The sequence below is a fragment of the Mesoplodon bidens genome, assembly GCF_964165515.1.
Source record: "Mesoplodon bidens genome assembly, chromosome: 5".
NCBI classification, from domain to species: Eukaryota; Metazoa; Chordata; class Mammalia; order Artiodactyla; family Ziphiidae; genus Mesoplodon; species Mesoplodon bidens.
In genome coordinates, this window is record NC_138161.1 from 130,184,848 (window position 1) to 130,329,026 (window position 144,179).

The following is a 144,179-nucleotide window of genomic DNA, read 5'->3' on the forward strand; positions in this document are numbered from 1 at the left end:
ACATCCATATACTGGAGTGAATTGGTCACAGCAGAGAACTAGTAGCTTTTTTTTCTTTTTCCCTAAACAACAGATGTAGTTTTTTTTAAAGCAAATTCCATTATAACAAAAGAACAAAGTGGATTTAACATTTGACTTAAGATAATTCAGTATCATACTTTTTAAAAATTTTTTAAATGTTATTTTATAAGTTTATTTATTTATTTTTGGCTGCATTGGGTCTTTGTTCCTGCATGCGGGCTTTCTCTAGTTGCAGCGAGCGAGGGCTACTCTTCGTTGCGGTGCACGGGTTTCTCATTGCAGTGGCTTCTGTTGTTGTGGAGACTGGGCTCTAGGCACGTGGGCTTCTGTAGTTGTGGCACGCAGGCTCAGTAGTTGTGGCTCACGGGCTTGGTTGCTCCGCGGCATGTGGGATCTTCCCAGACCAGGGCTCAAACCCGTGTCCCCTACAATGGCAGGCAGATTCTTAACCACTGCGCCACCAGGGAAGTCCCTTAGTATCATACATTTTTAAAGAAATATAATACTTTAGGGACTTCCCTGGTGGTCCAGTGTTAAGACTCCGTGCTCCCAATGCAGGGGGCCTGGGTTCAGTCTTGGTCAGGGAACTAGATCTTGCATGCCGCAACTAAAGAACCCACACGCCACGACGAAGATCCTGCGTGCAGCAGTTAAGATCCAGTGTAGCCAAATAAATACATATTATTTAAAAAGAGAAATATAATACTTTAAAACAAATATCAAAAATCTATCAGCCTTAACACACTTCACTCATGCTAATGACGTTTTAGTCTTCTTCACGGGTTGCGGCTAAGATCCAAATTGTGCAAGAATCCTCAGAAAAATCAGGATGTTAAACGTTGAGTTCAATTTAGATATCCTCAGTGTCTTCATCATCATCTCCAACATTTAACTGGATTTTGGCATCATCTCTGGGAACAAATGTAACCTGCCTTTGACTGTAGCTTGTCTTGGAAGCTCAACATATGCCTGCAGATGCCTTTATGTATGAGATGTAATGAAAAATTATGTAGCTTTGCTGTCCAGTAGTCTTGCAAGCCCAACAGTATAGTGTCTTAAGTTCTTATTGAAACTTTTTTCCTCAATTTCTTCTGACCATCAAAACACATTGCTTCTGATTGTCCATTTCCCAACATTTACTTACCTGGGCTACAGGCCCATTCTTGAACACTAGTTGTTTGTTTCAGATTCATTCTCATTCTTACCTCTGTACCTATTTTTACCTTTATTCTTGGGCATGGCTGCCATGGGGATCTGGGTTTGTGTCTCCTTCCCTGGCGCATGGGACACAAAAGTCCTGGGAGACTGGGTGCCGTGTATGGGAGAGCATCCAGTTGAGGCTTCTTTATCACCCCCCGCCCACCATCTTTTTTTCATAGTTATAATTCTATACCTATTCTCTCAATGAACACTTTTAAAACTTAACTAGGTATGTTTGATGAAGTCAAAAATTAACGTTTGGGCTTCCCTGGTGGCACAGTGGTTGAGAGTCCGCCTGCCGATGCAGGGGACATGGGTTCATGCCCTGGTCCGGGAAGATGCCACATGCCGCGGAGCGGCTGGGCCCGTGAGCCATGGCCGCTGAGCCAGCCTGTCCGGAGCCTGTGCTCCGCAATGGGAGAGGCCACAACAGTGAGAGGCCCGCGTACCGCAAAAAAAAAAAAAAATTAACGTTTATTTCTACCTCCTTGAACAAAGACTTTAACATGCTTTGATTTCAATCATCTCTTCTTCCATGATCTATGTTAATGTTGTCTAGTATTTTTCTTTGCCCAAATTAACTATTGTTGTCTTTTATGAGCCTGTGTTGTTTTTACATTGCTCCATGTTTACCAATTTATTTGTTCACCATTTCTTCTTGCATCTCATTCTTTCTGGGTTCCATTTCCTTCTTCCAGAAGTACATCCCTTAGTACTTCTTTCAGCAAATAACAGTGAGTGATAATTGCTCTCAGTCTTTTTGTTTGTATGAAAATGTTTTTATTCTGTCTTCTGTCTTGAATGGCTTGCATATTGATTTCCAGACTGACAGTTATTTCCCCTCAGCAATCAGATGTTATTCTATTACCTCCTGGTTTCTCTATTATTGCTGTTATAAAGTCAGCTATCAATTTCCTGTCCTTTCTTTGTGCATTATATGTATTTTCTCTCAGGGTTCTTAAGTCTTAGAAGATTTTCTCTTTGTTTCTTGGTTTCACTAAGGTGTTTGGGACAGGAGTCTATCTTTACTTTTCCTGATTTCCAGATCATAGTGATCCTTGAATCTGGGGATTTATGTCTTTCACGAAGACTGAAAATTTTTATGCCAGTTATCTCTTCAAATTTCTCTCTCTTCACTCTGTCCTCCCAGAATTCCCATTCTAAGTATGGCTAACCTTCTCATACTGCCTTCTATGTCTCCTAATCTCTTGGCCATAACCCTTTCTCTTTATCTCTCTTTAGTATTTTGGATCATTTTCCCATGTCTACTAGCCTGATAATTATCTTTAGTTTTGTTTAATGGGTTTTGACTCATCCATTGTGTGTGTGTGCTTGTTTTAATTTCGAATAACTCCTTTTTACTTCTAAAGTTTCTATTTAATTCTTTTTCAAATTTTCTCCTCCAATTTGCCTTTAAAAATAGGGTGTTGTGGTTTTCTTTGGTTGGTTTTATTTAAAAAATATATTTTAAATAATTTTAATAATTATTTTATTCCTTCAGTTTACCACTTTTTTTTTTTAAGCTGCACCACGAAGCATGTGGGATCTTTAGTTCCCTGACTAGGGATTGAACCCACACCCTCTGTGGTGGAAGCGTGGAGTCCTAACCACTGGAGTGCCAGGGAAGTCCCAGTTTATCTTTTTAATTACCTCAAGTTCTGGTACTTGTGTTCACTGAATCACTTATGGTGGAATATTTCCTCATGCTTTAACAGTTTTTTACAGTTAACTCACTTGAGTGGGGGCTGTGTTTTCTGTGAAAATAGTTAGTGGCCTGAGTTGTGGAAACATTCTTCCACAGAAGAGCATTGGACTTTTCACAGAGCTGGAAGATATCACTAATCTCACAGTATTTTATATTAATTTATCAGCTGTGGGGGTGGGGATGGAGTTCCTGAATCATGAAATTCTTATACCAAAACTGAGTGAGGTATTAGGCCCAGGGTTTAAACCTTCTAAACAAACAAAAACAAAAACAAAAAACAAAACCTGTTTTTAACCAGAGTCTAGAACAGAGACAGACAAGCTTCCTTGACATCTCCCTGACTTGGTGGACACATTTCATTCTGATCTACCCTGTCACTGAGGTCATAGGCCTTCAAAGGGCTCAATTTATTCACTTCCACCTCCCCTAACCCTTGTGGAACCAAGGCTTGTCTCTAGTCCCTTTGTCACTTCTAGGACAGCCACAGGATTATCTCTTGTACTTACCACCTTGGTTTTCCATTCCTTCTTTACTCTGGCACTTGGGGATTCTCCTTTATAATCTGCGAGTTTAGCCACTCACTTAAGGAGATAATTGTTAAACTTTATTTAGCAATTCTTTGAATGCAAGGCTAGATTTTTCTAGTACTCTTATTGGAATTGGGAGGTTTGATCTTGTTAAAGGATGATTTTCAAAAAAGGCTAAAATCATAATTCTCAATTAGATATATGAACATGTATTAAATATTTATTTAATTCATTATTAATGAAGGAACCTGTAAGATGTTAACCAGTTCAAACAGGAAGTCAAGAAACACAAACTTATATGAAATAAAGGAATGTTGAAATGAATTTACAAATGAATAGGGAAATTGGCTTTTCCATGGGGAGAAGAAAAGTCAATTAAACATCCATCAGACAGTATATTTGCATGTTTATAGATAAGACTTTCCTTGCATTGCTACCATTTATCCATAATTTACAGAGTTGTAAAATATCTAAAAAGCAATGAAAGGCTAGAATCAGGTAACCTGAAAAGGTGGGCTCTAAATAGTGCCAGTTTGGGGCTACCATGGTGGCACAGTGGTTGGGAGTCCATCTGCCAATGCAGGGGACACGGGTTTGAGCCCTGGTCCGGGGAGATCCCACATGCCGCAGAGCATCTAAGCCCGTGCCACAACTACTGAGCCTGCGTTCTAGAGCCCGCAAGCCACAACTACTGAGCCCACGTGCCCCAACTACTGAGGCCCACATGCCTAGAGCCCGTGCTCTGCAACAACAGAAGACACCCCAGTGAGAGGCCTGTGACCACAACGAAGAGTAGCCCCTGCCCCGTGCGCAGCAATGAGGACCCAATGCAGCCTAAATAAATAAATAAATAGTGCCTAATTTGGGGGTGTGAGTAGGGGATAAAGAAAGAAAAGGAATTACTTTAGTATTGTCTCCCCCATGTCCTCCTTAAATTTTGAGAAACTATAAGGGGCCATAAATGAACATTTGATCCTAGTCCCCCTTGGGACCTCAGTCTAATCAGATTCTTTACTGGTGGAGTGGGTGATGGGAGGAAGGGGGCCATTGCTGATGTGTGGAATATGCACAGGGTATAGATGCTTTAGATTCCAGGGATAGAAAACCCATTCTCCATTCTCCTAGTACTCCAAACCATTACCTGTGAAGCATATTTTGAAAACCACTGCAGGAGTTTGAAAGGTGAAGTTGCATTCAGGATTTTCCTTTAGATTTCAGGGTTGCACCTTATCACTTTTGTTTCTAGGAAGGAAGACTGAGCAGATTTTGTTCATAGATTATCATAGGTCTGAGAGCACTCTGGGGATAGCCCTGCATGCCTAGCCCGGGGAACTCTAAGGGAGTTAGACAAAAAGCCTTTCTTGGGTGGGATAAAAGGTAGGAAAGATGACCTCTTCCTCCAGCCATGGGTGAGCAGCTGGCTCTGCCTGTCACTCGTTTTATGTCTTTTCTCTGTGAGGCAACAACAGTGTCTTACACAGAGGCACTGGACTCAGGCAGTTGCAGTTTCATGTAGAAGAGATTAAGGGGATGGAGTGAAATGTGGAAGCGTTCTGTTTTGTCCCATGTGCGGAGGAATGAGAAATTTACAGGGAAGACAAGATTGATAAGTTTGCTCTGAACACTTGTGTTGAGTAGAATTCGGAGTGAAATGACTAGGTTGAAGGATTTAGGCATATTTTAATCAGTTTTACGTAGCTCCTATATATTCATTTAATAAAGTTTGTCTAGTAACATGGACATCTTTAATAATAAGTGAGAAGGGCAGGATATAAAATAATAGGTGTACTGATATATGCAGGCCAAAATGGGAAAGGAATATGGGTAATATTAATTTGGTGGGTTTTTTTTTTTAAACCATTGTAGGGTCATGTGTATGTTTTTAAAACTGTTTATATTTTTATCATTGTGTCCAAAATACTTGGATAATTTTAAAAAGCAAAAGTATGGGAACTCCCTGGCAGTCCAGTGATTAGGACTCTGCTTCCACTGCAGGGGGCAAGGGTTTGATCACTGGTCAGGGGAATTAAGATCCTGCAAGCCCAGGGGCACAGCAAAACAAAACAAAAAAAAAAAAAAAAGGAAAAGTAAAGCAAGAGAAAAAAACAATGCAATTGCTTATTGTTATTACGACTTAATTGCAAACGTTCACATTTTACCCTTATGTATAGCCTTGAAATGGAACAAATAATCCATATCAGATTACTTAAGGGATATTGGGAAAAACCTATGGCTAGATAACTTACGGAATTTAAAATTTGTGTTTGCTCTCCCTCCATTTTAGGTCCTAAGGGCTTTGAGGCTTCAGGGATTCTTGCAGAATTAAACGCAGAAGCAACCAGAAGTCAAATGTTCTCCCGGCCGGCCTTAAAAGCCAGAGAAGAGATAAAGCCGGGTGTCGTGGAGTGTGAGAGATCGGAGAGGCACAGCGGGTCCCCTGGGGCTGGAAGTGACTTGGGTAGGTGCTGGAAAGGACCTGTGGAGGAGATTGCCTGACCCCTTGCAGGGTGTGGAGGCTGAGAGCTCCCGGCAAGCAAGGACCCCGAGGGAGTCAGCGGGGTCTGATGGACCGGAAGCGAGACCCATTTTCCTGTTCCATGCATGCCTCCCTGGAGCTGCATAGCTTGGGAGCAGAAAAGAGCACGTCACGACCGAAATGGGTCTCCCTCCACTCTAGGACGGGTTGTTCAAATTAAGGCGATAGAAAATAAAATAAGCTCCAGTCTGTGCCCTGAGATTCATACTGCTAAGCAAATAACCCTGGCAAAGAAGAGAAATGTGAGTTAAAATCGGAGTCTACATCCAGTGTTCGGGAGCTAAAGCCAGGTGTTTGAAATGTTAATCATCTGTAAAGCCTACACAAAGTACTTGGGCACAGCGGTACCTCTCAAACCCAAGCGCACCCCAGAATCATCCAAACCCTCCCTGAACATGGCTTCCTGGGCCCCTGTCCTGATTCCAGCAGGTCTGGGTTGGGGCCTGAGAATTTGCATTTCTAACAAATTCCCAAGTGAGGCTGCTGCTGGTTCTCAGACAATACTTTGGTAATTGACAGTAAAATGTGTTTTCCAGATACTTTGTTATCAAGTGTCTTTTTTTAAAAAATAAATTTATTTATTTTATTTTTGGCTGCGTTGGGTCTTCGTTGCTGCATTCCGGCTTTCTATAGTTGTGGCGAGCGAGGGCTGCTCTTCGTTGCAGTGCGCGGGCTTCTCATAGCAGTGGCTTCTCTTGTTGCAGAGCACAGGCTCTAGGTGGGCAAGCTTCAGTAGTTGTGGCGTGCAGGCTCAGTAGTTGTGGCATGCGGGCTCTAGAACGCAGGCTCAGTAGTTGTGGTGCACAGGCTTAGTTGCTCTGCGGCATGTGGGATCTTCCCGGACCGGGGCTCGAACCCGTGTCCCCTGCATTGGCAGGCGGATTCTTAACTACTGAGCCACCAGGGAAGCCCTATCAAGTGTCTTGATGCCCACTCCCCCCCATGTAATGTGATGTGATGTCAGTTTCACTAACATTACCATCCCCCTGACTTTGGCTTCGTTTATTTTCAGATTTAGGAATGGAGCCTTTGGAATTTGTTAGACTCATTTCAAAGGCCCCTTAGGCAGAAGTTGTCCCAATGCTTTCACTTACTTTATAGAAGACTGTAATTTTTTAGATTTCCATAATAGAGGTAAAAGGATCGTTTGTGAAACCTCTATCAGTTTAGAAAGTTTTCACATATATTATCTGATCAGGGTATTTCTCTTAATGTAAATATTCAAAAATATGTCTTTGGATCTTTTAGCAGCAGTCCCTTGAGGTAAACAGGAATATTTTTTTCTGTTTTCTGTTGTTAGTCACAGAACTGGGATTAACTCCACACTGTCTCCTAGCAGGTATGTGTAGGTGTAACACCTATGATGTTACAAAGGGGTGTGATTAGGGAATAATGAAGGGAAAACCCCTAAACAGCAAAGGAATGTGAATCATCTGACTCTGTAATGAGAACTCACACACAAAGGCTTGTCTCCTCCCAAACTCCTTCCCAATAAGCCTTCAACTGGACAGAGACAGAGCCCTGCACCAGAGGAAAAGCTTCTGACACCTAAGGGACCATATCCCAAAACTGAGTGGGACCCACCACTATTTCTGTAATTCAGGGCACTCCCTCAGGCTACAGGGCACCCTATTTCCTGCCCCAGGTCTCTCCTGTCTTGACTTTTGCCTCCTCACCGGCTGGAGTGGTAGAAACAGACGCCTACACTCCAGTCCTGGAGCGGACAAAAACATACAATGTTTGGCCTTCTCTACACGTGGAGGGAACGAGCACATGTCGGGAAAGGGGGGCCAGCAAGCGTGAAAAAGCTGAGATTTGATTGACAGGAAACTGCATGTCTCAGCCTCAGGAGAAGGCACTTCTACAGTTTCATGCACTGTCTGAGCTCTGAAATATGAAGAGAAATGACTTGAAAGGAAGGAAGAACAAAACTGGTGACTAGAGAGCAGCTGGGCTCGGGGCACAGAGATATTTCAACTTCCTCCTCCTCTCCTCCCCTCCTTGCCCTTCCCTTCCCCCTTCGCCCTATCACCTCCATTTTATCGACTTGAAATCAGTTATAACTGACAACTGAAGGCAGCCTTGAAGGGGGAAAATTAAAAATACACAGAGGAGGGCTTCCCTGGTGGCGCAGTGGTTGAGAGTCCGCCTGCCGATGCAGGGGACACGGGTTCGTGCCCCGGTCTGGGAAGATCCCACATGCCGCAGAGCGGCTAGGCCCGTGAGCCATGGCTGCTGAGCCTGCGCATCCGGAGCCTGTGCTCTGCAGGGGGAGAGGCCACAACAGTGAGAGGCCCGCCTACCGCAAAAAAAAAAAAAAAAAAAAAAAAAAAAAAAAAAAAAATACACAGAGGAGAAAAGCATTATGACCCAGTTTGATTCAGTGATGGGAAAGTTCTCAGGCTAACTAGACTGGTGGGATTGTGCTTTCAATGTTATTTATCTAATTCTTCACAGATTTTTAAAATTGTGGTTTAGGGGCTTCCCTGGCGGTGCAGTGGTTAAGAATCTGCCTGCCAATGCAGGGGACACGGGTTCCAGCCCTGGTCCAGGAAGATCCCACATGCTGGGGAGCAACTAAGCCCATGTGCCACAACTACTGAGCCTGTGCTCTAGATCCCGTGCTCTGCAACAAGAGAAGCCACCGCAAGGAGAAGCCTGCGCACCGCAACGAAGAGTAGCCCCTGCTCGCCGCAACTAGAGAAAGCCCGCATGCAGCAGCAAAGACCCAACACAGCCAAAAATAAAAATAGAATAAATAAATTTATATTAAAAAATTGTGATTTAACTTACATAAAGTGAACAAATATTTGTTGTACAGCTGAATGAGATTTCACATATATATGCATCCACACACACTCTGGTACCCATCTTTCAGATCAAGATATGGAGCGCTTTTTTTTTTAAATTTAATTTCATTTGTTTTTTATATAGCACGTTCCTATTAGTTATCTATTTTATACATATTGTATATATATGTGTATAGCTGTCAATCCCAATCTCCCAGTTCATCCCACCACCCCCTGCCTCTCCACTTTCCCCCCTTGGTGTCGATACGTTTGTTCTCAACATCTGTGTCTCTATTTCTGCCCTGCAAACTGGTTCATTTGTACCATCTTTCTAGGTTCCACGTATATGTGTTAATATACGATATTTGTTTTTCTCTTTCTGGCTTACTTCACTCTGTATAAGATATAGAGCATTTCTAATATCTCAAAAGTCTGCCTCATGCCTGATCCCAGGAAATACCCCAAAGGCAACCACTGCTGACTTCTATTGCCACTGAATGGAATCATACAATATGTACTGTTTTTTGTCTGGTTTCTTCTTCTTTCTTTTTTCTTGGCCATGCCATGCAGCATGCAGGATCTTCCCTGACCAAAGGTCAAACCGTGCCCCTGCACTGGGAGCATGGAGTCTTAACCACTGGACCACCAGGGAAGTCCTGCCTGGTTTCTTTTTTTTTTTTTTTTGCGGTACGCAGGCCTCTCACTGTTGTGGCCTCTCCTGTTGCAGAGCACAGGCTCCGGACGCACAGGCTCAGCGGCCATGGCTCACGGGCCCAGCCGCTCCGTGGCATGTGGGATCTTCCCGGACCGGGGCACGAACCCATGTCCCCTGCATCAGCAGGCGGACTCTCAACCACTGTGCCACCATGGAAGTCCTGTCTGGTTTCTTTTTAAAAAAAATTTTATTGATGAGTTTGATCAGCCAAGATGGCAGAATAGAAAGACCCTGAGCTCACCTCTCACGAGCACACCAAAATCACAGCTATCTGCAGAACAACCATTGATGAAAAAGACTGGAACCTACCAGAAAAGATCTACAGCCAAAGACATAAAGAAGGAACCACAATGGGATGGGTAGGAGGGGCAGACTCAGGGTATAATCGAGGGTCACTCACAAACTGGAGAACAGAGTGCAGAGGTTCTCCCATAGGAGTGAGAGTTCTGAGCCCCACGTAGGGCTCCCCAGCCTGGGGGTCCTGCACTGGGAAGACGAGCCCTCAGAGCATTTGGCTTTGAAGGCCAGCAGGGCTTAATTTCAGGAGTCCCAAAGGACTATGGGAAACAGAGACTTCACTCTTACGGTACACACACAAAATCTCATGTGCACTGGGACCCAGGGCAAAAGCAATAATTTAATAGGGGCCTTGGCCAGACCTACCTGCTGGTTTTGGAAAGACTCCCAGAGAGGCGGGGGTGAGGGGGTGGCCGAAATTCATGCTGGGGACATAGACTCTGGTGGCAGCCATATTTGGGAGCATTCTACCGTGTGGACACTGCTACTAGTGGCCACCATCTTGGAATCCTTCCTCTAGCTCATTAGTGCCAAGACCTGGCCCCACCCAACAGCCTGTAGGTACCAGTGCTGGGATGCTTCAGGCCAAACAACTAACTGGGTGGGGACAAAGCCCCACCCATCAGCAGAATGGCTGCCTAAAGACTTCCTGGACCCTCTAGACACAGCTGTGCCCACCAGAGGGCCAAGAACAAGCTTTACCTACCAGCGGGCCGGCACAAGCCTGGCCCTCCAGGAAGCCTACACTAGCCTCTAGACTAGCGTCTCCCACCAGGGAGCAAGACACCAGATGCAAGAAAACTACAATCCTGCAGCCTTCAGACCCAGACTGCCCATTGCAGGCCAGACTGTACCTTGGGACCAGCTGGGTCCCAGCCTAGCCCACTAGCAGGCCAACACAAGTTTCATGACACGCTGGACCCCATACCCTACTGCATCAGGATCTGCCACTGCTCTCCGCCCCCCTGCCCCCCCCCACAGAAATCTGAAACCAGCTCTGGGGTTCCTGGGTCCTGAATCCAGACTCCAGGACTTGGCTCTGCCTGCCAGGAGTCCAGCACCAACCCCAGGACCTGGCTTCACCCACCAGTGTGGAGGCAACAGCCCTGGAGCCTTTGGACCCTAACTCTGCCCACTGGCGAGACAGCACTAGCCTTGGAATCCACTGGGGTTCTGCAGTCATCCACCCTGTGGCCAGGACACACTAACCAGCAGCCAGGGCCAGAAAACCAACACACAAGCATTCGCACAAGGCAGGGCCAGACAACCAACTGGGCTAGGGGCCAACCAATTCTACTGGACCACCAACATAGTCAGCCAGCCACAACAGAAGGGCCTGTGCAGCCCTCTTAGGGGGAACCCCTACAGCACATAGCTTGGGTGATGAGAAGGGAGTGCACTGATGGGACACATAGGACATCTCCTGTGGAAGGCCACTTTTCCGAGGTTGAGAAATGTAACTAACCTACCACAAACATAAAAATACAAATAGCAATTAGACAAAATGAGATAGCAGGGGAACATGTTTCAGACGAAGGAACAAGATAAAACCCCAGAAAAGGAAGTAAGGGAAGTGGAGATAGGCAATCTACCTGAGAAAGAGTTCAGAGTAATAATGGTAAAGATTATGAAAGAACTCAGGAGAAGAATGGATACACAGAGCAAAAAGTAGAGGTTTTTAACAGAGTTAGAAAATATACAGAACAACCAAACACAGATGGAGAATACAATAACTGAAATGAAAAATACACTAGAAGGAATCAACGGTGACTAAATGATACAGAGGAACAGATCAGTAATCTGGAAGAGAGACTAGTGGAAATCACTGCCGCTGAACAAAGAAGAAAAAAGAATGAAAAGAAATGAGGACAATTTAAGAGACCTCTGGGACAACATTGAGTGCACTAATACTTGCATTACAGGGGTCTCAGGAGGAGAAGAGAGAGAGAGAAAGGAGCTGAGAACATATATGAAAACATAATAGCTGAAAACTTCCCTAACATGGGAAAGGAAACAGTCACCCAAGTCCAGGAAGTGCAGAGAATCCCGTACAGGATGAACCCAAAGAGGAACACACCAAGACACACTGTAATTAAAATGACAAAAATTAAAGATAAAGAAAGAATATTAAAAGCAGCAAGGGAAAAGCAACAAATAACATCAAGGGAGCTCCCGTTATACTATCAGTTAATTTTTCAGTAGAAACTCTGTAGGCCAGAAGGGAGTGGTACAATGTATTTAAAATGATGAACGGGAAAAACCTACAACCAAGAATACTCTACCAGCAAGGCTCTTGTTCAGATTTGTTGGAGAGATCAAAAGCTTAACAGGCAATCAAAAGCTAAAAGAGGGACTTACTGGTGGCGCAGTGGCTGGGAATCTGTCTGCCAATGCAGGGAACATGGGTTTGATCCCTGGTCCAGAAAGATTCCACATGCTGTGGGGCAACTAAGCCCTTGTGTCACAACTACTGAGCCTGTGATCTAGAGCCTGCAAGCCACAACTACTGAAGCCCATGTGCCTAGAGCCTGTGCTCTGCAACAAGAGAAGCAACCTCTGTGAGAGGCCCATGCACTGCAGTGAAGAGTAGCACCACGGCTAGAGAAAGCCCATGCACAGCAACAAAGACCCAATGCAGCCAAAAAAATAAAAATTAAATTAAATCTTTAAAAGAGTTCAGCACCACTAAACCAGCTTTACAACAAACGTTAAAGGAACTTCTCTAGGTGAAAAAGAAAAGGCCACAACTAGAAACAAGAAAACTACAAATGAAAAACTCACCGGTAAAGGCAAACATACAGTAAAGGTAGGAAATAATCCACACACAAAGCTAGTAGGGAGGTTAAAAGACGAAAGTAATAAAATCATCTATTTATATCCACAATAAGCAGTTAAGGAATACACAAAACTAAATATAAAATATGATATCAAAAACAGTAATCACGGGGCTTCCCTGGTGGCACAGTGGTTGAGAGTCTGCCTGCCGATGCAGTGGACACGAGTTCGTGCCCCGGTCTGGGAATATCCCACATGCCACGGAGTGGCTGGGCCCGTGAGCCATGGCCGCTGAGCCTGCGCGTCCGGGGCCTGTGGTCCGCAATGGGACAGGCCACAACAGTGAGAGGCCTGCATACAGCAAACAAAACAAAACAAAACCAAAAACAAAAACAGTAATCATGAGGGGAGGAGAGTACATATGCAGGGTTTTAAAATGCATTTGAAGTTAAGAGATCAGCAACTTAAAACAATCATTTTTATACATAGGCTACTACAAAAACCTCATGGTAACCACAAACCAAAAATCTATAATAGATATAGACACAAAAAAGAAAAAGAGGACTTCCCTGGTGGCGCAGTGGTTAAGGATCCACCTGCCAATGCAGGGGATACGGGTTCGATCCCTGGTCTTGGAAGATCCCGCATGCCGTGGAGCAACTAAGCCCGTGCACCACAACTACTGAGCCTGTACTCTCTCCCAAGACTGGACCAGGAAGAAATAGAAAATATGAACAGACTAACCACAAGCATTGAAATTGAAACTATGATTTAAAAAACTTCCAACAAACAAAAGTCCATGACCAGATGGTTTCAAGGGCAAATTCTATAAAATTTAGAGAAGAGTTACCATCTATCCTTTTGAAACTATTCCAAAAAATTTCAGAGGAAGGAACACTCCCTACCTCATTCTACAAGGCCACCATCACCCTGATACCAAAACCAAAGATACCACACAAAAAAAGAAAATTACAGGTCAATATCATGATGAACATAGATGGAAAAATCCTCAGCAAAATGTTAGCAAACCCAATGCAACAATACATTAAAAGGATCATACACCATGATCAAGAGGGATTTATCCCTGGGATGCAAGGATTTCTCAATATCCACAGGTCAATCAATGTGAAACACCACATTGACAAATTGAAGAATAAAACCCACATGATCATCTCAGTAGAGGCAGAAAAATCTTTTGACAAAATTCAACATCCATTTATGATAAAAACTCTCCAGAAAGTAGGGGTAGAGGTAACATACTTCAACATAATAAAGGCCATGTATGACAAACCCAACGCTATCATACTCAATGTTGAAAAGCTGAAAGCATTTCCTCTAAGATCAGGAACAAGGTAAAGATGCCCACTCTCGCCACTTTTATTCAACATAGTTTTGGAAGCTTTAGCCACAGCAGTCAGAAGAAAAAAGGAATCCAAATTGCAAAGGAAGAAGTAAAACTGTCACTGTTTGCAGATGACATGATACTATACGTAGAAAATCCTAAAGATGCCAGCAGAAATCTACTAGAGCTCATCAATAAATTAGGTAAAGTTGCAGGATACAAAATTAATATACAGAAATCTGCTGCATTTCTATACACTAACAATAAACTATCAGAAAGAGAAATAAAGGAAACAATCCCATTTATCATTACATCAAAAAGAATAAAATACTTAGGAATAAACCTAGCTAAGGAGGTAAAATACCTGTACTTGGAAAACTGTGACACTGATGAAAACAACTGAAGGAATAGATGGAAGGATATACCATGTTGTTGAATTGGAAGAATTAATATTGTTAAAATGACCGTACTACCCAAGGCAATCTACAGATTCAATGTAATTCCTATCAAAACACCAATGGCATTTTTCACAGAACTAGAACAAATAATCTTAAAATTTGGAAATACAAACACATGGAAACACAAAAGACCTCAAATAGCCAAAACAATCTTGAGAAAGAAGAACAGAGCTAGAAGAATCATGCTGCCTGGCTTTAGACTCTACTATAAAGTTATAGTCATCAAAACAGTATGGCACAAAAGCAGACATAGAGATGAATGGTATAGAATAGAGAGCCCAGATATAAACCCATACACTTATGGCCAATTAATCTGTGACAAAGCAGGCAAGAATAACAATGGAGAAAGACAGTCTCTTCAATAAGTGGTGCTGGGAAAACTGGACAGCTACATGTAAAAGAATGTATTCTCTACCACTGTATACAAAAAGAGACTCAGAATGGATTAAAGACCTAAATGTAAGAGCAGAAACCACGAAACTCCTAGAGGAAAACATAGGTAGAACACTATTTGACATAAATCGTAGCAATATTTTTTTGATCTGCTTCCTAAAACAAAGGAGATAAAAGCAAAAATAAACAAATGGGACCTAATTAAACTTCAAAGCTTTTGCACAGCAAAGGAAATCATTAACAAGATAAAAAGACAACTATGGACTGGGAGAAAAATATTTGCAAATGATACGACCAATAAGGGGTTAATATCCAACAGCTCAAACAACTCAGCATCAAAGAAACAAACAACCCGATTAAAAAATGGGCAGAATTTTTGAATAGGCATTTTTCCAAAGAGGAAATGCAGGTGGCCAACAGGCACATGAGAAGATGTTAAACATCCATAACTGTCAGGGAAAGGCAAATCAAAACCACAATGAGATATCACCTCACACCAGTTAGAATGGCTCTCATCAAGAAGAACACAAATAACAAATGTTGGCAAGAATGTGGAGAAAAGGGAACCCTCCTACACTGTTGGTGGGAATGTAAATTGGTGCAGCCACTGTGGAAAACAGTATGGAGGTTTCTCAAAAAACTAAAAGTAGAACTACGATGTGATCCAGCAATTCCACTCTTGGGTATATACCTAAAAAAAGTAGAAACGCTAATTCAAAAAGATATATGAACCCCAATGTTCATAGCAGCATTATTTACAACTGCCAAGACATAGAAACAACCTAAGTGTCCATGAACAGATGAATGGATAAAGAAGCTGTGGTATGTATATCCAATGGAATACTGCTCAGCCATAAAAAGGAACAACATTTTGCCACTTGCAGCAACATGGATGGACTAGGAGGGCATTATGCTAAGTAAAATAAGTCAGACAGAGAAAGGCAAATACTGTATGATATCACTTACATGTGGAGTCTAAAAAATACAACAAACTAGTGAATATAACAAAAAAGAAGTAGATTTACAGATACAGAGAATAGCCAAAAGAAACTAGTGGTTGCCAGTAGGGAGAGGGAAGGGGGGAGGGGTAATAAAGGGGGTATGAGATTAAGAGGTACAAACTGTTTGGTATAAAATAAGCTACAAGGGGCTTTTCCCTGGTGGCGCAGTGGTTGAGAGTCTGCCTGCCAATGCAGGGGACACAGGTTCGTGCCCTGGTCCAGGAAGATCCCACATGCCGTGGAGCGGCTAGGCCCGTGAGCCATGGCCGCTGAGCCTGTGCGTCCGGAGCCTGTGCTCCGCAACAGGAGAGGCCACAACAGTGAGAGGTCCGCATACCGAAAAAAAAAAAAAAAAAAAAGCTTACAAGGATCTATTGTATAATACGGGGGATATAGCAATATTTTATAATAACTATAAATGGAATATAACCTTTAAAAATTGTGAATGACTATATTGTACACCTGTAACATATAATATTACTGTACATCAACTATACTTCAGTTAAGGAAAATAAATTTAAAAAATTTTATTGAAGTAAAATTGGTATGTAACATCACATACATTTCAGGTGTACAACATTATGATTCGACATCTTGTGTTTAATACGAAGTGATCATCACCAAAAGTCTAGTTACCATCCGTCACTATACACTTGATCGCTTTCACCCTATGTCTGGCTTATTTCACTCAACTTTATGTCCGTTAAATTCACCTACATTGTTGCATATAGCAAGAGTTTATTCTTTTAAATTGTTATGTATTATTCTACTGTGTGAGTACAGTACAATTTCTATTTATCCATTGTACTGTCAGTAGACACTTGGGCTTTTTCCAGTTTTTTGCTATTACGAATAAAGTTGCTATGAACATTCTTTTTAAAAAACAGTTTTACTGAGATATAATTCACATATCTTATACTTTACCCATTTAAAGTGTACAATTGTTTTTAGTATGTTCATACAGTTGTGCATATAGCACCACAATCAATTTAGAACATTTTCATTATCCCAAAAAGAAACCTTGACCTCTCAGCCATTACCCCCAGTCATTCCATTCTCCTAGCCCTAGGAAACCACTAATCTAATTTCTGTCTCTATAGCTTTGCCTATTTCATCTAAATGAAAGCACACAATATGTGGTCCTTTGTGACTAGTTTCTTTCATGTTTTCAAGATTCATCTGTGTTGTAGCGTATTTCAATAGTTCATTTCTTTTTATTGCCAAAAATATTCGACTGTATCGATATACCACATTTTATTTATCCATTCATCAGTTGATGGACATTGGGTTGTTTTTATCTTTTGGCCATTGTGAATAACACTGCTATGTACATTTGTGTACAAGTTTTGTATGAACAGTGGACATAAGTTTTCATTTCTCTTGGGCATATACCTAGGAGTGGAATTAACTGAATCATATGGTAACTCTACATTTAACTGTTTGAAGAATTGCCAGACTGTTTTCTGAAGCAACTGCACCATTTTACATGTCCACCAGCAGTGTATGAGGGTTCTAATTTCTCCACATCTTCACCAACCCTTGTTATTATTTGCCTTTTTTATTCTAGACAACCTGATGGGTGTGAAATGGTATCTCATTCTGGTTTTAACTGACATTTCCCTGATGGCTAAAAATGTTGAGCATTTTTTCATGTACTGGTTGGTCATTTATACATCTTCTTTGGAGAAATGTGTATTCAGATCCTTTGCCTATTTTAAAAACATGAGTTGTCTTTTTATTATTGAGTTGTAATAGTTCCTTTAATATTCTACGTATAGGTCCCTTATCAGACATATGGTTTGTCAAAAATTTTCCAGAACCACTGTTTATCTTGGTGGTTTTTCATTTTTATGGATGTAGAGCTGCCAGTTGCTTTTATAGGATTTGGGGCATTGGTGTCATGTTAAGAAAGGCCTTTCTCATCTAGAGGTATACAAATATTCTATATTTTTCCTGGTATTCCTCTGTGTGTGTGTTTTTTGTTTTTTGTTTTTTTGCGGTACGTGGGCCTCTCTGTTGTGGCCTCTCCCGTTGCGGAGCACAGGCTCCGGACGCGCAGGCTCAGCGGCCATGGCTCACGGGCCTAGCCGCTCCGCGGCATGTGGGATCTTCCCAGACCAGGGCAAGAGCCCGTGTCCCCTGCGTCGGCAGGCGGACTCTCAACCACTGTGCCACCAGAGAAGCCCTCTGTGTGTGTTTTTAAACATGTTTTCTTTAATGTAACTGAAACTGATTTTCATGCATGGAGTGAAGTGGAGATTTAATTTTATTTTTCTTTAATATGGTGCTAAAATAAAGTATATTTAGACAAGGGAAAGACTATACAAGCCTGTGACTCTTCATCCACTTTGACAGGGGCCATGTTCATCTCCACTCTGTTATTGCTTATAAGATTATTTGGAAGGGTTTTTTCTTTCCTGATTAAGGTGGTAATACTTGTTCATTGTGGGAAATTTGGAATCATAGTCATATCTAAAACCTAAAGTTAAAAGGGGGTATTATATTTGCCTTTACTTTAGCCTAGTCTCAGGCCTGGCTCCACTCCTGTGTGTTACACACACACACACTGTGGTAAATTTTCTTGACCACAACTTCACCTCTTCTTCCTTGTTCTCAGGTGAGTTGGTAACCACAGGGGTTCCTCTTGACCTCAGCTTCAACTCCTGAGAATGTGAATAATCTTAGTTTAAAGAATCACGGAGTTAAACGAGCCCTGGATGAATGGTTTTCCCTCATCTTTTTACCTTGCACAGGATTGCGCCAACAACATTCCAGAAAAACTATTCCAGAGAATTCTACCATCTCCTTCCAGAACCCTCAATGTGTTAATTCTGCAGACAGAAATTTCTTGTATTTAGCCCAAATCCTTCTGATGAAATTCAAGCCCATCTCTCCTTGTCCCCTTCTCAGAACTAACAGTCAGCAGCTGCTTACCATGTCTCACAGGATAATCTTGCTCACACGTCCAGACATTAGATGTACTCATGGGGACAGTGGCAGTGTCTCCCTTGATCTGCAGGACAGCAGTGGTGTCCCTGGATCGACAAGGAGATTTTTCTTCTTAAACTCCTCTCTTTCTGCTGAAAGAGAGCTGTTTAGTTCAGCATTTACGAAAGCAGATGCTGAGGCAGACTACCTAGTTTTTATTTTGGGTGATCTTGTAACCGAGCAAAACCCTACAGGGCCTTCCTTTCCAGGGCAGAGCCCTCCCCCATATCCTCTGCTTTACCTCCTCTCTCGAAGTACCTAGATAATATATTTGATGCACATTTCCTGAGTTGTTTTACAGATGTGAAAACCTCCACCGAATGGAAGATGTTAACTACTTGATGACCATGAGCACATTGCCCCCAGGCCTACTGGAGCCTAAGGATGGATAATGTTAACCCTTGTGACACCACCCTGTTACCTCACCATCAACCAATCACAGAATTGTACAGGAGTTGATCACATACCCTGAGACACCCCCCTCCTTCACCTGGCCTTTAAAAATGCTTTGCTGAAACCCCTCAGGGATTTGGGGGTTTTAGAGCATGAACCACCAGTTCTCCTTGCATTGGCTCCTTTACAATAAACGCTGCACATTTCCTTCACTACAACCCAGTGTCAGTAGATTGGCTTTCTGTGTGCAGGCGAGCGGACCCAAGTTTGGTTTGGTAACAACCTCAGGCAGGTCAACTACTCTTTCTGGGCTTCGTTTTTTTCTCAGCAAAATTAAAACAGTACTATTTCATTAATAGCCACTGTCCAACTTGTTTTAGGTGCCAAGTATAAAGAAAAAAATGTAGGGTTCTTATGTGAGTGACACTTTAGCCTTTTGGATTGTTTCTATAATTTTTGCATTTCTTTTTTATTTTTAATTGAGGTAAAATACACATAATAACATAATTTACCATTTAGCCATTCAACATAAATTTACCATCTTTACCATTTTTAAGTGTACAGTTCAGTAAGTAAATTCACAGTGTTGTGAAAATTTTTCATCTTGCAAAACTGAAAATCTATCCTATTAAATAATAACTCCTCATTTCCCTCTTCCCCCAGGTCCTGGCAACCACCATTCTACTTTTGGTTTCTATAAATTTGACAAATTTAGATACCTCATACAAGTGGAATCATTATAGCATTTGTCTTTTTGTGCCTGGTTTATTTCACTTAACATAATGTCCTCAATGTTCATCCATGTTGTAGCATGTGCCAGAATTTCCTTCCTTTTTAAGGATGAATAATATTCCATTGTGTATATATACTACATTTTTTTTATCCATTCATCCATTGGTAGACACCTGGGTTGTTTCCACCTTTTGACTTTTTGGATTATTTTTGCTATATTAAATATTTTTGTGACTTGAAGACAACACATATTTTGAAGGAGAAGTAAATAGAAAAGGGATTATGGGCCACTTCAGGTATTTGTGTATTTATTCTAAGCAGCTATACGGTCTTAGAAGAACGTCTTTCCTAGTACATTGTGTCAGATTTTGTAACCCTCTGATCACTTGCATTAGCTTCCTTGTATGGCCCCCAGTTCTTCTGTGCCTACTATCTAACTCAATGTGAATTACTTGGCTAGTTCACTTGAGAACAGAGTAGGGGGTTATGGGTAGCATCAAATATAGCCACTTATCAGAGATACAATTTCTTTCTAGTTGAGATTTTATGGAACATTACATGTTTGCAAAGTATTGTGTGGTCAATTTAATCAGGCAAGCTTTTTTTTTTTTTTTTTTTTTTTTTTGCGGTATGCGGGCCTCTCACTGTTGTGGCCTCTCCCGCTGCGGAGCACAGGCTCCGGACACGCAGGCTCAGCGGCCATGGCTCACGGGCCCAGCCACTCCGCGGCATGTGGGATCTTCCCGGACCGGGGCACGAACCCGCGTCCCCTGCATTGGCAGGCGGACTCTCAACCACTGCGCCACCAGGGAAGCCCCCAGGCAAGCATTTTAATAGTCCTCTGGGATTTATGTTTTAATCAGTGAAATCTCCAGATCTAATAGGAGATAAGGAAAGAGGGTTATTCCTGGCCTGGGGGCAGTGAGAGGGGAAGAGAGAAAAGGGGTGGGAGAGGCTTTTCACTTCTTTTAGTGAAACTGACATGCTACAAAGCAAAATTTTCTCTAAGACTACAAAAAATGAAAAAGCAGCATTTGGACATGTGACTTTGAGTTTCTAATCTACTCCTCAGCAACGTCTAAAGTTTGGTAAACCATACCTTACTGCTTTAAAGCACTTCTAGTGGTCATGCTTCATCATTGCCAAGAGGAGCAAATAAAGATCAGATGCATCAAAAGAATGGGAGCCAATGCCTAGGCATCCCTGGTCAAATAGCCAAGAAAACTAGCTCCAAATTACCAGGAGAGAATTCAACCCCAGAAGGTAACAAATGCAGCTGGCCTTAGCAGTTAGCTACAGACCTTGTCAATATCTTGATTGTCAGTAACCTAGATTTTAAAGGCACCCGTCCCCAAGCAATAACTAAACAGAATTCACAGTAGCTCCCAGTGTCTCACTGCACCCGAGTGAAGGGTGATATTTTGCAACTCAGCCACCTTGTCATTTCCGGCCGTTTCATCTTTTCTCTGGCACATTTTCCCTTCTTGTTCCTAACTGATTATCTGCTGTAGCAGGTGCCCTGTACTCACGTGTTACAACCTTGCCATCCAAGCTTCTCCTCTAGCTGTGCTTTGAGTACCTTGTCCAGGACTTTGCTTTCCTGTTCATTTGGCTTCTCTTCTTTGTGTAGCCTGATCCTTACTACGACCTGTTTTTCAATCACTCGCTCATTCCAATTTAAGCAGTGTTACAAACCTTCAGAGTGGACCTGCACAAGATTATAAATAGACTTGGTGCCTCCACTGGCTCTTTCCATAACAGCTAAAGAGTCAGGAACCCAAACTTCAGATCACGGCTGATAAACAGCAGGTGTTCTCAAACTGTAGCCCATGTCAAATCACCTGAAGGGCATGTTGAAACAAAGTATTGCAGGCATGACTCCCAGAGTTTCTGATTAAGTAGGCCTGAGTCGGGCTTAGAATTTGCATTTCTAACAAATTCCCAGGTGAGGCCATTGCCGCTGGTCTAGGGGCTACACTTTGAGAATTAAAGTTCAGTGGTAATACTATTAAGGTCAGAACCACATCTCATAATTATTGGCCATGTATTATATCCAACAAGACACTATTCTCAGTGCTTTACTCCTTATGTCTTTAAAGCAGCTTTTGTTTTTCCTATTTTCAAATGAGGAAACTGAGTCCCAGAGAAATTAACTATCTTTCCCCAAGTCCCACTGAGAGTAAGTGCTGGTGCTGGTATGAACCTTGATAGCTTCAGAGCCCATGCATTTAAATTAACCTCTATAATATCAAGTAACATATTTAACGGCTTGAAATGAGTATATTGGCACACATTTTCCAATTACTTATGGATGCACATATAAAAGCTCAGAGATGCTTAAGAAAAACAATCCTTGTTAACATTGAGCCAGTTGTTGCATTTCTCCCCAGTTCTATTCATTTTTACTTACTGTCCCCACTGTGGACCAGAATGATGAAGAATGAGTAATATCAAAAATTTTTAGCTGAAAAGTATAAAGAAGATTTACCTCTCAAAGTGAAGAGTATGCTTGCATATTATTTCTCTTCTAGCTCCCTTCCTTTTGAATCCCCGCATCAATCTCCAGCCATTGTAGTATTTTTTCACTCACTTTGATCACCTGTGAAGATGTGGCTTATTACTGTTCTTCTCCCCGAAGAAGGGCCCTTTGTCTCTCTCTCTCTCTCTGCTCCACGGATGCTTTAATCTGGGCTTTCCCAAGAGCTGAAACTGAAAAACATTATTGATTTGAGAGTTTGCTGCTAGAATGACTGTAAATTGTGACAAATTCGCTCCTCTTGGGTCTCCACACCCGTGACCATGATAATTTAGAGCAAAAGAAAGGTCTTGAACCAATACGACTGTATTTCATCAAGTCCAAGATGCCCCTAATTGTAGGAAGAACCATTACATTATGTATCACTAAGAACAAAAAAGAATGCTGCCAATTAAACTATGACACAGTGTCTCAGCTGAAGTCCTTACGCAATAACTGGTCACACTAATCTCTCATGTCTTTGGCAATTCTTTCATCTCTTCTGAAGGTTTTGGCAAGGTCTCCAGATTCATGCAGGTGCCTTTCTTGGCGTGTGATATGGCAGGCAGTGCTTCTCAAACTTGACTGGGCACGCGAATCACCTGGGGGTCTTGTTAAAATGTAGAACCTGATTCAGTAGGTCTGCGATGGGGCTAACATTCTACATTTCTATAAGCTTCCAGATGCTGCTGACACTGCTGGTTGCACACCACTTCTTGAGTAGCAAGGTGACAGGCAATCTTTTACACATATCTCCTTAACAAAATGTAAATTCCTCTTCATCTACTCTTCGCAGCAACATGGATGGACCTAGAGATTATCATACTAAGTGAAGTAAGTCAGACAAAGATAAATATCCTATCACTTTTATGTGGAATCTAAAAAAATGATACAAATGAACTTATTTACAAAACAGAAATAGACTCACAGACATAGAAAACAAACTTATGGTTATCAAAGGGGAAGGGGGGAGAGATAGTAAAGCGCTTGCTGCTTTGCAAAAAAATAATTCCTTCAACAACATATATTTGCTTTACAAATATCAAACTTAAGTACCACACCTTTGCTACTAGGGCTTTCTTTGTATACAATGACTTTTTGTTTCAATATTGAATCATACTGTAAACATTTGGAAGACATTTTAAAGGGCAATAAAGCTTAACACATCCAACAGGACAAAGCACACAACTCAGCAGAAGAGAAGATCATATGGACAGCCATAACCAAGTACACGGATGCACAGGCAATGACAACCATGTCTCAGCTGCCTCCTGGGTGACAGTGAACACAGGACACCAAGTTGAATGACTCATCTGGATTTCTCTGCAATATTAAAATATGAAAAAAGAATATACGAAAAGCGTAATTATGGTATATTAAAATAACAAGAGCAATAGGAGGGCCAGTAAAGACATTGGAAGTTAAACTATATCAAGTGCTTTTCACTTATTGGTTTGTCCATGATCTATTTATTGAGGATTTTACTGTAGGTAAGGCCCTGTGCCCTGAGGAAATAGCAGTGAACAAGCAGAGCCACAGTTCTCGTCCTCATGTGGCTTACAATTCATCAGGGAGACCGACACTGAAGAAACACAGTCAATGCGTATTATTTGTGGATTCTGTACTTGCAGGGAGGAACTGAAATGAGTACTTTTTTCCAGTTCCATTAAGGGTTTGTGTTCTGCTTTCCAACCACCAGGTGGAGACCACACAAAACTAATTAAAGTGTTCCCTAAGTCTGCTTTATACTGAATTTGCACAATTCCTTAAGCTCAATCAGGGGCACGGAGAATTTTTTTTCTCTTGTGAGTGAACCACTGACCTTCTAGGGCATAAAACCATAGATCAAAGACCACATGCAAATTCAAAACAAACACAATTTCCACAAGAGAACCTACTGTGTTCAGATCAATGACTTTGAAAATTAATACTGGGAAACCTGTATATTTTATTTTATTTTATTCTGGCTGCACCGTTCAGCGTGCGGAATTTTAGTTCCCTGACCAGGGATTGAACCTACGTCCCCTGCAGCAGAAGCGTGGAGTCTTAACCACTGGACTGCCAGGGAAGTTCCAAAACCTGTATATTTTAAATAAGTTTAACAAAGGTAAATATATTTTCGTGTTACCTTATGGCCAGTTAGAGGGTGAGTGAGATGAACTAGAGAAAAACAGCAGCCAAAAAAAGAAAAAAAAAAAAAAAGAGGAAGAAAGAAAAAGCAGACACAGACAGGCCTACACAGAGTGAAACACCAGTGGTTGAAAGTTGGGCTGGAGTGTGAGAGAGAAACAAAGAGGGAGTCTAGTCTGATTGTCTGTCCTGGGGCAAGCGCCCGTTTTGATACTCCTTGTCCCTGTGCCCCGAGGCTAGCAATCCCACAGAGCTCTTTCCAAGGCTGATTAGCTTCCAAGCATCCCCTTTCTGAACTAGGAACTGGGTCTGCTTTTATTTGCAAAATTCCAAGTTTAATATTAAAACGAAGATTTCTTTTTCCATCCAACTTGAAAATTTTTTCCACCCCGTGTAAGGCAATCACTTGTGTTTTTAAAGTTTCTTTTTTTGTAATTTTACAAGTGCTGTCTTTGGGGGTGAGATATTTACTATTCAGAAGCAGTCAGCTAGCCTTATGTCTTTTTTTTAAGTGAGGGGTTTCTCATCCCATAATATTTGGAAGTTATAATCATTCTAGTGGCCACATAAGTGTTCTGAAGCTTGCTGCCAATCAAACCTCTGTCTATGTGTGTGTGAGAGCCATAGTGGGTCCCAGGCCTGCTGCCTAACTGAGCCTTGTGAAGATGTTCTATGGTAGGAATAGAGACAAAATTGCCCTCTGGGGAACAGCAGACCCTGTTTCCTGCCTCTTTGGGGATCCAAAAATTTCAGTCACTACAGCTCACCACAAAGAGGGGGAAATAGCTCTGTGTCTGTTGCTCACTTCTCCTTATTTACCAGGAACTAGACACAATGAAATTAGCAGCAGAACTTCTCCCTGAGGGTCTTGTTGTGCAGACTGTCTGGCATAGCTGTCATTGTAACTAGAAAGTCATGGGGATATTGGAACCAGTTTCCTTGTTCAAGAAAAGCCCGTCTCATAGGTACTGTGAATCACCACCGTTTTGAGGCTTCCGTGAAATTACATCATTGGAAAGTTGGTTACCTTTTGACAAAAATGTGCCAGTATTCATATTTCTTTCTTCTTCTTTTTTTCTGGGGGGGGGCTGCACCGCGTGGCTTGCAGGATCTTAGTTCCCCAACCAAGGATTGAACCCAGGCTACGTCAGTGAAAGCGCTGAGTCCTAACCACTGGACTACCAGGGAACTCCCCATATCTCTTCCTATACCACTTAGGGATTTAAAAAAGTGGAGCACAAAAGAAAGCTAATGTTGTCCTGCTATTTAACAAGTATCTACTTACTTTTTAAGAACTTTAATCCGCCTGCCAATGCAGGAGACACGGGTTCGAGCTCTGGTGCGGGAAGAGCCCACATGCCGCGGGGCAACTAAGCCCGTGTGCCACGACTACTGAGCCTGTGCTCTGGAGCCCGTGAGCCACAACTACTGAAGCCCACATGCCTAGAGTCCGTGTCCCTCTACAAGAGAAGCCACTGCAATGAGAAGCCCAAGCACCGCAACAAAGAGTAGCCCCCGCTCGCCGCAACTAGAGAAAGCCTGTGTGCAGCAACGAAGACCCAAAGCAGCCAAAATAAAACAAACAAACAAAAAACCCAAAATTGCCTCACTGGAGCCAGCCGTGTGACCTTGGGCTGCTCATTCCACCTCTCGGGGTGTCTTGAAGGTGGAGCGTGCCCTCCTGAAGTCTGGGTTAAGATGATCCATTAGGGAGCTGGAAGAAATGTTAGCAGCTTTATTTACATTTTTCCATCTGAAATGTATGAAAAATATGAAGCTTTACTAATATCTGATATGTGGATCAAGAGAGCACAAGTATATAAATATACATATTTATACAAAATAAATATACAAAAGTGGGGAGTGCGTGCTCAAAAATGTTTCACTCAATGGCATATGAACAAAGAAGTGTGGAGATTACTGACCTTCACCTTTCCAAGATGGGGCTACATTCAGTGTTTTTTTAAATTGCTGGTTGCAACCTGTCGTTGGATTGTACAATCCATTTAGGAAATTTCAAAAAAGTAAAATCAAATAAAGTATAAAATATCAGAGTGCATTGCTTGTAGTAAGAATTAAGTATTGTTCCGTGAAACTCTTCAGATGAACACATGTGTGAGTCCTGGATTCGGATGTAAAATGTATGTCCTACTGTGTGGCTTGTGCTTAAAAGAAAATTGAAAGCAACTGGACTAGAACACTAACGTTTCATCCTCGGACCAGCAGCAGTATCATATGAGAACTTATTAGCAAGGCAGTTTCTTCAATCCCACCCCAGATTTACTGTAGCAGAAAGTCGGGGTGGAGCCCTGCAATCGAGTGTTAACGAGTGTTCTAGGTGATTCTGCTGAACCCTAGAGTTTAGAGCCACTGGCCTAGAACATCTCTAGGACTCATCTGGTTACAAAACTTTAAAACTCTGTTGGAGTTACTCATTTAACTCAGGCAATGTTTTCCAAACTTACCTGGTCATAATACTCACTTGGTAATTTCAAAGTACTTCAGAGTAAGCAGGTCTGGGGTGGCGCCTTGGAATCTTATTTTTAACAAACATCTCTGGTGATTTTTGTTATCAGACAAGTTTGGGAGCTACTTTACCAAGAGATATGGAGAAAGAGTCTGGAGGGGCTTCCCTGGTGGCGCAGTGGTTGGGAATCCACCTGCCAACGCAGGGGACACGGGTTCAAGCCCTGGTCCAGGAAGATCCCACATGCTGCAGAGCAACTAAGCCCGTGAGCCACAACTACTGAGCCTGCGCTCTAGAGCCCGTGAGCCACAACTACTGAGCCCACATGCTACAACTACTGAAGCCCGCGCGCCTAGAGCCCACGCTCCACAAGAGAAGCCACCGCAATGAGAAGCACGTGCACCGTAACGAAGAGTAACCCCCACTCACCGCAACTAGAGAAAGCCCGCACGCAGCTATGAAGACCCAGTGCAGCCAAAAAAATAAAAATAAATAAAAAAAAAAAAGAGTCTGGAGAAGGTAACTATTTTACTGAGCAGAAACAGTGTTACAGAGAAACCAAGTCTAAGGCAAGGGAAATCAGCCCTTCAAACCGGAAGCCAAAAGGCTAAAATTATTTAAACATTCATAAACTGAATGACCTTCCTTTCATTTTGCCTCAGCTGAGATTCTGAGTCTCTTCTGAAAACCTCTGGAGTCCTGCGTGGCACTTCCACACTAGCACATAGTAGGTGCTCAAGAAGTGCTAATTGAACAAGCCTTGCACGCCTACAATAATTAGCCCTGGGGTGGGCGTGAAGGACAGCTCCTGGATTCAGGGAGTTTGGGGCAGATGTTGGAGGAGATGTTCTCAATTCCTTTACAGCTGGACCAGGCCAACTTCAAACACCTTGGTGGGGTAGAGACCCCACTTTCAAAAATTAACTACTGAATCTAAAACAAAAAAAAAAAAGAAAGAAAGAAAATGGTCAGAAGACCCTAGGGGCAAGACGGGAATAAAGATGCAGACCTACTAGAGAATGGACTTGAGGATACAGGGAGGGGGAAGGGTAAGCTGGGACAAAGTGAGAGAGTGTCATGGACATATATACACTACCAAATGTAAAATAGCTAGCTAGTGGGAAGCAGCCGCATAGTACAGGGAGATCAGCTCGGTGCTTTGTGACCACCTAGAGGGCTGGGATAGGGAGGGTGGGAGGGAGACACAAGAGAGAGGAGATATGGGGATATATGTATATGTATAACTGATTCACTTTGTTATAAAGCAGAAACTGACACACCATTGTAAAGCCATTATACTCTAATAAAGATGTTAAAAAAAATTAACTATCAAAGTCGACTTAGTTTTGCTACTGCTAAAACTGCATTCTCAGCTGATTGTAATTAAAAATAAAATCTTTATGTTAGAAAAATAATGTCTGCATATTATAAATATATTCAATAAAAATGTGTATAAAAATCTGAAAATCCTCTGACACCGTCCTCCCATTCTCAGCCCCAAACGCCCCCTTCATGATTGCTAACAATTTGGAGAATATTTTCTGACTTTTTGATATACATGCATGCTTTTTGATATACAGAAATGTAACCTTTAAACAACAAAATTATTACTGATGTTATTCTGTAATTTTTCAGTAGACAATAGATCATGGCTATTTTTCTGTGTCATCATATATCTAGCCAATTCTTTAGAACACAAGCAGGTTTTAAATGTTTAATCTTTATGAAACGTATTTGACCTCAGAACACTTAAAATTAGAATGTATTTTGACTGGGGGCTTCCCTGGTGGTCCAGTGGGAAAGAATCTGCCTCCCAATGCAGGGGACCCAGGTTCGATCCCTGGTCAGGGAACTAAGATCCTACATGCCACCGGGCAATGAAGCCCGCGCGCCACAACTACTGAGACCGCATGCCTCAACTAGAGAGCCCATGTGCCGCAAACTACAGAGCCCATGCACTCTGGAGCCCCGTGTGCCACAACTACAGAGCCCACACGCCCTGGAGCCCACATGCCACAACTAGAGAGAGAAAACCCACACAGCACTAGAGAGCACCGTAACAAAAGATCCCGTGTACCTCAGCTAAGACCTGATGCAGCCAAAAAATTAAAAAATTTAAAAAAAGAATGTATTTTGACTGAATATCCACAAGTACTCAAGGCAGACAATGTGTGCTTGGATTAAAGTAGACAGCAAAACAATGTCTCCCGAACAGCTTATACTGCAAGATATGATATAAATTTAATTTATGGCATTTAAAAATCTTTATAACAGGAAGAATAATGAGTGAAAAAATTAAATCATCATATTTTACAAAGAAGAAATTATGTTGAGATTAAGTAAAATGTTTTCATTTTATATTTTGTTATAAAATGTGACATAAAAGCAAACTCAAAATAAAAACAGCATTTTGGGGTTATTTTATCACATAGCTTAATAGCTGCAATACTCTTGTGGAGGTAAACATCTTATATATGGTAAAATATCAGATCTGTTGCTATATGTTGACTCATAGCACAACATTTTAAAAAATCCCATTTTTAATATAAGAACACTGTAACAAAAGAAAGAAGTACACAAACCATACAAACATTTTATGGTCTTCATGTATTCTTGACTTAGATCCCCTAAAAATACTTAATTATATCCTGTTTGATAGCTCTCTGCTGATTTTTCTGGAAACTGACGGGTACGATCATTCATTTTTATGTTGACTTGTTCAATAATTCTGCTCTTTTAATTTGCACAAAGCTTTTGAACTACAGGACTGTTTTTCATTGGAAGCTTTTTTCTTTCAGGCTTCAGTCTATGAGGAGCAAGTTTGTATATTACGTGTTTAATAATACCATAAACATCAAATAATAGCCTCAAATGTATGTGTCAGTTATGAGATAAGACACTTGACATGAAGAGCAGTCATCATCCAAAAGAGGATGTGTGGTGAGGCGGTCAGAGGAGTGAGTTTCCCAGGCATAGACTTACACACTAGGTATTTTTCTCCTGCAATTTCCTCGCATTCTGAGGTAAGAAACAACCTTAGAATTTGATGAAGCTTTATGGTTTAAGACCCAATTGTTATATTTAGCAAGGGAGTAAATAAATGCTAAAAAGATGCTATCGATTTAACTTCGGGGTCATTTTTTTCTAATATCAGAATAAAACTCCTGAATGTGAATTCTTCAGCCCAAGACTCAGGCCTAAGGGAGGATATTCCTCTAGTGAGACATCTGCCCTTAGTTCAAGTAATATTGAGGGTGAGGAGGAAAGGAAACACCCTTCCATCACTTTCATCGAGGCTTTATTTTTTTTTTTCTTTTTTCTTTTTTTTTTTTTTTTCATCGAGGCTTTATAACTTTCTTTTATAGTCTGCAAAGCATTGTGTATAGATTATTTGATTTCGGCAAAATTAAAGAAAGACCTGATGGTGTTTTCAGCTCATTGATCAGTCAGAGTAACATGTGAGGAAAGATCACGCTTTGGGTTTTGGGATAGAACTCAAATGAATTCAAAGATTGATGTTGCTGTAACAAAACTCCCTTTCCCATTTATTTATGTCAACAGGGCTTTTCAGAGCTGACATCCATAAAAATGAAAAACAGAAATAGAGTTGAAGCTAAATCTGTTTCATTCAACCGGTATGTAATATTCATCAGTTAACTTAAAAAATTATCGGCCGTGTTCATCTTAAGATGTGATTTTTCAATTCAGCTTCTCTTTTTAAGTTTGAAATTCATCATGAATTTTAACATATTTAGGTTTTTTGATCAATATGTACTGATATAATTATAACTTAATTGAGGAAAAAAAAGTTTAACACCTAGAACTTCATGGTCATGGGTAATGAAAATCGCTGTAGTCTGTTCAGGCTGCTATAACAAAAATACCTTAGATTAGACGGCTTAAAACAACAGAAATTTATTTCCCACAGTTCTGGAGACTGGGAAGTCCAAGATCAATGTGCTGGCAGATTCAGAGTCTGCTGAAGACCCACTTCCTGGTTCACAGAGGGCCATCTTCTTGCTGTGTCCTTACATGGTGGAAGGCGTGAGGGATCTCCCTGAAGTCTCTTTTGTAAGAACATGAGGCTCCACTCTCATGACCTAATCACTTCTCAAAGGCTTCACCCCCTAATAGCATCACATTGGAAATTAGGATTTCAACGTAGAAATTTTGGGGTGATTAAAAGCATTCAGTCTATAGCAAAAACGTACGTTGGTTCTTTTTTCTAACAGTATTATTATTATTTTTTAATTAATTAATTTGTTTATTTTTGGCTGCGTTGGGTCTCTGTTGCTGTGCACAGGCTTTTCTCTAGTTACGGTGAGCGGGGGCTACTCTTCGTTGTGGTGAGCGGGCTTCTCATTGCGGTGGCTTCTCTTGTTGCAGAGCACGGGCTCTAGGCGCACAGGCTTCAGTAGTTGTGGCACGCGGGCAGGCTCTAGAGCGCAGGCTCAGTAGTTGCGGCGCACGGGCTTAGTTGCTCCGCGGCATGTGGGATCTTCCCAGACCAGGGCTCGAACCCGCATCCCCTGCATTGGCAGGTGGATTCTCAACCACTGCACCACCAGGGAAGCCCTGTATGTCGGTTCTTATAAACATATTTTTATTGCAGTAGGTAGAATAAGGTTATAAAGGCCTTTAGGCTTAAGAATGTATTACATGGGGTCAGGGTTTCTTAACCACAATACATTATGGGGCAGTTAATTCTCTGTTATTGTTTCGGGGAGTGCTTTCCTGTGTCCTTAAGAATAATTAGCAGCGTTCCTGGCTTCTACCAACTAGATACCAGTAGCACACTCCCCGCCCCGGCTCCAAGTTATGACAACCAAAAATGATCTAGATATTGCCAAAAGTCTCTTGTGGCGCAAACTCACCTGCAGTTGAGAACCACTACATTAGGTTATAATTCTGTGGGGGAGTTAATAGAAAATGGAAATTCAAGGAGAAAAGGAATTGTGTAATTTCCGCTTGTTAAAGAATAGCCTGTTCATTTTTAGTTGTAGTCAGTAAGGGATTTTGATTCTACTGCTCTGTGTCACCATACAAGTAGAAACGAAAGTTTCTTTGCTGTTATGGGTTGAATTGTGTCCCCCACAAAAGATATATTGAAATTCTAGTTCCTGCCACCCCAAAATATGACACTAATTGGAAATAGAGTCACTACAGAGATTATCAAGTTAAAATGGGGGTTATTAGGGTACATCCTAATCCAGTCTGGCTGGTGTACTTATAAAAAGGGGGAATTTGGACACAGACACGCACAAAAGGAAGACAGTGTGGACATGGTCACGTGTTGATGAAGGCAGAGATTGCACTGATGCCGCTGCAAATCAGGGAATGTCAAGGATTGCTGGTCAACACAGGAAGCTAGGAAGAGGCAAGGAAGGATTCTATCCAGAGTCCCAGAGGGATACAGCCCTGCCAACACCTTGATTTTGGACTTTTAGCCTCCAAAACTATAAGGTAATATTTTTTTTAAGTCATCCAGCTTGTTATGGCACCCTCGTAAACTAGTATACTTGCCATAAATATAAAACCATAAAAACAAATACAGTAAAAACAAGATGATGCTCTTAAATGTTATTAAATTCCAGCTAAATGCTTAGGAATCTACTAAAGACAGACTTGAGCCTTACCATCTTTTTATTAAAAGGAAGAATAGTCAATGTTACACCCATGTTCACAGCAGCATTTTTGGCAATAAACAAAAGGTGGAAGCAACCTGAGTGTCCATCGATAAATGAATGAACAAACAAAATATGGTGCATACACACAACAGAATATTATTCATACTTTAAAAGGAAGGAAATTCTGACACATGCTATAACACTGATGAACCTTGAGGGCATTATGCTAAGTGAAATAAGCCAGTCACAAAGAGACAAATACTGTAAATGATTTCAATTATATTATGTACTTAGAGTAGTCAAATTCACAGAGATAGGCAGTAGAATGGTGGTTGCCAGGGGCTGGGGGTAAGGCAGAATGTGGAGTTACCGTTTCGTGGGTATGGAGGTTTAGTCTTTCAATATGAAAAGAATTCTGTGGGGGCTTCCCTGGTGGCACAGTGGTTGGGGGGGTCTGCCTGCCAAAGCGGGGGACGAGGGTTCGTGCCCCGGTCTGGGAAGATCCCGCATGCCGCGGAGCGGCTGGTCCCGTGAGCCATGGCCGCTGAGCCTGCGCGTCCGGAGCCTGTGCTCCGCAACGGGAGAGGCCACAGCAGTGAGAGGCCCGCGTACGGCAAAAAAAAAAAAAAAAAAAATTCTCTCTTCAAAAAACTTACCGCGGAGCTTCTCTGGTGGCGCAGTGGTTGAGAGTCCGCCTGCCCATGCAGGGGACACGGGTTCGTGACCCGGTCCGGGAGGATCCCACATGCCGCGGAGCGGCTGGGCCCGTGAGCCGTGGCCGCTGCGCCTGCGCGTCCGGAGCCTGTGCTCCACAACGGGAGGGGCCACAACAGTGAGAGGCCCGCGTACCGCAAAAAAAAAAAAAAAAAAAAAGAATTCTGTGGATGGATGGTGGTGATGGTGGCACAACAATGTGAATGTATTTAATGCAACTGAACCGTACACTTAAAAAACAGTTAAAATGGCCAATTTTATAATGTGTATTTTACCACAATTAAAAAGAAAAAAAGAATAGCTAACGTTAAAAGAGGTCGGAAAGGCACAATAACACAAAGTCGAGGTGACCTAATCACACATATTGGACATTAACTGAAATCTGAATAACTTTCTATGTGAGTCAATATAATTTTTTTGCTGGATAAATGTCTGCACAAGGTCATCTCACAGGGTGGGAAACTCTATCCTACAACATGTTAACTTCCCTAAAAAGATTTAAGACATACAGAGCCAGAGCTGGATCCAGGGCTTGAACTCAGCCCTTTGACTCAGTCCAGCACACTTTCCTTGTAACACAAAGGATGTTTATTTTGAAATAATAACACCTGGTCCTTAGGTGTTGGACCAGGGGATAAACTGTGAGCCTGGTGCCCTCTGTTAGGTTGGTGGTTGGCAGGGAAGCATTCTGAGGTGAAGGAGAGAGAAAGAAGAAACTCTTGGATGGTTGAGTTTCCAGGGGGAGGTCAGGGAGCTTTGAAGCAAAAGTAAAGAGCTGAGGAGAGAGAGACAGTGACCAGAAAAAATAAATACAGTCTCATTACAGTGCAACTGAGGGGGAAAAGTAAAGATCCATGCTGGAAAATTGCATAATGTAGGCCTCTTGGAAAACTGCAGTTATTTGATAGTTGTCTATTTTATTCCTGTTTTGTTTGATCATTCTGGGGAACTGCAGCATGGGTGATTCAGTGATAACTGGAGACAGAAGCTTAGAGGCGTTTAATCCAGAGTTAGAAGCAAGAAAGGTGAGAACAATTTTGTTAAGTGTGAATGGGAATAGTGGAATATTTTCAGACCAAATATTATTTGAAACACTGTTTTTATGGGTGGATTGGAAGACATTTTAAATGTGGGTTTAAAATTAGTTTGGAAATTGTCTTTAAGCAGGGATTGCATAAGTTATTTTAAAAGCTGGGCCTCATTAAAAATGCATTAAGGAACAATCAGATACTGTGTGTCTGCCAATGTGATGCAGTCTGAGGCACAGAGCACCTCGTAGGAAGCTTCTAGCCAGTAATGAGGACTTGAGTCTAAGGAGGCCTCTGGAGGTGCACTCCTATTTACAGGAAATGGGGGAGGGGGGAGAAAAGAAAAGGTTAAATGATAACATTTGAGCTGAGATTTGCTGTAAAATACTTCATTAAGGAAAAAAAAGTGAAAGAAATGTGCATTACTTTCCTGTGGCTGCCATAACAAATTATCACAAACTTGGTGGCTTTAAATAACAGAGATGCTTCCTCTGTAAGTTTGGAGGCCGAAAGTCCAAAATCAAGGTGTTGGGAAAGCTGCACTCCCCCCAAAGGCTCCCAGGGAGGAGTCATTCCCTGCCCCTTCCAGCTTCCACTGACTCCAGCTTTTCCTTGGCTTGTGGCTGCATCACTCCAATCTCGGCCTCCATGGTCATACTGCCTCCCCTTCTTCTATGTCAAAACTCCCTACATCTCTTTTTTATAAGGATACACGCAGTTGCATTTAGAGCCCCCTGGATAATTCAGGATAAGTACCTCCTCTCAATATCTTTAACTTAATTACATCTTTTGCCATATAAGATAATATCCACTCCTTTGCCATGTAACGCAATATTATCTTTTACAGCAAAAGATGTGATTAGGGCTTCCCTGGTGGTGCAGTGGTTAAGAACCCACCTGCCAATGCAGGGGACATGGGTTCTAGCCCTGGTCCGGGAAGATCCCACATGCCGCGGAGCAACTAAGCCTGTGTGCCACAACTACTGAGCCTGCATGCCACAACTACTGAACCCACGTGCCACAACTACTGAAGCCCGCGTGCCTAGAGCCTGTGCTCCACAACAAGAGAAGCCACTGCAATGAGAAGCCCGCGCAACATGACGAAGAGTAGTCCCCGCTTGCCACAACTAGAGAAAGTCTGCGTGCAGCAACAAAGACCCAATGCAGCCAAAAATAAATGAATTAAATAAATAAATTTAAGATGCATGCCTTTTCTTCTCTAGCTCAACAGACCAAACACAAAGTAGTTCTCTGAGAGTAGAATCAGAGGACTTTAGAATTAATTAAAAACAAACAAAAAAAGATGTGATTAAGTTAAGGATATTAGAATGTGGGCATATCTTTTGCAGGGCCACCATTCAGCCCACAAAATCTTGATAATCACTAAATTTTATTTATTTATTTATCCAATGTTATTGAGGAAAAATTAGCAAATATAATTATACATATTTAAAGTGTAGAACATGATGATTTGATATACCTGTACATTGTGGAATGATTACAAGATCAAGAAAATGAACACATCCATTGCTTCACATAGTTAACTCTTTTTTCTTTTTTTGTGTGGAGAGAATGCTAAAGATCTACACTCATCCGTTTTCAGTTTTAAGGTATATAATACTATATTGTTAACTATAGTCACCATGCTGTACATTAGATTCTCAGAACTTTTAGTTTTGGGTAAACTTGTAAATTTTCAAAATTAAAAAAAATTGGATTCCTACCAATGGCAATGATGGGGTAACTGAGACTGGATTATGAAACAACTGTTTCCAAACACTGGACAAAAAACAATGCAAAACTGTGATCCCTGACAGGAGGAAAACAAATGAGATGAGCCCTACAGTCACCCTAGATTTCTGCATAGAGGTAATTTCTAGTTCACTGCACAGGGAGGGAAAACTCAAATAGGGCACAGCAGTGTCACTGAATTCAGAAGACTGAGATGGGAGTTTGGGAAAGCCGAGGAGGTTGGAATTTACAGGGCAGAGTGCTGCAGAGGAAGGAGCTGAGTGGAGACAGAGCTCCAGAAAATTGCATAGGGTTCCCAGTGAGTATACTGCTCAAGACCCAATTGTACATGTATGTGTAGGGCAAAACTATATGGGACTAGGCAAAGAACTGCCAGAGGGCTGAAAGATGGACGTCTCAGAGCTGATTTGAATTCCAAACAGCCGGAGTGTGAAATCCTCAGTGAACACCCAGGCCTTCTGTAGAGTCCACACAGGAGTCACACCTTAAAAGCGGGAGCTAAACTAGCTCCAGAGGAAAAGCTACTCTTGGGCTGTCCTTTCAAAAGGTTAAAAATCAGCCTCAGAAAGATTAAGCTTATCCTCAGCTTGCTTAACTAACAGTCAGAACAAAGTCTGGCACTCTTTTAAGGAAGTCGACAAAATTCAGTCATCAAGAATGTAAAATTTACAATGTCTAGCATCTAGTCAAATATTACTAGATGTGAAAAAGGAGGAAAATGTGACCCTTAATTAGGAGAAAAATAAGTAAATAGAAACAAACACAGGGTTTCTCTGGTGGCACACTGGTTAAGAATCCGCCTGCCAATGCCGGGGACATGAGTTCGAGCCCTGGTCCGGGAAGATCCCACATGCTGCGGAGCAACTAAGCCCGAGCGCCACAACTACTGAGCCTGCACTCTAGAGCCCACGAGCCACAACTACTGAGCCCGTGTGCCACAACTACGGAAGCCTGTGCACCTAGAGCCCGTGCTCTGCAACAAGAGAAGCCACTGCAATGAGAAGCCCGCGCACCACAACGAAGAGTAGCCCCGCTGGGCTTCCCTGGTGGCACAGTGGTTGAGAATCTGCCTGCCAATGCAGGGGACACGGGTTCGAGCCCTGCTCTGGGAAGATCCCACATGCCGCGGAGCAGCTGGGCCCGTGAGCCACAACTACTGAGCCTGCGCGTCTGGAGCCTGTGTTCCGCAATGAGAGGCCGCGACAGTGAGAGGCCCGCGCACCGCGATGAAGAGTGGCCCCCGCTTGCCACAACTAGAGAAAGCCCTCGCACAGAAATGAAGACCCAACACAGCCTAAAATAAATAAATAAATAAATAAATTTTTTAAAAAAAAAAAAAAAAAAAAAAAAGAGTAGCCCCGCTTGCACAACTAGAGAAAGCCCACGCGCAGCAACAAAGACCCAACACAGCCAAAACTAAATTCATTAATTAATTTAAAAAAATGTGAATTAAAAAAAAGAGAGAGAATCAAACCCAGAAAGGATGAATAATGGAAATAGCAGGCAAGCACTTTAGCTATTACAAATATGCACAAGGATTGGCGAGAATGTTAATATAATGAAGAGGGAAATAGAAAATATAAAGGGCTTTTTTTTTTTTTTAAAAAAGGACGTCTACAAAAAAAGTCACAGCTAACAATATACTTAATCATGAAAGACTGAAAGTTTCTCCCCTATGATCAGAAATAAGACAAAGATATCCTCTTCTCTTCAACATTTTACTAGATGTTCTGGTCAGTGCAATAAATGAAATAATATTAATTAATTAATTAATTAATTAATGGCATTCAGACTGCAAAAGAAGACGTAAAACTGCCTGTATTTGCAGATGACATAGGCCTGTATGTAGAAAATCCTAAGAAACCCACCCACCTCCCAAACACATACACACACACTGCTAAAACTAATAAATGAGTTCAACAAGGTTACAAGGTATAAGATCAATAAACAAAAATTAATTATATTTCTATATAGTAGAGAGCAATCTGAAATTGATCTTGAAAAAAATTCCATTCACAAAAGCCTCAGAAAGAGTAATTAGGAATAAATTTTTCAAGAGAAGCATAAGAACTGTACACTGAGAAGTACAAAATATTGGTAAGATGAAGATTTAAATAAATGGAGAGGAATTCCATGTTCATAGATGGTATTTCTCCCTAACTTGATCTACATGTTTAATAAAGCTCATCAAAATCTCATCAGACTTGTTTTTTGGGTAGAAATTGACAAACTGATTCTGAATTTTAAATGGAAATGTAAAGAACTCAGAATAGCCAAAATGATTTAAAAAAAAAAAAGAAGAAATTTGAGAACTTAAATTATCCTATTTTAAAACTTGCAAACAACGAGGTCCTATTGTATAGCACAGAGAACTATATTTAATATCCTATGATAAACCATAATGGAAAAAAATATATGTGTAAAAAGAATGTATACATATGCATAATTGAATCGTTTTGCTGTACAGAGCAATGAACACATTATAAATCAACAATACAAGGATGGCCTTTGGAAACAAAAAACTTACTATAAACAAAGATAGACATATAGATCGATGGAACAGAGTTAAGGGTTATATTTACATTGTAAGGGTTTTACATCTATAGTCAACCAATTTTTGACTAAGATGCTGAGATTCTATAGGGAAAGCATAATGTTTTCAATTGGAATCCATATGCAAAAGGGTAAATTCAAGCTCTTACCTCTTACTATATACAAAAATTAAATCAAAATGGATCACTGACCTAAATATAAAACCTAAATATATAAAAATTCTAGAAGAGAACAAAGGAGAAAATCTTCATGACTATGGGGTAGGCAAAGATTTCTTATCTTAGACTGAAAGAACATGAACCATAAAAGAAAATTTTGATAAACTGTACTTCATCAAATTAAAATGTTCTGCTCAAAATGAAAAGACAAGTCACAGGCTGGGAGAAAATATCTGCAATACCTATATCTAACAAAAGATTGTATACAGAATATACAAAGATACCTTACAACTCAAATGATAAGAAATCAAACAAGCTAGTAAAAATGGGCAAAAGATTTGCAGAGATACCTCACAAAAGATATATTCATGGCCAATAAACACATGAAAAGATGCTGAGCGTCATTAGTTATAAGGGAAATGCAAATTAAAATCACAATGAAATACTACATACTTCTCTGAAGTCTAAAATTAAAGAGTGACAGTACTAAGTCCTCGCAAGGATGTGGAGAACTGGAACGCTCAGTGAGAAAGTAAAACATGTAAACACTTTGGAAAACATTTTGCCATTTTAAAAATCAAGAGAACTATATATTCACCATATGAATCATTCCTGGGTATTTACCCAAGAGAAGTGGAAACAATATATCCATACGAAGACTTGGACACAAATGTTCATGCAGCTTTATTCATAACAGCTCCAAATAGGAAGCAGCCCAATTACTCATTATCACTGAATGGATGCACTGTGGTGTATGCACTCAGTGATGCGAAGGAATGAATTGCTGATAGAGCAACACCTATGAATTTCCAAAAATATTGCAATGAGCAAAAGAAGTCAGGTTCAAAAGATTAATTCTGCATAATTCCATTTATATGAAGTTTAACATAAGGGAAATCTAAAATTTCAAAAAACCAAAAACAAAACAAAACCACAACAACAACAAAAACAACCTTCCTAAAACCCAAACACCAAGAAACAGCCCAGGGGCAGGGGATGGGTAGGACTCAACTGCAAAGGGACAGGAAGGAATTTTTATGGTGAGAGAACCACTCTTCATCTTGACTGTGGTTGTGGTTACATGACGATGTATACTTGTCAAAACTCATCAAACTCTTTATTTAAAAGGGTGTATTTTATTGTACAGGTTACGCTTCAGTATAGTTGGTTAAAAGGTGTTAAAGTTAGAACTATTTTAAATGCTTTGAGTAGTCTCCCAGGAGCACCGAGATTCTCGCTATTTTTGCTTTTTTATCCACTCAGTTTTTCACCTGGAGGCAGGTGGTTGTGGAGCTAAGTGGAATAGAGGGGAAGGAGTTCAAATAAAAGAAATATAGCCTTTTGATATCTTATCATTAGAATATCAATATATTTGGAGCATAAAGGAAATCTGGGCTTTGGTGTTAGGGAACTGAGTTTCTGTTCTAATAACACATCAAATAGCTATAGTTAATAATAGTGTACTGCATATTTGCAAGTTACTAAGAGAGTAGTAGATCTTAAAAGTCATCATCACAAGAATAAAAATTTTGTAACTATGTATGGTGATGGGTGTTAACTAGACTTATTATGGTGGTAATTTTGCAATATATACAAATACCGAATCAGTGAAATATAATGTTATATATCAATTATAGCTCAATTAAAAATAAATAAAAAGAATCACATAAAAAGGTATTTTATGATGTTTGACTCCCACCATAAATAAATGAAGGTGATTATTTACCATACCTGTGCTAGGTTTGATAGTTACTACTTATAAAATGCTTCTTTGTTGAAGAAGATTATATTTAGTATGATCCCATTTATGTTTAAAAAACCCCACAAAATGTGTGTATGCATATGTATCTTAATTATATGCAGAGAAAACTGTTAGCAGTTTCATAGGTTAAAATTTATCTTATTGTTTAATTCTGCTTGATTATGTGTAGCATGAATACGTACAAACCAAACAAGAAGAAACCAGAGCAAAAGGCAGTCTTCTCCCATTATCAGTCTCTAATAAGTCCCAGGCAAGTATTTCAACAGACTTTTTAGACGGTCACCTAGGGGAAAATTCCTCAGAAGTCAAGAAATGTGGAGTAGCACAAGTGTATACTTACTTAGTTGTAAAACAAAAACAGAAACAAAACTCTACTTTTTACCCTTTTTGAACCTTAGTTTCCTACTTTTTTTTTTACAGTGAAATGACTTTGCACCCACAGCTCAGATGTCCTCTCATCCACATGATGTGAAGGCAAAGGACTCAAGAAATGTTGGCCAATACCATTCTTTTTTTTTTTTTTGAATTTTATTTTATTTATAGATTTATATATATATATATTTTTTATACAGCAGGCTGCCAATACCATTCTTATTCTGAAGAAATTTTCATGCAACTGGACAAAGGTATACGGGGAAACAATTTTGATTATAGGAAAAAATTGAGTGCCACCTAATTGTCCATTAATAGGGGAATGCCATGGTATGGCTTATTATACAATACTATGCAATCACTTAAAAGATTAAAGATGATCTCTGTGCTGTTATGGAAGGATGTCCGTGATTACTGTAGATTTGTAGAAAGCAAGTTGAAGAAGAGTATATTTAGTATGATCCCACTTACATTAAAAAACCCCACAAAATGTGTGTACGCATATGTATCTTAATTATATGCAGAGAAAACTGTTAGCAAAGATTAACTCTGCAGAGTGGGGTTGAGGGTGAGTAGGTTGAGGATATTTTGGCTTTTTTTTTTTTTAAAGGTAAGCTTCTTCATTGGAATTTTTTTAATGAGTATGTGCTACTTAAGAAAATTCACACTTCAAACAAATAAACAATAGTCAGCACCCCTCCGCTGCACTGAGGCTGAAGAAATCAGCTATCAGTAAGCCGACTGCAGAGTGGTTCGTATTCTATGGATGGTGACTTACCTTTCTTCATCCAAGGAGGATATATCGTCATATATTGTTCATTTTACCCATCCCACATGGCCATCTTTTGAATCACAGATGTTGTGATCACAGAGCTGCAGCAATGAAATCAAATAGATGAATCAATGAATAGGAATAATTTGTGTAAATCTTCAACATAATTCGTTCTAGAAAAGTTTTTTCTTCCTGTGACCTCTAACTCACTTGAGTACAATGGGGAGAAAAACATGGGATATGGTTTTGTTCCAGAGCCTGGAATCTAGTTCTACCGCTAACCAGATCTGAGATCTTGGGCAGATTACAAGCTCTCTGGATTCTCTAAACCTGTTTCCCTATCTGTCAAATGAGAAAAATATTTGCTTTCCCCAAACTTACAAGGATAGTTGTGAGGATCTAACGAGATAAAGGGGGAAAAAGATTTTGGAGGAGGTGGTTTAACTTATCTAGGTGACCTCTATTATCATAGGTGCTATTCCCAGGTCCTAAAAATCACCCAATCTTTTCCTAGAGCTTTTGGTCAAGAAGTGATGAGGAAAGACAGCATGGCCTAGAAAGAGGAAAAAAGGAAAACGAGAGTAAGCCTTTACTGCGTGCTCACTATGGGCCAGGTCCCAGTTAAGCAATGTACATATTTCATCTTGTTTTATCCTCACAACACACCTATGACTTGGTATCTCAGGCTACATTTACAGATCAGAAAACTCGAGAAGAAAGAATGTGTAACCTAAGTGCGAACCCTCATTCATTCATCCATTTAGTAATAGTAATAGATACCAGGAGTACAACTGTGAATAAAAAAGCAGAAGTCCCGGCTCTCACAGATCTTACCTTTGAGGGCAACCGGGTTTGAAGGTCCCCAGCTATCAAAGGCAAAGGAGGGCTTCTCATTCAGTTATATACCAGTCAGCTTCTGGCTCTAAGCAATGGCACCCTCCTGCCCCACATTTTTTGGACTATTTACTTTATGTCCCATATGTTGGTCCCAGAACCCTGATGTCCTTTCTCCTCCTCCCCCTGAGACTCCTCACCCTGTGCCAACATTCCTGAATATCCAGCGGTAGAAGCCTCTATTAACCAGTTTTCTTCTCCCAAGGTGTGATTATCTGAGCAGAGGAAACCTCCAGGAAAACTGCATTCCCAGATGAGTCAGCTGTCATCACAGCCGTTACCTAATGCTGAACTGGATGGGTTCAGGAAGCTGAAGGCAGGGAAAAAGCCAAGACTCACAGGTTTGGAACTCAAGGCCGCTGGAAGCCAGGGACTGGTCGTGTTTCTGCAGCTGGTGCTGTTTTCACTTGTTAATTCTCTCTGGAGAGCAGGACAGGGTAGACTTCAAGAGTCTAATTTTTTAAAAAGGCTGGGGGCTTCCCTGGTGGCGCAGTGGTTGAGAGTCCGCCTGCCCATGCGGGGGATGAGGGTTCGTGCCCGGGTCCGGGAAGATTCCACGTGCCGCGGAGCGGCTGGGCCCGTGAACCATGGCCGCTGCGCCTGCGCGTCCGGAGCCTGTGCTCCGCAACGGGAAAGGCCCCAACAGTGAGAGGCCCGCGTACCGCAATATAAATAAATAAATAAAACTTTAAAAGGCTGATATTCCTGGGAAGAGGTTCCTTCTCAATCTTTCCCAATGAGTGTTTACCAAGGGCAGTCAACAGGGGGTGGGGTGGGGTGGGGTGGGGTGGGGTGGGGGTGGGGTGGGGAGAGGAGAGAGGAAGGTGGGCTGAAGAAAGGTAGATGGGAGGGGTGGTAGGGGTGGTTATTAGGAGGTTCTTAAGCTCATGTCTCAACACTGAAGCCTTTTCTTGTGTCGGGGGCAAGACCATAAAAATGATAAAGAAGCTGATCTTCGAGAAGAGTCAAGACACGGTTAACAAAGGCGATAAATAGAACACTTGGGTACCAGTGTTGCGGATCTTCATTGCCTTGCTTAGAAGTAGTGCTGCATAAACTAAGTGTTACCCATCCCGTGCTGTGTTTCTTAGGAAACTTCCTGGCTTGTTGTCAGCTTGTAAGAGGAGTATTTCCAGTCTCCATTTGGCAGAGACTAAGCACACAATAATCCACTGCTCGTTTGTGTAACTCTTTACTCCCTGGATCCTCAGGGCACCCTGACCTGCTTTTTCTGGTCGCTGTTGCTGCTTCTGAACCAGCCCCGACTCTGCCCAGATATAGGCTTCCTTCCCGCATTCCCTCAAGGTACTCTTGACTCAGAAGTTACTTCCAGACTCAGCTGTAAACAGACGTCTTCAGGTTGCCATTTCCCATCCTCAACTTTTTGGGGTTATTATTTCCTGGTTTCTCCCTACCAACACCTGAAATATACCATCCCAAATCAACTCACTTTATTTTCTCTTCCTTCTTCTCAGAATAAAATATCTGAGGAAGTCTTCCTCAATCACTCCTTATTTATTTTTATTCCTTTCTAGACACTCAGCTTATTATTTTGAAAACTGAGAAATAAAAGGAGAGAATTAAGTCCCTGCATTCCTTATATGAACTGTACCTCAGGGTCACTGAATAACTGAAAAGGGCAATTTTCTCTTTAGAGAAGTGTTTTGCTAATGAGTGAGAAGGAATGAGAGAATTAATAGGCTAATGGGTCTAGGTAATGCTTATCAAGGCCTCCAAAATCACAAAATAGAGACAGCCAGACATTATGTGATGGAAGTATACACCACCACTGATGAATTAACCTTGACAAAATATGAACCCAAATCTGGTTAAGCTCCTAGATCTTACTAATTTACCGGAAATATGGGGGCAGATGTCTCTACAAGAATGCAGTCAGGAAAACTCGGACTTGGGGAAAGCTACTGGACAAAAAACTCTGATTTTTAAAGAATTCCAAGAGAAAAAGAGGGGAGTGAGGAGTCTGTAGGTTAAAAGAGACTTCAAAGGCATGCCAACCAATTGCAATGTATGGGCATTATTTTGATTAGAATTCAAACAAATGCACTATGAAAAAATTTAAGACAAGTGGGGAAAACAGACATTAACTCTATTTTTAATGATATTAATGAATTATTGTTAATTTTGTAGTGGGATAATAGTATTATGGTTATTTCTTTTTAAAAAGAAACCTTATATTTTAGAAATATGTTAAGTGTTATGATATCTTGAATTTCTTTCAATATAATCCAGAGGATCATGGGGGAAACGGGTGCAACTGTAAGTAATACAAGATTAGATAACTGTTTAAGCTGGGTGATAGGTATGTAGGAATTCATTATACTCTTTACTTTTGTACATAATTGAAAATTTCCACAACAAAATGATAAAAAAAATGTAAGATAAACCACTGGAAGAATGGACATAGAATGTATAACTCCCAACCATTAGAGGGGATAAAAAATGAATAAGAAAACAATCAATTAAATGACAGGAAAAGGGAAAAAAGGAGGGGGGGGGAAATGTAAAAAGCATTTCAAGGAGAAAACACAAAACAAGATGGCAGAAATATATCCAAATGTGCCAGTAATGATAATAGATCGGATCAGATAATTCATCTATTAAAAGATGGATTGGGGACTTCCCTGGTGGTCCAGTGGTTAGGACTCCACACGTCCACTGCAGGGGGCCCCGGTTTGATCCCTGGTCGGGGAACTAAGATCCTGCAAGCTGTGCAGAGCGGGCCCCGCTTCCCTCACCAAAAAAAAAGAAAAAAAACAAAGATAGATTGGGTTAAAAAAATTCAGCCATATATATATACGAGAAGCCCCTAAAAAAATGCAAAGGAGGGGCTTCTCTGGTGGCGCAGTGGTTGAGAGCCCGCCTGCCGATGCAGGGGACACGGGTTCGTGCCCCAGTCCGGGAAGATCCCACATGCCGCGGAGCAGCTGGGCCCGTGAGCCATGGCCGCTGAGCCTGCGCGTCCGGAGCCTGTGCTCCGTCCACAACGGGAGAGGCCACAACAGTGAGAGGCCCGCGTACCGCAAAAAAAAAAAAAAAAAAAAATGCAAATGAGGAAAACGAAAAGGTAGAAAACTATCAGCTAGACTAAACAAGTGATAAGAAACTGAAATTAGGTCAAACAGTTCAATAATATAAGAATGAAACATATTGAATGGAATGACTGTAGTAGAAAAGTGACCATTGGTGACCATGACAAGAATGGTTGGGGTCACAATGGGGACCCCAACCAGATTGCATGTGACATGTGGTGAGCAGAAGCGAAAGAAGTAGAAAGGCAGAAGGAACAGAAAAAGCAAGTGGAGGGGGCACATTCCCAGCCTGTGTGTGTACTGATGTGATGAAGCCAGAAGAGAGAGCCAAGTAGAAGGAATGGGAGAGAGGGGGAAAAACAATCGTGGGGAGGAGAGAAGGCTGAAGATGATAAGATCCAGAGTACCACGGGAGACTTTAGCAGTGACAAGAAGAGAACACCTTCTATTTGATTTTATTTCTAATTTATTAATTTGTCATTACACAAACAATACATGAATGCATACTCAAAAACATCAGACATTACAGGTAAAGCTAATGCACTCCACCAAACTACTGTGAACAGTTTGGTTAGTACCCTTCCAGAGCTTCTCTGTACATTTTTATAATACACAATTAGGTACTTAAGATGTACACTATACAGTATTTGTGTATGTGAATGGATGTGGTATGTTTTTTAACATCAATGGTATCTTGTGGATTTCATGTATTGTCCTTCCATTTTCCCCTAAACTTTAAAGAAATTTAACGTTGTATCTTAGAGATCATCTCATGTCAGTGCATGTAGGACTCTCCTTTTTCATTGATGCCTAGTATTTTATAACAGGTACCATGCTCCGTCCCCTTGATGCATATTTTGGTTTTTCCAATTTTATATTATTACAACCAAAGGTACAACAGTCATCATTATACAAGCCACCTTGTGAACAAAAATATGTAAAGTGCGTTTCATTAAATATTGGAATTATTGGGTCACAGGGCATGTGAATTTAAAATTGTAATGGATACCACTCAGCTGCCTTTAAAAGTGGCCATGCTCATTTATATGCTCACCAGCAATGTAGGATTCCTGTTTCCCCACACTCTTGATTCATATTTATTTTAAATACTTGCCAATTGGATCTGAGATAGTCTCTTGGGTTTTAATGCGCATTTCCCTTATTTTGCTAAAGTTGGGCCTCTCTTCATAACCTATTTGTAAAACTTTTTGCTCACGTGCGTTTTCACAAGGATATTTCTAAAAGGAGTATGTGACCAAAAAGCATAAGGCTCACTGCTAGTCTGGCTGGAATTTAATTTTTGTGAGTTAGAGATCTAAAATTGTTTTTCCCAAATGGTTATGTGGTCTTAATACTATTTGTTGAATAATCCATGCTTCCCTTATTGATTTGAACTGTCACTTTCATCATTTACTCAATATATATTTGTGTTTGTTTCTGGATTCTCAGCTTTATCAGATTTAATTTTGGCATCAGGTACCTGAGTTATTCTTAACTTGGTTCATTGAACGGTAGCTGATTTTATCAGCCAAGATAATGAATGTATTCCTTATGAGACAGCCGATGATGTAATTCATAACACACAAATTCTATTCAATTAAATCAGTTCTGTTATCTACAGAGTATTAAGAAATGTGTAAACTTCTCTTTCAGATTAGTTCTTTTTTTTTAGGGGACACCTCACAGGCTAAATATAGAGATGGAATCCTTTTTACCAGCTCCCCTCTTTCTAGAAGTATTTGATGTTAAAGCTTTTTGGTGATTTTAAGTTTTTTCCTGGCAACGTCAAATGGTATCATGTGGCATGGCAATATTACTGTTCATTCATAAGAACCTTTCATTCAACAAATGACCTGAGGTCCACAAACTGTGACATATACTTTGAAAAAAACAATGTGACACTCTAGCTTTTACTTTTACGTTGGACCATGAGCTCCTGGAGTGCACAAATCATGTCTCATTCATCTTTCTATCCCCAAACATCCAGGACAGGATGAAGCACCTGAACTGAAATAGAATTGAATTGCATTTCAACAATGTTTCTATAAAATAAAAAATAAAACTCAAGCTTCTCAAAAACAAACCTTTACTTCAGGGGCATCATGAAATTATACATATTTATTTTTTTCTGTCCATCTGATTAAATTATATATATATATATAGTTTTCTTTTTTAAACGTAGGAACGCTAGATTTAGACACTGACCTGATAATTCATGCCCAAGTGTGAGAAAAATGTTCCCTTGCTGTTCGTGGACTTCCTCAGGTATAATCTATGTATAGATATGTGGCTTGCCTGTTAAATGACAGTAAGAACTGTGATCTGGAAAACATTTTGGATTGCAGTGGGCAAGCATACTTTACAGTTGTTATACAGAAATATCTCAGGCATGCAAAAGAAGGAAATAAAGAAGGTAAATTCAACTTTTTTTATAGGAAAGTAGAAGTGTGACATTTGCCATATTTTAAAATTCAGTTATTTTTATGATCTGAGTTAGCACACCTTTTCCTTCCTTCTTTCAAAGGGGTAGCTTTGGCTTTCATGGGTAATGCCTTAGCCCATAAACTTCCTGCTCTGTTTTACAGCTCAACACGAGACATTCGACTATGGGAAAAGTCCCCAAACTACTTAAACTACCAGTTCCCCTGGTGAGGAGAAGGAAAAATAAAGCTAACTCACCACCCAAGTATGTTGAACAAATTCTATGACCAAGTAAATCGTGCCAGTGCAAAATACCAGCTCCTTACCTTACCATTACCAATCCTGAAAGACTCTTACTTTTATTTTTGATGATTCTCTTTAAAAAAAAAAGGATGTCTCTGACCTTTAACTTACTTTGTATAGTGCCTCACTTAGCATTTTGATTTGTGAACACAGCAGGTCAGCCTAATTGTAGACCACTAAGGAAATCACTAAACTACACTTTACAGTAATCTCTCTACTGACGAAAGGAACACCTGCATTTAAAGAACAGATTTTACCATTAAAAATTCTGTGAACTGGTAGAGAAACATATGAAACAGGAATGCATACCGGAATGTCAAAAAGGGAAAAATAGGATGCAAATACACATCACTAAATAATACACTATTACTATTGTTAGAAAATAAAAACATGGATTACTAGGCAGGAGGAGGTGGGAGAAAAGGTCCAGTTTTGTTTACGCAGGGCGCTTATAGGACAGAAAGAAACCTGAATCGTGTCGAAGAATGAAAGGTTAAAGCCTAGCAAAACCTGTTCTGACAGGCTGTCAATATCTGCAATGGGGATAGAACCCGTATTATCCTTTCTCGGGAGGAAGGGCTAGCTCTGAGGGGCAGACTTTGAATTCATGCTTCTGGGCCATTCTAATCCTAGTCCACTATAAAAGGACTAAATTTGGTTTACCTTTAGGGCTGGATTTACACAGAGGCATAAAGGGACAGCTAAGGCTCCTCTAGTCCCCCCTACCCCTTTGCTAAATTCTTGAAATTCCTTTAACAGGAAACAAAGGCTTTCGTTTCATAGAGATATATGGCTGTTGGAAGGAAAAGTCTTAAACTTTCTAAGACTTGGAGCTCTCTGATCTTTCCTTGGAGCAAGAAATAACAGGCACCTGATGCTGGGAATGGAATGTTCACCGTGGAGAGAAAAATGGTACAGAAGAACTCAAGACAAACTTCCTTCATGAACCAAGGTTGCCTATATAATTTTGCCTATCCATCATTTCTGTTCTGGATTATTATTGTCTCTCCTAAATTATTTCTCAGTTTCTAGTTTTAGCTCTCCAACTACCTTTCATGTGCCACTGGAATGATTAATTTTTCTGAAATGCAATTCTGATCACAATCCCATTGCTTAAAATCATTCAATAAATCATTCCTGTTTTCCGAATTGATGCCAAACTACTCAGGTGAGTGAGACAGTCATTGCCTGCGTGCCTCCTGTGGAAGTTCTGTGGCTTCTCAAGGAGCTTTGCTTATGCTCTCCTTTAAGCCTTTGAGCACTGTTTTACTTTTGTGAACGTCAAGGCTCAGGTGTCACCTCCTTGAAGAAATCTTCCCTAACAAAGCCATCCTTGACTGTGTATAACAAGTCTTTATTATTGCATCGTATCTATTAGTTTGTCTATATCCTTAATTAAACCCTGAAACTTGAGGGCTGGGCTTTGTCCTTTTAAAGGATTATTGAAGAGAATTGAGTCATGTCACTAAGTGCCTGCCACTGAGCTATAAAGCTTCCTTTAAAATATGTGACTTCAGACCATCTTAAAAATTTGTTTCCAGAAAATTAGGTGATATTTTATTTCTGGCTCTACAAGGATGAATTCTCATGAACAGGCATTTTGGTTACTCTAATCGGAAGGATACTGCACCCACCCTCCCCACTTCCCATTGTTTTAAACGTCCAGAAGTGACTATGGTTTGGAACTTGGAGAAATACCCTAATCTCTGACCTGTGACAATTCTTTGTGAATAATGGAAGTTTTAATTACCCGTCGCTGAGGGCTTGATGGTAAAGCATTCCTGTTTTTATACTTATTTATGCTTAGCTCAGAACATTGGAAATATCCAGCTATTTTTGAATGAAAAATTATGAGTTAGAGGAACCATATATTTAATATCTCACAATCCCTCTATTTCTTGGAGGGAGGTGTAGATCAAGCTATAAAATCACATTGTAGCTACTTGAAATGATTTTTCTTTGGGGAAAATTAGGTTTGTACTGAAGACACATTGCCATATCAGAAACATTTTCTACCTATGATTTTGTGGTTGGTTGAAGTAAACCAACAGAACACTTATGTGGCACCTTGGTCTATGAGCATTTCACCAAGAAAATTACAGATGGCATTCATACAAGACTGTGCTCCCAAATTGGCATCTCAATAAATTAATATTCCAGCTAACTAGAGACCCTAAATATTGAGGAAAAACTGAAATTTACTTAAGATCCTAAACTAATCATTTGGAGGAATGCTTGATGTTGTTTTCAAATATACAGTATATCTGATGCTGAAAAGCACATAGCTTTCCCACACTTAAGTTTGTCCCTGACTTTGGATTGGGGGTATGCCTCATGAGAGTAGGTTTGGATGTACATCCTTTCACAACTATTTTTGGGGTTGTATGGGGGGGGTCATACAAGAGAAGCGGGGGGAGTTGGGAAAGCGGAGGCCAGGCACTACTATAGTTTTGCATTTTTTGAACATGGCACCAGTAGTTGAGTATCTTCTCATTTCATTGAGTTGAAAAGTTTATTATTTAAGGCTCGATACATTTTGCCATCTTACTTTCTAGAAGTTCACAGGAAAGCTTGCCTTTCTACATTAGGTCCTGCTATTTAAAGGACAAATAATTTGTTAAATGTTAACTTGTATTTCTTAAGTTACTAGAGGGTGAACCTTTAGAAACTGCCTTTTATTTCTTCTGTGAACTATTCATGTTCTCTCTTCTATTGTGATTTTTTAATGTAGTAGTGATAATTGCTTTTAATTACCATTTAAAGCATATTAATCATTTCCTTTGTGACTATTACTTTAGCATTTATAATGTGTTTTTCTACCCCAACACCAAAATTTATATTTTCACATAAACCCCAACCTTTTCTAATACTTTTTTTCCATCTGTATTAAATATCACACTGTTTGCACTTGACGGTGAGCCTTTTGGTTAACATTCCAACGTGAAAGTTTCACTTTCTAGTTCACCTGGGATGGCTCTATTAAAAAATCTTACTTCATATCTTTAGGTTGCTTCTTCAAGCCTAAGTACTTAGTTCCTTTAGTTATTTCTATTAACATTAAAATTGAGTTTTTTGTGAATATATCCTGCAGCATAACTAGAATATAAAATAATTGGAAATCCCATGTACACTCTGATTTTATGCATTTAGTTTGTGACTTAAATAATTAAGTTTTAATTTTAGATAGATAAAGAACACTTATTTATCTTCTTTTAATGCAAAGACCTAACTATTGTTTCTTATTAACTCCTGATTAGCTAGTTGGCTATAGATACAGAGCATGTTAATTTCTACAGGCACCTTTCTGAATTCAAGTAAAAGTTCTGGTAGACAAGGATTTCCTACTTAAATGTCATTGACATAATATGAATATTGAGTACAAATATTGCTCACCATTCTTGCATTCTTTAAATTATTTTACTTTGAAAATTTAAGAACCATCATTAAGTCATTAATAACACAGGTTTTCATTGAAGGAATATTTGGAACTCTGAAAATACAAATCTAATCAAATTAAATTTTGAACACATATAGAGCCAAATATTTCAACAAAACTGCAGTTTAATTTCAGAAAATGTGTTAAAATATATATTTATACATCAATTTCTGACATATACTTAATGTGTTAGTATACACAAAATGATGCTTTCTCTTGAAACTGTATTTATGAAATGTACATTTTAATTTAAATACTCAGTATACACTGCACTTAATCTGCATGTTGCATTTATTAAATACATTAAAATCTGCAATGTAACAAAACGTTTTCTGCATACGAAATTCAAAACACCATTTTAAATGAACAAAAAGATGGCTCACTTCATTATTTATTTATTTTTTTTACAACTAGTGTATAGTACACTAGCTCAGCTCCACCATACTACCTGTTCGTTCTTTTTTATTTGACATTGTTCACAGACTAGTACATATTACAATAAGAGTGCTGGATAAAAACATGAGGTACGAAAGTGGTTCAAAGATTATAGGTCATGCAGATCATGCTAGACAGCAAAGAAAATTGTGACCGAGAGAACACTAAATAAAAATACATAAAGAATGTGCATTATAAAAAAAAAAAACAAAAAACAAAAAAACTCCATTACACAGCTTTGCTTCTTTGGTTACAAAGTAGGTTGAACAATTTCACAGCTTTTTATTCCCACCCGAAAAAAAAGTCATACGAAATGTCAAAAAGCAGAGGAATCGTGGCAATTTCTCTATTAGAAAGTAGAAACAAATGAACAAAGTTTTCTTCATCAAAATAGCCCAATTATTTATTATATCACAATAACTGGTGACTACCTGTACAGTTGCACTATGTTCTTCATACTTACACTATACAAAATTTACATTCAAGCTGGGTCTTTACTACTGAAAATAAATACCGAAGGTAAATTGCCATTAGTGTTAGAAATATGCCAGGATTCTTTTGTTCAATTATTGCCTAAACATTTCATCTATTAAATGCAATCCTGTCTTTCAATTCCTTTACTGATACTTATAATTATTCAAAAAAATTAAAGAAGTTCTGTGACATTGTTCATGTACATTATGAAAATAGCAGCCCTGTAATAAATAAAACACAAATAAATGAAAACTTATGTAGGCAAATGTTACTGATATTGAAAGAAAAGTGGCTCTTTAGATGAACTGTTATTTATAATGCGATAGGAAGGCTCAGGGTAAATCCATGGATAATAGGAAACATGGGAGAGCCACCAAAGCTCTTAAAAGACCCCACTCGTGCGCACCAGGTAAAATGCTAACTCTGCTCTCTTTAATACACCCCATCTATTATTCTCCTTGTGTACTGATGACATAAACTGGACATCAACAGCACTGCATGACATCTCAAAGCGAGGAAAAGCTCTTGTAGAATGATTGTCTAATACTGAAAAGGCCAAACACACAACTGAAGCATGGCTACTTGCTTTCGTATAAAGTGGAAAGAACACCAGTGGCACACAAGGATAGATTGCTTTCGGTTTTTTTCTTAATGAGGCAAGAAAGCTTTATGCTGAGGACACATTCGGCTGCTGCGGAGGCTGTGCTATCACTGCTTGCTGTTGAGAAGTGCTGCCAGCATTGGCCTGTTGGGCTGGGAGCTGGGATAACTGATCACTGTTTGAAAGCGATTTTAACAGTGCATTTTCTCGTTCAAGTAAAGAGTTTCTTTCAACTAATTCTTTTATTTGTTCCTTTAGAACTTCCACTTCTTCTCTTACTGCATACATCAAATGGCTTTTCACCAGATCCTGTGAAGAACAAAATTAGGAATGTCAAAAAGAGGGAAAGGGAAAGGAGTTGCTATTTGGTTCTAGCCTACCTGGTGCCTTATAAACATTAGGCAGTTTTATATTTATATAGTGTTATGTAGTTTATATTTATACTATAAATATAAATATAGTTTATTTAAACTACATTTATATAGTTTTCCTGCTCTTGCTTTTAATGTTTCTACTGTTTCTTGACTGACACTAAGGAAGATGGGGTGGAAAAACTCTAGTTCCCAACGAGGGCAGCAAGCCCAGGATTCTACTTTCAAAGTTTGGAGTGATTTCAAAAAATACCAGCTCCTTAAACTGCCAATTAATATAAGCTTAGAATTTAAAAAAAAGTTTAAAATCATATATTTAGATGTCAGATGAAGAGAACAAAGGATATTAAACCATCTGATAATAAACCAGTTATAGTACTGCTTTAAGAGACGAAGTGACCTGCAATTTCCAACTTTAAAACCTCAGGATTAAAAAAAAAAATAGTTTGAGATCAATGGCCTTTATTTATAATGTATCTATGGTTTTAATAACTTGAATCAAAATATTTTAAGTAATATGAGTAGAATATCTTTAAGAAAATCAAAAAATTGATAGTAATAGCAGAAATCAGAATCAGAATCAACAGAAACAAGTCTATTTATTAAAGCTGAGTAAAACAGTCACTGTAAATAACCAAAGGATGGAAAAGATTTCCAGCTGAAGTTTTCATTTTAATAGTCTTTTGTCTCTAAATTATTTTTGATGCTGAGATATTTACGGGATCAAATGAATGTTGATTATGTATATTCCCAAAAATGGCATGAAATGTAACATGTTCAAGTAGGGGAAATATCTATTCCACTGGTATTTCTAGACTAAAAATTCTCAACATTCTAGCATTTTCAACCAAATCTCATTATCAAAAAATACACTTTGGTCATCTCGGTTTAAAGAAATTAGGTATTTGTTTTTTAGAATTGATGAAACCCAACAATCTCTGAAATGAGAGGACTATAAATTTTTACTTACCATTGCTTGTTCTATTTTGTTGTCAATGGCTACACCACCTCCCCCAGATGCACTGGAAAAAATTAGAATATTTCATTAAATTGTTCTAAAAAATGTAAGCTTCCTTCCAACTCTTAAAATAATTAAAAACAATTGTGCTTTACTTAAAACCAAAAATAGTAATTTAAAATAGATTATTAGTCTATTCTCACAATTTCATACTCAGAGCTCTCGTTTTGAAAATGATCTCAATAAACAGATGGCTTGTAAAAATCTTTGTAGTTTCAATATTTCTAATTTGCCAATGATATATATATGCTACTTTAAAAAGTAACTCCCAATTCTATCCAGAAGTTCTCAGTGAACTTAAGATACATTTTGAATGAACAGTACCCTCTCCACATCTCTTCATTTACCAACTATATATTCTAATTGCCTTTCATGTAGAAATTCCAGTGGTTACTTACTGCATTAAATTCAGATGATGATTTTTCTACTATAGATTTTATATTTTAATGTCTGGTTTTTAAATTTTAAAAACTGGCTTGTAAAAATGATTCAGAGGGCTTTTGGGCAAGCAGTACTTGCAGGGTTGGTTAACAAGGAACTCAACATTCTGGCAGACCTGTATGCTTTGACTAGTTTATCAGCTGGCAAAAATCACCTACTAAGGTATGTGGTTTAGACCATTTTTTCCTAGAAATAATTGGAAATAGTCTAGCTGGTAAGTACATCCCAAGTTTAAATATCACCTTAGCATTTCTGTGATAATGACACAGGAAGTTGAATAATTGTTCTCTTTGGCAGTTTATATTTTCCCATGTATGTAGCGAGGATCTATATCCTTTTCTTGGTGTTTTTGTAAACTTTAAAGAATAGTTATTAGATTTTCTTGTAAATATAAATCGGGTATGTTAATCTACTGTCTTTAAACCATTTTTATACAAAACTTTTACTACATACTCTTCATTTAGTGTGTAGTGCTAAATTTAGGTGCTAATATATCTGAAGACTATTTTGCTTTAGATGATGTGGACCCTCAATGTTCTATCAGACTGAGCCTCAGAAATATCCTGTCTGATGTAGTGGTGCCTTTTTTATTATAATCTAAGTAGATCTGGTTATAATCCTGGTTCTGCTACTCACTACCTATATGACCATCAGTAATCAACTATTTAACTTCCCTGGACCTCAGTTTCCTCATCTGTAAAATGAAGGGGCTGCTGTCAATGCCTCAGTGGACTTTGAACTTTTAAATCCCGAGTCAGTGCATGGAAAACACTAAGCTTGTTTATCTGAGCATTAACCACATTAATTACAGCATACTACTTCACTTCTTGCTGCTGTTGCTAAGACGAAAAGGGGCTTCTGTATACCTAATAACTGGAAAGGATATATAGATCATTAATAAATACTTATATATGTTAGGCTGTAAATGCTTGTAGAGAGCAAAGTATGGCTTCATGTAACTATAAACTACAGAACTATATAAACTTTAATGTAAAGTTCAATTCAGACACCACATAGATGAATTCACCAAACACTGGTCATAATTTGGCAAAAAAGATAGTGATAAGCATTTAGATTAGAATTTGCCTGAGAATCCTGGATTATACTTTACTTTTTACTTCTATGTCAAGGAAAAAATGAAATAGTTTTAGTCATTTCATGACTTAAATACATTCAGTTCTTTTTTTTTTTTTTTTTTTTTTTTTGCGGTAAGTGGGCCTCTCACTGTTGGGGCCTCTCCTGTGGCGGAGCACAGGCTCCGGACGCGCAGGCTCAACGGCCATGGCTCACGGGCCCAGCCGCTCCGCGGCATGTGGGATCCTCCCGGACCGGGGCACGAACCCGTGTCCCCTGCATCGGCAGGCAGACTCTCAACCACTGCGCCACCAGGGAAGCCCCATTCAATTCTTTTAACACATCAGTTTTAAATAGAGTATCTTAAATGCTAACTTTAACATCAGTTTTTCATATTAATGAGCAAACAAAACAAAAAACCCAAATAAACCTCAAAAACCTTTAAAAAAGGTTTATTTCTTCTTCTTTTTTGATAATTAAAACAAAACCTAGTCAGTTTCCAAACCATTCCCTCAGCTAAGGAACAATAATTAGCATCCTATTCTTTGCTGATATAATAACCTCTAGTCCTGACTCAGATGTCTTTTACTGCTACGGAGGAACAGGTTTGCAAAGTATAAATGGGTCATGTTGAAGATATGTGTCCCTTAAAAGGTATTACTATTCCAATTTTGTTAAACACTGTACTTTAACAGAATCAAATCAGTCACAGATACAATTACTATCACTATAGTCACCTTTGGCCACTCTGAAGGCTGTTATCAAGAATCCTACAACCTACTGCAGAGGTTCTCAAACTTCAGCATGTACCAGAGTCATCTAGATGTTTTATTAAAACACAGATTGCTGGGCTCCACCTTTCAGATTCAGTAGGTCTGGGGTCGGGCCCAGGAACTTGCATTTCTAACAAGTTTCCAGGTGATGCCAATTCTGCTGCCAGACAAATCATACTTTGAGAACCACTGGCTTAGAAATGGAAATTAGAAGAGTAATAATAATAAAAAAACCTAACTCTACTTAAAAAATTTCTTAGCCTTGTATACAAAACCCTTTACGACCTTGACCTCAGCCTTCTATGGTCTCCTTTACTCTCATACTCCATCTGGTATATTGTGTTATGGTCTTACATAGCTATTTGCAGTCTGTGGAACATATGTTCTCTCAGGTTTCCATGGCTTTGCAGAAACTGCTCCCTCAGCTGGAAATGCTCACAGTTCCAATTCATCTGGCTATCTTTAACTTGTTCCTTAAGATGCTCAGTGCCACCTCCTCTGCAACACCTTCTGACTTCCTAAGGTAGAACCAAATATTCCATCCCGTTTGTGGCCCACTAAAATCATCACAAACTTTTTATAGTGCATAACCAGGAAATTCTGGCTCCTCCATGTACTCACTGTGAATTCTAGGAAATTATTTTACCTCTCTAGACCTCGTTTTTTTTTTTTTTTTTTTAACCTAAAATAAGGATTATATACCCCAATCCACAAAACTCCTGTGAGGATTAAGTGAGTTTAAATAATACTACCACTGTTAACTCTATTAGACTGAGCTCCTTGAGGGAGGTGGATTATCTTCTTCACCTCTGTGAAGAAGTGAACAGTGCTTGGCACATAGGAGCTCAAATGTATACTGAAAGAGTCAATATGATAGTAATTGGATTAGAAACGATTACTGGTTCATGTTAGGAAGCCATTACATTTTTTTGAGTTTGAATAAATCAGTAGCTCTCCACGTGTGGTCCCTGGACCAGGAGCCATCAGCATCATCTGGGTACCTGTTAGAAATGTAAATATTTGGGTCCACTCAGACCTACTGAATTAGATACTTTTGAGGTGGAACCCATGAAATCTATTTTAATAACTCCTCCAGATGATTTGAAAGAAACTAAAGTTTGAGAACCACTGCCTTAAATAGCCTGATTTTTAATAAAGATACCAATGTGGTAGTTTTAAATATAAACAAATAAGAGTGTATTCTATTTCAAGATCCCAGAACATGGTTTAAGAATATTGTTTCAATGAGGGAAACAAGTTTTCCATTGTGTTCAAAGTCAACATAGTGGTTTGGGCTTTATGCTCTTTTAAAATGAGAATGATCAGCTGAAGCAGAATGAATAATTTCCTTTCATTTTTTTCCCTGACCTAATGTTATAGTATTAGGCCTTGTTTTCTTTCTTATTATTGTATTCACCACACTATAACTAGATGATTAACCAGTTTCCGAACTTAAGTTCCTGAAGGGAAGGCTTCCTAAGACTTTGTAACTATTCTGTTAAACTACAGAGTGCTATATAAAAAGGGATAATTTTTAAAAAGAAAGAAACTTTCTGTTACTATGGGTCTCTCTTTTAGAATAAAATCGTAACTGGATTAGCATTCACTAGATGAATAAAAAACTGTGGGTATGGAGGGAACGGACAGAAATACAGAACTATGGGAAAAATGAATGACTAAATGACTTTTTTTTTTTTTTTTTTTTGCGTTACGCGGGCCTCTCACTGTTGTGGCCTCTCCCGCTGCGGAGCACAGGCTCTGGACGCGCAGGCTCAGCGGCCATGGCTCACGGGCTCAGCCGCTCCGCGGCATGTGGGATCTTCCCGGACTGGGGCACGAACCCGTGTCCCCTGCATTGGCAGGCGGACTCTCAACCACTGCGCCACCAGGGAAGCTGACATCCTTCTTAATAGGCTAACTGTTTCATCTATGCTCTTAGCTCAGTGACTCTGCAAATCATCCTGTCTTGCCTCTCTAAAAATTAAAACCAGTGAGGGCACAGTTAAGCTAACTTGATCTCACATTTAAGAAAATTTTTTTATGAGAAATCAACTTTTTTCTTTATTAATGTGGACAGAGGTATCATGGCTACTGTTTAAGATAAAAATAGTGCAAACTTCTTCTCTATTACATTTTGGCTACGTTGTCTTTCTTCTCCTTTCTCAATACAAATGCTTATTAAAAAAAATTTATTTATTTATTGGCCACAACCACACAGCATGTGGGATCTTAGTTCCCCGACCAGGGATCCAATCTGTGCCCCCTGCAGTGGAAGCGCTGAGTCTTAACCACTGGACCACCAGGGAAATCCCACAAATGCTTATTAACAAAGCAACAGGGTAGAGGAAAAGAACACAAATGACTGCCCACTTCATGGCAGCACACACTGCTTAAGTGAGTCCTTACTACAAGCCTGAGCAACACTCTCACTTTACAGTTGAGGAAACTGAAGCCAAGTAACTTATTCAGACACAACCCTAGGGAGAGGATTAAAACCTAACCTAATTAATGTCAAAACATATGCTTTTCCTATCATAACAGTCAGATTGTGAAAGGAAGAAAGCCAACTATCTATAATGACCTAGAAGAAATCCAGCGTTGTGTACATTGTGAAAAGTGCTTTAACCAAGCACCAAATGTTAGTTGTCAAACCATAACCGTGGATCCAAAGATTAAACTATGTTCATAATATGCCATGTATCTTATCTAGCATATTCCTAGAAGAGGTTCAGCTCTGAAAACAAGGGAGGTCACTTCTTAGAAAAGGGACTTGCTCAGTGATCTTTAGACAGCCAGCATAGTTCACCTATTTGCTAAGGACTAAAACATTCTTTTGGTTTGTTAGAAAGATGAAGATATCTTAAGATTATATGGATCTATATGCAGAATATTATTAAAAAAATTTACCTTGCTTTACTCCAAGACCCTCCTAACTTTCTCTGTTGAATCGCAACACAATTAAAAATCCACTACAGGAATTCCCCAAATTACAAAATAAAATGTTTTGTGATGAGAACTTACTTGAGTTGGCAAATCTCGTATATCAATACTTATGTTAAAGCCCCCTTACCCAAACCAGGTAAAATCAATTCTTCTTAAACTTACAAGTTGAAGCTACAATCTTTCTTGGAGGCCAGTCCTCAGGAATCAGGTACTGTTTCCAGTAAATCATCTACAACCTTAATCCCCTTGCCCCGCTGCAATAAACTCTGTAACATCATTAGTGCTAAAAATGCTTTAATTCTAATCTGGGCAACATTTTGCCTCTTCTCTAAGAAATGTATGTTTTGCTTTTTAGAAAGAAACTGTTAAGTCACTGATTGCAAAAAAATAAATCTAATGAATCTACAGCTCAGCAAGCCTATCAAGGTTAAAAAGAAAAAAAAAATCCATCACCCTTCTGTAAGACAAATTTAAAAAAACATTTACACTTTAACACAATTTAAGAGCAAATAACAATCCTCCTTCCAAAAAAGAGCCTAAATAGATAAAATTCATGTAGACGATCTCTGGCCAAATGCAAACCTCTGTGGTTAAGAATAAAACTATTAGACAAAGTTAACAGTAAATTAAGCTAAGAACTCAAAATTGTACATATTCTAATTATTAACCATAAGTTCTACCAATGTAAAAACAACCTGTTTAATTTCATGATTTAAAAAACTCACAAAAAGGCCCCATGGAGATTTTTATTATCAGTAACATAAAATAAGTGATTTTTGTGGATGATAAAAGCTATTATTCATGCTAAACAAGCAGGGAAAATGGCTACTCACAAAACTAAATGTTATTATTTTCTCAAGTAACCAATCTTACTGTGAAAAAAAGCTTTTACCAAGGAACTACTAAAAACTGAGCTAAATACTTATATGAAGATTGATATTTGTTTTTATCATCTATAAAAACTTTGCTCACCAATGCCCTCAGCATATTTCACATTCATCTAATTAATTTCAGGTCAAAATCCTGACCAGAAAAGAATATTTAAAAAGAGGAAAAAAGGACACATGCTGTGGATTATACCAACGTCAATTTCCTGGCTTCGGGTATTATACTATAGCCATGCAAGATGTTACCACTGGGGGAGAACAGGGCAAAGGGGTACATGAGACCTCCCTGCACTTTTTTTTTTTTGCAACTTATTAATCTATAATTACTCAAAATAAAAGTTTTAAAAAATATACATATACATGGTAAAGAATAAAGTCAGAGAGTATACACAAAAAAGTATACCATCAATACAAAGTCCCTCTCCTACCTCAGACCCCCTTTGTCCAGAGTCAACCATATCATCTGTATTAATGACCTTAAAAAAGCCTATTTAGGAAGAATTTCTTTACTATTTTGGAAAGGAGTAGGAGAGGACTTTCTAACTATATGCCTCAAAAAATATATATATTTAAAAAGCTTCTTTAATAATTTCCCTAAAATATAAAGTACTTCTAGGAATCTGTAAGACAAGAAGCCCAAATAGAAACATGGGTAGAATTCACACGAACATTCACAAGACATGAAAAAATACTGAACATCTCATTCATAATAAAAATAGAGATGAAAACTAGAATGTGATATTATTTCCCTAAACAGACTGGCAAACATACTAAAATTTAATAGACAGTTAGTGAGGCTGTGGGAAAATGGGCGTTCTCTTACAGTGCTGGTGCAAAGTGGTATAATGGTATAACCCTTATAGAGAGCAATTTGGTTATATCTAATAAATTTTATACACAACACACCATTCACTCTTTGAGCCAGTAATCCTACAAGTGGGAATTTATCCTATAGATATTTTTGCATACATAGGAAATAATGTATTTACAAAACTACTCATTACAACACTTTATAACAGCAGGCTTTTGATTAGCAATAGGGAAGGGGTTAAATAAATCACAGTATAGTCATCCATTCAATTTAATACTAGCCATTTATTAAAAAACCCATAAGGATGCTTTTCTGTGTACTGAGATGGAAGCAATGTATCTTGAAGATCCTTAAAGGTAAAGGTACAGATGTGTGTATATTATCATTTGTGTGAAGAGGAAGATAATATACATTGTATTTGCTTGTATATACAATAAAGAGACTAGAAGGACACACACACACTAAGAAAAGTGCTTATCTGTTTAGGTAAGTGCTTATCTGGAAGGCAGGCTGAAGGGGAACAGGGATAGAAGACTACTTTCTCTACACTTTGAAGAATACTGAAAAACACATTCCAAAATGAAAATGACTCATGAAGGAGTTATTTCCCTGTACAGTGTGAACTCAAGACATGAACAAATGGCAGACAGGAAACAAGAAAGGAAGAAAGGGAAGAGGATCAACAACTCCACTTGTATTTGGAACTATTTCCTTCTGAAAGATTAGGTACTATGTTTAACATACAAAATAACAATCAATATAAATAACATTTCTGATTTGTAAAATTTACTTCCTTGGCTTAGGGTGAATTAAAATCACTTAAAAATATAGTGTAAATAATGTTTATAACTCCCAGTATAGTTATTTCTGTTCAAAATAATGCTAGTAAGTAAATAGTAAAAGTCTCCCTAATAAATATCTAAGATACAATAGGCTACACAACCTTACACAATGTTGCATTAAAAATGCATTCCAAAGAAGGTACAGATAAGATTAATACTAACTTTACCTTCTTCTTCCAGATCTCTTCACACTTCAAAGTTATGATATTTTGGCAGAATTATTTTAGTATTTGGTAGTAAAATTCTGATATAATTATGTTTTTTTCTTTTTCTTGAAGAGCTACTCCAAGGAAACAACTTAAAAACTAACCAAACTAAACATTTTTTTTCTGTTAAAACAGTCAAGATGGAAGATGTAAAAATTTAGTCTGGAAAAACTGGAGACTTTTACAAAAGTAAAATAGCAGCAATTTTACCACTACAGGCCAAACAGTCCAATAAACTAAGGAAGTTTGTTTAATATTCTATTATCTCAAGTTAAATACTTAAATGTAATAAGAACATGGAATCATATCTACTTAAGATAAATGAGCTTATACACTAGTTAGTTATTTCTTATTAGACTAACATTAGACAAGGTTTGACACAACGAAAAAGTTATTTCCTTCCTCTGAGTCAGACTGAAAATCAAAACGGTGTGAGAAAGGGGTAGGAGGAGGGTGGCATTTTCCCCAATGTTGGAGTGCTTACATTTAGAGCAGACTCTCTTGAAAGAGATTTCATTTTACTGTTTACATAGCAGCAACAGGTAATTTGATGATAGCATAATTATGGGGGAGTGAAGGATACATAACCAAGGGGCTTAAGTCCAAATTAAAAACCTGACACTATAGTCTTGGCTACTTTAATTTACTTCCTGGAGACTGGGCAAACAGTATTATGATTGACAATTATCTAGACTGAGATGTACACTGGTACCTGAGAGTGAAAAGAAGGAGAGGGATTAGAAAGGAATTTTGCCAACTGATGTCTAGTTCAGAATAACTGACAAAAACCTAAATAACATAGTTATACTGAAAAGTAATATAGTGGATGTATTGATAGTTTTATATATTCATTCCAGATATTCTAAAACCACTCCTTTAGTCTGCTGGGATAGAAGCTGATGGTTAACCAACTTCTAAAAACATCAGAATTTATGGGACCTCCCTGATCGTACAGTGGTTAAGACTCCACCCTTCCAATGCAGGGGGCGAGGGTTCGATTCCTGGCCAGGGAATTAAGAACTCACATGCCACACGGCACAGCCATAAAATAAAATTAAAAATAAATAAATAAAAACATCAGAATTTAGTGATTAAAGTACTGTATACTTTAGTAAAAGATCTATGGTTTTCAATACTGATTTTAAGGACTATCTGTCCTACAAAGTACAAAAGTTTAATAGAAGTGAAAAATTCAATGAAAATCCTTAATATGAATGAAGACATTAAAAACACTTGAGTTCAAATTTCTCCAGCTGTGTTAGGAAAAGGATAAAGATTAAGAAAAAGCCTTCCAGGGAAAGGACTATGTTTAACAGCCATTTTGTAGTTAAGATCAGTTGTCCTTTAAAAGGTTAACAATATAGTATTCCTTCCCTTTGACTATGAGGAAATCACAGCACTTTCACCACCTAAGGAAATGTTCATGGTGTAAGTATATGAAAATGAACAAAACTGGAGAAAGAACATAATAAAAAAGAATGTCAAAGGACACCAAGCGGGGAAAGCAGCTGGGGGTGGGGGTTGTGGTGTGATGAATTGGGTGATTGTGACTGACATGTATACACTGATGTGTATAAAATGGATGACTAATAAGAACCTGCTGTATAAAAAAATAAGTAAAATAAAATTCAAAAAGAAAAAAAGAAGAATGTCAAGGGAAATAAAAACAAAAACGTAAAGCTCTTAAGATTTGCATTTCATTTCAGAGACCAACAAGCATTGAATAAATTTTCACTTGGCAGTGGGCCTATTATAAAAACAACCTACGTAGCTAAATTCATCTAACATTTCTAAAGTAACTCAGAATTCTTCAGCAATGACATACAAATGGGGCAAAGGGGGGAAAATCAGGAACTAGTCTAGTATAAATTTCTAATGCTAACCTGTACATTATCCCACCCCACTCCCTCCCAGTTCCAAATGCCTGCTCAACTTTTGAACTGGACAGCCTAAACTCCTTTACGACCCTCCATGGTTTACTTTTACTCTCTTTGTTCATACTGTTTCTCACTCTCTAAGTACTTCTGTGGAAACTCTACCGTTCTTTTATAGATTCCAGCTGAAATATTTTCTCTTCTGTAAAGGCTTCTCTAACCCTTCCAGAAGTAGTACAGTAAGTCATGTTCCACACTACACTTATGGCACTAACCACACAGGCTATGTTTTAACAGTTGCTTCTATCTCCTACCAGACAAAGCTCTACTGGCTGTACAAAAATCTACCATGAGGCTGGCAGCCATTTAATAAAGAATGCCACGGATACTTGGACTCAAAAACTGTATACTTGGAATTTGAGTCCTAAATATATCACTCGCTACTCTGGGCCCCCTCCCTTTTTTTTTAGCTATGACATGAGGTAGCTGTATTGGATCAAAGCCACTTCCCACACTTAATGGCAAAACTGACTTTTTCCAAGCACTCCTTGGTATTTAATAAACATGGGTAATGCTATTATTTTAACTAAACTCAATAAATAATTGGGGAAACATCCCTTAATCTCATTCTTCATTTTCAGTCTGAAGCTACACCTGCCCTATGTCCTTGCTGCCTATAGTAACATCCAATTCATATACGTAGGTAATGCAAATTCCTTTGGAGGTTACAGGTCATAAATCCTGAACAAACTTTTGCCTCTTATTTCCTAATAGCCAAATCTCAGTAACATTTACCTTTCTAGGTGACACTTTTGTTAAAAAAAAAAAGTTCCAATCTGTTGCCTCTGCACATGCCCAGTACTCAACAAATACTGGGTGGAAGAACATGAACTTAGATAGTGTCCACCAGTGGGAAGATCACTAGATGTGGAATTAGCAAATACACATGGCAACTTGGCCTCGCCTCAGATTTGCTGTGTCCGGAGGTAAGTTATTCTCATTGGGCTTTTTTTCTTTCATCATTAGTTTTAGAGACTTTTTATGAAACTTACTGTAACCACTCAAATGTGGTGTTTTGTGTATGTGTGTGTGGGGGGGGGGCAGGGTTAGTGAGAAGGAAGGATAGTAACACTCAAGACAGGTCTTAAAAAAGTTACCTAAGCAAGCAAAGGGGAATAAGGGATAGTAGGACACTGCCAAATGCTTGGTCACAGGGATTAAGCAAGGGAAAGTGAAAGTTTTTATAACTGAAGCACAGAGAGTCTGTGAGAAATCAGAGGGATGATAAATGAAAGAGACTCATCTATAACAAAGAAAATGCCAAGGATGACTGCAGTTTTTAGTATGGAGCAACTAAGGAGTGGGGAAATAGTTAATGTGTCACAGGAAGATGGTTAGATTTTTTGAGGGATGGGGAGTGAGTGGCAGAGAAACCTGAGATGAAAATGAGAAATTTGAAGTTACATTTGGGACTTTTGAATTTTGAGACATCTGGGATATAGATCATGGTGGAGAAATAAAGAAAGAAGGTTGAGAAATACGGAAACGTTGCTAGAAATAGGCATCTAGAACTCTAGAGTAATCTCTGGTGACGAGTCTGGATTTGAGAGTTATCAGAATGTGGTAGGTAGCTCAAATTGTGAGAGATGAGTTTGGTTAAAGAGTGAAGACAAATAAGGGCCAAAACACTGGAGGAGACTAGCAGGTGAAGAGTTGTAGAAGATGGGATGGGAAGAAACTACCCTTTCTTGGGAAAGCTAATTATTTCTTTTGCTGAATGGCCTCACATTTGCCTCTTCTTTCTCAAGCATTCCACGTACTATTTTTTTTTTCAACTCAGCAGCTATTCTTGAATAAATCCTCTCAATCCCATTTCCACGATGAGGCCTAACCAAATTGAGTCAAAATGAGACTATCCCCTTGAATATTAAATGCCAAATACCAGTAAGGAGCACATAGATAATTTTTGCTCAGGTTATAGCTAATCTCTTCATTTATGTACATTTCTTGAAGATGCAGAGATACTATTTAAAATAGCTTTACAGAAAAAACATAATTCTATGGACAATATATTTGACAAAGCAAAATTAGCCACTAGAGTTATCTAAAACCCAGCTTTTGTTCCTAGGTTAATAATTAATCTTTCTTTGCCACCTTATGTCCCTTCCTAATCTGTCCCCAAAGTCCAAGGATAGTAATAAACGAAAATGGAGGTTATCAAGGAACTGTTTCAAAATAGGGATAAACCCAGAAGAATAAAAGTATCATGAGGTTTTTTAAAGAGATAGTTGCTTCATTAAGGGACAGCACCAAAGCACGGTCATTACCCTTCAATAAAATGAAGAGAATATTCTATCAGGGAAAAAATCTAGTCTATTTTACTTTTAATAAAACAATGAATGTTTTGCATTTGCGATGTTTTAAAAATTTAGGTTGGTTTGGGTTTGAGCAAAGAATTGTTGACCTTCAACAAATACAAGGAAAGTACTGTGAAGAAATGCCCTAAAGAGTTAAAACTGTCTAGGTTATCACTTTACTACCACTTGGCCTAACTCTCTTTTGCTTTCTATTTCACTGTGGGGGTGAGACAGCTTACCTCTCAGCAGCTGCCAAAACAAAACGCTGAATTCTCAAAGAGTAATTAAAGTGGTTTAAGAATACAGGCTTTAGAATTAGACAAGCTGGTTTTAAAATCCCAACTCCACTACTTACTAGTGAGGTGATCCTACCAAGTTAACATACTGAAACCAGTTTCCTCATCTGTAAAATGGGGTCATGGTTGTACTACCTTAAAGGATTACTGTGAGGATTATATGAGACTTTTTACAATAGTAGACCCCTAAAAATTTTTTGTTCCTTCAATTGTTTGGATCAATTTGGATTTCGACACTATATAAGGTCTACTATCCCAGTGTATCTTGGATTACAAATGAAGCAGTGACATACAAATAAAAATTATGATTAGTATTAGGAAACAACCTTTGTATTTATGTCTCACCCAAATAAAGAAATAATCCTAGTTATGCTTTAAATTTACTTGATTTCTTTGTACTCAATCTAATGTTAAAGATTCAATGCAGTCACAAAATATATGCTAATAAAAATTGTTTGACTTGAGATTTAAACTTACATCAATATTTATTAAGCACAGCATTCTGTGGATTGAACATTAGTAAAATTCTTATTGATCCTCGATAGAATCTCAAAATTTCATTGTTCAGAATATAAATAATCTTAACTTACTGGGGGAAATTTTTCCAAAGGCCACTGAGATATAACTGAATTGGCTTAATTCAACATAAAAACTTCCAAAAAACTGTTTAGCTAAAACTATCTCATGCCTTTCTTTAGCGTTACATAACATTACAACAATAAATATTACTAAAAACAACTCAAAGGAGTGGGATAAAGTGTTGTTTTGCTTCTAAACCACATTTACTCTAGTTGAGAATCACTGCTTTAGAATTACCTAACTCAAAAAGGAATTCTGGTATAGGACAATAAAGAAAAGTATAAAGGAGCAGTATTATAAAATCTAAAGGGTTATAAGGTTTTTTTACTCAAGGAGAACTGTACTCAGATACGTACACTTTCAGTGGCAAAAAGTCTTTAACAGCTAACTACTTTTTCTCACTTCCTTCTTTCAGGGATCTTAGTTCCCTAACCAGGGATTGAACCCGGGCCCCCGGCAGTGAATGCACCAAGTCCTAACTACTGGACCACCAAGGAATGCCCTACTTCTTCTCAACTCAGTCTAGATCCACATCCTGGAACTATTCCAGGCAATAACAATTCTGTAAGACAGACATGGGTAATGGCAGAACTTTACAACAGTTTGTAGGCATCAATTTATGTAAAAATTTTATGATGATTTCTAGACTTACATCATGACTTGAAATTTGTTAAGTCAATTTAGATTCTAGAGATAAGAATGAAATGAAATGGGATGCTTTACCAACATAATCTTTGCTCTCTTCCTTTCTTGCCGATAGGCCCCATCCCTCTGACTCTTCCATAAATAATTGTTTTTGTTGTTTTCACTGAACTTTCTTCTCCCTTGAATTAAACCTTAAAGGCAGGAATTGTGTCCATCTCAAGGGTCTACTTATTGCAACACTCTGCATGTAACTGATACTGAACATTTAATTGAAGAAAAAGATGGAATAAAACATACAGTATTTAATATAGTATCTAATTATATTTTGTAAATTCAACATGAACTTATGTCAAGTTGAGCTTACTGTGCCAGGATAAAGAGTTCAGAAATTAACCGGCTACTTAAACTATTAGAAACTAATTAAGGGTATCACTGGAACACAGTGAAAATGGGAAGACCTCCTGAGAATTTGTTTTTTTCCTCTCCCTGACAAACTCAGCTTAAATAAAAAGCCAATAAACCTTTTTGTGATGAAAGCATTTGATTGTTTCTCACTGAGAAGGAAGAAAGTATAACATTTTTTAAAATATAATATAGGCAACTGAAGTAAGTAGAGAAACCGTCTAAGTTTGAGGAAAAGAAAAGTCAGAGCTCTATGGATTTTCAGGTTACTTCTGACAAAATTATGCCACTGAAACTTAGCAGTTCCATGTATGGAACATGGTGATGACAAAGTCATAGTAGACTTTGTGGAAAATAAAGCGGACTTTAAAAACTCAATGATCTTTTGGATAAAAATCTTGACAAACGTCTTTTTACATTAGAATCATGGATTCAGGGGAAAATCTTTTTGTAAATCTAGTGAAGGCTTAATTGTATAATCACACTTCATAAATATCCATCTATGGGGTATTCCCCAGTATCATTCTCTATAGACAGACAGAACTGAATCTAAAGGGAAAAAGTAAAGGAAACCAACAGCTATCCTGAAAGTGGAAAGAGGAGGCCAAAGACTTGCTGGTTTGGTCAAGTCAGAGAAAGAAGACAACTCAAACTGTCATGCCTTTAAGCATATGTCATGAACAAGTAAAAGTTCTAAGTGAACTAGATACAGGATTCTGAAGAAATTCAGATGTACTTCACTCTTTTTACACTGGTGGATCAAAGCACATATAAAGGAGTCCCATGAAACTCTTACATCATCACTAGAATCAGTAATTTCGAAGAGGGGAAACATCCTTGCGATCTCTAAGATGTTAAGCAATGTCTCCTTATCCATTTTGAAAAAGAGCTTTAGAACTAAAACCGATGACTTAAGGCCATGAACTAGAACCCATATTCTTGATTATAGCAGATATGAAAACTAACAGAACTAACTAGAGAATATGCTCGGTTCAATGTTTCCATAGACTGTACTGCAGCTTACATTTTTACATGAACCTAATCTCTTTCCTAAATCTTTAAGTGATGGCAAGGTATTTTTCTGCTTCACATTTTAGATTCTCTGCTGTACAGGAAAGGTTTATAAAAGGTTTAAATATGAAATGGAAAAAGAAAGAAGACCAGGATGCTAAGATAAACATCACTGGAGGTGTTCAGGCTAGATGACAACCTGGAAGGTGTGTTGCAGACATGATCCAAGTATGAGACAAGTGGTTGGAATAAATGACCATTAAATTCCCCTCCAACTCAGATTTATAATTCTAGACTCAGAAGATAAACTCGGAGGTGGTATCAAATAAAAGGGCTTTGGCTCTGGAGTCATACCAAGGTTTGAATCCCAACTCCATCATTTTTACGAGATGACCTCACACAAGTTATTTAGTCTCTTCAAAGGATAATAATAGGACCAGATGCTAGGATTCAGTGAGATAACCCATGAATGTCTGGCACATGGTAAGCACTTAATACGTTAACTATGTAATCTGTATTAGTAAGGTATAGCGGCCTAAATCTAAATGTCATAAAATACTCAAAGAATATTGACTTAGGAGTTAGGTGATTTACTTTTTACAGCTGACTCTTGCTTTTTAAGGAAATACACTATCAAATAAACATTAATCCCAGAATTTACAATTTAATGAAAGAGACAGACAAGTTAGAGGTGTGATAAATGCTCAGACAGGGCAAGATTATAGAGGGTGTTTTGGGAGCATATAATCAAGATCTAGGGTCAAGGAAAAATGTTCAGTAGAGGAAGTGCCACAGTTGGGTGGAGAAGAAAAGGATACACACACACAAATGTTCCAAGTAAAAAGAACAGCAGGTACAGTTAGCCACTTCAGAAAACTCAAATAATGAACGCCAGTTAGAAGTTTGCTGCAATTCCAATTAAGAAAGGACTGTGCCCTGAATAGCTGATGAGAGATATGAATATGCTAAAGAAATACTCAGGAGGTAGACATGGCAGCACTTTGTCATTAACTGGTTATGAAAGATCAGATAGCTATGAAAGTTGGCTGTGAAAAATCAGGGAAATTTGAACATAAGGACAGATGCACAGGTAATGAGTTTGAGTGCCAGTTGCATATACATGGCTTCCTACAGCATACAGAGGACATCCAAAGCCACCTATGTGCTCTTAGCATGATGAAGAACGTGAAGAGTGGGTCTGGACACCATCCTGAGTAAACCAATAATACTTAAAAGGACAAAAAGAAAGGAAAAGTCTGCCAAGGGGACTGAGAAGAAACCATCAGAGACGTAGGAAGAAAAACTGGAAAGGACGGTTTCACAGTTGTCGAAATATCAGTCCAAAATTCAAAACTTATATATATCAGGTATAAGCTTTGTACAAATGGACAAATATTTGGAACACTAAAAACTGTTTAAAAGCTACTTAACCATGATTGCAACTATTAATATCCATGCATATGTGCTCAAAGTCTGGAAGGGAATATGTAAACACTGAGACAGCAATTGTGTTAAAACATGGATTAGGTGTAACTGTTCTTATTCTATTTCCCAAACTTCCATAGCTTAATTTTGAAAGGGGACATATATTACTACTAAAAAAGCTGGGGTACAAATATATTATCTGAAAGGGGACTTTTAATATAGGATTCTCATATTCTGATGACCTATTATGTTGTTTGTATATTTTCAATCAAGTTTATACTTGACCTGCAGTCTACTTCAATTTAACTGAAGAAAAAAAATTCTTATAGTTTTACTTGTTTTTGTTTTAAGCAGTACTATTATTGTAGATTTACCTCTAAGCCATATTTAGACTCAGGAACTTTATTAAAAACACTTAAAAATAGGGAAAAGGTTATAAGGTTTGGAGCTCATCTGAGGATAAAATTAAACCAATGAAAAGGATTTGCACAAAGTATGTGCTCAATAAAAAAATCCATATCCCCCCCACACAAATAAATTTTGCTGCAAAAATGTTTTAAAAGTAGACATAAAAGAGGCTTCTTTATAGAATTATTCACAACTAAGGGCAAATGTGATGTGGCTTAGTAGGGGGTTTTACATGTGATTCATGTCCCTATCCCAAGAAACATTCGCGGCTTGAAGTAGCTTTTTAAACTGTTTCCAGTGTTTGCTATTTATAAATCCTAAATATTAAAGGGTGAATTCCTTAATGGTTACAGTTAGTACAATACTATTCTAGTAAGTACTAAAACTTTTCTAATTATAAGCATTACATTTGAATGGAGGTTATTTTACAATACAATAAATGATTTTAGATAGTAAGCAACTTACCAAATTTTTTGGCAAGTGCTTTAAAAGATGGTTTTATAATGAGGATGACCCATTGCTATTAATACTTAAGTTCAAAGGAAATCAAATTTATGTATTCACATCTTCATACAACATGAAATTTTCCCTTATCTTATCCTTCAAGTTTTCCAGGGTTACTCCCTATACCTGAATACCAATTGAGCGCCCAGGCTCCACTTAGAAAGCTAGATTTCAATCCTAGTTCTACCACTTAATGGCTATGTGACCCGAAAAGTTACTTAATCTCTCTAGGCTTTCAATTTTCTTCTCTATAAACTGAGGCTATTGATAGTATCTATACAACTGCTGTGAACATTAAATGAGATAACATGTGAAAAATACTTACTATGGTATCATGCTAAGTATTTTTACTTAGCAGTCCCTGACACACAGTAACCACTAAGTAGCAAAAAAAGCAACTACTCTGTGGAGAAATCCAATCAACACTTGAGCACAGAGACGGACAGAATGCAATTTCTAAACTAAAAGAAATTAGGCTCTGATTTGTTCTATCAGTCTAATGGTCACTTATAATAAACTAGCCTTGGAAAAATATCAGCAGGAGTTAACAGATCAGTGTATTCATTAAAAACTTTCTTCATAAGTCACATACTTGGGTGTCTAACAAGGCTTGTCCCTTAGACACAAACATTCACTAGCAATGTTACTCAACTGTTTTTGAAAACCTGGCAAATGCTCTGAACTTTTCACTGAAAACATACATAAAATTCTATCCAAAATTCCACAGGCTTCAGGATCCCCTGAAGGCCACCCACTGACTACTAAATATGGATATCCTACTAAAGAAATTAGAACGTATTTTCCTAACTACCAAAGTTATACAGATATATTGTACAAAATAAAAATGAAAAAAATATATAGAATAAGGGACAACAGTTTTGTTGTATTTCCTTCCAGACTACCATTGATAGTTATTACTGGTTTAAGAACCTTAAGTTTATATACAGAATATGATCAACACGAAGTCATGGAATACTATTGTCTGAAACAACTTAGAATATTATTCAAAAGATAGAACGGGTATGTATGTGTATAAGAGAATAACGTATCTCTGGTTAAGAATAAGGTCAGAAATAGACATTGTAGCCTATTTAGATGATACTTTCAAATAACTCTGATAGACTTGTAGGATATGTGCACCATATTTTAATGAAAATATTAATTCTAATATTTTCTGTATAACCTTGGAAGTATAACTTAACCCAGATTCTTTTTCTTCATACACAAAATATGATGATCATCAGGTTGAAGATTATGATATCCTAATCTAAACAGTATTATCCTAATCTAAACTGTATTATTTTGAGAGTCCCCCTACAAAATACAGCTGTGTAAAACAAAGCAAAATACAGTTCTGAAAGGAAATGTTTTTTCAGGGCACGCAAAAAATGTATATTGACTTCAAATATATCATTTTCATTTGATATTGTCATCTTAGGTGTTCACAACTAGGAATTGAGAAAATTTCTTTGGCTTTTATTTTTAGAGACAGCAGGAAAAATGCCTTTTATTGAGAAAAATAAAATCCCACAAATAATATAACTATTTAAATTATATTTCATGGAGAAAATGGATGAAAATTTTTTTATAAAAATAAAAGATTAATATATTATTTCTCAAATATCTCTTGGGATATTAACTAGAAGGTATATGGGGCCCCTAACTATATTGTAAGCATCTACAGCAGATGCAATAGCAATATTTAAATAATCTTACTATAATATAGGATGTCACTTTATTTTTTAAACTGATTATTAAACACCACTGCAAAGACAGGGTCTTGAGCCTCATGAGACTCTGAAAGAACTACATACTCCAAGTATTTAAAATTCCAAGTTTTAACTTATATATTTAATACTATACTCTTAAATTATACAATGTGCTCAGTTTGTTCATAAATATTCATCTCAATACAATAACATCAGGTATAATACATAAAATCTAATCCATTAAGTCTTACCAATTTATGACCTGATGAGACACTCTTGTGGACAACATTCAGTCCTTAGAAGCTAGAATAACCCTCCAACCATGTGAGGGCATCACAACTTTTAAACTTTCGGCTTTCGATCATTATTATGTCACATTCCTCCTCCGATGCTGAATTCTAAAAAAAATTCTAGCAAAGAGTTTAAGTAAATAAGTGTTTTAGTCAAATAGCCTTTAGAAATCTTTTATAGCAAAGTTGTATGTTTTACCATGATTACACAACTGATATTTTGTACTTAAGTATTTTTTAATGTAAAATAATTTCATATTTGATATGGATACTTCAAACTTTAAATAACATGGACTTTCAGGCCATCAGAATACTTGTTAGTAAAGAGTCAAGTAGAAATGGAACCAATCAAAGGTTTAAGATCATGATCCAGAAATTATGATTTAACACCATAACTTGGTATAGACAGCTTTGTAGTCCTGCAGAATGGCACTTGAGTTCTACTGTTTGGTCCACATCCATATATGAATTTCTAGACTTATACAGCACAGGTGGCTGGATCAGTAATAATCTATATCATTCATTTAAATGCTCAAGAGAGCATTCAATTTTTACACCTAAATCCTAGTCTATCTCTATCACCCCCAATTTTAAAATTAGAGAACATGATGGGAAGAATGAAATTTTATTATGTGTTTTATGTAATAGATATAACAATGTATCCTATTCAGGAGTAATCCTACTGCTCATCTGCGTATGGGCATGGAAGAAAATTGGGGGTAGGAGGATTTAATAATGGTAAAACTTACTTCCTTAAGAATATAATCTTACATTTATTAAATTTTTTTAAAAAGCTTTCAATTGGGCACTTATTTCAATCGCTGGAAGGTAATATTGGTAACATTTTCTGTTTGATAAGAATGCTGATTTATATTTTTAGTTGCCAGTAATCCACAGAAAAGGCAACCCACATATTTATGGGCATATTTTTACCTACATTAACCCCCTAAATAAAATGGCATAATGGGGTGAGGGGGAGGGGGAAAGGAGGAGGCCCTTATTCAAGAAGATTAATATGTGCAAACCGATAGAAAACTCAAAGACAGCATCGTAAAGGAAACTCTGCAGCCATCTCTCCAGAGATATTTGAGTCAAATACAGGGGGATGGAGTTACGCTGTTATAGATTTTAACTTTTAATGGAAATTTTCTATTAAACACACATGGTCATTTAAAAGTCTTCTATACAATCTGAAGATCTATTAGAATTTTTCCAATGTACAAATATAATCTTTCCAAATGTAATCTCATGACACATTTGACTTCAATAAAACCACACAACTACATTCTAAGGCTGTGCTTTGAAAAGACAATAATCACCTGGTGAAGGCAAAAATCCATATTTATTTGGATAAATAATAGTGTAAGGTTGTGGTCATTTCATCAACATTATTACCAAAATGTTTTTAGAAAGTTTTTATGCAACTCTTGTCTCCTATTAACCAAAATACTACCATAATTTAAAAAACAAAAGAAGATACTTTAATGATTTACTCTTTTGAGGGACAAGTCTCATGAGAAGATACAATACTTATTTAGCAAAGTAAATGCTTCCTGAGATAAATCTATCAGTAATGCTGGTAATTTGCTTGTCTGTAAGGCTTTGATGAACTGGTCATTTAAAGGGCAGACTACTCGGTCCTTTATTAAAGGACCTGCCAACAACAAGCACTGTTATGATAAATGCCTGGGAAAAAAAATCTTTGGAAGACAGAATTAAACCAGCCATATAAAGCAGACTTTGTTATTTTACTGTGAAGCTTATAAAAAAGATAATTTTAAGGGTGTGTGCACCATACAAATGTATAGGAAATTTAGGACATAAGCGCTGTATACACTGAAAGTATGTAAAACTTCTGTATCAAATGTTTCCCGAGCATGCATTTTCAAAATTAGCTGTTACCGAGTAAAAGGCTCACAAGTGAAGAGTTTCAATCACTAAATTCCAACATGTAAGAAATCCTTATTAAAAATCTGAAATAAAACTGAGTAACTGAAGTGCTTGTGGATGAGTAACAGAGTTAAGATAAATTAGATATCCTTTAAAATTTAACTTAAAATGAGAATTCTCCTAAAAATGAATATTTATTTAGAAAGCTGTTTTAATATATCAATCATAATCTTGAATCTCTGGCAAGATTGCTATCAAAAACAAATCTTGAACATTTCCTATAGATATCATTTCATTCTTTTAATTGCTGAGGAAAAAAATCCCATTTAACTGAGAATGTGCTATTGAAAGTTCTTAGAGTATAGTCCAGCAAGAACTAGGCTTAAGTTTACCATTATTTAGCTTATTTTATGGCAAACTTATATTAATAGAACCAAAGAGTGAGCACAGGGGCAAAGAGGTAGATGACTTGCAATTTCCAAGTCATTATTTGAAAACTGATATGTGAAATCAGACAAACCTATACCTAAGAGTTCCTAAAGGAACTTGCTATTTATTTGAATGAATGTGCTCACCTTCTTTTGGTACAAAATTTCACTTTCAAAGTGTAAAACACATTTCTTTAAAAAGTTTACTACATTGTTTTGAGAATTCTTAGACATTATATAGATGAATGCTTGCTTCTGTAAAGGTCAGAAATGCTTATTTTTTAACGGTGAAAAGGGGAAAATGGGGCAACCCTGCATGCCCCTGATAATTACATATAGTCTTTCCATATGTATTGGAGAAATGAGGCTAGAAATATCAAAGATAAACTTATGGAAAAAAATTAGCTCAAACGTACCTAACAGAATAAGGACACTGACACACAGTGTTCCAAGAAACTCACATATAAAAAGACATACACAACTACAGGAAACTTGTACCTGTGGTTGAGCCAAGATAAGATATAATTTAAGACAATGATCAGTTATGTTAAAAACTTTAAAAAAAGATGTTTAGCATTTTATGTATTGTATGAAATGCACCTACTGGTGGAAGATAGGCAAGAATTTCATTAATGCAGCTTTGAAAAAGAGCTCTAACAAGATAGTGATAGATATTTTTAACAGATCATGTTTATTCACAAATGATTCATACTCTTCTTTCTTTCAAAAGGAGTAGAAACAGCTTATAGAGAGGATACCAAAAAAAGAAAAAAAAAAAAGGAAATTGAAATTGGGGGTGGGAGAAGATAAAAATGGAAAAACAAAGTAAGCAGAAGCAAGTTGTGTGTTACTCAAATATATGCAATAAGGTCCTGCAGGTTTTGTTAACACAGAGCTATATATTTGACTTCGAGCTCTTGTTAATAACAGTTAACATAAAAGAAATATAACTGTTCTCAAAATTTAAAATATCAACACGTGTTACGCCTAAGAGTTAACGTCTAATTTCTTGAAACAAACTATGTTATGACCATCCCAGACATACATTTAGCAACATTTTCTGGACTAAGTTAGCAATATCTAAGAAACAGCTGCTGTAAATACAGAAATTTTCTGAAGATTAATGGTTAATAGTAACTGTGAACACGAGTGGGATTAGTCAGACACAACAACTCTTTTTCCCTTCCTGTTCTCCTTCTAATAGTGTGTAGGTCTAGAAAGATAATACCTTCTTTATCTTGATATTACCACTAGCAGACATGTATTAATAGAAAGATGTTTTTGGCTTCCAGGACACAGGTTACAGCACCACTATTTCTGGGCCAAATATCACAATTAAAAACCGAAAAAAATACAATGAGCACCTTCCAAATTTTTTAGTATTTATCACCGAGGATCTTCAAACTTTGACAATAACCAGGAAACAAAACAGCATAAAAATGCTATTTCTTGAGGATATTTATCAATGAATACACATTCTAAATTATTACCCCCTATTTAAATTTACTTGTCAAATGTGGAAAATATTTTAGAAGTTGTCAAGTGAAGCCTAAACACAGAAGCTAATTTCTGGTAAGCAAATGCATTTAAATGCTCTATATCCATCACAAAAATCTAATACATTTCCTGATTTGAGTGATTTAGAATATTAGTACAAGGGCACGCACACAAAGAATGTCGGCTAGAATAGAGTCAGTCATTTCTCTCGTCTAACTACCTACCAACCCAAATCTTAATGAAAACAAAATATTAAAATAATTCCACTTAATATTTCTTTCTTCTCAATAGGCTGCCAAAACTATCTGCAGGTTTAAATACATAGAAGAGGTATGAGTTCATACTTTTAAATTGTTGAAGAACTAGAATGGAAAAAAACCCCAAACAGATGTTATATGGTTGTTCTGGTTCAATAATTTCAGGCTATATTTAAATTTCCTTCTCATCTGAACAAGTTCAGTAAGAGTCTTTTCTTAAAAAGCTTTGCTACAGAGTTCTAGATTCTTCAGGAAAAAAATAAGATGGGTCTAGCAAATTATACACACACGTTTCTGTTCTGTTCAAAGGCTTGGTTTACTTAAAACCCATCTGGTGAAAAGTTAAAATACAACAATAACAAAGAGACCTTACCAACTATTTCTGAGTTTTTTAATTGTTTCTCAAATTTCATCCTGAAAATAATTAACAAGACCTCTCAGAGTAGGTAGGCTGTGGTGACTTATGTAGAGAAAATTTACTAACTAAAGAAGAAGGTGGTAAGCACATGAACAGAAGCATGTAACAGTGGATGAGCAGTTAATAATTTCTCATCACCAATTCTGAAGCCCAGTCATGTGCTGAAAATAATATCAGCATGTCAGGTGAGAGGAGAAGAAATGCTTAGGATCCACTGAAACACCACTTCAAACAATGAGATACAGATCTATGGTTAAAAATCTGGCAGCAGACAATCCACCTTAGGCAACTATCACAATAAAACTAGGAGGATACAACAGACCATAAAGGATAGCAGTCACATACTTTGTGAACCCAAGTGGTGAGTAAAAAATGTCTTCAAATCATACTACTTTTTCTCAACTCAAGATAATTAAAATCCCTATTTAATACATATGTACAAAAATCACAGTACAGGGGCTTCCCTGGTGGCGCAGGGGACACGGGTTCATGTCCCGGTCCGGGAAGATCCCCCATGCCGCGGAGCGGCTGGTCCCGTGAGCCATGGCCGCTGAGCCTGCGCGTCCAGAGCCTGTGCTCCGCAACGGGAGAGGCCACAACAGTGAGAAGCCCGCGTACCGCAAAAAAAAAAAAAAAAAAAAAAAAAAAAAAATCACAGTACAGAAAAAACTAGTACAAGAATATACCTCAATTTCTGTTCTAAGGGATATACCCACATTAATATCCACATGTTCTTCTTCTCTTGCCACCCCCTACTAAACTCTGAGAAATAAAAGACTCCTCTTAAAAATTTCTCTAATCCCAGTAGTTGTTTTAGCTGGATTTTAGGCAGTACTCCCTTTCCTCTCTCTTCTCCCCAGCCCCTATAATACAGACTAGTTAAGCAGATGCATTTTTTCCCAGTATTTCATCCAGAACATTAGCACTTCCTTTTTTGGTGAATATTTAAACAATCTTAAAGGAGGCTAATAGAAGTGAAGTACTTACTTATTTATATAAGACAGGAGGAAAGAAGACAGGTGTTTCATAATTAAATGTAATCTGTGATCTTGTTTAGGCTCTTGGATCAGGTAAAAAATGGTCACGAATGAGATTATTGGGAAAACTGGCGAAAGTGTGAACATGAACTGTATGTTACATATTAGATAATAGTCTAACAAGTCTGAATTTGGTAATTATACTATTTTCTACATAATAGGAAACATATGCTAAAGTATTTTGGGGTTAATAGACACGCTATCTGCAAGTTACTCTTAAATGGTTCCTAAATAATATGTTAGGATGATAAAGCAAATATGCCTAAATGTTAACAAATGTTGAACTTGGTAAGATTATTGAAAATTAAAAATTTTTTCAAAACAGAGACTCAAATATTTTCCCTTCTTTTTGGTTAGGAAATAATATTCTTAGAATCTTCTAGTCTCTAAGACCACTTATCTTCTTCAAAGTTTCTGTTGTTCTCTAAATGTAGGTAGTGCTGCCCAAGGTCCTGGCTTGACCCTTTTTCCCTACTCTGTTCCTAGGAAATGTTAGCCCTTCCTAAAGCTTGAACTCTAAAATAAAATAATAATATAAACAAAGAAACAAATAAAAGATTCTTCAATCTCTTCCTGCCTTAACCTCTCTACCAAGCTGCAGGTCTGCAGCTAAAGCTGTACCCTGAGTATTTACTTCCACCTTGACTTTCCACTGGCTCTTCGACGCCAAACAAAATCTCATCACTATTTTCTCCTTCCCAAACCAACGATTTCGCTAATACTTCCTAATGGTACCACCATTCCCTCAATTAGGTCTGACAGGTTGGAGTCAAATTTCACTGCTTCCCTATCATATCCAATCAGTAGCAAAATTCTTTAATTCTAACCTTCTGATAACCATTCTTTCCTCGGCTCCATTGCCTAATTCAGGCCTTCATTACCTTTCTAGTATCTCTGATCTCTATCCAATCCACCATTTCTTCTCTGTTGTCTTCAAATGTTTTATGCACCAATCAAATTTAACCATCCTTATCACATATGCCCTGTACTTCCACAGTGGTTCACAGTATTTCCTCTAACTGGAAGGTGTCCTTTCACTCTGCATGACCAAATTCTACCCAATCATTGGTTTCCCAATTTGTGGTCACCACTTAATTGTCTCTGACATGGGAATTCTTTCCTAATAGAGAATAGTTTGTTAGCCTTCCATTCCTTAAGCAAATTCACAGCTCTTTGAGGTTTTCTTAAAATCATGGGCAACAAAGACAAAACAGAAGTAAAGCAGATCAATTTCAAAACTTTTCTTACCTCTTTTCTTTTTTCCTTTAGAATTAAGTGGTGGGGCAATAAAATTCCACACGGTAGGGATTTTGAAAGTAACTGGCTCTAAACCTCAAAGTCAAACATTCCTGATTAATAGGATGACAGCTTTATTATTTCTAGTGATTGGCAAGACTATTTCCCTGGGGGCCCATCTCCTTTCAGAAAGTAAGCTCAAGCCTGTCTCTTGAAACACCCACCTGGCTGTCCAGGTGGAATATAAAGAAAGTAGATTTTCTAGTTAGCTTTGTATTTAGAGTAACTATCCTATAGAAATGGAGTACAATAGGTCTGTCACCATCTTTTCCTATTCATGCTAGTCAGATAAATATTGCCTCAAATTACATTAGCTTTTGTCGCAGGCTTGTCACTTGCTCACTAATTACTGTGAAATGCAGCCAACTAGTATCCAGGTACTGTTTACTCTACCTGTTCAACTTACGTTTCAACCTCCCTGAATTTACATACACGTTCTTTCACTTTCTTAATTTCACTTTCTTAATTGCTGCACATACTTTAGACTGTTAAATTCACAAATGCTATCATCCAGTAATAGCTATGACTTCCTGCTTTAACGTCATCTGAACATTTTATAAGCATGTTCTTAGGTTTTCATCTAAATCTGAGATCCAGTCCTAAAAAGATGACAGGCCATTAAAAACTTTTCCTCTAATTTTTAGCATCTCTGATTATCCTCTACTAGATACCCTTAACTGAAATTGGTCAAAATATAATCAGATAATAAATTATGTAATTACTAGGTACAAATTCTTAGGAAGTATATTTGGTGTGGTTACATAACAGTTTGGGCCTATATCCTCAAGGTACTTAGAGTATAATTATTAGGAGAGAACATTTAGCCAGTAACAATCTCTAACAAGTAACCCACCATGGTGATTCTTTAAAATTATGTAGTTCAGATCCACTACGCAGAAACATATAGATGAACCTCAAACATAATACTGGATAAAAGAGGACACAAAATACATAGTGTATGATTCCACTTACTGCAAGTTAAGATAGAGGAGGGAAATAATAGGAAGGGGGCACGAAGGGGTCATGAAGAGCTTATACTACTGTATCTTGATCTGGGTGCTAGTCACACAGATGTGTTCAGTTTGAGCTGTACATTTATGAACAGTGGCCTTTTCTGATACAAAATATACTTCAATAAAAAGATTTTTAAAAAGTCATTAGCACCGAGCATTCAAAAACTAGATTATCCAAATTCTGAAACCTGAGTTTTTACCATCTGGGTTAACAAGTGGGTGTTAATGATGTATCCAAGCTTCCTGGAGTATGAGCGAAACAAAACAAATTGTGTCTTAGGAGTAGTTTAGTTCTGATTTACCTCTAACTTCAAAAATGAAATCTCACAATGACAGGAAATACTGGATGCCTTTTCTAACACAAAATACTGGAGGTTATTTAACAAGAACATTTTAATGCAACAATTGTGAAACTAGATGTAAATAGATGTAAGTAATCACTATAAAGACTTAATTTAACTGAAATCATCAAGTATCTAGAAAAAGACATAAACTTACTCAGACATTCATTTTAAGTTAATAATTCATGTATACTACTTTCCTTATTCATTTCTCTTTAAATATTGGTGCTATCATGAGGAAGGACAAGCTGACTCAAAGGGATGGTGCACCTAGCAACTGTTACTCTCATTTGTTAACTACATTTAAGTATTTTCTTCATTGGGGCAGAAACTCTTTTAAGTGTTTATCAATAAGGATAAATCCTTACAAGCTACCTGATTTCTTCCTTTAGTCTACCTGAGGTAAAGTTTCTTCCCTCTAGTACTCCTTTACCTTACTGACCTGATATTTACAAGAAGGTAAAGTTGTTTGCTATAAATTCTTACCCTTAGCTTTTACAGACAAAAGACTCCCAATGAGAACCTGCTCCCCAGTGATCATCAGGATAGGTTTCTAAACTAATTCTGTCGATATAACAAAGTAATGCCAATAATGATTAAGTCTGGGAAGCTGTGTTTTAAAGAAGAAAAAATAAGAAGTCAGATTTTCAAGTTACTATTCTGAAATGCCAATAGGCTAGGCTATCACTAAAAATTGGCACAGGGCTTAAAAGCTTTCTGGAGAGTAAGATAATCTCCAGAAAGCTACATTATTCATTTTAATAAACAGTCAATGCAAATAATCTGGGCTCCCTGTATTATTTTAGCTATCAGTATCTATTATTCTTATATTTGATGATGATTTCAGCTGACTGATTCCCTGATGACTCTGCAAATGACAAATGCAGAAGACAGAAATGATGGCTCCTACAGGAAAAGGGAAAGGAAGGCTTGACAGGAGCTTCGACTTTAGTATAATAACTGAGTAAAACATTGGGTATCAATGGAAAGAGAGAATATCTAAATATAGGCAGAAGCAGACTGAGGGAAAGCTTCTCAACTTGCTAACTCTAATTTAAATAGTGGAGAAAACAAAGGGGCCTTTAGAGAGCTCTAAGTCAATGTGAGGAAGGTATACTAGTTACTTATATTTTGATTAAAAGATAGTCTGCTGAAAGAATTCTGGGGGAAAAAAGACACCAGTCTTTCAAGTAAGGCAAAAACCAAGAATCTTCAGATATCTAGGGCAGGTTTAATAAAAATTGGCACAGGGCTTAAAAGCTGCCCCTACTGAAAATGATTTCTAAGATTTCATACACAGGAGCCTGAAATATGGTATATGCCACATTGATAGGCAAATTTATACCTCTTAAGTAGATGATGTAAGGAATTTATAGTCCCTTAAATCTCTGAATGGTTCTATTTAATAGAATCATCCTTGAAAAATACTGATAATTGCCAAATTATTAATAATATTTTAAAAATCTTAAATTTATAAGTCAACAATGAACAAGGCAGCTTGGTGAGATAGTTTTCAAAGCTTAACACACATTAATCTTCAACCCCTGTCTGCGAAGAAAACGAATAAACAGTCCCACAATACTTTATTAGCTCATAACCTATTAAGAAGTTTGCAGATACCTGCCAACTGAAGTTGTAGATGGTTAGAACTAATAAGGCCAGCCACTACTGCTCTTCTCAACTGAAAATTAATTAAGCTAGTTGAAAAGCTAAAAGGAAGCCACTAGTCAGTTTCTACTGCGTTGGGCTTGTCACCTTGGTACCAACATGCCAACTTACAGTGAAGAATGGCTGATATAGAATATAAGTTTTGATTATATTTTGGCACTAACACACTATAGACAAGTATCCAAGTATCTGTTAAAATTCTTTGGTTCTGGACAAGAGGCTCCAAGGAGAAGAGAAAATATTTTCAACCCATGAGAAACTATAGATAAAGCAGCTTGCCTGATTTCTGATACCTTAAACGTTTCTGGTATCTAAAAAAGAAAACAGATAAGGAGTATTTAGCTGTAACAAATGATGAGCAGGCAACTTCTACAGCTGCTTTATAATGAAAAGACATCTTTTAATTAGATCCAAATTATAAAAAATAAAGTTCAAAACTTTCTACATTGTTTTGATGAAAATAATAGGTATTATTCATACTGATGTCATGGTAGCTCATGAAAGTTAGCTATTTGAAATAAATTACCATATATCTAAAAACTATTTTATAACATTTCTAAAGAGTACTATTTTTCCTTTTTCTAAGGGAAAAGTATAAAGCACACCCCAAAGTACTCACCCTGGCTACATCTGGTAAGCCATCTGAATGATTAAAACTTCATGCTTGTTTCATGCCACGATTTACATTTGTCTCAATTTATATTGCTACAGCTATACAATTTAAAAATTGAATTTATAAACATAGCACTATACATTTTAAAACTTCTTGTTCTACAAGTAACCATTTAAAAACATTTTTAAGTTAAGTAAGGAACACATCACCAAAAAGACAGTTTGTTAGAAAATTTCTTGAGTGATACAGTAAATCAAGCCTAAGAATTAAAACACTGTTATCATTTCTGAGCAATGTAGACCATGTCTTCACATGACATGTACATGCACATAGCAATACTCTATTCTAATGAAAGAGATGCAGTTGAGTCTAGGAGTGTTATCCAAAATATGCCAAAGGACACAAATGCGCTGCCAGGCAGAGTTAAAAGAATCTAACAAAGCTCTGTGTGAGTCTTAAAAACATTGTTTGCACTCAACTTCTATTAATTAGACACAGAATAATTGAGTGCTAATAAATATTCAGCAAAATAAGTGAACAGATATAATATAACAGATATAATATACTACTTAAAATGTGTTATTAAGCAGAAAGATAAACCAAAGTATCTGCTGCCATACATGAACTCCAAGACTTCAGTCTATATTTTAAAAAGTTAAAAATAAAATTTATACAACATTTCTGTGAGAAAACAAACTGTTTTAGGGGTTTATAAAACAGTAATGCAGATCTGGTGAATTCTAGCAAACAAGCTTAAGGTTAAATTTTCTTGCCAAGAATTAAACAATGACTACTACTTTGATACCTTAGTCGTTTCCCTCCTCCAATTTCTTAATATGAAATAACATTTTGCTTTGAGTCACTATGGCTTTTACAGAGAAATCATATAAAATGGCACAAAATTAAAATAGCTGTAGGTAGTTTATTTTATAAGATATGTTTTTACATTAAATACACATGGGTAAGGGGATATTTCATGTAATAAAATCCAATAGAAAAAGTCCTTCAAAAAATACACTTTTAAGTGCAGTAAAAAGGAAAGTATGTCTATATTCTATTTAAAATATAGTTTGTCCTTTTGGTTTATTTTGCTGCTTTGTCCCATGCTAGATACCATGTGATTTTCCCCCCTCCTAAAATAATAAAGATCAGTTTTAAAGATGAGAAACCGTTACAGTGCAAAGCAGTTCATGCATACACTTTTGCATGTATGCATTCCATATGAAAGTATTCATACCTATGCCAGAGGTTCTTTGATTCCTGAATCGTGTTCAAATGGAACGCTTGGAAGAAAGCAGTTGAAGGATTCCTGTGAGATCCAAGAATCAAATGGAAATGAAGTTGAGAAAGTACAGTAAAATCACTTACTTTTCAAAAAAAGATGGTAAACTAATAAGAACCTACTGTATAGCACAGGGAACTCTACTCAATGCTCTGTGGTGACCTAAACGGGAAGGAAATCCAAAAGAGGGGATATATGTATACGTATAGCTGATTCACTTTGCTGTACAGTAGAAACTAACACAACATTGTAAAGCAAATGTACTCCAATAAAAATTAAAAAAAATAAACTCATTTCCCAAAAAATTTAAAAAAGATTTTAGATTTCTAATACAATGCAACTGTTTTAATAAAAAGAAAAAAAACCCACATAAGCTTGATTAAAAACATTTTGAAAGAAATTAAAAAACTGGACCAAATCCAGCAGACCCTAACAATTCAGGATCACAGTTCTAAAAAAAAGGCGTAATACAGATAAAATGAAATACTAACTAGCACCCAGTTGTGTGTGTATATACATTTACATACATATGAATGTGACCAGTTCATAGCCTAAATCAACAACTACTCTGTAGCAGATGACTTTATAAATCCCTACACACTTAACAGTTTAACAAAGCTGTTCTCAGGTACAGTATTCATGTAAAATTAGTTAAACAGTAGCTTCATGATATGAAAATTCTTCATAGGACCTATTTGACAGGATTTGATGGTGACCAATGAGTCCTTTTCTGGGTTGGACTTGACACAATTTCCACCTTCAGAATTCATTTATTTATGGGTGGTTTCTCTGGGTTAAGGCAAAAAATGGTGCTGCAATTGGAGGGCAGCCTTCTAACTTCCTGCATTTGTACAGTGCCCCTTTAAGGGGTAAGAGCTTATACACCATTATCACCATCCAGTCCCACTATTCCCTGGAGACACATTCCCTAGGGCTATAACTATAGAATCTTAATAGGGGCAAGCTCTCAGCATACTGGTTTCACCTCACATCTCCGAAGTTCTCAAGAGACTAACCTTTTGACAAACCTGCTCTGTAACAGCTCTGTCTCCACCTCAGCATATTTCCATGGTCTCCGCCACTCCCAACCCATACAATAGGGAGCCAACAAAAACTTGCCACATCACTTCTAAAATTCCTGACTGGTGCTGTAGCAGAATAACAGTAGCAAGCTAAGAATATAAGTGCTTATTGTATACCAGACACAATTCTAAGTGCTTTACATTTATTAACTCAATACTACAACAGCCCTAAGAGCTAGGTGTTATTATTATTCCCATCTCACAGATAAGGAAACTGGGTCAGACAGAAGTAACTTGCCCAATGTCACAGAGCTAGTTAAGTGGCAATCTGGTCCCAGGGTTTATGCTCTTAAACCACTATGCTAAGCATATAACAGAGTTAAATTTTAACCTCTCTAGGTCTGTCTCCATCAGTTAAATGGTGATATTACTATCTAGCCTTGCAGGGTAATAGGTAACTAGTGCTCCTGGCATTTAGTCAATGCTCAATAAATGACAGTTATTATCTTTATCATCAAAATGAGGTTCAGATACAACATGGCAATTCTGAGACCCTAACTAGTGCCTTAGGTGAGTCTGCAGTATTATCAGTATAATAAGAAAACTATTTCCAACTTCTACTGGAATAGCAATCAAGTATCAATGATCATCAAATAAAATACTCACTCAATAGAATTCCATGATTTCAAAACTCATAGGACATCAAGACATATATTATCAGGACTTCCCCGGTGGCACAGTGCTTAAGAATCCACCTGCCAATGCAGGGGACACGGGTTCAAGCCCTGGTCCTGGAAGATCCCACATGCTGCGGAGAAACTAAGCCCGTGCACCACAACTACTGAGCCTGTGCTCTAGAGCCCACGAGCCACAACTACTGAGCCTGAGTTCAACTACTGAAGCCCATGCGCCTAGAGACCATGCTCAGCAACAAGAGAAGACACTGCAATGAGAAGGCCATGCACTGCAAAGAACAGCAGCCCTGGCTCGCCGCAACTAGACAAAGCCCGTCCACAGGAATGAAGACACAACACAGCCAAAAATAAATAAATACATAAACAAACAAAACAAAACTTAAAAGACACATACTGGGGACTTCCCTGGTGGCACAGTGGTTAAGAATCCGCCTGCCAATGCAGGGGACACGGGTTCGAGCCCTGGTCTGGGAAGATCCCACATGCCATGGAGCAACTAAGCCCGTGCACCACAACTACTGAAGCCTGCGTACCTAGAGCCCGTGCTCCGCAACAAAGAGTTGCCCCCGCTCGCCACAACTAGAGCAAGCCTGCATGGAGCAACGAAGACCCAACGCAGCCAAAAATAAATAAATAAATAAATTTATTAAAAGACGACATATATTAATCTACTGAATTGTAAAAAAAAAATATTTTCTAGAAGGCATTTTAAATTTTAACCAGTAGGGTATCTTTTAGATGATCCAAATCTGGGAAAGGAAGATAGACACTAGATGCCAGTATGTCACCAAAGCAACTATTTGATTAACTAGGAGTCTTCAGTGTGTGTACTTCTTTTTGCTTCCCCTACTTCAACTCCTTTCTGTTCTTTTAACTGTTTCTCTACTTTTCTCCTGACTAGGTCTAAGGCAATTAAAGGCACTGATTGGACCTACTAATATCAAGAAAGAATCAAGAGGTTGTTAACTACTGTTTATTTAACAGCTTGTATCCTCTCAAGATATATTTGCCAGGCCCCTTTTTTTCACTGTACTTAAAAAATCAGCCTGCCAAATTAAATGAAAGCCAACTAAACCAACTGAAAACTCAATTTGGCTTTTTTACCAGGCTCAACCAAGACCATATGGGAATAAGTCTGCTATTCACACAGGTCTGTTTGGAGACTTTGGGTTTAAAATAAACAGAGTGACACAAAGAGGAAGGTAGTAAATACAAAAAAATAACAAAGAGTAAACTTGGAAGTTATTCTGCAAGTCTGGAATTCAAAATTCATTAAAGAACATTTACAATATATTTTTAAGGGAGATATTCTTTAGAAGAACTTCAGATCCCCTGATTTTGGAAAAATATATACATATATATTTAATTTGAATCAAATTCAAATGCCACATAAATTGGTTTTAAATAAAGTCACGACTTTAGTTATGAAATTCCAGAATTTTTACAGCATTGATACTAATAACGAAATGTTTCTCATAGGTCAAATGTAGAAGTGAAAAGAGAACGTATCTGCAGTTAGTCGTGCATCTTGGGGGCGAGAAAAATAACTGTGAAATAAAATACAGTACTATAAACGGACTTAAAGTCTTTAGAACGTGTCAACAAATACACTTAGGTTGCAAAAGCTGGCAGTTAACAATCCCTTTTTACATATATTCAAAATGAATAAGCCATATGGAGTTATACAATCTATGTAGTGTAAAAAATTTTAAATACTTGAGATTCCAAGGACAAACATTTAGTCTTATTATAAAATATGAAATTTCTGGTTTCTGGAATACTTAAGCTGGGATGTTATCCATAAACTGATTTTTCGCAAACAGCAACAATTAGTCTCAAAACACTGATTAGCAGCACAGATTAAAGGAGTCATGTCTGTGAAACCTAGCTGATCAAGAACTTCAGAGGAGCCATCTATAAGTACTGAAGGGCCTGATCATCAAAGACTTCTGTTTTGGAATGGCATAAAATTGAGGAAATTAACAGTTCATGGAAAACACTGTTAATGGGGATCATTTCAAGTTTACAGTCTATGAAATCTGAAGGCACCAAGAGGCAAATGGTATTAAAAATGTGTTAGAAATATTGAATTTTATGCAGCTTTGGTCACAAATTCTCTTCTGCTCAAGAAATAAAATTTGAAAACAGTTCTCTAACAACATATTTGATGTCAATGTAAGCTACTAAACTCAGTATAAAGCCAATCAAGCACTTCTTAGGAAGACTCACCTAAAACACTGTTTTCCTATTTGTAGAAAATTTTCCAAACCAATGAACAAAATACTTCTTTTCTCTCTGACTTTTTTTTTTTTTTTTTGCGGTACGCGGGTCTCTCACTGTTGTGGCCTCTCCCGTTGCGGAGCACAGGCTCCGGACGCACAGGCTCAGCGGCCATGGCTCATGGGCCCAGCCGCTCCGTGGCACATGGGATCTTCCCAGAACGGGGCACGAACTCGTGTCCCCTGCATCGGCAGGCGGACTCTCAACCACTGGGCCACCAGGGAAGCCCATATCTCTGACTTTATATACTGAACAGTCTGTGATGATAATCACCAACTACATAAAGTAGTACATGAGAAAGTATCTTAAATGTGACATATGTCTACCTGCTAAACTAAGATATTATCTTTGTAGGGTAACTAACTATAATAGCGAGGAGAAACATCCGTACATATTCTACCTCAAAACTAAGCTAAAAAACACTTGAAGCTTAAGGAATGAGGTACATGAGCCCTCTCCTCAGCAAATACCTTCTCCTTCTCTTATGTCAAAACTCAACTTCAGAAATCTCTAAATAGAAACCGGGGAAATACAGTAAGCCGAGGAACAAGGGCCATCTCCAACGTTATCATCTAGGGATTTTAAATGATTTAAAAAATATCCTTTAGGTAAAGGGTTACAACACAACTGATCAGGGCAACAGAAGCTTTTCCTTCATCCTATCTTACAGTCAGGAAAGTAGTAAACAAAACTAACTCCGGGAATATCCAAGAGCACTGGCTTTGGAGTCAGAAGGCCTGAATCTGACCTATGCCTTGTGTGACTTAATAGCTGTGTGACTCAAATCCTCAGCGCCTCAGTTTCCTTAATCCATAAAAAAGGGGAGAAAAACACTCATTACAGTTACTGAAAAGATAAAATGAGATTATGCATACATACGGTCTGAAACAATTAAGCCTGGTCTATGTTTAACATAGGGTTATGATTTCCAAATATGCTGTATAAAGATCAACTTTTGGTACAGTATCTTAACATGTACCAAATATTTCATCATTATTAAGGTACTACTGAGGCAAACAGAATACTTAAGGTAAACAGAATTCATAAACTTAGAGCCAGGTATACCAAGCTATTTAGTACATTCCATTGGAGGAATTCCACCTCTGGGATTCAGAGCTCCCCCCAGGATGTCCTTACACACAACTTTACCACAAGATTTTAATTAAAAATACAATAACCACTAAAAAGCGTATTGAAATGGTTCCAAGATACATACTACTTTAACAATAAAAGCTTCAAGAAACACCTTAACAGCAACCATAGACTTAAGTGATAAAAATTTCCATTTCTCTCCGTGACATTTAAACCCTTCACTCTGATTACAGTCAAATTAATCACATCATGTTCCAAATCTGACATATTCTCACTCTTCCATATTGTTACACAAAACTGCCTTCTCCTTCCACTTGGAAAATCATCTGCTTCTCTCATCAGTGACCTCATCTGAATGACTCTTAAGATTCAACTCTAGAGTTAGCTTCAGAAGAAAGCAAAAGTAATAATGGGTTGCTTCTGAGGACAGAAATTGGGTGGCTGGAGGACAGAGGTAGCAGAATGGCTTTCAATTTATATTCATATATTTTGAATTTTGAACTTTATAAATGTATTGCCTATGCAGAGAAGTGGTTAATTTTAAACAGAAATCAGTCTAACTACTTCCTCCCCACACAAATCTGACTTGATGTCCTAAATTTTCCCATTAACAACTTCAATTTACTCCATCACAGCCTATAACGTATATCAAAGTATGCAACTTCAAATCGTAATTATTTTCATATAGCCTGAGATCTTGGAAGGCAGGATAGTTTTATTTCTGTATCCCAGTACTTACTACTCAGAAACCACAAAGTAAGTTGACTGATTCACATATTGCCACTTTAAATGTTTTCCTGGGCATTCAACCTACTTAAGGAGTATTTGCAAACTTCATTTTTTGTCACCTAATAGTCTGGGGGCAGGAAAAGGGTTTGACCAAGAGGAAGGTTTAAGTTGGCAGCTCTCTCATGAAACATGTCTATGTATGGACTCATACTCAGGGAATCTTAAAATCTGACCAAAGGCTCAAATTCTAATTTTACCAATGAGGAAAACCAAGAAAGTTAAATGACTTGACCAAAGAAATCAGCTAAATGGTGGAAGAGCCAGATTAGAACACAATTTGCTGTACCACTTCACTACATCATGAGTTTTCTGGCCTGAAACAATGTCTCCTTTTCTCTGATTATATCCATGCCATCCAATTACATTTTTGGATCAAAACTAAACATTCTTGGTATGGTTTGTAGCATATCAAGAGTTGACCTGGAAAAACAGTGTAGACACTGAAACACTGATGTTTCTGTGATGTATGTTTGCCATACATACTGTTTTAGGTTATGCATGATTGTTCACAAACCACTTGCATACCTCATTTAATCCTCTCAAACTCTCCAAGGTAGGTATTATCCCCATTTTTCATATGGGAAAACAAGACTTAGAGGGCTAAATAACTAGCTCAAGGTCAAATGTCTCAAGTATGCGGCACAGTTGAATTTCAGCCCAGGCATGCGTGACTCCACTGTCTATAATGGTTACTCATATGATACGCTATAGTGTACATAGTTAAACTTACCCTACCTAATTAAATTTACCCTAAGCAATGCCAGATTAAGAATATAACAAATAGAGTAATCTCAATCTGGTATGTTCAAGAATTGCTGTGGGAGGGCTTCCCTGGTGGTGCAGTGGTTGGGAGTCCGCCTGCCAATGCAGGGGACGCGGGTTCGAGCCCTGGTCTGGGAGGATTGCACATGCCGCGGAGCAGCTGGGCCCGTGCGCCACAGCTGCTGAGCCTGCACTCTGAAGCCCTCAGGCCACAGCTACTGAGTCGGTGTGTCGCAAGTGCTGAGGCCCGCGCACCTGGAGCTCGTGCTCCGTGACAGGAGAGGCCGCAGCGGCGCACCGTGGTAAGGAGTGGCCTCTGCTCGAAGCAGCTGGAGAGGGCCCCAGCGCAGCAACGAAGACCCAATGCAGCCAAAAAAAAAAAAAAAAAAAGCAACAACAACAACAACAGAATTGCTGTGGGAAAGGCCTAAGTTATACCAATGATTCAGGCATGCATATTCTTTGCGATGTGGTAATTCGTATTACACCATTTAAAAGAACAGCTTCAAGTCACAAGTCTACTGCTTTAGTATAAAGAAAAAACAAACTTAAAGGATTTATTCCAATTCAGGAAATTCGCTACACAGACCCCTTAAATACTGTCTTCAATTAAGATTTCTTATTAAAAATCTGCTCTTCCCATTAATAAAAAATTACTTAGAAACATCATGGTTCAGGCTACATTTAACCAGACACACCTGTTTTTGTAAAGCCTCTCGTATTTCGAGAGTAATGCAATTAAGAAATAAACGGTATCTGGAAGAGGAAATACATATTGGTCTAAAACAATTATTAAAAGGAGGAATTAGACCACTATTCCTCACTATTAACACGTGTTCCTATTCCTTCTGAGACCATATTTCATGTCATTTCACTACCTTTACTTCTGTGTTGGTTACCTGCCATTACCTCCTACTCCCACAACGCCCCAGCTTCTACCATTTTGGGAGAGAAAAGTCAAGATCCTTTTATACTCCCCTATCAACCATTCCTGAGGGAAGAGATTCACTGGTTTCTTTACCATCTGATTGGTGGGGCTGCTCTTTGTTACTAGAGGACTCTATAGAGCATGACTGCTTCCAACCTCTTTTGGTGCTGAGAAAGACTAAACTCTATTCTAAATTACCAAGTACCAGATCCATAAATCCAGTATCATGTTTTATCATTTCCAAATTAGTGCTATCAGAATTCTCAAAGAACAAATAGATTGGTATTACATTTATTCTCATAAAGGAGAAAGCATATATCCCACTACCAGTACTGTGAAAAAACAAAAATGACTTCTCATAAAGGCAATTTAGTTCAAGATACCCTCCATCCCTTACAAGAAAAAGACAGTGTTAATAAATTAGTTACTTGGAGTGTGTCTCATCCACACACATAAAAACCCTTATATTTTCTAAAAAGTTAACCAATGTTCAGCCTATACAATTCAGTTCACACAAAATTTTTTTTTTTTTTTTTCTTTTTGCGGTATGTGGGCCTCTCACTGCTGTGGCCTCTCCCGTTGCGGAGCACAGGCTCCGGACGCGCAGGCCCAGCGGCCATGGCTCACGGGCCCAGCCGCTCCGCGGCATATGGGATCCTCCCAGACCGGGGCACGAACCCGTATCCCCTGCATCGGCAGGCGGACTCTCAACCACTGCGCCACCAGGGAGGCCCACACACAAAATTTTAAACAATGGTGTTATCACTGTGAATAAAAAAGGCCGTGCTCCCACTTATACGACTCTTGGTTTTAGGAATTTCAGGCACTTTTGGATCATCGGCCTTTCTGGAAACCTATGATAATTTCCTTAACTTAGAGCCACGTTTATGACTAAAGCATATCAACATGACACTCAGATGAATGCATCGGTATCATTTTTATACTAAATAATGATGTCACTCATACACAGGAGATACTACACTTTGATTACAAAATCCTTACTTACTTAGATAGGCCTAAGATGGTACCTGGCGTGTGATTTAAACATCAACTGTAAAGCTGCAAGACAAAATTACCTCCACACTTCAATACTGATAAAGAACCATAAGCTCCCGAAGAAATACAGATTCAAGTTAAGGAGCTTTCATTTTTAAAGACTAAATGCAGTAAGACTTTTTCAGAGTTCTAAGAAGTTCCCTATAGATTTTTGAAACAAAGTAAGAGTGACAGTTCTGCCTCCTGATATACATTTACATAATCCTCTCTTAAACAGTCACGTTAAAAAAAAAAAAAAAACTCCATTAAAAGAAGTGTGTATATATGTATATTTCATACATACATCTACATAGATATATATGAAGTATACAAACAAAATCTATATTTATAGCACATACCAGGACACACCATTTAACGCTCACAATTTATAATATTTTATCAGCAGTCATTAGCAAACTACACAAATAAAACTATTAACAAGATATAAAGATATTTGCCACTAGAGGATCCTTACAATCAGGTTTTCAACAGTCTTTTGGTTGCAGTTGACAGTTCACAATTGCAGCCATTCATAAGAGCTTCTGGCATGTGGCCTACAGAGTTCACATTGGTCAGCTATCTATGGAAAATGATCTGTACCGTGTTCCTTTTCCAAAAGGGCCAGTAATATTTTGCACCTCCTCCTATTTACCAAATAGGAGTCTGTTAAGCGTGTAGGTAGTTTAAACAAATTTTGTAATGTTCACTGTAAAAGTGTCTATGCATTTTTTTATGAACTATATTTTCAACCATTATTATATCCTCCAGTTTACACAAAATCAATTTGAAGAATCTCAACAACTGACCATAAACTAGAATGATATACAAACTTCACGCTAATTAATACCATATGGTCAATCGGCAATGTTAACTCACAAATTTAACCCTTTTCTTATTTTGTATATACAACTATCAGCCCTTTTAAAGGTATGATAGTATATAAGTTCTGATTCTTTAAAATAAATGGTCTCAGAATGAGCCAATACAGAGCCTTGTATTAAGTAACGCAAACAAAATCACAAGACAGAGTGCTTAATATATCAACTTAAACCACCTGATCTTTTTGTTAATCTTCCATTTTCCTTCCTTTTCTCAACAAAATAGACTGTGTTTACTAATGTCTTAATGGTTTTTTAAAAGGCAAACATCTTTTTTTACAAATATTTTCTAAGGATCTGAAATTTGTCAACCTATTAATAATTACTCAAGACCTCTCACTCCGATATGTTTTACTTTACATCTGAATGACTGCAAATAAAATTGTACGAAGATTTTAATTTAAGAAGGTAACCTAAAATCACATTAAAATCACGATTTTGTTAGTACTATCTCCTCAAAAGTAGTCATCTCAGTAATTTAAACATACGCCTGGAAAAACTGTGTTACTTAATTTCAAGAATACAACTTTAAAAATGCCCTCTCTTTTACAAAGGCTTTCCATTAAAAAACAAATTTAAAAAGACCCCCAAACTATTTCTACTTAATGGATTTATTCCTTCACCAGGTGTGTTGGTCCAGTGACAAAAACAGTCAAATGTGTAAGATTACATCTTGGAAACTGGCATGTTAAATTAGAAACCCATGAAGAGGCTATAACAAAAATTAGAAATGCACATTTGATAAGTAATGAAGATTTTAAAAGACTGGGTGGGGGAGGGAAGCGCCACATTTAAAATAGGACTATACACAAATGAAAACCCCTGCACTGGATTAACTGCTACAATTGATAAGAACATTGATACAGTCGTATCTGTAGTTCAAATAGTCACAAGTTTGGAAATGAGATTCTTGAAATTCAACTCTTTTAATAAAGTAAGAGAAGAAATAAATGTATCTTTGAGGTCGTACCCTAAAGAATACATCCCAGAGTTTCCATTTATCAACAGATCTCTCTGCTTCATACCGTATCGTCACCAAAAAGTTCTGGGGAAAGTAATTACAAATGCTGTAAACTGAGAGGTGTGAAGAGGAGAGAAAACACATTCTTCATTCGTAGGTGTGCATGTGTTTTTGGGGTAGCGAGGGGTTGAGAAAACCAGTCATCATTTCTTGAAGAGATACAGTGTACAACAGGAACAGAGAGGTAGTAAGCAAATGGTTATTTATCAGCCCATCACAAAAAACTGGCTTCTGGCAGCTAGAAAAGGGAAGATGCCTGTTGACTATTACCAAAGGTGAACAAATAAACTCAAGTGGCATTTCAGGTGTGCCCCTACGTGTGAAAAGTGAAATATGGCAGAAAATGTAAAGAGGGGTTTTTGAGTGGCTTGTGGAATCAGTGTCTTTACTTGGTAGTCCCATCCATATAAAATTTCTCCATGACTAGCTAGCTGAGCTGACACGTGGTACTCTCTAAGAGTTCTCAAATGGAAGAAAGACTCCCCACAAGCAAGTCACCTACAAAAAAAAGATGAACTTTTAATTACAAAAGGCAAAGAAGATGAATTTCAGTGAGCATTTTTCAAACCAAAAGAAGCGTATAACAAAAATACAAAGCTAATTCGAAATGAAAAAGAAAGGAATGTGAAGGAACTCAGAATAGGAAGAAAAAGCTTTAACAGCTCTCATTGTAATCTACATACCAATTATTCAAGAAATCTGTAAAAACCGTTCTGCTCTTTCAATACGTCTAAAATTAACCTCTCTCAAAACAAAAACCTCAGAAAATAAATTTCCAACTGTAAAGTACCTGAAACTTTCTCTGTAATTTTTAAATGTAATATCTGGTAATAAGTCAGTTTTTAAACATTTGCATTATACACACTACATCGAATTTTCATGTGACATTTCCTCAAAACCACTTAAAATCCTCATTAAACCATAACCGAACATCAAGTGTAGTAGAATTGGTATAGTAATACACCAATTTCCCCTTAAACTATTTAAAAGCATCCCCCCTAAATACAGGGAGCCAATTGTTAACGTTTATAATTTTACTACAAAATTACTCTAATTTAAAGAACTACAGCTTTCACTACTGTCAAGTCTCCTACCTCCCTTGCTTGTAGTAAAAAGATGGATGGAAGATAAGAACATCTTTCCAATACACTTTTTGCTTTAAAAAAAAAAAAAAAAAAGCATCTTAAAGAAGTCACTGGGAAGCCTCCTGACCTTCTATGCTCTTTTATTAAAGGGCTGAAGAAGATATGATCTTCAAAGCCGGATTTGACATTTCACCAGTATCTCTCCAGCCTTTCCAGATACACTGGAGGAGATACCTTATGTGGTTCTTTCTCTACTAGAGGGCTTTCTGGTTTTCCAGAATGGGAAATGTTTAACTAATTTTATCTCTCAGTCTCAAAACTCACACTGACAAGACACTCTGCCATTAAGTGTTCAAGTGTGATTGATATCTAATAAAGGGACAATCCTACACGGCATAACCTACTAGCCACCACTTCTAAACTGAGAGGATTAAACTAAAATCCGCCCTTCTGAGTCAACAATTTTGCATTCCTATCCAATTTAGTGCTTCTAAACAACTGTGACACCAATTCTCTCTCTACACATCTTTTTTAACATCAGTAATCTAAAATTAATGTCTTTGCAAGAACCGATGAATCAATTTTACTAAACACAAACTAACTTTTATATTTAGAAATATTAAGGGCCTCAAATTGAGAAAAGAACCTCCCACAGCTGCATCCTAAGCTACAATGTCCGGTCAAGCATTCCCATCAAATATTTCAAATAAGATTTCCATACCTGTCTTCATCACCATCAACAGGAATAGCTATGCTGAATACAGAGGTGGAGAGACTGTTCATAGGTGTTAACTGAAGGGGGTTTGCCAGGGCATCTGCAACAGGAGGCTTCACAACAGGCTTCGTTTCAGCAATGAGAGAAAGTGGTGGTTGAGGTAGGGGTTCGGATTTTCTTCTAGTATCGTCAACTTGCCCGACTAAAGGCTGGGTCTGACTCTGAAACTGGCTTAGGTCAGACTGCGGTAGACTCGTCGGTGCGCCGGCCGTGCCCGGCCCTAAGGGCAGCCCCACGTGCTGGATGATGCTGCCGCTCCTACTGACCGGAGGATGGCTGCCCAGCTGCTGCGCCTGGGCCAAGGGCGCGGGTACATTTGGCATCGTAACAGAAGTGGTAGGCACGCTGGGAGCGGGCGCGGCTGCAGGCACGTTCGGAACTCCGGGCGCCACGGCGTGAGGGCCGCCGGGCACTGCCGATGGCGCGCCGCTGCCACCCATCTGCGGCTGCCCGGCCCCGGCGGGAACCAGGCCCGACGGCGCCGCGCCTCCCACGGCAGCCGGGGGCACTCCGGCCGGCTGACCGGGCGCGGCCGGTCCGCCCTGCGCGGGGCCCGGCCCCGGGGCCACGGCTTCGCCAGGCAGGGAGGCCGCGCCCATCATCTGCGCGCCCGTGGAGGCGGCGTTGTGGCCGGGGCCCCCGGGGAGGCCGGCCGCCGCGGCGGGGCCCGCTCCGGCGCCCGCGGACGAGGGCTGCGCCGGGCTGGGCGGCTGCAGGTACTCACTCTGGCCGGCGGGCTGGACGGGCAGCAGATGGCCCGGCGGAATCTGAGCCTGGGGATACGCGAACTGCTGGGGCGGCGGCGCGGCAGAAGCGCCCACGGCCGGGCCGGGCTGCGCCAGGGTTACATTCGTCAGCGGCAGCCCCTGTCCGTTGGGGCCCGGGGGGACGGAGCCAGGCGCGGCGCCCTGGGGCTGGCTGGGCGGCGGGGCTGCCATCATCTGCGGCGGCCCGGCCGCGGCTCCCGGGAACGGCGGCAGCGGAGCCGAGCTCGGAGCCACAGCCCCACCTACGGGCGGAGGCTGCGGCTGCGGCTGCCCAACGCCAAAACTCTGCGGCGGGGCCGGGGCGGGCTGGCTCATTTTCTCCGACGGGGGTAGCTGTGACACAGCAGTCAAGGAACTGTCAGTTCCCGAGTCGGGCCCGTGCGCCCCCGGCATGGAGGCCACCACCACCACCACGGAGCCTCCGGTGGCGCCCAGGCCGCTGTCCCGATCCGCAGTCTGATCAAAAGTATTGCTGTGCCTAATGCAATCCCCGGACCGGGTCAGCACGCTGCTGTCGGAATCCCGCTCATAGTATTCCATGCACGTCCATCGGCCGCGTCTATACGGCTCCCCGCTGCCGTGGTCCAGCTTGATCACGCGGAAACGGGAACTACAAGTGGTGGGGGGCTGCGAGGGGGTGGCAGTCCCTGGCCCGGCGGAGGGGCCCGCGACCGGGGGGGCCCCGGGGGCCCCCGAGGAGGGGGCCGAGGTGGCGGCCGCCGCTAGGGTACTGGCCAGCGCCCCAGCCACGCTGCGGGCCGAAGCGGCTCCTCCTCCGTTGGCGGGAGTGGCCGCCGCGGCCGCCAGCTGCCCGTCCAGGACGAGGTTGGGGGAGACGGTACCGGGAGTCTCCGCATCCCCAACATTGTTGAGCGTCTCTTCGGAGGAGCTGCGCTCGCAGACCTCCTCGGGGCCGTAATCCGTGGCCCGAGAAACGTCGAATATCTCGGAGGAGACGTCCTCTGTGCGTGACTCGTCCGGATCGTCCAGGCTCTCGGTGTCCTCGGTGATGCTAGTGGCCACCTGGGCCGTGGTGACACTGGTGATCTGGAAGCAGCTCTTCTTCTTGGCCGGCATCTTGGACATGGTGAGGAAGGCTGGAGGGCAGAGAGGCACGCCGGCTCCTCTGCGATCTTGCCGGAAACCAGGAAGGGCAGAGCAGGGCCCCCAAAGACAAAGTCCGCGTCCGCGCTGGGGTCTGAGGCCCGCCGCTGTAAGAGTCACGGGTTGATCCGTGCGTCGGCCGCTCCGCGAGACATCCTCCTCCCGTTTCCTTCTCCGTGTCGGTCTCTTCAGCTCTGCCCCCGTCTCACTCGCGCGGCGGCTCCTCCTTCCTTCTCGCCACCCGCAGTCGCGGCGCCTCAATTCAATACCCCCAGTGGCGGCGAAAGCGCGACCCCAGGGGCGGGCCGGCTGTTTCCTCCTCGCGTCTCCGGGCCGCCGTGGTCAGTCCAGCTCGGCGCTCCGCGCGGTCAGCAGGCCTAGGCTGGGGGTGGGAGTGGGAGGGCGAAGGGGAGGAGGCGGCGGCGGCGTGAGGGGCGGTGCTGTCCCGCTCCTCGAGCCAGTGCCGGCGTCAGCTCCGGGCTCTCGGACGCCGAGAGGGAAGGAGGAGGAGTGGCGAGTCCGGAGCCGGGGATTCCTGATTCAGCCAGGAGCCGCGGGCGGGCGGCGGAGCTTCGGTGCGGCCGGGCGGCCCTCCCTCCCCGGCTCTAGCCGGAGCTCAGCCCAAGGGACATGTCGGCTGTCTCTGGCGGAAACCCGCTCCGGGGGAGGGGAAAGCCGGTTCGGTCCTCCCCTTACAGGGGGAGCCACCCCCGCGGGCGGGCGGCGGCGGCGGTCTCGGCCTCCCCTCGCGGCTCTTGAGAGAATAAGGGGCGGCGGCCGGCGGGCCGGCAAGCGGCGGCGCTCTGGCTGTGTGAGGGAGCAGCGGTAGCTTCTTCGGCTCCTCCTCGGTGCGACCGGTTCGCAGGCTCTGGAGAAACTGAAATTCAAACTGCTGAAGCGGCGGCTGCAGCTCCCTCCCCTCAGCCAAGATGGGGCTGAAATGGCCGCGCCAGGGATGCTGGGAGGAGCAGCAGCCCGGCTATCGCCGCCGCTGCCGACTAAAATGCCGCCGCTGCCGCAGCCGTCGCCAGCGCCGCAGCCGCCGCCGTTCCGTGACGCACCGGCGTCGTGACGTCACCGCCCCGCCCCCTCCGGTTTCCTGCAGTTTCGCGTGGAGGCTGGGGGGGCGATGGGCGGGGCTAAAGGTTAAAAAAGAGGGGTTTTTTTTTTTAATTTAAAATTTTTTTAAATTTAAAATTTGCGCTCTAGGTCTTTAAGAGTTGAAGAACGAAAGACTCTTAAATTCCAAGCCTAGAAAAACTTACAGCCGCGCCAATCGAATGTTTTTATATCGGTTTATTCCGAGACACTGGAAGACTGGAGGTCATGTGCTTGCTGTGTCTAATGTTTGGCAAAATCTTAGTGAAACAAGGCGATAGGAATGGGGGTTGGGGGGGGGGGTTAGCTAGGATAAGGAGGGAGACGGCTGGAGGAACCGAATCACTTTAAAAAGTCTTTCCTGATAATAAATGTTATCCACTATAGTCAGAGGAGTGAAACGTTGAGAGAAATGGGGATGATTAACCAAGAATAGCAAGCCAGATTGAGTCAGGAAAAGGATCTTATAGTCAGAAATTCTGTCTCCAACAATGGCATCAGGAGATGGTTTCTTGCCCAGGGTGAGGTCAGTTTAAAAAAAGATTGGAGGTTACCAACATATTCCTAATTTTCCTGAGTTTGTTGTGATTCCAGCATCGAAGAGTTCATTTAAACATCTTGAGATTGTTTTTACTTTCAGCATGAAATCAGCTTATGGGCTCCATAAATGTAGAACCTACTGCGTTAAATAGTTGTAGCTCTTTCTTTTGTTTATTCTAAAACTCCTAGTTGGAGCCAGAGTGTTAGATGTTTTGGATTGGGCCATGAACAATAAGAACAAGTTAGAAAGCACCCTTTCCTGTCCAGAAAGCAGCTATGAAAGTACTGGAGAGTTTATCATTTAGTTGCCTTCTGGTGAAAGAAAATGGTAAGGCCATTCTTTTAAACAGTTTAAAAAAAAAGAGGAAGGCGGCTCTTGAACTTTGACATACTAATACATCATTTAGGTAAAATCTAAAATGTCTTGAGGGAATTCAAAATTTCATATCTATTACAGCTTTAGCAGTCATACCATGATGAGTGACATAAATCAGTTAATCACTGTACTCAGTTCTCTAATCTTTGAAGAATAGAAATACTTTTTATCCCAAAGGATGTTTTGGTAATTAAAATGTACAGAGAATTTTTTAGGTCCTTAGTTGTAAATAATATACAGAGATTTGTCGTTTAACTTTAGTAGAACCCATGTCCTCCATACCCAAGTGACTGAGGTCAGGATGTGAAATAAGACCACATAATAACATCCCTGTTTCTTAAGGGAGTGGGAGAGAGTAAAGTAATAAAGTGTAACATTATGCTGCTATTGTGGCAGAGATAGCTAATGGAATGTTTCAGTTCTAAATCTGTAATTTCAGTAATTGTTAGAAACAGTATTCCATCAGTAAGTTAGATCAACTGGTTACATCCAATATGAATTTATAAAAACTTAATTTCATTTTGGATTAATTTCCCAGATTGTTAAAAGTGGTGACCATTGGGTGATGTTGACTGTGCGGCTTTTGGAAAAATAAGTATTGTATGCCTGCTTGTCCCATTACATTATTTTATAACATCAACTTCTTGATTACTTGTTATGATACTCTTAAATCACACATTTAAAGGAATCATCTTAAAGTAATCTGTAAGACCGTTTCTCCTTAAAGAACATGTAAAGAATTTATTATAAAATGAAAATGATGACAAAGATAATTTAGAAGACATCAGTAATGGGCTGTATTTCTGGTAAGGATGGGGTTAAAGATGTTAAAAGACATCTAGCAAAAGTAAGATTTATAAGGTTAAAATGTTTTATTTATCTGTTTAAGGATTTGCGTGTGTTTAAACTAATAAAATAGTTCTCTTGAAAGTAAGTTTTCCAAAAGCTTTAAAGGTCCTAGCTTCTTTTATACATTTGCTCTTTAAAAATGTAAGGAACTTATTGCACAAAACTTCTATTAAGAAATGATAAGAATTCTGGTTGTTGCAAATAAGTTTGAAATCATTTTATAGAGAGCAAAAAATCATATAACTACAAAAAGCTATGTAATTTCTGGATGGTCCACAAAAAATTAAAAGCTGTCACGTAACTAATTAAAATGATAGAAAGCAGGATGTACATGCAAGTATGTGTGTGTGTGGAGAGTTCATAATAAGTAACTCGGTAGTCTAACACACTGGAACTGGGGAGATACCTGGAGTTCCATACCTCAAGACTAGGGGTCTTACTGCAACTATCTTGGCTTCCTGCCTGCACCCAGAAACTTTAGGTGGAAAATGTGGGAATCCTTGGTTACTGCTCAAGGACCTCCAACTTGACTGTTTTACACTTTGTTCTTCCCTCAAAGATTTAATTTGGGGCTTCCCTGGTGGCGCAGTGGTTGAGAGTCCACCTGCCGATGCAGGGGACACGAGTTCATGCCCCGGTCCAGGAAGATCCCACATGCCGCACAGCGGCTGGGCCCGTGGGCCATGGCCGCTGAGCCTGCGCATCCGGTGCTCCGCAACGGGAGAGGCCACAGCAGTGAAAGGCCCGCGTACCAAAAAAAAAAAAAAAAAAAAAAAAAAAAATTAATTTAGTAATGTATGGGAAGCATATTTAGGAAGAACAATGCAGGGGGAAAAATGACTTAGAAACTAAGGACTGTTTCCACTGATTGGAAAAAGACAAAACAAAACAAAGCAAGAAACAACTATGGCAGCAAGATCTTTTCATCATTTTGAGAGCATCCTATCCCCAAATTCTGCTAGGTTATCATCTAACCATATCAGTTACCAGATGGAAAACTGTTTCATAGTCACAAGATCCTGGAATGTAAACTACAGAAATACTCAAGAAAACCTGACTTTTTTTTTCAATGAATGCGTATCATATTTAAATTAGTAATGGTACATTAATCCAAACACTCTGGGATAGAGTAAAGAAAATCATATTTTCAGTAGAAATGAAGCAACTGTCTAGGTTAAGAGAAGTAACCTTTAGAATTAGTACTGTCAGTCAGACGGTGACATTTATTGAGCGTTCCCTTGTGTGCATTAGGAATTGGACAGCTTGTATCCCAGCCAACAAATTTTTCTGGGATTTAGAAATAACATGTTTATTTTCTATATTTTTATCACTAAATTGTTAGAAAAATACAAAGTGGAGGACTAGTTTTCAGGTTCCAAAAAGCGTTTGCTGGAAATAAATATCAGTTGTCTGAACAAGTAGTACTGGACTTATTACTATGATTTACCTGGGGTTCCATTTCTGGAACAATATCTTATTAATAACCCCCTGCAGTGAAGCCATTGTGTAATATTATCCAAAAAGGGGGAAAAAAAGTTAACAAAAGAGGACTAAGGTTAATGAAATTCCATGAATACTCTTATAAAGAAAAACATAATCTGATTGAGATGTACAAACTTTGAGAATGAAGTGTGTAAAATTTTCACATGTAAGAAAAGTTCTATTAGCTACTCTTCTAGAGTTCAAAATACTATCAAACAATGATGTCTTTTTTAAATAGTGAAGATATCCTTGAGTTCCAAAGACCTTTGAAGTTCAGTCAAAACAGAGCAATTTGGTGGAAGAAAAGGGTGAATTTTGAACTAATAATAAATACAATGTCCTATTAAAGCTTTTTTTCTTTTATTATGGAACTTAACTTAGAATCTAAAACATTAGTTCTGTGGTTTTGAAATCTAGCTTAAATGCTGCAGTATAGGGCAACTTCAATAGAAAATCTATTAATGACTATATTCCTTTTTTTTTTTTTTAACATTATATGTTACCATTTGGGATAAAAGAAATCTGTGTTGCCTAATTGGAGAGAACTTGAGATCAAGAGTAAGCTCCAGTTTTGCTATGGACTTGTTTTCTGACTGCTGACAAGTCTATATTAACCCCTCAGTTTCCCCATTACTAAAAAGAAGCAACATTGTGGTAAAGAGGCATTAAACTACCAACCCCAGAGAAAGAATGGATGGAAAAAAATAACATGTGGCAGTGTTTTGGCATCTTTGGAAAGATAGAACTCAATGTGATGCTATTGGCAGTAATGTTTTTAATACAATTTGTTAATTAAAAAGAAAGTTACAAAGTGTACATGATTTTAGGAAGAAGCCATATCCTGTCATAGATGAACTAGTTATTTACAGACATTTAATGGCCTATCATTGGTAATGTGAAATCATCACCATCTATTCTGTCCTTCTTGTGTATATGAATTTGGTATATGCACAGATGTGATTATGTATCATTTCAAGTGATGACATACCTTTACTTTTAAGTTGTAACTTTAACACTCACAAAAGAGCATTGAAAGACATTGCCAATTTCTAGACTTCTGGGTTATAGTTCCCTATGTATGTTACTATTATCATCTTACAAAGTTTTTAAAAAGTGTGTTTGAGTGTAGAAACTTGTATAAGCTTTATATGGACACGAAGGTTGTCTAAGTGTTGTTGACTGATAATCTGTTGGTCATTCTAACCTGGCTAATTGGACTACTTTTAATTCATAGGAACAAAGGGTTGAAAAGCACAGATAGAATCTTGACTACTTTGTATTTGAAGTTACATTTTAATTCAGAACTAGTTCTTTCGTCACTGGAAACAAAACACTTTTAGCATTTAACTTTAGAATACTTGAAATCCTACTTTGACAGCATTCATTCTCATTAAAATCTCAACTCGAGATCCATGTTTGCACAAGGATTTGGGTATTACTTAAAATGTCCGTGTAATGAGCTGCTTCTCTGCAAATTAATACTCACTTCCCTTCCCCATCTGTTGCCTGGGATCTTTGGAAAAGAAGGGAAATAAAGGAAAAATGCAAAATCAAGGTGAAATGTTAACCATAGGGTCGTTCCAGTTGCGGCCGTCAAATCCCTAATGAATAATCATAATAGTATTACTATGACATCCATTTTGTGGCACTTACCTATTTTTAACCTAAATTGACTAGATACAAATATATTTTCATCTTCAAATATTGAGAATATTTTCTCCATCTTCACCCTGTCTTTTCTGGATTTTGATACTAAGTTTTCTTTTTTTGCATACTGCAAATGTTTATTCACTGACTGATCTAATTCTAGATTTTTTGTTTATAAAAATTTCATTCTTACTTGCTGTATAGATACTCCATCAATACAACGGTTCTACCCTGGAAGGAAAAAATAATCAACCCTTTCCACAGAAATGCATATTTTCAAGAAAGAAATTATGTGGTAATGATTCATTCACAGTATCCAAATATTCTCTACTGAATTTCTTTCAGCTTAACTACTGTGTTTAAAATAATTTTGCTTTTTAATATTTCATTTGAAATATTATGTTTTGGTGAAGGAAAAAAATCTCCTAGTAGCACCAGCCTTACGTTTTGAACAAACAGCTTTAAATATCTACTTGTTCCTTCATTCAAAACATATTTAGCATGGAGCGGCTGGGCCCGTGAGCCATGGCCTCTGAGCCTGCGCGTCCGGAGCCTGTGCTCTGCAACGGGAGAGGCCACAACAGTGAGAGGCCCGCGGACCGCAAAAAAAAAAACAAAAAAAAACATATTTAGAAGCCCACTATATGTTGGCTTCTTTGCTAGACTTGGGGAAAACACTTATACCCTTGTTCTAATAGGTCTTATGTTTTAGTAGGGAAACAGACACCAAATAAAAAAGTTGTAATTTCAAATATTCATAAGTGTTAAGAAGAAACAAAGCAGTCATGGAAGGTGGGAGCCAGGGCACCTTAGGTGTGTGCCAGGTGGGCCCTAGGAAAGGCTCTTTGAGCCAAGGGCAAGCTCATTGTCAGTAGCCAGCATTTAAGGAGGAGAGACAGGTGCAGACAATGACCCTGAGGTAGAAACCAATGTGTGGTGGGGAGGGAGCTGGAGGCATCTGGAGGGAGCAGGGCCAAGTGAAAAAACCTGTATTTTATTTTAAGTATAATGGGAAGCCACAGGAGGGTTATAAGGAGAGGATTAACATGATCTGATTTACATTTAAAAAGAAACCTTTTTGTTTTCTTAGTCTCTCATAGTTTAGACTATGTTGTGTATTATGTTTAGACGGATCTAAACTTCTCATTATATAGTCAAAGGTAAGTTTATAGGGCTATAATTTTGTCATACCAAAGTGGTAGAAATATCTAAGAATCTACATGACAGTTCTTATATAGACATTTAATAACTTCATAGCAAAACAAAACTTAATACCTGTAAGAGAGAAATCTTTTTCTCAATGAAACCCTAAACAAAGTTAATGGCAGTGATTTTGATTACTCAAGAAGAATGTGAAATGCCCCATTTAAAAAAAAAAAGAGAAAAAACAGCTCTGAACAACAGCAAAAAAAGAAACCGTTTTGCTTAAATGCAATTATTAGATAAGTATGATAGAACCACCTGACAAGAAGAACTTCTAACAAGTAGAGCTAATTTTAGGGAGGCTCAGAGCTGAGCCTCATTTTCCCAGTGAGATAAAAATATACATAGATAAATCTAGGGACACTTGGAAGCATTCAGTGAGTCGTAAAAGAGCCACAGAGGAGGAAACTTTATGGAAGAGGTAGGAGACAAGGCCATACGTTTTGGTATTGGTGGGTTAACTTTCTTTTAGAGATTACTACTTCGTGTTTCCCTTTAAGGGAATTTTACTCAGTTTCATGGGCTATTTCTCTGTTAGCAAGAGAATGCTAAGATAGCATTATTTAATTGAGGCTATACCCTGGTGGCCTGGTGGTGACAACTGGCCTGGCCACTTTCTTCACTCCTTCCTTTATCTTCTTCCAATTCCAGGCCGTTGTATACGAAGGTTAAGTTAGTTCTTACTGTGGTAAATTCCAAATCAGGGCCATCAAGTCTGATAGCTTCAGCAGAGATAGATGCATAAGCCATTACTACTTTCTCTGGAGCACACAAAGTTCATTTATCTTCCTAGTTGAACATGGGAGAAGAAACACCTAGATGTTTTGCACCATAGGACTTTATGTAAATGTGAACGGACTGGTATAAGTTCCAAACAAAAAGGAAAAGGTTTGCTTACCTTATCCAATACTTTCGAAATATATTGTTTATTATTTGATGGCAGTTTTTGTTTTGTTTTGTTTTTTAAATTTAAGGTGTAGAGCATGACGATTTGACTTACATACATCATGAAATGATTACCACAATAAGTTTTGTGATCATCCATCATCTCATATAGAATTTGGTGGGGTTTTTTAAAATTAATTGATTTATTTTTGGCTGCATTGGGTCTTCTTTGCTGTGTGAGGGCTTTCTCTAGTTGTGCTGAGCGGGGGCTACTCTTCGTTGCGGTGCGCGGGCTTCTCATTGCGGTGGCTTCTCTTGTTGCAGAGCACGGGCTCTAGGCACGTGGGTTCAGTAGTTGTGGCTTGCGGGCTTAGTTGCTCCGCGGCATGTGGGATCTCCCTGGACCAGGTTTTAAGATTTTATATATCTAGATTTCCAAAGGACAAGATTGGAGTCCTGGTTTTGTGTGCAACAGCCAACATATAAATGGGTCCACAAAACGTTTTAGCTTTAGCTTTGGTAAGGCTCAAATATGCTAGTTGTTGCCTGATTCCCCCCAGGAACCCTCCTGACTCAGGACCTTTGCACTTACTGTACCTGCTGCTCATTCCCTGAGATATTTGCATGCCTAATTCCCTCACCTTCTTCAAATCTTTGCTCAAATGTCACCTTTTCAATGTGACTACCCTGACTACACTATTTAAAACTACAAGCTCCTCCCACACCCATCCCTCTTTCCTGCTTTGTTTTTCTCTATCACACTTATTACCTTCTAATATATTACGTATTTACTTCTTTTATTTATTTATTTATTTTGTGATACGCGGGCCTCTCGCTGTTGTGGCCTCTCCCATTGCGGAGCACAGGCTCCGGACACACAGGTTGAGTGGCCATGGCTCACGGGCCCAGCCGCTCCGTGGCATGTGGGATCTTTCCGGACCGGGGCACGAACCCATGTCCCTTGCATCGGCAAGCGGACTCTCAACCACTGCACCACCAGGGAAGCCCTATATACTTCTTTTATTTGTTGTCTACCTTCCCACACTAAAATGGATTGTTCCAAAGAGGTCAAGGGCTTTTTACCTGTCTTGTTCATTCTTGTATTTCCAAGATCTATAATAGAGCCTGGCATATTAGATTCTCAATAGATATTGTATAAATAAATGAATTTTCCATTTTTTACAACATCTTATATTTTCATTCAATATTATGCAAGTAAAACAATAAATATGCCTAAAATCATGGAACAGTGGGAAATTCCCTGCAAAAACATGTATCTATAAAAGAAAAAAGAAATTATTTAAATTATGAGACAAAGATTTTAAAAACATTTTTATTGAAGCAATTTTATTTTTTGCAGAAATTTCAGAAAATAGGCAAGATGTCTATTGGATCATACGCAGAAGTCCTTGAGAATACAGTATCTTTAGTATTCTGTAGAAACCATAACGTTGAAATTTTGATTAAGAATACACACTCTTTGACACTAGCCATTCTTAATCATATTTAATTCAAGGCACATTGAAATATTTTTAGTATTTGGTATAATAGTCTAGTTTAAATAACACTTCCTTTACACAGGAAAATTTAATAAATAGAGCCACTCTAGGGGTTAAAAAGTCCTTATCATTTGTTTTTTTAAAATGTAGGTCTTATAGATATGTCACTATAGTAACAAACTTTGGAAAAAAGGCTCTGTTTTGAATTCACAGAGTCTAAGTGCTATGGATTAATGAATACCTAGGCTGAAAAAATGTCTTTTATAGACTCCTTGGGCTTTGTTTTCTTCATGTTTGGTTTGGCTGCTCTCATTTACATACTTGTTCTCATTAGGGTTTGAATTTCAGAGCTGGCCTCACTCTGCAATGGGAACAAATGTCTTGCCATGTGACACCAACTTTCCATTACATCCTGAAGCACTTGCAGTCCCAGAGGCAAAGAATTTATGGTTGGTACATGAGAGATGGAACCATCACATAAAAGAAGCCAAATTTGAAAACATATTTTTTTCTTGGTGCCAATGCAGTTTCAAGATGATGAGAATTCAGAATAATCATCTAATGACTAAAAATGAATCATGGTTAAAACGCTGTTTTTGGCATAAAATAACTAATGTTTCTAGTTGGCTGATAATTTTCATAGCAACCATGGTATTTGGCATGTCCTAAACACCTTTCATTAGAAGCTTTCGGACCCCTTTGAAGCAGCTCATTATACTCTGAAACAGTTCTGAGAATAATACACAAGTTCTGCTGATATTCTGTAGCTGTGTAGAGAGCATCGTGTAGCAAATACTGAAAATGCACTACTAAGATTTCTCAGTAATTCTCTAATCAATCAGGAAATTGAGTAGATGCAGCAAGAGACATTCAGAAGTACTGAAAGTCAAGCCCCAAGTTAGAGTTTGGTCAGAATTCCAAAGTTAATTGTTTTATTCTTTTTTTAAAAAATTGAAGTATAGGGCTTCCCTGGTGGCGCAGTGGTTGAGAGTCCGCCTGCCGATGCAGGGGACACCGGTTCGTGCCCCGGTCTGGGAAGATCTCACATGCCGCGGAGCGGCTGGGCCCGTGAGCCATGGCCGCTGAGCCTGCGCGTCCGGAGCCTGTGCTCCGCAGCGGGAGAGGCCACAACAGTGAGAGGCCTGCGTACCGCAAAAAAAATAAAATAAAATAAAAATTGAAGTATATTAATTGTTTTATTCTTAAAAAATAAATAGATGAATCATGGAGGCTATTTCAATAGCAGGGTCACTATTAATATCCATAAAAATAACATGGCACCATATTTCCACGGAGTTCTGTATACCTCCCTGTTTCTCCTTATTCCTCACTATGTTTTAGAGATTTTTTGGTGGCAGGTATTATTTTCGTTTTGGCTAGAAAATCAAGGGAAAAGAGTATTGAGAATGGCAGTCAATAACTGTAAGAACTCATTATGAATCTGTTCATATCTCTGATCATAACTTGCATTCGTGTAATACTTTATGGTTGTCAAACTCTTGCCATGTGTCATATCATTTGACCCTTATAACCCTATATCTGTGTGACCCTGGACAAGTCACTCAGCCCATGGCCATGGCTCCTATTTGGTAAACTGCATTTAATAGATGCCCTTAACTAAGTCTACAGGACCGTTCCAGAATTAAAAATAGAGTAGTCCTGTGCATTATGAACTCTTTAAGAGAAAGGTATTATTATAAATGTAAGGTATTATTATTTATCTAACTTGGGAAACTGAAATTTAGAGAGAACAAGTGAGTTGGCCTAAGTGTTTAACCACTTTGTTCCCAAGAAACACATAGAACCATGGATTAAAATGTTTATGTTTTATAGCTTAGATAAAAAGCATGAGCTTTTATCACAAAGGGCAAAATATTGCCTCTTAGGTGGAGAAGGGTACTTTCCAAAAAATAAAAACAAATATTTATTCTGAACCATGAACCCACTAATTTTATTTAAATGTATCAAACTGAATATGATTTTATCAGTTATTGATCAACATTCAGGCTACATACATATGACAACTAATGACAAAACCAATTTGTTTGAAAAGATACCCAATTTGGGGGTAATTAATCCCATAATTATTCTGAATTACATAAACTGAAAGGAGAAATAGGTCATATTTTTGATAAAAATATTTTCCAAATATGTATACACATAATCAGAATAATATTTCATACGTAATAGTTAACTTGGTTGGCTAATATAGCCTTGCCATATAGCTTACATATTAGAATGAAACCTCCTTAAGAACATCGGATATTTTATAAGATGTCTCAGTTTGAATGACATGATATTCTCTAGCTTCTACATTATTGTTCTCTTTAAAATGTATTATTACCCAAATATACATGACTGAAAGAGTATTTGTATTTACTAACATCGCTAACCTCCAAAAAAGATCATTTTAAATTATTTTATTAAAAACTTTTTTATAATGGAAAATTCCGATATACATAAAAGTAGAAAGAATTGTATAACGAATGATAATACTTGCATAGTCAGTGGGGTTCCTTGAAAATGGAGAAGTGAGCAACAGAGAGAGATGGAAAAGAATGAGTGTTTGGGCTTCCCTGGTGGCGCAGTGGTTGAGAGTCCGCCTGCCGATGCAGGGGACACAGGTTCGTGCCCCGGTCTGGGAGGATCCCACATGCCGCGGAGCGGCTGGGCCCGTGAGCCATGGCCGCTGAGCCTGCGCGTCCGGAGCCTGTGCTCCGCAACGGGAGAGGCCACAACAGCGAGAGGCCCGCGTACCGCAAAAAAAAAAAAAAAGAATGAGTGTTTAACATGTGCCAGGCAGTGTGGTAGACTCTTAAATGTGTCTTCATTGAATCTCTAGAACAACGCTATGGTGTACGTATTATCACCTCTAGTTTGGAGATGAAGACAGTGACCCTGAGAGAGACTGAGGACTTCCTCAAGAGTTTAGAATCAGAGCCATGTTAGAACTGGATCTGAGTACTCCCCAGGTCCATGTTCCCACCATGACTCCATCTGATCATTTATGAACCACCAAGATTAGATGTTCACAAACTCGTGAAGAGGAACTACTTTCTGGGTTTTTGTTTTGTTTTGAGATCTCATGACACTGGAAGGAGAGGCCAAGAGACAGGGGTTAAAACTGTTATGAATGAATTTGAGGAGAAGGGTTGCTGTTAGTGAGGTTCTTGAGTGGGGAAGAAAGCGGGCAGGAGGTAGTCCCTTGCCGTGTGAAAGAAGCAATGGACCAGCGCACGCTTTGGGTTACGCCAGTCAGTTGGGCTGATGTGTTGAGAACCTCTGCCGTGGTTGAATAAGGCTCCCTGGAGGACTTTCTGTGCTTATATTAAGGAGAAGAGCTTTTATGATACGAGATAAAGAATTTTGTTTTTCTATTCTTAAACAAAACAACTGGAAGCGTTGGGTCTGTCATTCTATGTCCATTAAAATGAAGATGCATCTTTAGCTGGAATGTATGTGTAACTGTCTTGGAATTAGACTCTCCAGGGTCAGACTATCTCCACACAGCAGACAAGCAAATTCCCGGGATACCAGGCAATGTTTTCAGCAGGCTGCTGCTACTTCCTGTGCCAGAGAAGAGGAGACTTTGGTTCTAATCCCAGCTGTGCAACTGGCAAATCATCTTACCTCTCTGCGCCTCTGTTTTTTCCTCCTCTGAAAAATAAGTAGGATGAACGGGACAATTCCTAGACCCCCTTCCAGCCCTTCCACTGTGTGGTTCCATGAGAAGAACAGAAATCACAGTTTATCCCTTAGGTCTTTGGGGGGGAATAAAGCCAATATGGAAGGAATTACCTTCCATGGTAAAACTCTCTGTCTGCTATACATATTTTAGTATCCAAAGATTTAAAGTCCATTGATCCTGAAGACTTGCTGGGAAGCAGGTCAGTTGACATTTCCATACAATTATTTGAATGTGTTTTAGTGAAGTTAAAAACTTTTTCTGTAAGCTGAAACTTTGCTTGAGAGTCAAATTAAAAAAAATTCTTTTAGCATTTCATTTTGAAATTTAAAGTAATTGACTTGTTTTGAGTGTCCTATTTAGGTGCTTTTAAAATCTCAAATAATTTTGTCAAACACCCCCAAAATTGCACTCCACCCTCAGAAATTATTTTAGGAAAAATTGCTTGCTATATGAAATTGAATAGTTGAAAATTTAAATGTTACATTATTTCAGTTATTCAAACATATATATATTAATGAAGAATACATGCTAAGTGGAAACATTTTACTATAAAATTACATTGTGCTTTTGAACTACATAAAGTTCGTTAGTTCACAAACGGGTGGATAACCTTGGTGAGAAAATGAAAAGACCTGTAATTGCGTGAAAACATAGATTCATCTTCTTTCAGAGTTGTCGTTTGCTCTGTACATGTGTTGAGTTCCTGCTAACTTGACAAGTGCTGCCTACTTGCTGAGGTTACAAAGATGAGTAAGATATGCTCCCTGCCCCTAGGAAATCATAGCTAGTAGATGTTTGTAGTTTGTCTGGAAAAAAAGAGAGCTAATAAAGTTTTTCTATTGCATTACCTCATTTGAACTGCTGAGGTGGTACTATTATTTTCTTTATTTTACTCACGAGGAAACTGAGCCTCATAGAAGTTAAGTTATTGTAATGGTCAATTTGTTATTATTTGCTCAGTATCTGTGGTTCTATTTAGCAAAGGCTGGGACCATGTCTGTCCTTTTCACTCTGTAGCCCCAGTGCCTACCACAGTACCTGAACATAATGGGTGCTCAATACACATTTGATGGATTAATAGATATTGGATTATTAGTACATCCAACAAATATTGGATCACAGAGAAACTCTAGTAACATTAGTCCTCTCACTCTTCAAGTAAGTGCTCTTTTACTATGCCTTGCTGCCTCTTTAATTATATCTGTTTAGTATTAACAGAATGAATGCTTCAGGTCTGGAAAAAGAATTATGTACCACCTAGTTTTTTAAATAAGGAAAGAGATTGCCTTTGAAAAGCAGGAGCTGAACACCATTGCAAAAATACAAGGATAAGTCCCCCAGATTTAAAACTCAACCATCAAAGTATTCTTTTCTTTATGAAGAAACAATTATGTCATATGTATCAAGCTTTGCCATTGTTTAATGGTTTGGAATCTTTTGGAATTAGCCGTTAGAAGAGAAGGCAGCAAGTTTGAGGGTCTAGAAGTACCGTGTGTACTTTATTAGTAATTTGGATGATATTTATGAAGCTCAGCTTATGGCTGATGCTAATTATCAGGGTTATTAACACTTCAGAATATAAGAATGGAATCAAAATGACCTTGGCAAAATTGAGAGCTGATAATCCTAAATAGGAACACATGTAGGCAGGAAGGACAAATGTACGATAACTGCAATGTGCAACTGTGGCAGAAAGGAATTTAGAATACAAATTCAGGAATCACAGGGTAATTCTTCCATTACATTCTCCAGACTGTTACTGGAATACTCCTGTCAGTCTTGGGCCTACCAGTTGAAGAGATTTTTAACAAAGTGGATGAGATTCACAAGATATAGAAAATAATTAAAGGTTAGAAATTTGGGAATGTAAAAACAGAAAACAAGTTGAATTTTAGCCATGTAAGTTCCAAAAAGTGTTTACCACTCTTACACCCATTCTCCGAAGCTACTCCAAATGTGCTCCACCAAAATGAGAGGATGAAGCAAGATAGGATAAGACAATGGATCCAGCATCCAGGCAAAGGGAGTTCCAGGAGATAGGGAAGGGACAAGCTGGGTGGCCAGTGTGCACCTGGACCATCCATCTCGCTGATGCAGGTTACAAGGGTCAAGGAGAGTCTTCTTTAAGAAGGTGAAAATCAAAAAATTTCTAATGCATTTGAACATTTTCAGAAAAAAGGCTCAACAAATTGATGGAGAGTTTGAGGTTCAGTTTACGATAGTACACAGAATATTTGACAAAACAAACAAAAACCAACTGCAAGGAAACAAGTTGGAGCCAAAAAGAAAGGAAGAAGAATTATAGTATATAAATGGCAGAACTTACCAATAAATAACCCTTATATACTGACTCTAACATAAACACTAAGTATTAATCTAACCAAAATTATGATCTGGTGATATGGAATGACGAAGAGACAAGGAGGGGAAGTGTGTGATGGGAAGGGAGAGGGTGGTGGAAGAAAGCTATGTATTATATTCCACAGTGAGAAGTCTTAGCACGTGCCTGTACTTCAAAAAATCAAATTAGCAATATAGGCAAATATAGCATACTTGAAGTTCTGGGAGTAAACACCAAAAACAGCAACCAACCAACTAATCAAAGGAATAAAATAAAATAGCTAAAAACACTGAATATGGGTGCCTTTGATGTAGGGAGAAAGGTGCTGATGGGAGGCACAAGGGACTGCTATTTGTTGCAGCAAACTGTATGAACTGGATTGTTCAAACTATGTGCATGTGTCACTTTGATTAAAACAAGCAAACAAAAAAGAAATCAAATTAACTATCAATACATAAAAATATAGTTAGGAGGTTACCTAATAATATCCAAACGTGGGGGAATTTGTCTTTTCTTATAGGGATAACTAACTGCTTGTTGTATTTGTGAGGTCAGGATTTTAACTAATACTGTGTTCTAGTAAAGGTTGATCTAAAGGAGCTTCTAAACAAACGAGGTGTTTCCTTTCCGGGAGCTGCGTGGGACTAACAATCCACACTCAACCATCTGGCATGGCTTATATGCAGTGATGGAGTAAGGCCTGAGTTGCATTGCCCTGGCTCATCTTCTGGGTTCCTTAGAACTCTGTGGGCCTCTGGCAGAGGTGTGATGTGAAGGAGAGAGCAATAATAATTCGACACGTATTATGATGGCACCTATTCAACTCTAATACAATCAAGTATAGGATTAAAAAAATATATATATACACACAAATATTCAAATTATTATTCCTCTGCACCTGTGAGGAGATTACTACCTCTGAGGGGAAGGAACTGACATGTTTTGAATATCTGCCAAGTGCTTCACAAACCTAATTTCATTTAGCCACTCAGTACTGCTACGAGGTGGGTGTCACATAGCCCCATTTTACAGATGAGAAATTACAGTTCAGAGAGGTTAGGTAACTTTTCTGAGGTCACATAAGTAGCATATGATTGAGCTGGAGTTGACCTTAGGTCTGTGTGTCTACAAAGCCAGCGCTTTGCCCTTCATACTGCACCTCTGCCAGAGACCCATAGAGCAGTAAGGGACCCAGAAGATTAGCCAGGGCAATGCAACTTGGGCCTTACTCCATCACTGCGTATAAGCCATGCCAGACTGTTGAATGTAGATTATTAGTCCCATGTATACACACACACACACACACACACACATGCTTGTTTTACCTTTAAAATGATGCAAAACAACCAGTTCTCCCATTCTAAATGGATATGCTTTGAAAATAACTGATTTGCTCATATTATATAGCTATTTTGATGTCTTGTAGATACAACTTGAGTGTTTATGTGTTACATGTGACCTGGTACCATAAGGAGACTTCAGAAATGCTCAAGGCCTGTAGGTGATGGAATAGTCAAAACTTGTCCCATCCAACCAATCTCCCAAATTGCTACATAACCCCTGGAGAACCTGTGAATCCTAGTTTATAAACAACCATTCATAGATACAGGTATTTCCCTGAGGGTATTACTTATGTGAGGCAGCTAAAGAGCAACTTTCTTTCTTTCTTTTTTTTTTTTTTTTTTTGCCTTGTTAAGTATTAACTCTAGCACCTGCCTCACAAGGGTAGCGGGGTGGAATGGTGGAGAAGAATCCACTTGGGAAGAGAAGCTGAAGAAGCCCCTTATAGAGAGAGGATGGCAAAGAAAAGTAGTCAGCCTTTGAAGAAAAGTCCTCCTAAGGAATAAGGACCACATGGTCCTGTGGTCTTTAACTGTGGCAATAAGCATTTCAAGGAGGGGATGGTAAGGAATCAGAAGTCATTTAAAAATGTAAAGCACTGTATCATATTATATAAAGATATTAATTATTGGAATGAGTATCTGTCATAACTTGGGGTGTGTTGTGACAAGCTATCCCTAGTTAAATGAAGATTCCCTGGGGCCAGTCTAATGCACAATACCATCTACAGTAGGTATGTGCTACCATCAGACGGTCCTCTCGCGACTCCCCAGAATTGGTCGTGTCAGCAGTTTGTGGAACCAGCTCGTTTTAGTCTCTTTAAACATGAGATAAACTTAGATGGCCCATTTGATTTTAAGTATGCTGCAGACGACAATTAACTTTACTTCTAGCGTGTACAATCATGTCTACATAACTTTCGTGGAATTGGTAAAATGGTGACATTTAAGGATGTGAACCTTAAGGCCTGTGATTTTACAGGCTTTTCACTGAGATGAATGAATTCATAGCTTGGTCACAGCCTTTCAGCATTCCAGGCTTGTGATAAAATGGAATCCAGTTCCAGTTTCTTTTAACCTTCATTTGAAGGAACCACGTGGCCCTTGTGAGTAGATATATAAACACTGGTAAATATGCATGTTTGGATTTGACCATGATTTAACATTTTGACCAAACACCTATGCTAAATCCATCAATGACACAGCTGAGGAAATAATTTCTGGAAGAATTTTTACTGTTCTTCAGTGTTCCTCAGGCAGGAAGCCACAGGAAATAATGTATTGTGGGACATATTTTCCTGCAGGATTTGGTGTGTCATTCATCGTACACAATTTTGCTTTCCAGCTGCCTGTAGTTCACGTTTTTGTACTTGCTTTTCCCTTCAGGATAATTGGATGAAGTCAGTTCCTCAGAGATAGAAAATGTCTTTTTATCTTTTTAAGATCAGGTTTTTTTTTTTTTTTCCTTCCCAATTCAGAGATAAACTTGATGAAACAGAAAAGATTTAAGTAGCCAGAATTAATTATTTTGACATATGAAATAACCATGATTGCAATTTGAAATAGTCATCAGATAATTGTATTAATCTAATAGGATGAGTGTTTTGGGTTAAATGAAAATAAGGTCTGTCAAAATTGGAGCAGTTTAAGATGTAATAAATTAGAATCTGGGATATGGAAATGGAAACCACCCTTTTCTGAGAGAACCTCACTATTATTTTATTAGGTATGCTTTTTTTTTTTTTTTTTTTTTTGTGGAACGCGGGCCTCTCACTGTTGTGGCCTCTCCCGCTGCGGAGCACAGGCTCCAGACGCGCAGGCTCAGTGGCCATGACTCACGGGCCCAGCCGCTCTGCGGCATGTGGGATCTTCCTGGACTGGGGCACGAACCCGGGTCCCCTGCATCGGCAGGCGGACTCTCAACCACTGCGCCACCAGGGAAGCCCCAGGTATGCTTTTTTACTTAAAAGTTTCTCTGCATTTCTTTTCTTCCCACTATCCTGTACCCTTTCTTTAATGTACAGTAAAATATTTTCCCCACTCTTAAATGGGAAGTAGTGAATAGAATGCTTTAAAATCAGATCTAATATTCTCACATTAAGCAACGTTTTTTTTTTAAACACCTATAGCAGTGGTTTTTCCAACCCTGCCTGTGCATTAGAATCACCTGGAGTACTTAAAAAACAAAAAAACCCAAAACAAACAAACAAACAAAAAACAAGCAAACCAACCTACAAACAAAAAACACAGACTGCACTCCAGAATTACTGATTTGCTTGGTATGGGCTTGGGCCTGGGTGTCCACATTTCTTAAAATCTCCCAGGCTCACGCTAATGTACCACAGGGTTGAGACCACTGACCTCTACTGTTCTCTGTACAGGTATCCCCAGGGTCATTTTCAATCTACTAACCTTGACTTCCCTATCACCCACTCAAGGACTGCTCTTGGGAAAACTGACAGCCAAGTGCAGTGGTCCAAAAGGGAGAGGCCCAAGATGATTTGTTAGGCTATGGGAAAAATATGAGAACTTCTATCTTTATTTTTGAATCTCATCCTCTAACGATATCTGTTTTTAAAGTATTTTATGGTGCACATGCTATTTTAATACAATAGACTTTTTTTTTTTTTTTTTAGGTTGGGGATGCATCATCAGAATCTTCACAACCTTTGAGATAGGCAGAACAGTAAAGACCCTTTTTCCCATTACTTCGGTCTCTTGATTCTTTATGGTCATCAAAACAGCTCAAATGTTGGCTTTTCATTTCTACTGATTTGCTGCAGAGTTTTCTAGAGCACTGTATGAAGTCCTGCAAGATGTTTGTCCCTGATTTCACAGCCCCAGAAAGAGCAGTATTATATGAAAAACCATCAAATACAGTCTCTTTTGCTAGATCTTTGCTGTTCCCAGGGTTCCTGCTACAGCTTCAACTCCTGGCCCCTTCTCTTGTAAAATTTGTTCTCACTCTTCTAAGCTCTTCTGAAATGCACAAGTGCTTTTGCGTACAGCAACAGGAGAGAAGACTTTAATGTAGAAATGCCTTAGAAATATCTTCTGGTATTGGGACTTCCTTGGTGGTGCAGTGGTTAATAATCCACCTGCCAGTGCAGGGGATGTGGATGGGTTCTAGCCCTGGTCCAGGAAGATCCCACATGCCACGGAGCAACTAAGCCCGTGTGCCACAACTACTGAAGCCCGCGCGCCTAGAGCTCATGCTTTGCAACAAGAGAATCCACCGCAATGAGAAGCCCGCGCACCGCAACGAAGAGTAGCCCCCGCATGCCGCAAGTAGAGAAAGCCCTCACACAGCAACGAAGGCCCAATGCAGCCAAAAATTTAAAAATAAATTTAAAAAAAGAGAAAAAGGAAACATCTCCTGGTATTAAGAAATTGTTTTTAAGGTATAATATTGATATTGTGGTTATTTTAAAAGAATAAAAGGAATTCTTGTTTTTTAGGGATACATAATGTAATATTTGTGGAATGTGCTTTAAACTAATATGACAGTATATTTAACCACGATAATTTTTTTTTTTTTTTTTTTTTTTTTCTTTTTGCGGTATGCGGGCCTCTCACTGTTGTGGCCTCTCCCGTTGCGGAGCACAGGCTCCGGACGCGCAGGCCCAGCGGCCATGGCTCACGGGCCCAGCCGCTCCGCGGCATATGGGATCCTCCCAGACCGGGGCACGAACCCGTATCCCCTGCATCGGCAGGCGGACTCTCAACCACTGCGCCACCAGGGAGGCCCTAACCACGATAATTTTAAAAAAACTTATGTGAAGGGGGAAAATGGATGGAAGTAGATGAGGCACGATTGGCTGGGATTTGGTAATTACTGATTCAGAGTAATGGGTACATGAAAGTCATTATTATATTCTGCTTGCTTTTTTCGCATGTTCAATTTTCTATAATAAAAAGTTTACAAAAGTCCTTTGGGTCATTTCTGGTTCATTTATTTAAAAAGAAAACTCTCTGCCCAGTATAACAAGGGCATCTCAAACCACAGCTCTTGGGCCTGAGCAATTTCAGATACGGGCCTCAGCTTGTGTTCTGCAGTGAATTCTGTTCCTTCTGGGGAGGTTTTCCTCCTTCCCCTCTATCCTTCCACTCTTTTCCTTTACCCCTCAAAGTCTGTCTCTCAACCTGTTGACCATCACCCCCCTGCAGTTGGCATCCCCTCTTCCACCTTGTCATTTTCATCTGCCTTCGTGGTTTTCCTATCAAATTGTTTTGTTTTCTGCCTCACACCAAAACCCCCTCAGACATCAAATGCTCGAACCTAGTCAGTGTCCTCAGGCCATTTTCCCACCCCACCACTTAGTTCTGCCAGGCAGACCGGCCACAGCACAATCCTAGTCTACTGTGTTTCTGTTCTGGGGGGCTGGGGTGCCAGCAGAGCCAAAAAACCAGCTTCCCTTGCTTCTTTTGTGAGCAGATTCTTGATCTCCTGGCTCTGGCCTGAAGTCTCATCCTGTGTGCTCTGCGTCTTTTAGCCTCATAGCACAGTCCTGAGTGGGGAGATTTCAGATATTTGCAGATTGAGAGGAGGTGACCTTTCTGTTCCTTTCTCTAAGCAACAGTGGAAACCACCGTACCTCCTTGTCTCTGTGAAATGGAAAGTCTAGAGGCAGCTTTCAGAGTTTCTGTTGGGGGAATTTCTGGGATGCCTATTTATTTTCCTGAGTTTTTACACTCTTTTTAAATATATGGATTGCTCTGCAAGTCCCTAAAGCATCTATCTTCATCATTGTAATGAATCCCTGATATTTGGAGAATTTCAGGGTTTTCAGATAACTTAGATATATGTAATCTCACTTGTACAAGCATTTATTGTTTTTCTTTTTTCTTTTTGTAACGTGCAGGGCACCTGCTTTTGCACCTTCTGTTGCTATAGTGGGAAGGGCCACTCTCAGCCACTTGGGTACAAGCTCCATTCCACTGTCTGCATCTTGTTTTCTTCTTAGCTTTCTAGACCCCCACCCCTAGCATGGCCATTAGATATTGCATCACCACTTCCCTTTCCCCTACTGCTCTGTGACCTACCACGTGAAAAGTGTTGGGCCGTGTGAACAGCAAGTATCTCAGTGCTAGCAGCTGCATTCATCTCGCCCTATAGCAGGGCCTGGGTTGGTGAACTGAGGGGGAGGGGCTGGAGCTGGGAGAGGGGGAAGAAACCGATAATTGTTCACTTTCTCTTATCTCTTTGCACTTCCAATTTTAGAGTGACAGAGGCAAATCTCTCACTCAGCTGGTGTTTCAAGGACACTAGGAGAACTAAGCTTAGGACCTGTCGGTCCCATTTGCACCCACAGGACTGAGACCAAACTGGGCAAGGGAGGAAAAAGAGGAGGCACCAGGGCAGAGCAAAGCAGTCCTAGGAGGATGAGAGGAGAGGGAGGGAGCCGTGAGAGAAGAGACCGCAGAGGGGGAGGAGGAGGACCGTGAGGAGGGGGAAACGTTTACTTTTTCATCGAGTTCTTCTGTTAAAAGGCAGCTGGATTATCCTGTGCCTTTTTGCAATAAAAATGCATTTCACTGGACCTCTGATGAGATATTTGAAATGCCCAAATGGTAGGGGAGCTATTGATGTGCTAGGATTTTATGGGCAAAATGAGGCAATTTTTCAGATACTTCCTAAAGAGAGAAGTTCCTGACATTGAAGAGACAGTCATTTCTTGACCATGTTTATCCAAGTTTACTTCCCAGCTTCTCAATAATATATTTCATATAATACATATTTCCCATCAGGTTGATGTTTTGACTCAATTTTCCAGGCCATTAATGGCAGTTGCTTAAAACTCCTGCTTTTGCTTATATAGATAAAGCCTGTGTGTTGATAAATTTGGCTTATTCTTTTTGTATAAATCCTGGTAGGAGTGTATAGAGAACACTAATTTTTTTTAATTGCAATGGTGATATGTTCACTTAAGGAAATCCAGAAAAAGTACCAAAAATAAAAATAAGAGGACCAACGCTTAGAGAGAATTGCTGTTAATACTTGGTGCTTATCCATCCAATCAGCCACTAACCACGCATGCATTTTCTTCCTTTCTCTTTCGTCCCCAATAAGGACCATGGTGTTATTCTATTCTGCACCCTTCTTTTTATTTAACACTATGCCATGGACCCATTCCTATGTACACAACAGGATTTTTAAAGTATAAATTTTATTGCAATATAGCATCCAGAATATGCACAAATTCTAAGTGTGCAGCTTGATGAATGTTCACGAAGTGAACACACCCATGTAACCAAGAAAACACAACAGGCACCCCAGAAACAAAACATACCAGCACCCCAAAGCCTCCCTCTTGCCCCGCTCCAAGTACTGTGCTCCATCTCAAGTGTTACCACTATCCTGACTTCTAAACCATAGATTCCTCTCTCACCCCAGCCCAGTTTTGAACTTTATACAAATGGTATATTTATAAAATATATGGTATATTATAAGGTATTTATGAAAACTGCAGTATGTAGGGTTATTTTTTTGTTTTCATCTAGCTTTTCTCATCATTATGATTGTGAGATTCATTCCATTTTTGTGTATGGCTGTAGTTTGCTGACTCGAATTGTTGTGTAGTATTCCATTGTATGCCTATACCACAATTTATTGAACCATTCAATTTTTTTTTTTTTTTGCGGTACGTGGGCCTCTCACTGTTGTGGCCTCTCCCGTTGTGGAGCACAGGCTCCGGACGCGCAGGCTCAGTGGCCATGGCTCACGTGCCCAGCTGCTCCGCAGCATGTGTGATCTTCCCAGACCGGGGCACGAACCCGTGTCTCCTGCATCAGCAGGCGGACTCTCAACCACTGCGCCACCAGGGAAGCCCAACCATTCAATTTTTGATGGGCATTTGTGTCATTTGCCCCTCCCAAGCTGTTATAAATAGTGCTGCTTTGAACATCTTTGTACATACCTGTTGGTTGACATATGCCTCTTTTCTCTCCAAAACATGGATCGTCAGGTTATAGGCGAGACATATGTTTAGCTTTACTAGATAATGCCAACACTTTTCCAAAATGGCTCTTCCAATTTTACTCTCTCACCAGTAATGTCTAAGAGGTCCACTTGTTTCATATCCTTGCTAATACTTGGTATTTTCAATGTAAAAATTCCAGGCCATTAAATGTAATTTCTGGAGACTCTTCTTTTGCCTAAACAGATAAGACCCATGTATTTGTTCTTTTTGTATAAATTCTCCAGAAGCATATGCATAATAAGTATCTTTTTTATCTTTTTTTTTTAAATTACAATGGCAATATGTTCACTTAAAATAAATCCAAGAAAATTTTGGTCGCTTGGATGGGTGGATAGTAATATCATATTGTGGTTTTAATTTTCATTTCATATGTTTACCAGCCATTTGAATATTCTGTTTTATGAAATGATTGTTCCAGTCTTTTGCCTATTTTTCTCCTGAGTTGTCTGTTTTTTCATACTGACTTGTAGGAGTTCCTTATATCTTTGGAAGAGCCCTTTGTTGGATATGTCCTACAAATATCTTCTCCTACTCTGTGACTTACCTTTTCATTCTTAATGGTGACTTTTTATGGAATAGAAGTTCTTGTTTTTAATGTAATCCAATTTATCAATATTTTCTTTTATGGTTAGTGCTTTCTGTGTTCTGTTTGAGAAATCTTGGCCTATTTTAAGGTCATGAAGATATTCTCATATTTTCTTCTAAAAGTCGTATTATTCTACCTTTCACATTTAGATCTATAATACATCTAAAGTTGATTTTTATGTGTAGTTTTAGGTGGAGGAGCAAGACTTTTTTTTCATTTTTTATCTATGTTTCTAATCGACCCAGTGTCATTTATTGAAGATACCATTCCTTCCCTAAACAATGTGAGTTTTACATGGGTTCATGCATGCCATATGTAGATATGCTATTTAACCAGTTGAGAGAGCATTTTAATTGAACATTTTCTTACATATTCTTCCTTGCCTGAGTCACTTTCACAAAAAATTACTGGAATAAGTGCTAAAGTACTTTATTCTATAAAGAATAAATATCAAGATGCTGAAAACAGCCAAGCGTTTGTTAAAATATGGTTTTAAAAAAACCTCTTAGTTCTAATTCTGAATTGACTATTATGAACCAAATAAAAGGTAGACTTTAAAAAGTGAATTTTGACTGGAAGCTTGTATAAATCAATATTTCAGGGGGCTTGGGTTAATTCTAGCTAACAATATACTGATCTTATTTTATTAGATGTATTTTAATCAGCTGAATAATTAAGCTTCTCTTTTATATTTTGAAGACCAGTTTTGAGAATGTAAGAACTTATTTGATATTTACTAGAGGAAACTTCGTTTCAGAGTAAATTATACTACCAATGTTTATTGTTATTACACTATTAGTATTCATTCCCTCAGTGACTTATTTTGACATGGAGACCTTTTATTTGAGATGACTCATAATTTTAAAGGTATTAGAAAATGGAAACTTATGAAGAGCTATTTGACAAAGATAGTGATACTAGTTAGGAAGTGGGTTCTGTATATTCTGATGATATATAGGTGAACTTTATGATTGAAATTTAACATTTTCAGATGTTTGGAACAACCATTTTGCACAATTAGATTTACTAGAAAAAAATCTAATCACAAAACAAATTCAGTTTCCCAAATGGACTTTAAATATATTATAATACAGCCTGATATTGTTGGAACTTGCTTTTAGTCTTATTTTTAGCTACTGGGAGAGTGTCAGCATTGTTAATTAGCTTATGACATCAATTTCTTCCCTCTGTTAAGTATCTATATTATTATGAAGTCTAATGTATTTGATTTTTTAAAATTAATCTTAAAGTGCTTAATAATTTTGCCATTTAAAATGGTTGTAATCAAAATAAGCAAGATGGGTTTGTGATGAGTAGGCTTAATTTGTTTTGCACTTGGCTGAGCAGAAATTAATTTTAATTTAAAAAGTCTAACTAAGCTGCCATGCATAAAAAAACATTCAAACTGGATTTTAACCTTTAGTAATTAAACTTCCTATTCTTCATAGAACATATATTAGTATATATTATACATATTTATCCTTACAAGTAATAACCATTTTTAAATTCTGTTGAAATTATTTTAAGGTGACTAAGTGTAGTGAGATTTAAATTTACTGAGACTCGTATTCTTTACTTTCACACTTGCAAACAAACTATCTATTGTATCTTTTCAAAAATCATATCCCCTTATTTATTTACTGCTTCCACTGCACAAAATGGAGCTGGAAGCTAGAAATTACCACAGCAAGGCTTGTGGGTTGTGGAGAGTGATTTAGACCAGAGCTTCCCAAAATGTGTTTTACAAAATAATGGTCTGCAGGATTTAAGTAGTATTGTGTTAAAACAAAACAAAACAACAAAACACATACAGTGGTTAAATTAATTTGAGAAATAAAAGTTAACCAGGTTTTCCAAATGTTGAGTTATTCAGAGCCTTTAATATGCTAATGTGCATTGTGAGTGCCCAGGTGGTGGGGACATAGGGGGTGGGGAGAAGCAGTGTAAGAGGAGAAGTGTTTACCAAACTGAGACTTCAGGGTGACTCTAGGGGGACTCCAGGGTCTAGTCCAATGTTTCTGGAACATTCTTCAGGAAATGTTGGTTTATAGAAACCTACTTAACCCTAAGGTCACCAGTTCAGCCAGCTCCTGACCACTCCTCCCTTACCCCCCAAAAAACCCCAAGTCTAAGATGGATCTGACAATTTTGGTGCTTTTGTCTGCCTTTTATTCCTCTACTGAAAAGTTAGTATATCCTAGTTTCTATACGGGAGGAGTTTGAATACCCTTTACATCCTTGAACTTGATCTCAACCAATCTCTTCCTTCCTTCTACAAATATTGACAAGCTCTTACTCTTCCCTCAGCCAGGAACAATCTTACCTTTAATATACCCAGGGATGATTAGCTCCTCATCAGTGTTTTGCTCAAATGCCACGATTAGACCACTTTATCTTATGCTGTCTTTCCCCTCCCTTCTCACTCTGTAGCACATTATGCCGTTTTATTATCTTCATAGCACCTGTCACTATCTGAAAATATTTATGTATTTATGGTTTATTATTATTTTCTTTTTTTGGCCACGCTGTGCCGCTTGTGGGATCTTAGTTCCCTGAGCAGGGATCGAGACTGTGCCCTTGGCAGTGAACGTATGGAGTCCTAACCACTGGACCGCCAGAGAATTCCTTATGTATTTGTTAATTGTCTGATTTACCCCACTGGACTATGAACCCCAAGATATTGGGAACTTTCCCTCTCTTGTTCTTTGTATTTCCAGTTCCTACAATGCTGCCTGACACACAGTGGGCTCTCCAAAAGGCCTAGCCTCTGTGGTCAGGGAACGTGCATTCTGAAGGGAAGGAAGAACAAATATGGAATCCCACATGCTACCAGCTGTGCTTGACGTAAACACAGGCTGCTCTGGGACCTCCAGAAAGGAACTCTGCTCTTGGACAGCAGTGGTGAGGGTGGGCAAAGGATGTCACAGAAGACTTCCTACAGGCAACCTCTGAACTGAATCTTAAAGGCCGAGTAGGACATATAATGTTTGGGGCCAAGGAAATAGCCCATGCAAAGGGCTGAAGGTGAATCAGATGATTCAGATAAATGCAAGTGATTGAGGGAAGGCAGTTGGCAGAGTGGAGGAATTGAGGCTGGCAAAGATGGCAGGAAGAGATGGTGACGGGACTGGAAGGTTGGGCTAAGGAGTTGGGTCTTTATTCTGAATTTGATGTGCAGCACTAAAATTGGAAGGATTATAATCAAGTTCAAATTAATATTTTATTTCTGGCAGCAGCAAGGTTGATGGATAGGAAGGCATGAAACTATAGGTGGGAGGTCAATTTGAAGCCTTTGAAACCAAATAGAATTAATTAGTGTTTGAGACCTTACCCTTTCCCTCCTTTGCTCAGAGTGGTCGCTTTGGTGGAAAACATCTTTTCTTTCATCTCTCATGTTCTAATGCTACCTTCTGTTTAATGCCCAACCTGAACGAATGAATATGGGCACTGTGGGCCAAAGAGAACAAAATATATAACCCTGCATTTGTTTTTGAGGGCACATGGCAGGAGATTATCCTGATCATTCATGCATTTGTTCTGAGCATTTAGGACTATATAGAACCATTCAATGTTTCATTGTTTCCTATATGCCAGATAGTGTGTGAAATGCTATATTTATAAGGATTATCTATTTAATCCTCACAACTACCTGTACACTAGGTATTATGATTAGCTTTACATTATGGATTAATCAACTGAAACACAGTTGATTAATAAGGTGTCCAAAGTCACACCACTATTAGTCAAGATTAAAAATGGAATCTTGGAATACTGGCACTAGAAACATAATAATTATCTTGTAAAGAGCATTAGACTAAAAGTCAATAGAGCAGGATTATACTTGATAATTAATACCTACCATATATCCAGCTCAAAAATCCAGTAAAACAAGTGTTATCTTCCCCATGTTAATAATAAGGATACTGTGGATTAGAGGGTTTAAATTAACTGTACAAGGCCACGCGGCTTGGGATTTGAACCCAGATCCATATGATTCCAAAGTCAACAATTTTAACCACTTGGAAATGCTCTTCCTGGCAGCTCTGGTACTGATTCATTTGAATGATTTGTGATTTTAAAGTCTGAGATCCCAGCCCTATCATATGTGAAATGGCAGAATTGGACTAGACGGCAACTAGAATCGCTTCAACTCTATGATCTGTGTTCTAAGAGCACCCGGGGGCCCCCCACGGATTTCTTCCCCTTTCCTCACCTTTACTGTTTTGAGTTGGATTTACTCTTTTGAGTAGTGAGGGAAATATAAATAAAGATGACCTGGATAGGTAGCTTGCAAGGTGAGCATGGGGTAGAGAGCACGAGGTAGTTTCCCAACCAGTTGGAAACTAAAAATGGAATTGAGATGAAAACCTGAAGCCAAGCTCCATCCAGGCAAAGTATTGGAGGAGAATACTGGAGAAATGGCTACGAAATTTCAAGGTTACTCAGAGGCCCTGTGAAAATCATGAAGGAATAACACAAGGTACATTAGGAACTAGTGTATGTGGCAGGTGTGGTGTAGGGAGAGAGGTGAGAATGGAATTCAGTGGAGAAAAACCAGGACTTAGTGGATAGTCTGTTGAGACAACATTGTGTCGAGAATAAAGGTGGAGAAAAGCAGGTCAGTTGGGTGACACCTGATCAAGGCAGCTTGTCTAAAATGGAAAGATCACATGCCATCTGGGGACATTTCCTAGGATATGTGTTTGGAGAAAATCCGAGCTTTAGTAGATAAATTGCTGGGAAAGCTTTCAGGAGAGAAGATGCAGGTCATGTTTGTGTGACTAATTGCATTTATTTGGGGTTTTTGAGGGATGCAATTAGCAATTTGCCTTCTTAGAGTTTTCATGTCAGGGAAACAAAAGCGTAAAAGATGAGAAAGGGTGAGGTTTTAAGGGAGTGAAGAAAAAAAAGGCTTCATTGGCACATGATACAGAAAAAAAGTAGGAAAATAGAAACCTTTGTTGTGCAAGCACTGTGTAATACAACTGCAATAGATCATTAGGAAGGAGGCCCCATTCCCAAGTCTTGCAGGCCTCTCTACAATTGCTTAACTGTCTCTGTCTGAAATATTGAAGCAAAGTTATAAAGAGAACAAGTTGTCATAGACCCAGAAACATTCTTGTACTGGAATGTTTTTCTGCATTATAAATTTGATGAGATTCAGTTCTTTTTAGAAGGGTCAAGCTAGTCAAACTTTCAATACTAAGGCCTGATGATTAGAGATACCCATTTCACTATCTCTTTGTCTAATTTTCTCCATATAGAATCAGGCTCATTTAAGTAAGTCATGCTTAGCATATATTTGAAGAACTGATTACAACAGATTAATGTAAAAAATAAAAATTGGGGACATTTTGACATGTAGGTGAAGTGATGGAAAAATGTAACTTACATTTCTAGGGTCCTAAGTGCTACAGAATGAAGTTCTGAAAATGTGACCTGTGATAATGACATGACCAACCAAAGTTCTATGTCACAATTAGAAGTCTGGAAGATAAAAGTAGGAATAAAGAGGCTGTTTTAGGGTGAATGATGATATAATGGATGATAGTTCTCAAGCAGCAAATGCATTAATAGTAAGGTAGAAACTTGAGACTTCACAGATGTTTAAGCGTTTAGGAAAATATGGAGCCTTCCTTAAGCAAAGTAACATAGACAACGTAGTGTCTGATACTCAGTAGATCCTCAGTAAGTCTTCCTTTTTCTCCTTTTCTCTGCTCTTAACTAGTGAACATGGGAAAAGAGAGACTTCCTTACTCTTCCAACACTTTTATTGAAGTGAAACCAGTTTCACGTGAAACCACCGCAGAGAAGAGAACTAGTGTCTGTAGACCCAGGACAAATTCTCTGAGGGATGAGGCAAGCAAATTAGCATACAGTATTTGTTGAGCACCTATTTTGTTCCAGGCACTTTACTATGTGCAAGTGATTTCATTTTGTGCTCACAACAGTCCATTCTCCATTTTGAAGATGAGGAACCAGAGAATCAAAAGTGTGAAAATTTGCCCCAAATCACATAGCTGCTTATGAAGCAAAGTTGAGGATTGTCGCCAACCCAAATTGCACTCTTTCTTAAACTATCCAATCCTTAAATCATCATGTAATTCCTTAAAGGGTAACTTTAATGATGCAAGAGGTAAATGTTGGTACAAGAAAGTTGTCCTGGCTGATGTGCTTTAGGGATGAGTAGAGACATCCCTTGCTGTCCCACTACATGCCCTTAAGTAAAGCAACAATAGTTTTTTTTTTTTCTACTTGCAAAGATAATACAAGTTATTCACACCTATGGACAAGTAAAAAGAAGAAAATAAAAGTCACCCAAATCCTGCCACCCAGAGATAAATAGGGTTAATATTTTTATCTTATCTCTCTAATGTTTTTTTGTATGCTTATGTACAGTTAATCCTTGAACAACTCAGGGTTTAGGGGTCCGTTCCTCTAAGCAGTTGAAAATCCACATATAACTTTATAGTCCACCCTCCATATGGAAGGTTCTGCGTCTGTGGATTCAATCAACTTGGGATTGTGTAGTACTGTAGTATTTACTATTGAAAAAACTCTGCATATAAGTGGACCCGCACAGTTCAAACCTGTGCTGTTCAAGAGCCAACTGAATTTATAAATATTATGTTTATACAAATATATATTTTACAAAAAGTGATCATAATGTACATACTTGATTTGCAAACTGATTTTTGCTCTTTCAACGGATGGCATGTGAAAGAAGTTTCTTTACCTTAAAATTTTTAGGACGGATTATTATAACAATATTTTGATCAACAATTCCATTTGCGTTAATGAAAGTGTTACATTTATTAAATTTATTAAGAGTGCCAGAGGAGAAGGAAAACTAATGAGTGTTAACGCTATTTATATCCTCTAAAATGACATTTATTATGTGAAGCATAATAGCCTAATCTCACACAAATTTGATGTCTAATGCTAATAAAAGTGCTGAAAGGTCTGGGTACACAAAGTCTAACTGCATTTCCTTTGAAACTGGAAGTTTTATGTACCCTCAAACAGCAATAAAGAACAGCAGAGTTAACTTCTTTTCAGACATTATGAGACCTCAAATTATATTATTACATGAGTCTGGCTGAGAAAAATAATATTCAGAGAACACTAAGTAATATACTATTCATCTTCTCCTCTAAGGATACTCAAAGTTCTATCCTTGGATCAAATTACGTTTTTAGGCTATAATGTATTTATATATCTTGAAACCCTTCACTGACTTTAATGAGGATTCTTATAAGAAGCCTGTATGTGAAATCCAGTCCTATATTTGCTGTAGAAATGCTGTTGAGTATTGAGTACAGTCTATCACCCCACTTGATGCCCCCAATATTAAACTCTTTGAGAGAATTGTTTTAAATTTCAGCTCCAGGAAAAAATGTCTTGCTGAGAAACTCATATACTTCTTCCTCCCTCATAATAACAGCAATTTGAATGATTGTAATTCCTAACCTCCCCATGACTAACCAGGAAGCTTAGAGCCAAATTTGATGCCAAATCAAATAAATTATGTTAATAATGTCAACATGTTTGCATTTTCCTCTTTTGTGGTATTGTTTTTTTATTTCTATTTTATGACCCTCATTGTTATATTTGTATTTAAAGGACAATTCTTTATTTTCTTTCTCTCTTTAGCTCAGGGAGGTAAAGCAAATATCTTTTTGTTAAAGGAATATAACGTAAATATTGTGTTTTGCCACCTTACTAGTTTATTTTGTTCATTTCAATTTGCTGTGTGTATGTAGTCTCATCGGATTTTTCTCTCCTGATCCTTGGAATTTAGAAAGAATAACAGGATGTAGCTAAGTGTGGTTCTCTTTTCAATAATCTTACCTGGCTATTAGTGAACGCTCTTGACCTAAAGACTAAAACCTCTTTTACCCCAGAGAAATTTTCTTCTCTTATTTCTTTGCTGATTGCTTCCCCTTCATCTAATCTATTCTCTCATGAAGCTAACTTTTTCTTGGAATTAAACACTTGTAAGGTGGCCAATTCATCCTGGTTTGCCTGGGACTTTGCCAGGTTTAGTGCAAACCAGGACAGTTGGTTACCCTATACTTAGCTAAGCTACTGTGTCCCTGGGGACAGTAGTTTTCAAACTATTTATAGTGACAGAGGAGATTTACATTTTTAATTTCTAATCTATTGTGGACTGATTTTTAAAAAAATAAAAATAAATACAACAGAAGTGAAATAAAAAACACATGCAAAATACAGGACCAATTTAAAAAATTATTATTGGATTAAAAGGCATACAATTACTGTCAAATTGCTCCAAAAGTTTCACATGCCATCTCTCAATTTCTGTAGGTAGCTTGTAAGATCTGGTGTCACTTTGTGGACCATACTCTGAGTCACCCTGCTCTAGGGTTTCTCTAATCTGCTCTGATAATCCCTTCCATCTCCCCCACTCCACATTCCGTTCTCTCCAGCGTGCACTAAATGCCTCTTTTGTGTTCAGGTACCCCATTACATTAAGCTGTGTGCTTCTTAAGGGAGAGGGATTGAATCTTATTTGTCTTTCTACACCCAGCATCTACCACACTGCCAGGCAAGGAGTTTGTTAGGCTGTTGAATTCATTCTTTATTGAGACTGGAAGAAATTTACAGAGTTTTAGTTATGGCTGTTTGGGGGAGGGTGAGATTGTGGGGCCTTTTCTTCTTTTTTTGTACTTTTCAGTGTTTCCTCAACTTTTTCTAACACGCATCTATTACTTTTTGAATGGGAAAATTTAAGCATTATTTTAACTGAATTATGAATAAGTGAGTAATTTCAACTGAATTATGCAATAATTGATACCTACCTTGCGGCTTGCGGTCAATAAAAAGTCCCTCTTCACAGCGTAGCTGGATTGTAGGACAGAAGCCAACTTGTGTTAGAACAGAAAACAACACTAAATAATTCCTGTCATCACTGAGGAACAAGATCCTATTCTCATCCTATTCGGATTGGGGAAATCAAGAGATTGAAGTGACTAATTTAGGATACAGTCAAGGAGATATTGTACAAATTTTCCCTAAATATAGGGGATAGAAAGTGTTTCCTTTTTACATCGTGTTCCTTTTTAAGTGGCTCTGATGTTGTGAAGTTCGATAACCACCTCATTTGCATTATTCAGACACTGGAATAACTGGATGTGATCATTTCAACTATGAGTGATGGGGCCCTGACTTCCCTCATTAAACAATGGTGCTGTTTGAACTGGCAGTTAATCACAGTTTAAAAGTGACTTATCGGTAATATACAATATGACTAATTTAGTAGCTAAGCAGTTTCATTGTGATCTTGGTGTCAGTGGAATTCCTGTCACCTCTCCAACAGTTAAGTCATATTGCATAATTGTTGAGTGACATCACCGGCCTACAAGATTACTGGCTGAAGAAACGAAATAAAAGTTTCCTGGACTGTCAGCCTTTCCGGTATCTGAACGAACAACTTGTACTGTGACTGCAGTACAGCCAGAAAGCAAAGTAAAAATGTGAATTGAAGTGGCTGGCTTTTGGTGTGTCTTTGAAAATCAGTCTGTAGCACATGAGGAGATTCTCCAACTAGGCTAACTCTGAGGTCTTGTCCGTGTATGTGTACCAATCATGACGGAGTGGAGTGAGAGGGCTGAGACCATGGCACTCTTTTGTAATGAGGGCATTTAATTCTTCTGAGAACTTTACAGTCTTCTCTTTGGAAGGAATAGTTTAAAAAATGCAGCTCACCATCTGCTAGACGCATAGACACTGAAGAGATGGTCAGCTGGGACCCAGTTGAAAATCTTTTATGGTTAAAAGCCTGGCTTATTTCCAAGGGAACTAGTAGTTCAGGTTAATCACCACAGAATACATAAACTTTTAAGTTTATTTAACTGTACAAAATATCGAGCTTTACAATTACCCACAGACATGCATAAAAACTGGAGCTAAGTCTGATTGGAATTTATGCTAACAATGGCTCACATTTATTGTTTTCTATGCACAAGCACTACGTACTTTGCATATAGGAATTTATTTCATCTTATGAACTATTATTATTCCCAATTTACAGATGAGGGAATGAAGACTCTGGGATCGTGCAGCTGGTAAAGAGTAGAATGAGGATCTGAACCCAGGTCGGTCAGCACTAGAGTACACAGTCTTAACTGTTGCCCTCCACTGCATCCTTTATAATAATAACAAAAACAACCACTACTACTACTTCCATCTACTGAATGCTTTTTATGTGATAGGCACTATATTATAACCATGATATCCTTTCATCAACTATGTGAGATAGAAACTATACTATTATTATCCCCATTTGATAGATTTGACAACTGAGGTACAGAGAAAACAAATCACACTGAGAGTAGGTAATGAAACAAGAATTCAAACCCAGATGGTCTAGATCCAGACTCTTTGCTTTTAACAACTGGGCTACACTGCTTTTCACAGCTGTTATTTATTGAGTACCTACTAATGTGTAAGTTTCACAACAATCCTGTGATACCTGTGATATCTGTGATCCACAATAATACCTGCATTGTAGATATTACTATTCCCAATTTATAGATGAGGAAATTGAGGCTTCAAGAGACTGGATAACCTGTCAGCTTCTAAGTAGCAGAGCTAGGAGTTTTTCAAGTCCATCGGACTCCATCATACCACACTACCCCTCAAAAATCCGAAGCTACAAGTCTGATGCAGAGTGACAGATCACATGTCAGGGAAAGGGCTGGAATTTCAGGAGTCACTGTGTGTGAGGAGCCAGAGCTTGGTCTGAGCATCCTCAAAGGGTGGGAGCTGGTCAAGAGATGCCAGAAGGGGCCTGGAAGTCAGCAGTGCTCTGAGTAAGAGGTACTCTTCCTTCAGTGCACTCTCCATTTGGGGGTTCTGGGGGAAATCTCCGGAATGTGGCCAAACTCCCCTCTCTCCCTTAAATTCCCTTTCCCTTTCCATTCCCCCCGGTATTTCCAACACTGCACTTCTCTGCCCTCCTTCCCTTAGAGCAGAGCTTTGCACATGCTCAGTTCTCTTGCCTTGTAAGTGTTTCCTCCCTACCCCCAGCCTCCTTTCGTTTTGCAGCACATATTCAGTTCTCTGGAATGCGGCCACCCATAAGCATGACACATATTTTCAAAGGGCTTTAGAAATGATGTGATTAGTGAGTTTAATTTTGTTAAAGGAGAAGCGTATCAACACTGCACATGTATAATCTGTCCTGCCTTCAAGAGTCTAATAACTTGAAAAAATCTGAAATCACAACAAAAAGCAAAAATAAACAATCTAAAAAACAACAGAAGATTGAAAAAGAGTTTGAATATTACAAAAATATTTACCTTAGAGTTTTCAAGAGTAAAGAGATTTTAAAAAATGTTATTCTATTAAAGGAAATCGAATGTATCTATTTATTTATTTAAATAATAATGTTTGGGGAACCAGAGATTAAAAGCATGTATGACATGTCCTGCATGTACCTAAATACTTCTAAAACAAACTCAAGTGCCATAGAGTGAAACAAATTGTGAGATAGGGTTGGTACAATAAGGAAGTGAACTCTCTAAATGGGAATAATCAGGGAAACTTCTTGAAGGAGCAGAGACTTGGCTGGAACTAGAAGTGGTAGAATTACAATAGGCTGATGTGAGAAGTTAAAGAAAGGACAGTCCATATAGGGAACTAGCGTGACACAAAAAGACAAGGTGAAGGTATAAGTTCATGAATCCTTCTTTAGGGTACACAGCTATTAAGTAATGTGAGAATCTTCTATAAAAATCTGCAGGGATGGCAGATTTTATACCAGAGATTAGGATTTAGTGGGAGAGTGTGTCTTATACCAAAATTAGAAAAGGAAAAATTTTAACATATTGATGTGCTATGAGTTGGCCATTTCTTGGACCCATGAATCACCTTTTAATGAAAATAGGAGAACACTCAGCATTCTAAACAACTGGACAGCACCCAGAAGGTGTGATCATCTAAAACTCACGCTGGTAATTCTTAGTAGACAGGGAGTCTATTCCTGGGTCGCCTGACCTTCGCAGTGACCTCAGGTCAATCACTGCATCTTTCCTGGTCTGAGTTCATTTTCCTGAAAAATGACAAGGTCTTTCTATTCAGAGAGTGGGTGAATTATACATGGGAACCTCTCTCAAGTGCTGTTTGTGGTCCTAGTCAGTATCTGGAGATGACTTTATTATAGCCAAGACTGCCTTAAGATAAATGAGTTCATTTTGGTTCTTTGATTACTAAGTGCTTTGGGATATGGTCCAGAGGAGTTCACTTCATTCATTTATTCATTCATTCATCTCCTTAGATTGAGTAAGTGCTACTGTGGCTGTCAGCCTCTAAGAGGGAACCCAGTGATCCCTGCCTCCTGGTAAGCATGCCATGTGTAGTACTCTTCTACATTTACCAGTGTTGTTCTCTGTGACCAACAGAATGCAGCAACAGTGATGGTAGGTCACTTCTGAGATAGATTATTAAAAATATTGTGATATCTGCCTTCCTTTCTCTCTTGGGCTACTTTCTCTGGAGGAAGCCTGCTGCCATGTTATGAGGATGAGGCCCATGTGATGAGGAATTGAGGCCTTTTGTCAACAGTTTTGTGAGTAGGTTATCTTGGAAGCAGATCCAACAGCTTCAGTCAAGTCTTTGGATGACTGAAGCCCTGCCTGACACCTTGATTTTAGCCTTGTGAGATCCTAAGCCTGAACCCACCACCTAAGCTGCTCTTGGGCTCCTGACCCTTGGAAACTGTATGATAATAATAATGAAGCTGATGCTTTAAGATGCTAATTTTTAGAGTAATTTTTTACATAACAGTAAACAACTAATAAGCCTACCATTTGTTTGTTTCTGTGCCAGGTGCTGGGGATGAATATAGCTTAGATTTTTGCCCTCTAGAAGCTAAGAGTACTCAGAAAAACAGCACAGCAATGCCAATGACAACAACAGATGCATAAACATCTACTTACAACACAGTGCAACATGCTGGAAAGGAGATCCCTTACAAAATGCCATAGGGGACAGGAGATATAACATTTACCTCTATTTGGAGAGAAAAAGAGTCCAAAGAAGCTTTCCAAACAGATATTTGGAGATTAATATACAAGAAAAAACCAGGACTTTTCTAGCAAAGAAGAGGGAATAACATATGCAAAGACCTGGAGGTGGGAGACCCTTGGCATGTCTTAGGGAGTGTGTTCAATTCCATATAGTTATGGCCAAGGATTTGTGTGAGGATTCCCTGCTAGGAAAGATGGATTTATTCTAAGATATGAGAAGCCATTGACAGGGTTTAAGCAGAAAATTGACATGATCAGATATGTGTTTTAGAAAGGCAGCTGTTGTGGATTTCATCAGGAGCGCATAGTAAGACTAGAAACAGGGAGAGATAGAGGCCATATAGAAAATGACTGTAGTTCTTTTCAGTAGCTACTCCTGTTAAAGATGAGTGAGCTTCTGATGGACAATATCACTTATATTGTTTTTCACTGATCTTTTAGTTAGATATATATTTGTTATAATAATTTTTGTTTTCATTTTGAAAGTATTTCAGATTTACCAAAAAGTTGCAAAATGAATACGAGGAATTCTTATATACTCTTCATCCAGCTTCCACAATTGTTACCATTTTATATAGCTGTAGTACAATTATTAAAATCAGGACATTAACATTGACCTAATACTTTTCACTAGTCTACCAACTTTATTCAAATTTCACCAATTGTCTGATTAGTGTGTTTTTCTTTTCTGGTTCAAAAAATCACACCTTGTTTTTTGTTATGTTTCCTCAGTTTCCTTTAATCTGGGGCAATTTTTCAGCCCTTCTTTGTCTTTCATGACCTTGATACTATTGAAGAATACTATCCAGTTATTTTTGTAGAATGTTTGCCAACTTGGTTTTAGCTTATCTGATGTTCCCTCATGATTAAATTTAAGTTATGCATTTTTGGCAAGAATACCACTGAAAGTGCATCATATTGGAAGCCACATGATACGTCTCATTATTGATGATGTTAAAGTTGATAACTTGGTCAAGGTCGCGTTTGCTAAGTCTTTCCACTGTAAAGTTATTATCATTCTCCTTGTAATTATTAAGTTGTCTTGTGAGAAGATACTTTGAAACTACGCACATTTCTTGTTTGTTTGTTTGTTTTTTGCTGCACATCAAGGCTTCCAGTATCTCAATTCCCCAACCAAGGACTGAACCCCGGCCACGGCAGTGAAAACGCTGGATCCTAAACCACTTGACCACCAGAGAACTCACTCTTGTTTGTTTTTTAAATCAAACTTTTACTCGGTTATTTTAACATTCATTGATGCCTGAAATAACAATTACTTTGGTGCTTGCCAAATGGTGAAAGTCAAGAGATTTTAAATTGTGTTGTGGTTTTAAAACATGACCACAAGTTCTTTGGTATTTCATCCTTTAAGAAATGGAGCCTGCTTCCCCTCTCCTTGTATATAGGCTATTCTTAGTGTCTCTCTTCTAATGAATACAAAATGGCAGAAGTGACTGCAAGACCATTTCATAAAAGGCATTGTGATTTCCTCTTTGCTCTCCCTCTCTCCGATCACTCACTTTGGGGGAAGTGAGCTGCCATGTCATGAAGACACTCGAGCAGCCCTATGGAGGCTCTATGTGGAGAGGAACTGAGGTCCTCTGCTAATGGCCTTCACTAACTTGCAAGGAATATGAGTGAGCACCTTAGAAGGGAGTCCTCCAGTCCCAGATAAGCCTTCAGATGACTGCAGCCTTGGTAGACACCTTGACTGCAACCACAGGAGAGACCCTAAGCCAGAGCCACCCAGCTAAGGCACTCCTGGATTCCTGAGCTACACAAGTGAGTGTGTGAGATAAAGTTTATTGTTTTAAGCCACTAATTTTGGGTATAATTTGCTACACAGGAACAGATAATGAATTCATGCTAGTAGATAGGAAAGAAATCATCAGAAAATGCTAAGGAAGAGCAAATACTAGGAAAGAAAATGTACCCCCCAAATGGGGTAGGAATGCATCTTAAAGTGATGGTGAGAGCCTACTTCTCTCCAGACCAGCTAAAATTTTAAAGTCTGACAATACCAGGCATTGGGAATTCTTTGCATTTTGTAAGGTCCAGCTGTCATTACTGGAGTGAGGTAGGCCATGAGGTATCCTTCGAACTCATATACAGTGGGAAAGAGAGGAAACCAGTTCTGTAGCAGGAGACCTGGTCCAGCAGTAGGGCTGGCCCTTGAAGGGGTGTAACTTGTAATCCAATATTGAATATCCAAAGGCATTGACTGGAGCTGGTGTCAGTATTCAAGAGTTTCTAAGCCCAGAGGTCAAACACTCTTGGTCAGATAGCAAATTGATAGTCATTTCAGAAGGTAGTTTGACATTATCTAATGAAGGTGAAGATGCACCTACCACCAGATAAGTTATCATAATCCTACTCCTAGACATATGTGCAACAGACATAGGTGCACATGGACACTGAAAGACATGTACATGAATGTTCATAGCAGTATTACTCATAATAGCCTGAAACTGGAAACAAACCAAGTATCCATCCACAGTAGAATATATAAACAAATTATGGAACATTCAATCACTAGAATACTACATTTAAATAAAAATCAAAAAATATAGCTACAGGCAATAATGTGAATGAATCCTAAAAACAATGTCAAGTGGAAGAGATCCCTCACAAAGTAACATATATTATATGATTCTCTTTATGGAGCGTTCAAAAGCAGATAAAATTAAACTGCTTTTAAGAGATGCATATTTAAGTGATAAATCCATTAAGAAAAGCAAGAAAAGTGAATACCATAAAAGTCAGAATAATGGTTTCTTTAGGGAAGAATGTAACAGTTGTGATTAGAAAGGGACTATGGGCGGGGACTTTCTGAGGCATTTACAATATATTATTTCATTTTGTTTTTCCTTTAAACATCATTCTTATTGAGGTTTAACTCACATTTAATAAAATTAATGTAACACTTTACATATGCATAATGTATATATATATATATGTATGTAATGTATAATGTAAAACGCATGTTACCTATGCAGATGTTGACTTTATAATAACCCATTAAACTGTACATTTGTGTTCTATGCAAAAAATGTGCTATATTTTACAGTTTAAAATGGTAAAAATAGAGTTTGAGTACAGCAGAGGATCTTGGGAATCAGGCTGCATCAAAGGTGAACATGAACTAGCAATTAGGGCTCTGTTAAAAACAATGAACATTGGGCTTCCCTGGTGGCGCAGTGGTTGAGCGTCCGCCTGCCGATGCAGGGGACGCGGGTTCGTGCCCCGCTCTGGGAGGATCCCACATGCCGCGGAGCAGCTGGGCCCGTGAGCCGTGGCCGCTGAGCCTGCGCGTCCGGAGCCTGTGCTCCGCAACGGGAGAGGCCACAACAGTGAGAGGCCCGCGTATCACAAAAAAAAACAAAACAACAAAAAAAAAAAAAACAATGAACACATGTAGGAAAATAAGAGTGAAGTAGACAAGAAATTCTTCTAGCTTATGTGTGGCAACATCACTGGGTGGGTCAGTGGTCAGATCCCCAATTGCCAAGGCAGATCCTAAACTTGGGCATTATGACCTATGAGGTGTTTCCCCTTGAGAGCAGAAAACAGATGAGCCCAACAGAAGGTAGGCTTGACTCCAACAAAACTACGAAGAAGGTGAAGCCTTAAACACTTTATCCCATGTGTGCTTGTCCCCTGCTTGTCCTCTGCTTCTCCACAACTTCTTTGGACACTCAGCAGCCTGTGTACTTATTCTCATTCCTGTCATATACCCCTATCCAAAGTCAAGGCAGGTCTAAAGACCAGCTTTGTTGACTCCTGGCCTAGTCATTGGTGTTTCTATCATATCACAGTGACCAAAGTTATTTGTACCTTAACATTTATCTCTGATTATGAATGAAAGGTTTTGTATCCTATGAAAGAAACTTCTGTCACCAGTGACTGGTTGTATGAGGTGTATTTTGGGTGGAGGGGGCCTTCCTGCCCCTGAAATAGCACACTGTAAGCTCTGATAGTGTAGAAGCTCTGTAGAGAAGGTGTCGGGTAACGTCAAAAAAATCACCCCAGGTGATTCAGATATGACAACCTGTATCCTGTATGACAACATGCCTTCTTACCACACCCCAGCCCTTGCTGAGAACCACCCACTTCCAGGAAGACCACTCACCGAGCAGATACAATATCTATCCATGCATTCACTCATTCATTCATTCAACAACTATTTCGTAAGCTCTAACATGTGTCTGGCCCTGGGCTAGCACTGATGATTCAGGGTTGAATGAAAACAGGCATGGACCCTGCCTTCTTGGAATGGTTTAGTACAAGACATGCATTAATGAAATCAAGCAGATAAATGTAAACTCACCAGTCAGGTAAGTGTTGTAAATCTAGATTTACTCAACAAGAAGAGAGGTGAACTGAGAAGTAGCTTAATAATTATAATTTTCAAATATAAGCTGAGGAAATTATAGGGAGATTGGTTAGCTAATTTACATGAGAAAATACATAAAAAAGATGTTAAAAAGGAGGTTTGATGTAGCATAAAGAATTTAATGTAATAACTATCATTATCAGAGGGCCTGCTCTGTGCCTGGCATGGTGTTAAGTGATGTATAGATAAATATATGCATATATATAAACGTATATATACATTTATATATAGATAGATATCACTTAAAATAGTGATTATATATGCATATGTATGCATAAATATGAGTGATTATATATCAATATTTATTAAACTTATATATATATTAATAAACCCTCATAGAACCCTATAGAGATAAGAAATTAAGACTCAGAGATTAGGACTTCCCTGTTGGTCTAGTGGCTAAGACTCCACGCTCCCAATGCTAGGGGCTCGTGTTCGATCCCTGGTCAGGGAAGTAGATCCCACATACCACAACAAAGAGTTCGCATGCCTCAACTAAAAGATCCCACAAGCTGCAACTAAGACCCGGCGCAGCCAAATAAACAAATAAATATTTAAAAAAAAAACAACCCTCAGAGGTTATATCACCTAAGGTCATACAGCTAATATATATAGTTTAATAACACTTTATTGATATATAATTCACAAAGGATAAAATTCACCTTTTAAAGTGCACAATTCAGTAGTTTTTAGTATATTTGCAGAGTCACAGACTCCTACTATCTAATTTTAGATCCTTTTCATCACCCCAGAAAGAAACCCTGTACACATTAGCTTTCACTCCTTATTCTTCCTCCTCATCCAAGCCAATCTGTACTTTCTTTCCATATGGATTTGCCTATTCTGGACGTTTCATATAAATGGGATCATACAATATGCAGCCTTGTTGTGTCTGGCTTCTTTGCATATTATTTTCAAGAGCTATTCGTGTTATAGCATATATCAGTACTTCATTTCTTTTTATTGTGAAAAAATATTCCTTTATATGGATATACCACATTTTAGTTAAACATTTATCAGTTTGATAGTCCAATTGACGGACATTTGGGTTGTTTCCACCTTTTGGCTATTGTGAATAATGCTGCTATGAGCATTTGTGTACAAGTTTTGTGTGGACATATGTTTTCATTTCTCTTGAGTACAGCTTACAGGTGGAATTTCTGGGTCATATGACAACTCTACTTCAACCCTTTAAGGAACTATTAGATTATTTTCTACAGTGGATGTACCACTGTACCTTCCCACCAGCAGCATATAAGGGTTCTAACTTCTCTGCATCCATACTAGTATGCACTATTTTTGGTGATAGCCATTCTTGTGAGTGTGAAGTGGTATTTCACTGTGATTTTGATTTGCATTTTCTTAATGGCTAATGATGCTGAATATCTTTTCACGTGCCTATTGACAGAATACTATGTATGATATGATAGATTTTTTAAAATGTAAGATACCAACACTCATAGACAATTACATAAAAAGCACAAGACAACTGTGCACCAAACTGTTAGTGTGGGTATAGCTGAAGAATAGGATCATGGGAGATGTTCACTTCTTAAGTTCTATATTCTACATTGTTAATTTTTATAGCAACAGACATAGATTTCCTTTATAATTAGAACAAAACACAGTTAATAAACAAACAAACAAATAAACAGCAAACAGAGAGAGACAGACCACCTCTAACCCTGAGGTGCCAGAAGCAATTCTCAGCCACTATGCTCCTTTCTTCTTGTGTTCAAAAGTGCAAGAAAGTGGGGAAGGAGGATGGTTAAATGATTTCCTGAGCTGTGTTTTGGAATTCATTTCCCGTGGTAACAATGTTATAAATCATGGTGAATTTCCAAGGCTAGCCTATTCTGTTGTAGGTTAGATATAGGCTTCTGAGGCTATCTTGTATACCTACCTACCAAATTTAATATTGATCCCAAGAGTGTGTGTATATATGTATGTTTGTGTGTGTATATATATATATATATTCCAGTGTCCAAATACCCAGCTTTGGGGATGCATCCTTCCAATCAGTAGAGAACTGGCTAGACAAGTAA

The 144,179-nt window shown here is 38.7% G+C and overlaps 1 protein-coding gene across 4 annotated transcripts; it reads right to left on the bottom strand.

Annotated features, from left to right (window-relative positions):
- Positions 1 to 46,102: 46,102 nt before the first annotated feature.
- On the bottom strand, positions 46,103 to 100,306 carry TSC22D2 (TSC22 domain family member 2). Of its 4 annotated transcripts, XM_081235274.1 has the most exons (4): positions 98,251 to 100,306; positions 85,898 to 85,969; positions 54,678 to 54,729; positions 46,103 to 53,645 (listed from the first exon to the last, which is right to left on the bottom strand). In XM_081235274.1, the coding sequence occupies exons 1-4, from the start codon at positions 100,155 to 100,157 to the stop codon at positions 53,403 to 53,405; spliced, it is 2,274 nt and encodes a 757-aa protein (XP_081091400.1). In that variant the 5' UTR covers positions 100,158 to 100,306; the 3' UTR covers positions 46,103 to 53,402. The 4 variants fall into 4 exon arrangements, with proteins under 4 accessions (XP_081091400.1, XP_081091401.1, XP_081091403.1 ...); XM_081235275.1 differs by lacking the exon at positions 85,898 to 85,969; XM_081235276.1 differs by lacking the exons at positions 46,103 to 53,645; positions 54,678 to 54,729 and adding an exon at positions 82,547 to 84,358.
- Positions 100,307 to 144,179: the final 43,873 nt, after the last annotated feature.

What these genes read in the sequence shown, in the direction of transcription:
- TSC22D2 (XM_081235274.1), bottom strand. Translation starts at nt 100,157, where the DNA reads ATGTCCAAGATGCCGGCCAAGAAGAAGAGCTGCTTCCAGATCACCAGT. An exon ending in GTTGATGGTGATGAAGACAG is followed by an intron (nt 85,970 to 98,250) that starts GTATGGAAATCT and finishes TGGATCTCACAG; the next exon opens with GAATCCTTCAACTGCTTTCT. An exon ending in TCAAAGAACCTCTGGCATAG is followed by an intron (nt 54,730 to 85,897) that starts GTATGAATACTT and finishes AATTTTTTCCAG; the next exon opens with TGCATCTGGGGGAGGTGGTG.